The sequence below is a fragment of the Acromyrmex echinatior genome, chromosome 9, assembly GCF_024713525.1.
Source record: "Acromyrmex echinatior isolate Ae372 chromosome 9, ASM2471352v2, whole genome shotgun sequence".
Classification (NCBI taxonomy): Eukaryota; Metazoa; Arthropoda; class Insecta; order Hymenoptera; family Formicidae; genus Acromyrmex; species Acromyrmex echinatior.
The window spans coordinates 752,516-896,694 of NC_141860.1; the positions used below are offsets into that span (position 1 = coordinate 752,516).

The 144,179-nt window shown below is 32.8% G+C and overlaps 3 protein-coding genes and 2 long non-coding RNA genes across 5 annotated transcripts; 2 read left to right on the plus strand and 3 right to left on the minus strand.

Annotated features, from left to right (window-relative positions):
- Nucleotides 1-14,029: 14,029 nt before the first annotated feature.
- On the minus strand, nucleotides 14,030-21,094 carry LOC147908462 (uncharacterized). The gene is made up of 4 exons (XR_015546170.1): nucleotides 17,275-21,094; nucleotides 16,920-17,056; nucleotides 16,615-16,821; nucleotides 14,030-16,263 (listed from the first exon to the last, which is right to left on the minus strand). It is a non-coding gene; the product is annotated as an uncharacterized LOC147908462 (long non-coding RNA).
- A 10,734-nt stretch (nucleotides 21,095-31,828) lies between these two features.
- Nucleotides 31,829-90,162, plus strand: tho2 (THO complex subunit 2-like protein). Its single transcript, XM_087409828.1, is given in 30 exon segments — nucleotides 31,829-32,063; nucleotides 32,198-32,241; nucleotides 33,900-33,991; nucleotides 34,105-34,218; nucleotides 34,632-34,747; nucleotides 34,824-34,954; nucleotides 35,117-35,496; nucleotides 35,757-35,935; nucleotides 43,432-44,024; nucleotides 44,107-44,341; nucleotides 45,063-45,180; nucleotides 45,260-45,422; nucleotides 45,520-45,701; nucleotides 45,898-46,182; nucleotides 46,299-46,411; nucleotides 46,675-46,870; nucleotides 47,040-47,168; nucleotides 47,304-47,432; nucleotides 47,555-47,569; nucleotides 47,571-47,722; nucleotides 47,724-47,811; nucleotides 52,568-52,719; nucleotides 54,020-54,149; nucleotides 54,461-54,566; nucleotides 59,050-59,090; nucleotides 59,160-59,270; nucleotides 65,625-65,685; nucleotides 65,789-65,850; nucleotides 89,249-89,313; nucleotides 90,027-90,162. Coding segments are annotated over 30 exon segments (4,278 nt in total). The 5' UTR covers nucleotides 31,829-31,998; the 3' UTR covers nucleotides 90,058-90,162.
- A 183-nt stretch (nucleotides 90,163-90,345) lies between these two features.
- Nucleotides 90,346-97,805, minus strand: LOC105143183 (uncharacterized). The gene is made up of 4 exons (XM_011051272.2): nucleotides 97,438-97,805; nucleotides 94,702-95,362; nucleotides 91,037-91,167; nucleotides 90,346-90,850 (listed from the first exon to the last, which is right to left on the minus strand). Exons 1-4 carry the CDS (start codon nucleotides 97,470-97,472, stop codon nucleotides 90,370-90,372), a joined length of 1,308 nt encoding a protein of 435 aa, XP_011049574.1. The 5' UTR covers nucleotides 97,473-97,805; the 3' UTR covers nucleotides 90,346-90,369.
- Nucleotides 97,806-113,532: 15,727 nt separating this feature from the next.
- Ppt1 (Palmitoyl-protein thioesterase 1) lies at nucleotides 113,533-121,628 on the plus strand. The gene is made up of 7 exons (XM_011051271.2): nucleotides 113,533-113,844; nucleotides 114,618-114,727; nucleotides 120,144-120,271; nucleotides 120,347-120,502; nucleotides 120,585-120,702; nucleotides 120,958-121,116; nucleotides 121,198-121,628. The coding sequence occupies exons 1-7, from the start codon at nucleotides 113,694-113,696 to the stop codon at nucleotides 121,321-121,323; spliced, it is 948 nt and encodes a 315-aa protein (XP_011049573.1). The 5' UTR covers nucleotides 113,533-113,693; the 3' UTR covers nucleotides 121,324-121,628.
- LOC147908463 (uncharacterized) lies at nucleotides 115,718-120,137 on the minus strand. The gene is made up of 2 exons (XR_015546235.1): nucleotides 117,265-120,137; nucleotides 115,718-115,899 (listed from the first exon to the last, which is right to left on the minus strand). It is a non-coding gene; the product is annotated as an uncharacterized LOC147908463 (long non-coding RNA).
- Nucleotides 121,629-144,179: the final 22,551 nt, after the last annotated feature.

Genomic DNA, 144,179 nt, shown 5'->3' on the forward strand with positions numbered 1-144,179 from the left:
GTATCAACGGCCAATCGAATCCTGAAGGCTCAAAATTCCATCCCTATCACATTCACATGCTTCAAAAATTAGAAGAGACTGATTATCCTCGACGTTTAGCTTTCTGCAACTGGGTGCAAGGCCAGGTGGAAGCAGATCCAACATTCGTTGCAAAGGTACTGTTCAGCGATGAAACCACCTTCACCAATACAGGTGACGTTAATAGGCATAATATGCATTATTATGCAGATATTAATCCACACTGGAAAAGACATAAGGAGTTCCAACGTCAATGGTCGCTTAATATCTGGGCTGGCATTGTGGATGATTACATTGTGGGACCATATTTCTTTGAGGAAAATTTAAATGGTAATAACTATTTAGATTTTGTTCGAACTGAGTTACCAAATCTTTTAAGAAATGTACCTCATAATATTCAGGAAATAATGTGGTTCCAGCAAGATGGGGCCCCGGCACATCGATCTCGACAAGTAAAAAATTACTTAAATGAGCGATTCCCAAACAGATGGATTGGTCTGGGAAGTACTACGCAAATTTGGCCACCACGATCACCGGACTTAACTCCTTTGGATTTCTTTCTTTGGGGATATCTCAAAGAGAAAGTCTATAAAACGGAACCCACAACAATGGAAGATATGAAGGACAGAATTCGAAGGGCATGCTAAGATATTCCTCCAACTTTTCTTCAAAATGTAAGAAATTCCTTCCAAAGAAGAATTAACAAATGCATGGAAGTGAATGGAGAGGCATTTGAACATTTAAAATAGATCCCTGAACTTAATACATCTTGCCATGGTTGTTTGGGCATTTACTAACTTATTCAATTTCACTATTAGATCTTACCTTTATTGGTTGGGTTGTATATACACTTTATTTTGCCTTTGATGGCTGGATATTGTATAAATTATCCAGATTCTCCATTACATCTTGCCTTTATTGACTGGATTATTCATTACATTTTGCCTTTGTTGGCTGGATGCTCCATTACATCTTCCCTTTGTTGACTGGATGCTTAATTACATCTGGCCTTTGTTGGCTGAATGCTTCATTACATCTTGCTTTTGTTAGAATTCAGTTATTTACATGGTCCAACAACTGCTGACTAATATTGGCCTTTTTCAGGGCTAATGACGTGTGAAATCCATTCGACGACCTCTACGCTGTACACATCGGTTAACACTAATGTCGGAGGTAAATCTTTAACCCTTAACCTGTAACCCAAGGTCTACAAGACCCTGCCGCAAGTGCAAGAACAAGTGATTTTTCCATAGGTTTTTCCACTTTTTTCAAATAAGAAATGTATAAAAAAATTATTTTTCCCAAAATATTTAATTGGGATTTGTAGTTGAGGGTTTTAAGAAGCTTCATGAATTTCTGCAAATTTTTCAAAGCATTTTTACCGTTTAAAAAAGGCACAGGATCTAAAAGACCATGGTTTACAGATTTAAGGTGCCGAAACAAAGAGTTACGGAGTAAGGGTTAATTTTCATAAAATGGTCCTTTATAACTAGTTTTCTTCATTGGGAGTTTGCTTTTATGATCACACAAAATTCAGACCCGTAAAATTTCCTCCTCTTTCTAATTCCTTGAAATGACCTTGAAGGTCATGATCATGGTCATTAAGTAATCTCACAACTTTGGTGTCGAACATTTTTGCAAGAGCACATAGTTTTCAAGATGTTTGGATTTCATCTTGACATGATCTTGACATTGAGGTCACGGTCAAGGTCATATTCGGACGTAAAATTTCTTCCTCTTTCCAATTGCGGTGTGAAAAAAGGGGCGTTCCATTTGAAAATTTTGACTTAACCTTGACGGCCATGGTAACGGTCATGGTCAAGGTCACTGTTGGATGTCCCCCTCGAAACCCTACAACTTTTGTCTAAAACTTTTTCTTCTAGGATGTATAGTTTTCGAAATATTTGGGGTGGGCAATTAAAATGGGACACCCTGTATAAAAGTTTTATTATTTTATATACAATATTTATTTATTATCATTTTTTAATTTGTCACAATTTTTGAGCATTTTTTAGCATGAATTCAAAATTTAGAAAATAATACGTTTAAAAAGCTGGAGGGAATGGCTAAAACATGGCGGACCAATCATAAGTGATACCCGTATCGCGTCACTCTGATTGTAGGTTCTCTACGACAGCCATCGTATGACATCTGACATTCACTGTTAGGCCTGAGATTTATTTTCTGTTTCTGCACTGGTTGCACTAGTTCAAAATGTGTATATTAATGCTCCTGCACACTGGACGTGGAAAAGCTTGCCGCGCGATAAAATGATTGTAGTTGATTGGTTCTTACATTCTAATTCGGATTAAAGGTTGCCGCATACAAAATTCCGTAACATTGACCGTAAACTTAAGCCGATAACCCAATCAGAATATTGCTTTAGATCTCCATACTCTACCAGAAATAAAAATAGCAGTAAACTTATCTAGGCGAGTTTAAACCGGTTGAAATTCATCTTATTGCGAGATTATGGATAAGTTTACTGTTATTTCCATTTCCGTTAGATTATGTAATCAAAAGTAATATTCTGATTGGTTCATCGATTTAAGCTTATATCTTACGTATAGTGTTATGGAATTTTGTTTGCGGCAGTCCTAAACCCTCGGTGGAAACTGAGCCAATGATGACAGATTGGGCTCGTTTAGACCCGTTTTACAATCAGTCATATGTCGATGTCAGCTGTCGCTAGTCGTTTGTCGTATGTTATATGTTGCACATGAATATGACTTGCTATTCTACAATTGAGTCGTTGATCGAAGTCGGAACAAATGTAAAGAATGAATATTGAAACGTTGAATATATATTCAAATTTATTATTAATTTGGACGCAAATTATGAAAATAAGGTTACTTTTAAAGAAACGTAAAAAGAAAAGTACAAGAAGATGGTGGATAAAACCTCATATTACCACACATATGAGACAGAATTTTGGTGCTCATCACGCATTATTTATATACTTTCAAATGAATGAGCATGAAGAATTTTTTAAACTTACAAGTCAGTAAACAATTTGATTATTTACATGATTTACTAAAATCAAAATTACGGAAAAAAAGTCATAGAAAAATCTTTGCCAACAGAGATACGTCTTGCAGCCACATTGAGATTAATTTAGTCATTATCCTCTATTGCAAATATTATTAATGCAATTTCCTTATATTTTATTTGTTTTCAAAGATTTAAATTTATTTTCAGCTTTCTTGCTCATGAAGATAATATTGACAGATTGCTTGCTCGATGTCATTTGCTGATGTCATTTTAATGATATCGAGCGGGCAATTTATCAATATTACTAAACACAGCGTTACAAATGCTCATTTAATGAAATTTACTGGTACTTGGACTTGTAACAAATTTTACACAACCACATATGGACAACACATGTAATTGTAGAATAATGTGACTCCACTTGCTTGACGACTACTATGTATTGATTTACAATAATTAGTTTTATAATATTGAAAAGGATCAAAACGATGATCGAAACGTATATTATTCAAGTTATTAAACTTGAATAAATTTATATACACGAATTCATCCAGTGTTTCATCAGCTCTTATAGGCATTTCTTAAGTTTGATACAAAAGGATTAAATTACAAAATATTTTTACGTTAAATAATAATAATTTAACAAGTAATCTGAAAAATTATCTGACATTTATATCATAACAGTTTTTCAAATTTGTGGATATTTTTTGCCACATATTTCTTTTTTTGCTAACATTTAAAATCCACATCACGTTTATCATATAAACAATGATTTTCGCGAACAAAATCAATAATTATTTCATCTACATTCAGTGATTTTATAATATAATATAAATATATCGATATATCCTTATAAAAATATCTGTTTATCCATACACAAATGTGTCTGAAGGTTATGTTTCATCTAGTCGTAGGCGGAATTGACCATCTTCTATTCCGACAATGACAGTCGATTTGCGACAACTTCACTCGACAACCGACAATTCAGTGCGCATGCGTACGACACCCGATTCCGACATACGATTGATTGTAGAACGGGTCTTATGGCATTTTACGGCATGTGGAGAGGGTACGGCGGTTAGCCGTCATGACACACACAAAGGCATGAGTCCATATCCATATGCGGTTACAATTCAGCCAGCTTCAGGCAGTAGAAAAAAGCATTTCTCGCTGAACGCTTATTTTAAGCGACCGAAAATGCTTCTTCGGTCACTCGACGTGTGTCGATAAAGAACAATCCAAATAATATGTAACTTTTAATAAATTATAACCATAATATATTCCTCTCATTAATCCTAAATAATATAAATAACATTAAAACGCGATATTGTTTACAATTTTCTATGGATTTTATATACCGTGTTTATAAACCTGATTCGCAAGAAATTGGCTTGTTTTTCGATCGATATAATTTTTGAAATTATTCGTGTGTTTATGTTGAAATAAATAACTGTAGGAAAAATACGCATTCGCTTTTCAAGAGATCGATAAAAAATTATTTTAAAATTGCACAACATGCAATAATAAAAGATCAATATTTTTTTTTAATGTAAATGAAATGTTTTTAAAAAAAAATTCGAAAAGTAGTTTTCATAATGATATTGCATTTACGAGTATCAAATGCACTTGGTGTTGATCAATACTTTGTTTTAAATACTTTTTTAACTATTATCCAAATGTTATGTAAAAATTCTGATAATGAACAAAATTTCGAAAGTAAGACAATTAATATAATTATAAAGATATTGTCAATATAATATACACATATAAAAGCCATTGCTTATTGTGCAATTTTAAAATAATTTTTTAAAATTGCATCTCCTCCACATGACATAAAATGCCGTAAATGAGCCCAATCTGGCATCACTGGCCTAGTTTCCATCGAGGGTTTAATTCGGATCAGAACAACCAATCAACTACAGTCAAGTATTTTCCAGTTACAGTCGAACGACAGGAGAATGCTCGACTATAATTGGTTGGTTGGAAACTAGGCCACTGGCACTGAAAAGCTTGGCGGGCTAACCTGGTAACGATCATGTAATTTTTTCCCTAGAGGGAAATGTGAAAAATGAAAATTCTTTGTATATATGTGTATATGTACGAACATTTTACATAAAGATTTTCACTTTTCACGTTTCCGTTCTAGCGGAAAAGTTACATGATCGCTATCCTGGCTATCAAAAATTTCGAAACGAAACACGTCTGTCTCGATTCACGATCGTGAGATTCTCATAGAACACAAGACTCTTTTCGCCGATCTGTAAACCGTTACATTTCAGTTCCTTGTTCTCTTTTTTCTTACCCTTTCTCTCAGAGATACACTTTATACGCAGGCGCGAAACGAAAAAGAATGCACATAGGCTAAGTAAAGCTCTATATATTGGGTCATCTAAAAAGTATCCGCGGTTTTTTGTCACTAGATGTGTGTTGATGGTTATATATCTAGTGACAAAGTACCGCGGATACTTTTTAGATGACCCAATATTAATAAAGTAGCGCATTTCTTTGATCTGGGTATCAATCATGAAACTTTATCCCTAGGATGGAAAGTGAAAAGTGAAAATTTTCTCCATTAATTTCAATGGTAAAAATTTTCACTTTTTACCCCAAATTTTCACTTTTTACCCCGAATCGAAATGCCGACAATTTTCCTATTGGCTACTTCGATTGCCATCTTGGACCTAGTTGTCTGTAATCCATAGTAAAATCTATAGTATACGTGACGTAAACTATAGACTTTCAATCCAGACAGTAAATTTTGAAACATTAGGTCTGTTCGCGTTGCATGAAATTCCTAAATATTTTTGCACTTAAAATGAGATAAATATATATTTGGCTTTGGAAAAGAGAGAAAGCAAAGATGCCGAGTGCAAAGTGCGAGCAACGTGAACAGACCTACAATCATTAGTAGTTAGTAAGTCCAATATGGCGGATTTTTGCATTACTTTATTAACTGTCTAGTTTACATCGTGCACTTGATATGGTACTAACTATTAACTTTCTATTGAATAATCTTAATTTCGGCGATATGTGTAAACATATATACGATATGTGTATTTAATTTAGGCCTATAGCCGAATTGCACATTTTGACTAATTTTGTCTATCTCCACTCCTTTTGTTTCATATCATTTAGACCATACGCAGAGACATAAAACGTTCGTGGAGTTCTGAAGAATCACTCGTCCGTGGCGGACGCGTCTCGAGTGCTATAAGTTACAGGAGTTTGGCGTGTGTTTGACTTTGACCGGTGCAGACGTGTCTGCATTTAGTGTCGCGTCGTGTATTGCATCATCCGCTCTTTTCAGAGCGACCTGTGTCTTTCTGAGTCATTATTTGACTCGCATTCTTACTTTATCTCCTTTCTATTTGCACCTAACTCTCCTTGCCTATACTTTTAGCGGTATTTTGAAAAACTATGAGTGTGTCTCCCACGAGGTGGGACGGGGGATCCCGACTCGGTCCCCCTCCCCTGCGTTTCTGCGAACGGCGTCACCCTCACTAGCGTTTCGGTTGAACATTTTGATGCCTTCGCCAAGGAAATACTTGCCAGAGCAACGAACGACTCACGTGAGTAGATGGACGTTACAATGGATCGCGCGGCCAAAAGAGCCAATGAGGACTCAGTACTCGAGCATGAACACGAGTACGCCAAACGTCGCAATGGACCGGGCCTAAGCCCGGACAAAGCTGCTTCTGTCTATTTCTGTCTCTCTATCTGACAATGCGGCTCGTACTCATCAGATTTCTCATAACCTCTCTGATAACAGGTATGGTCCGACTGATCGCGTGCCTTTTATTGTCCATGTGCAAGTGAGCAATGATTGCATAACCGAGATCGCGTTCGAAGTTTTAATGAAGAGACAAGTTGCTAAGATAATGCACTCAGATATAGTATCTATGAAAAAGGTCTCACGTGGCAAAATTTCGGTTGAAATGCGCACTTACGAAACAGCTAACAACCTTGTGACTAATCCTGACCTCATCAAGGCAGAGTACTCTATTTTTATCCCTACTTTTAAGATAATGCGCTCAGGTATAATAAGGGGCGTTCCGACCTGTGTAACGGATCAGGAACTCAAATTAAATCTTAAGTCTTCTTGTCCCGTAACCGAAATTAAAAGACTTAACAGGCGCGTTGTTAAGGAAGGCGATGTTGAATACATTCCTTCCACCTCGGTTAACATTAAATTTGCTGGGCAGATCCTCCCCAGGCAAGTATTTCTTTTCTACGATTCTCACGAGGTTTTACCTATTGTCCCTAGAGTCAAAACGTGCTTTTCTTGCTTCAGGGTTAGCTACATCCAAAAGTTTTGTAAGAGTCGACCGAGATGCAGGCTGTGTGGTAAGGATGCTCACAAAGAGGACGAGACATGTGAGAGGCAAAATCTCCCCCCTAAGTGTAGTCAATTGCTCTGAAGATCATATCACTACATCGACAAATTGATCTCTCTTTATCAAACAGAAAAAAGTACAGTCACCGAAAATATCTCTCTTGTGGATATCTGTCCTCCCTCTTGTAGTCCTCGAGATGCCGCCTCACAGTGTAACCTTCTTGAAGAGAATACCCCCACGCAGTGCGAAAACGCTAAATTCTTGGACAATCCTCTTATTATGAAGGATTTATCCCTAGCTATTGATTCAGCCAAAACTAGATCAGCTCCAGGGGTTGACCAGATTGACTATAACATCATTAAGAACTTAACACCGGATAGTCTTTCTGTGCTATTACAAATTTATAACAATCTTTTCTGTCAAGGAATTTTCCCTGCGGAATGGAATAAGTCAATAGTTGTTCTTATCCCTAAATCAAATGGTAAAGGTGTCAGACTGATTTTTCTTCTCTCATACCTCTTAAAGATTATGGAAAAAATTATCTATCTGAGGTTGAGGTAGTTTACTGAATCCAATGCCGCTTAAACAGGCTTCCGCCCCCAGTGTGCCTGTTCTGACAATCTTGTTGCTCTGACGAATTATATTCAGGGCGCCTTTATTAATAACGCCCTTATTATATGTGCGTTTTTGAACATTGAGGAAGCGTTCGACAACGTGATTCCTTCTATATTAATTGAAGATTTACAATGTTTTGGGATTCCGCCCAAAACCGTTAAATTCATAAGTAACCTTCTTTCTAACAGACAAGTCACGTTCATTTGTGGCGTGCTTAAAGGTCCATACATCGCTTTGAAAGGTACCCCTCAAGGGTCCTTAGACCTTTGCTCTTCAATCTCTACTGTGCAGATATTAATAAATGTCTACATGAAGACACCCTTCTCTTACAATATGGACGACGTCATTATCTTTTCATCAAACCAAAACACTGAAGATGTTAGATCGTCAATCCAATCTTCACTAAACAATATACACGATTACTTGAGAAACAGGGACTTGGAAGTTTCCTCCTCAAAAACCCAATGGATACTCTTTACAAGGAAGAGACAATCACATCCGGACATTAAACTACATATTCGGAATGTAGAAATTTCTAGAGTACAATCTGCCATCTTTCTGAGCTTCACTCTCGATCCTAAGTTGAGCGGCAAGGAGCATCTAAAGACCTTGGTCAATAAGGGACGCAATCTTACAAAAATACTAGCAGTTCTCGCAGGCACTAAATGAGGATCTTATCCAAACCTACTTCTTACCTTTTATAGAGCTATATTTCGTTCTGCTATCGAATATGGATGTCAAGTGTTCAAGCTCAAGGGCAATAAGACTGAATTTTTAACTGGAAAGTCAACAGAAATCTGCGTCTTGCTCTCGGATACCGATTATCTACATCTATCAGCGTCATTATGGCCGAAGCAAAGGAAACCCCTCTTAACATCAGATTTGGCTATATGACCTCGAAGTTCATCTATAAGGCTTTCTCCAAGAAGAACTCCCCAGTGCTGCACAGCTTTGAAAGCTTGGAACAGGCTGCATACTCTCTCTCAAGAAGACAGCGGGCCCTAGCTACTGTACCTGCATTCAAGTACTATGTAATGCAGAAATACTCATTTAAAATCATCTGCAGATCCAACATGCCTTATGCTTATAAACACAGTTATGAAAGCTATACTTATGTCCATCAATTTGACAATTCCCTCACCAATGTTCCTAAGAAAGCAAATAACCAAATTCACCAAGCCCGATTCCTGGAAACTATAACCACATACGCTAATCGCGGTCCCATTATTTACACCGATGGCTCTAAGTCCGTTAGTGAGGATCGCGTGGGCTCCGCAATCTATTCACCAGATCTTAAATTCAATCTCAAGTTCAAGTTTCCCCCGGAGACTTCAATTTTCTCAGCCGAGTCTTGGGCTATCCTTCAGGCGATTAATCTTATCGAAGATCGATGTTGTGATGAGGTTTCCATCTGCTCTGACTCTTTAAGTGCTTTTCAGGCTCTATCATCTTACAACTCTAGAAATGCGAACCATATTATATTAGATATTAAGGATCGTCTGTCCTTTTTAACGTAACATGGTTTCAAAATTTTATCTGGACTCCTCATAAAGGTATAATCGAATAACGAGACTGCAGACCATCTTGCCAACGAGGTTGTCCTTAGTGGACACCGGCCTAAATTTAAAATATCATTTCAAGACTTTTTTATGGTCTCCAAGCAATCCTTCAACACTAAATTTCAAGCGTACTTAGATCATTGCGCAACATTTAAAGGGCAGCTATATGATGATTTTCACAGAAGTAACTCAGCTAAGCTTTGATTCTATGGTATAAGAACCTAAAAAGTGAAGAGATCGTCACCATCTCCAAAATTAGATCTAACCATTACAATCTAGCATACAGCCTGCATCGTAAAAATATTGCCAATTCACCTACATGTCCTTGTAGTGACCCAAAACAGGACATTAATCATATTCTCTTTTATTGCAGACTTTGTATTCATAAATCGACTCACTTCGTGATTACCTGAAAAAACACTTCCCGCTTCATCCCATTAATATCCACTGTATGATTAATAATCCCCTCCCTCTACCTTGTGTCGTCTAATTATGCATATCTCAAATCTTTAAATCTCAGTATCTGATTTCCATGAACATACCTTTGTTTTAAGGAAGGGGTGGAGAACTTTGTTTCTCTCCTCTTCTCCCAGGCGGTGCCCCCGCCTGGTTACTTGTTTCAGCTAGGTTCACCCTGGTCGGAATTGCTGCTCCGCGGCAAGGGCCAATTAATATTGAACAAGAAGAAGAAGATAAAACGTTCGTACTCAGGGATGATATTAGTAAATCATACAGAGTACTATAGCGTTGTAGGACTTTGAAACATATTGCGTCACATTCACTGTTTACAAATTATTATTATTATTATTATTATTATTATTATTATTATTATTATGTTGGAAACTCAAAAGTAACACTTCAAAATAGAACACGTATAGTAATAAAATTTGCACTGAAAAAAATATTTAAAAAATCATTTTTAACATGATAAATTAAGTTTCTAACATAATAATAATAATTATTATTATAATTACAATAATAAAAATTTGTAAACAGTGAATGTATTTCAAAGTCCTAGCCTTATAAGTATAAGTTTCGACTAATGCATTCAATACTACAATGGCTGTGTTCAGCAGAGAAAACAGTTGTTTTGCAACTGTTGTAAAATTCTTATATGATTTTGCCCTTAGCTCCTTGGACCTAAATGTATAAACTACATTTCTCACATTCACTGTTTACAAATTTATTATTGTAATTATAATTATTATTATTATGATGTTAGAAACTCAATTTATTAAAAATGATTTTTTAAATATTTTTTTGCAAAACTGCTTTCTTTGCTGAACGCAGCCTACCGCTCAGTGAGCGGTCATAGTACTGAATGCAATATCATTCCTGAGTTCAAGCGTTTAATGTTTTCTCTAAATGTTATGAAACAAAAAGAATGGGGATGACGATTGGTAAAATCGATCAAAATGTGTAACTCAGCTACAGGCCTGATTTAATTAATCATTTTGATGCATATTGTATCAATTTAGTATATCATTCTTTGAATACATCGCTGAAATTAAAATAATTTAATAGAAAGTTACTAGTTAGTACGTATATCAAGTACACGATGTAAACTAGGCAAATATAAAATTTTATGGCGTGATCTTATGGTGCGGAATTGGCGCAATGCGGAGTTGGCGGAACGCTCGTGATTGGTCATGGCTTCATTCCACCGTTTTCTGTTGCGCAAATTTATTTCTTTTGCGGATTCCGCCGATGCTTGCGTGTGTGAGTGTACATATATTTATAAAAAACTAACCTTGTTAAGGTTTAAATGAGAAAACTGTCTTCTACAAAAGCGCATGGTTAATTAACATGCTGAGGCGTGTTCAAATTCCCATCTTGGTGTTCTCTGGATGTTATGTCATTGTTTAACATTCGGTAAATAACAAGAATAGAATGATATCTGGGTCACAATATAAGTACATACAGTATGGACACTGAGCATCGGCACCTTTGATATAGTGGGTCCTAAAAATCATTTTGTAGCTTTATAAATACTCAAATTTATATTATTTATATTATAATGAATTAAAATGGATTCAGATTTTCAAAAATACGGATTCATTAATATTAAAATAAATCCTTTTTAATCGTGAATGCATTTTCATTCATTTATAGGAATCGCATAGAGCATATCTCTATGCCTTTCAATCTAAAAATAATATTAGCATTTTCTATGCATTGTGAATACTACTCAATTCAGAATTGTGAATAGGAAGTACAGTTTTTTAATTTAGTTAAATTCAAAAATAATATTAGCAATTTCTGTGCAACGTGAATACTGCTCAATTCAATATTCTGAATATGAAATGCAGTTTTTCAATCTAATTGAATAAATAGTTTTTATTTAAAAATGAACCATAAATGCTACTTAAATTATTCAAAATTATAAGTAGAAAATTTTTCGTTTTAATAAAAAAAATTATAACATAAAAATAATTGAGCTATGTTCTGTTTTTTTCTCTTTGATTAGAAGTAAAATGAATGATGTGAACACTCGCAACCAAGTCGAATACAGCCCGAATATCAGGCTAATCACGACGCGCGACATTGGTCAAGCGAGATTAGATTACTCGACACTTACCCAATGTTGTCTCATAGTAATGTAAATTGTTTATACTTTATTATATCTGTTAAATGATGATATTTTTATTATATCTATATAATTTCGTTACTAGTGTAATTGGTTGTAATTGAAGTAGAGAATGAATAACATTTACCAATTGAAAAAATGGTATAGCGGGTAACGTAGAAGATTCATTATCTAGAGATCCCAGGTTCGAATCCCACTAAAGTGCGTTTTAATACCAATTTAAAGTAGTTAATTTAAGATATAATTATTATAAATATCTTAGGAATAAAATTTGTAACTCTTAAATATGAATGTTTTTTTTTTAATATTAAACTAGTGTCAGTTTGGATTCAATCCATTTCAATCCATTTTCATGGATTTAAAGTATGCATTAAAAAATTTTTATCCATTTTAATCCATTCTCGTTTGCTGGATAGCGAGTATATTTTTAAATCAGAATTATATAATAATATAATGTTAACGAACTCATTATACGCTCATATAAAGATAATATTCACATTAATAATAATAATAATAATATTGTTACGCCCGTGCGGCCGATTTATGAAGTCGCGCTCGCGGACGCGCACACGTACTCCCGAACCACTGAAATGAACAATACGAATGTTAAGAAGAAGAATAAGAAGTGTATCTGACGATCTTGTTGTCAGACAGAAGAATGTCTAATTGTCTCGGCAACGCGTGCTCTTCGCGTCGGGCATAACAATATTAAACAGTAATAAGTAGATTAAAAATAATTGATTAAATACTATATGAAAATTGTAATTGAATATTTATGTATGAAAAAATAATATATTGTATGAAAATTGTAATTAAATGTGAAATTGTAATTTAATAATATACATATACATATGCATACTTTATTACGAGAATACTTTATTGTATACAATTAAAATTATTTGGTAGTAACTCTACGGTTTGTAAATATAGATATTTTTTTGTTATGCTTTTTTTGTGATTTTCGGCCGAAATTTGTTTGTTAATTATTCGCACTTTGATGTAAGTTTGTACGAATTAAACATAATGATACTTCTCGTGGTATTGTCATATTTATTATTTTTTCTTCTACTTTATCTGCAATTATTTAAAAAATCCTTGGACCCTTCTGAATGAAGTTCCTATGATAATTTTGAAATTTTTGTTCATTATTTTTGCTACTTCCAATAATTCAGAAGAAGGATTTATTAATCTTCCTTTTGAAATGCAGTTACTCCAGTCGTTTTGTGGATTAACTATCATTTCAGTCGAAGTGCCTAAATGATTGTACCTGTTTGCAAATCTGGATGCGTAATCAGCAATATATTGTATTTAAGTCTCTCTTTTTGAATAATGTCAATAGCATTTCCTAATTCTTCAACTTGATTTAGTAATGCCAATTCTTGTAATGTAGGGAAATAAGTAAATAAATTAATATCTGTAACAAATAAAGTGTTGCATGCATAAATATAAAATCATAAGAACTTCTCTCGATGGTAATTTATTCATTTATTTTTACAGTTAATGAATCTAAAATATAAAGTGCAAATACAAAATAGATTGCATTACACTACTTAATATGTTATTATAAATAAAAATATATCTTGAAAACTAACGTGGTTATAATTTTAAAACATATAAAAAAAAGAGCATAAGAAACCACCGCACAAATTATAGTTTGTGATATTTAATTATTATTACATTAATTAAAACATTAAACGTTTCGACCACAATCTGGCCATCTTCAGTAATTCAATAATATTCTTAAAACGCAGAGTTACATATAGTTGACATTAAATTCAACAGTCGGGTGTTGTAATTAGATAAACATGTTCTCTTCTATGTGAAGATGCTTCATACAAAAATGTTACGACGCTAATTCCCATATCGCGAAAAGTGTAGAACAAGAGTTACCAGATTCTAATTTAAATAAAATTGTACATCATTAATATCTTCTAGTCGGAATATAAAGAAATAGAATCGTTACCTGTTTTACAGTAAAAAAACTAAACGATGAATCTCAAGTAACTCTTTTGCACAATTAGAATTTGATAGAATTCTATTTTTGTCCCATCCTAAATTTCATGAAAAAAACATCTCTGAATTAATTCACACGCTTTTAAGTAATGGTTACCCTTTAAAGTTCATATTTTAACAATAAAAAATAGAATAAAAACATTGGAAAATAGAACTAATTTAGATCAAAATGGCGAAGAAATTAATAATGAATGTGATTCTAATGTTACTTCAAAAAAATTTTTCACGATACTTGGGCAAAGTATCTAAAAAATTCAAAAAACTTTCACATGTTCATGGTTTTAATATAGCTTATAAACCTATGAATAAAATGAATATATTTATTAAGACAGGAAAGGATTCTTTGCCTAAGGATGACCAATGTGGAGTAGTTTATAAAATCAATTGTTTAAACACATACACACTGTGAATCGTCCTATGTTGGCCAAACTAAAATTAAAAACTCGGATAAAAGAACATAAGGCTGACATAAAAAAAACTTTCCGAAATTTCAGTGGTTTCACGTCACCGTTTGAATGAGATGTATGAATTAGATTGGGATATAAGAATTTTAGATACAGAACAATCGTTAATGAAAAGAAGAATTTCGGAAATGATACATATAAAAAGACAAAGGTATCAATAAGGTATCAAAACAACAAGAGGTATCAATAAGCAAAGTGACACGGAAGATTTGCCTGATGTTTATCTTCCTCTTTTTAAGAAGGATTTCTCTTTCTTTTATAATAATTCTAGAACTTTCTAAACTGTTGACTCAGATATATAAATAGTGGTAAAATACATGATATGACAAATAACAACACATAATGTCACGACAAAATTCTAATTGTGCAAAAGAGTTATTTGAGATTCATCGTTTAGTTTTTTTGCTGTAAAACAAGTAACGATTCTATTTCTTTATATTCCGACTAGAAGATATTAATGATGTTGCAGCCGCGGTTTCGGGATCGTAAGGTTCTCAATAATATTAGACACTTCTTATTTTTACACGAACACGCTACTTTATTATAAAACAGTGAGAGCATACGACTCGGATTAAACGTAGTAATAATGGCAGTAAAAAGAGGCGAACGGCTATAATGGCGGGAAATATATAATGGCGGGCACTCTCTCTGCTCGCGATCCGATCTCATCTTCTTCCGTTCACACGCGGCTACTTCCGGCATCTTTCTCAAAGTCACTCCTCGACCGGTAACACGCGTCTCGCCCTCTATGTCAACGGTACTGTGGGCGTGTTTCCAACAAATGATATACAATTTTATTTAAATTAAAATCTGGAAATTCTTGTTCTACACTTTTCGTGATATGACAATTGGCGTTGTAACATTATTGTATGAAGCATCTTCACATAGAAAAGAACATGTTTATTTAATTACAACACCCGACTGTTGAATTTAATGTCAACTAGATGTAACTGCGTTTTAAAAATATTATTGAATTACTGAAGATGGCCAGATTGTGGTCGAAACGTTTAATGTTTTAATTAATGTAATAATAATTAAATATCACAAACTATAACTTGTGCTGTGTTTTTTATGCTCTTCTTTTTATATGTTTTTTATTATAAATAATTTATAACGGTAATGATTAATAATTATAGTTGTTACAAAATAAATTTAATTAGTTTATAAATATAAACGTTCTCATGAATATCTACTGTAATTACACTATCGCTAAAATTAAATATATAATTTACAATATTTTCAATAAAATAATAGTATATTTGAGAGAGACCCGAAATTATGAATTAATTACAATTATATATTTTACTAAATTAATGTACAATCATATTATTAAAATGTATGAAATTAATTAATTATATTTAAATTTTCTCGTGAATCAATAAATCTCCGAAGAGTTGACAGTGTCGGAAGAGGAATCGTTTTCCTCAAATATTTATAAGCTTTCGGACTTACACTCCTTAAGAATATTGCATATCTTCCGAATACCAATATCTTCCGAAGACTAATGAATCATTTTTTGCGTAGAATTCAAGATCATCTTGATTTGTCTTGGCGTGAAGAAAAGGCTTAACATATCTTGGAACTTTTTCTTCATCTTTTTTTTTAAACGTTTATCCTTCCGAGTCAATTGTTGTTGAAGAACTTTATTTTTCAAAAGTAACTGCATTTTCCTGTATCAGCTGCTGTATTTTAGCATTGTCATAAGAAATTTGCATTGAATTTTTACGATAGAAAAACATATTAGAAAATTAATTATTACAATTAGGTTTAATATTCACAATATTAAAAAATTAATGTTTAAAATAATAATAATATTTGTCCAGAAATTTAAAGTATTTATGTATATATAATAATATATTTGCGTGAAAAGTATAAATTTGAATTTCAACATTATTGATTATATAATATAAAAATTATTGATTATTATAAAATATATAATTTTTGAAATGTTTTGAAACTTTAATCAAAATGTAGCTAAATAATATAAAACTAAAAAAAAAGAAAAAATATATAACATAAGAAAAAAAACATACCAAAATTATCATCGTTTCTAGAGCACGATATGATGAGAACTCACTGAACTCAATGCAATTGGACTCGAAGAGCATAATATAGTATCATTTTACTTATAGAGTACGATGATGCAACAAAACTCTTTGACCTCAACGCAACTGGACTCATAATGCTTAATGTAGCACAATCTGCAGTAACTTGTATATAATATGTCGCAACATCTGTTCCTGTAAGCATATTCAATATGTTATTATGTAGAACACACAGTACTCTTTAAAAGTGAATCAATGACTAGTACTACATATATAGTATATTATATAAATACCCAAATCATTTTCCACAATTGCCTGAGTCTCCTCTACAAATTCCATTGGAATTGCATCTGGTTTTAGTTTCCTTTTTTTCAGAGGACTATAAGCATTTTATTAAACGAAAGATCAAAGTGTTTGGAACAAACACGAGCTATATAAATAAATTATGTGTATTATAAGACATGTTATAAGAGATATCAATTTGAAATAATTTTAATTTATATTGTAAAGATATTAAAGATTGATGACCTAATAGAAGGTCTATATGTTTATTATGTTTTGTTATTATTAGATGTATCGGTAAGTTCCGTCCGTTTTTATGCAAAAAATATGATTATATTTAAGAAACAACACAAGATGAAAACGTACATCAATCAAAATATTATCCATCGTTAGCGATGACTTTTTCCCATCTTTCGGGCAGTAAGCGAAAGAATGACTCATCTTTGGAGGCTATCCACTCAGAAATCCATTTTTCGACATCTTCATAAGAATTGAAGTGTTCCTCTGCAAATGCGTGTGCCATCGATCGAAACAAGTGATAGTCGGAAGGAGCACAGTCTGGTGAATAAGCCGCATGGGGTAGCACTTCCCAGCGAAGTGCTTCTAACATTTCCTTAACGAGTTTTGTGACGCGAGGTCGAGCGTTGTCATGAAGCAAGATCGCTTTATGCTGTCTCGTTTCATATTCTGGTCGTTTTTCTTGCAATGCTCGGCTCAAACGGATAATTTGTTCTCGGTAGAGATCCCCTATGACTGTTTGATCAGATTTCAACAGCTCATGGTACACTACATCCTGTTGATCCCACTAAATACAGAGCATTGCCTTCTTTCCGTGAATATTCCGCTTTGGCGTCGATGTTGATGGTTGGCCTGGATCGCAAATGGTTTTTCGGCGTTTGGGATTATCGAAGTAGATCCACTTTTCATCATCAGTCACAATTCGGTGCAAAAATCCCTTTCTTTGTTGTCTAGCAAGTAGAATTTCGCAGGTGGTTTTTCGTCTTTTAATGTCTCTTGGCTTCAGTTCATACGGGACCCATTTTCCTTCCTTGTAGATCTTTCCTAAGGCTTTCAAACGATCGGAAAGAACAAATTGAGCACAATTTAATGTTTCTGCAAATTTTGCGTTTGACATGGGTCTTCATCCACTAATGCCTGTAATTCTTCGTCTTTAAATGCTTTTGGCCGTCCAGAACGCTCTTTGTCCTCCACATCAAAATCACCACTTTTAAAGCGTCGAAACCATTCTCTGCATGTTTTATGGAGAAAGGAACACTATCACCATAAACTTTTATAAGCATTTGATGAGCTTCAGCTGCAGTTTTCTTCCAGCAAAAGATTAACACTTCGCACAAATGACGCTTATTTGACTTAAATGTCGACATTTTCGATGCAGTAAAAAGCAATGTTATTGATGCAAACGTATACTTTTATATACTGAATTTTATTGACAGATAGTAAAACTAAAAAATTAAGCTTGGTTTAGACATTAGAGTTACCGACAGTTCTAGCTATAGCTACTCGTCGCTAGATGGAACTTTTTGATACACCTAATGAAAGACATTGTTTTTAACAGATATTTTCACATTAAGATGTTTTCTATGTACAGGTTTTCATGCTTCTTAGGAAATAATTAATTTATTCATAAAGTAATTTTATTTCATATTTTATTAATCTGTAGGTATTAATACTAATACATACCGATTTTTGGGTCTACGTTTTCTTTACATAACACTTTCCATTTTTCTATCATTTCATCTTTTTTTGGACATGAAAAATATCTTATACCGATTTGATATTTCGCGAATTGTTTTTGCACTTTTTTTATTGCACATGACAATATTTTAACATACTACATAAACGCTCTGAAACACTACAAAGACTGCTCCGAAACACTATATAATCTTTGTATCATGGTACTTTCAATTATCGCGTTGTTAATGCACCAATAATTTTAAAGATGGCGAAATCTTCTCCTGCGCAGAACGTGACGAAAATGAAGAGAAATGCGTCCGAGAATGAGCACATTTTGTTTCTTACATGGTTTGATTCATACTGACAACGCGATTCTAGTACAAGCTCTTGTATTGGGCGGACGTTCATCCTGCCGAGACTGCGTTTGAGTGCTGCGTATCACGTGTTGCATCATATCATGCCTTGCGTATTCCTTTGTGATTTTATAGTCAATTATGCTTTTCTTGCCACTTTATTCTTATATTCACATATTTTGGTGGCTTTCGCTTTTGTGCATCGGGATTTGTATGCGTACGGACGAAAACCTTTGGCCTCCCGATCCCGGGGGGCACGGGGAATTCCCTGTGTCGTGCTTCAGTACCGTTTTCTGATCTGGCAGCGTTCTTTGAAAACGCTCTGACGGATATCCTAATATAACGCACTTTATCTCTAGTAGTATCAGTGAAAGATCTGCAGGCACTAATGAGCTTACTGATGCTGTGAGCAATGTTGTTCCCGTCCTTGACTCTAATATGGTTTTTCGCAAGAACAAAAATAACAAGAACAAGTTTTCTCCTTACTCTCGACCCCGCTCGCCCCCTCATGTTAATTCGAACATAAATAACAGCCCGGTCGCTTCGAATATTCGTAAAGGCGTAACTATCTCCCGATCACGTTCCCTGGAATCCCTTTGCACTAAAGATATACACCCCAGGCGTTTGTATAAAACCCCCCATGCCCCATGCCCTTTTGCTGCTCCATCTATTAATCACTTTGCTATATTAGCAGATAATTCTTCCCAACTGTCAGGTCTTCCCCCTCATTTGGAAACAATGGAGATTGAAATCACATCTAATAAAATCAATGTCTCTGGTAATAACGGTCTTTCGAAGAAATCTCTTAAAAGACGGGCTGACAAGGAAGTTCCTGATGCCTCCACTAACAAAATCCAGGCCTTCTCCCTTGCCTCTGATAGCATGTCGAGCAGCCTTTTGGTTAAGAAGAACCCACATAATGACGTTCCCCCCTGTGTTGTCCATTTTTGTCGCGCTTCGGAGATCTCGGGAAAAAGAATCATTAAACATCAATTGCGTCTTACATAAGGCTTCTAATCATGAGATCCTAGAGATCAAAAATCATGGACGGCGCACCGTTGCGGTGTCCTTTAGTAAAATAGAAGTTGCTAACGCCATTATCAACCAACTTATCCTGAAAGAAATAATCTTGCTGCATACATTCCCGCATTTCGGGCCTAATCAAGAATGTCCCAACGGACATTTCCGACAAAGAGATTTTAGAAAACTTTGAATCCCCATATAAAATTGTCTCTGCTAAGCGACTTATTCGAAGAATTAAAGAAAGGCTCAGAATGAAATCAGGCTCATGCCTTCGCGCACCATCCTGATTAAATTCGCAAGTCAAAATTTATCTCATTCGGTTTCATTTCTGCATATTCGCTTTCCAGTCCTCTCCTATATTCCGCGAGTTTGTCTTTGCTTTGCCTTAGATTTGGACACATTAATGCGGATTGTAAGAGCGTCCCACGCTGCGGAAACATCTCGTTGCGGAAACACAAGGCATGAATCTCCTAGGGACTGTCCCTGTGCTAATTTACCACCGATTTGCTGTAATTGTCAACATTTTCCCTCCTCTCCGTCTTGTCCCCAATATATTAAGTAAAAACAAATCTATGCTATGGTCGCAATCGAGAATATTTCTTATTCGGACGCTCGCATCAAGTTGAGTTATGCCGAGCTCTCGGACTCTACACACCTTCCCCCAAACTCATTATCCAGTGTTTTTCCTTCCCTCCCTCATCGTTTTTCCCTCTGAGCTCACACACTTGATCCCAGAGGGAATCCATTTGTATCCGTCCTTTTTTGACAACAACTCCTATACGGTGCTTAATCGTGTATCAGATGGAGATCCTTCTCCCCTTCTTCCTCGTAATTCCTATGCGGCAGCCGCTCGGTCCATCACTAGGGCTTCCACGGCTAATTCCTTCAATAATAATTCCAAAGCGGGCAGCAATCCACCTCGCCAGCGGTCCGTCATAGACCGTTTCGATCCCCTCCCATTCTTGGGAAATTCAAAACATACCTTTCCTATTTGCTCCTAATGGTAGACTTATTCCCCTCTCGGCTGATGGGGCTCTCCATGATCCTTTCACACCTCCTGATTCCCCCTCCCAGATCCTTCTTATTTTTCCCTACTGTTCTCCTTACTCCTTATCCTTACAATCCATCTCTCCCTCACCCCCCCCCCGTCGCCGACCCCCATTAAATTCATTTCCCCCCTCTATTTCTTCCTTCCAACTCCGCCCAATTGATTCATAGTCGGATGAGATCATTTTTATTAGCGCGTTAACCTCTCTCATTAATCACCTTTCGGGCATAATTCCCCCAATTAAGAGACACACAAATTCAAGCAGGCATATACACTCTCCGTGAAGCTCTTCGGTATCTTCTTATCAACTCTAATCATAATGACGAACACAGCCTCAATTAACAATACTGTCTCTAGAGGACTTCATATCGTCTACTGGAATTGTCGCGGTGTTCTAAACAATAAAGGTGATATCGAGAAGCGGAAGCATATGAAATCATTATTCTTTGTGTCTCTCTCCTACCTGTGAATTTCGTATACGGGGCTTTGACTGTGTACGTGCCGACAGTACTTCTCGCGATTCGCGGTATGGCCATATTAATTAAATATCTTATTATATATTCTATTCTCGATTTCTCAAGTAAATTCGATCCTTCTATCAAAGCTGTTGGCATACAGCTACAATTAAACTCTAGCACTCTTAACATTGTGGGCACGTATCGTCCGAATTCCTTAACTTCAAGCAAGTCTCGACTTAAAATCTTATTGCTCTCACGGTAAACCAAGATTTAACTCTCTTAATGAATGACTTAACGCATATCGCCTTTGTGAGGTGCCCCTCGACCAAACAGGACGGGTTGCATCATTAGCGAGGCGGTCGATCGACATAATTGCGTTATACTTAATCCTACCCTACCTATTTTTTATTCTCATTCTACCAGAGCTCTTTTCTTCATTGACTTTGCGATCGCCTCGGCCTTCCTTGCGTCATTATGTATTGTATTCAAGGATACGCGTGGCGTCATTGTCCGATTCTCGTACATCGATTGTCATGTCAAATACGCATTTTATTTCTCTAATAAACTTAGGTTTACCAAAGATCAATGAAACCAGGCATGTATTAAGATCTCAAAAGCTTCTTCTCACATTGTTAAATCTATTATGAGTCAACGATCCCATTTCTCAATACAATTTTACTCGGATGTACTTGATATTTTCTCGCAGCACTCTTCATTCCCCTCACACTTTCACGCCTTAGACACTAACAAGATTCGTAACATATCCTCTAAGCATTCTCGATCTCCCACCCCTTGGTGGACTTTCGAGTGCACTCGGGCAGTTCGTCGTTCGGGGTGTTGCAAGGAGTATCGTTCGGTCCCGATCTTGGAAAATTATTATCTTTACAAAAACGAAGTGCGAGAATGTCGTAAGATCCTTAGAAGAGCTAAACCACAGGTCTGGCGCAAGTTCTGTCAATCATTAGATGGCAGGACCTCGACAGCGGATGTCTGGCATATGCTCAAACGGTTCCGCAACCGTAAGTTATGTAGAATTAAAAACCACAATAGATTTTATGATAACCCGGCCACCCTCGAAGTCATTGACAAAATCTGTCTATTGCTTGCCCCGCTTTCCAACCTATCGACTGATACTTTGAGACCTTATTCATGGCTGGATTCCCCTTTCGAACTTCGAGTTGTCCTCGCTTTTGTTAGATCCTCCTCCAGTCCTGGATTGGATCGTATAGATTACAAAACCTGAAAGCGCTTCCGTCTGAGCTCCTTCAATGTCTCTTGTATATTATTAATAACCTCTGGTACTCCCTTTTCCCCCCCCCCTCAATGGTCACACTCGCTAATCCACTTTATTAATAAGCTTCATGGAGAGGGCGTGCATCTCATCTTCTTCACCTTCTGCTTTCTTAAAATCCTTGAAAAATTAATCCTTAACCACCTTTACTGGATAATAGAATCTTCCCATCACCCTATTCTTTCTCAGTTCGGCTTCAGAAAGTTTCAATCGTATCAAGATAACCTCACTATCTTAACAACTGCAATTCATGAAAGTCTTTCTTTGGGTTCGCCAACTGTTGCAGTTTTTGTCGATTGCATTTGATAATGTTTTGCCCCACATCCTAGTGAACGATTTACTGGAACTTCAATTTTCCCCTAAAACTGTTAAATTTATCGAGAATCTCATTTCTTGTAAACAAGTACAATTTGTCATCCACAGGGCTCTCACGACGCCGAGAACCTCTCGCAAGGGCACTCCCCAAAAGTCAGTCCTCAGTCCCACACTTTTTAATATCTATCTTCGTAAACTGGAAGATAAGATCCACTCTCAAACCAAGATTCTTTAATTCGCTGATGATGTTGTAATCTATTCCATATCTTTGGACACTTTCTGCTCTCCAATCCAGTTCAGATGTGATTCAGAGAGCTCGCTGAATCGTATCACCGAACACTTACAAGACCGAGGGCTTGACATTTCTCTGTCTAAAACGTAAATGATATTCTCCAAACGCCATGCTTCTCCTCTCCCCTCCCGAATATCATATATTGGGAGTATAAATTAGTTCGGTCCGTTTTCCAAAAGATGGCTCCGGCTGTTGTGAATGGTTCATAGTGATAGCTGATTTTGGCGTTTTCAGAGAGGTTAGACATCTGCTAATAATATTCAGTTTATACCGCTTTGAATTTCATACAAAAACCTTGATTTTTATTGTGTTTGAAATGTCGAATTTTGTGTTAACCAAGCAGCATTTGCCGGACGTTCTAATTTTCTGCTTTAATTGGAAGAAAAGTGCAGCTAAAGCTTGTCGAATGCTTGTCGAAGTTTATGGTGACACTGCTCCAACTGATAAATCATGTAGGGAATGGTTTCGACATTTCAAGGATGGAGATTTCAGCGTTGAAGACAAGCCTCGCTCTGAACAGTCAAAAAAATTCGAAGACAAAGAATTAGAGGCATTACTCGAAGAAGATCAGAGTCAAACACAAGAGGAGCTTGCAGAATCATTGGGAGTAACTCAACAAGCCGTTTCTGCACGATTGAGAGCCATGGGAATAATTCAAAAACAAGGAAATTGGGTGCCTTATGAACTGAAACCGAGAGACGTTAAAAGGCGATTTTTCACTTGCGAACAGCTGATTCAAAGACAACAAAGAAAAGGTTTTTTGCATCGAATTGTGACTGGAGATGAGAAGTGGATATTCTACGACAACCCCAAGAAGAAAAAATACTACTAAGCCCGGTCAATCGTTGCCATCGACCTCAACATCAACACCAAAGTCGAACATTCATGGTTCGAAGATCATGCTCTGTATCTGGTGAGACCAAAAGGGTTGTTTACTATGAGCTGTTGAAACCTGGCGATTCCATTACGGGCGATCGATATCGGCTACAATTGATTCGTTTGAGCCGTGCATTGCGAGAAAAACGGCCGGAATACGAGCAAAGACATGATAAAGTTTTTTATTTTTCTTCATGACGACGCTCGGCCTCATGTCGCAAAAGTCATAAAAAAATATTTGGAAACGCTCAAATAGGATGTTTTACCGCACCCGCCGTATTCTCCGGACATTGCTCCTTCTGATTACTGGTTGTTCCGAAGGATGCAGCACGATTTGGCAAGTCATCGGTTCACTTCTCCAAAATTGGATCGCCTCCAAAAACGAGTCATTTTTTCGAAATGGAATTCGAAAATTGCCTGAGAGATGGGAAAAAGTAGTAGCCAGTGATGGACAATACTTTAATTAATCTGTTCATTCATCTTGTTTTGAAATAAATGCATTTTTGAACACAAAAAAACGGACCGAACTAATTTGTACTCCCAATAGTATCGGGCACCCACACGCTTTCTCCCGTCCCAACTCATCGCTTCCTCGGTATTACTTTGGACTCCGGCCTCACTGGCCGTAGAGAATACGGCTATCAAAACCAAAAAAATATTATAAATTTTGTCTGCAATTAGGAATGCATAGTGGAGGGTTCATCCCCAGCTTCTCCTTGGGGTCTATCATTCTTAGAAATCTCATTGAATATGATAGCCTTGTATTTGGCCTTGTCGCGCTTTTCGGAAATTAGAAATTATTCAAAATCATGCGATTCGTATTTGTCTAGGTCGGATTTCCACCCCAATTAACACCCTTTTAGCAAAAGCTAAAGAACCCCCTCTCCAACTTCTCCCTTTCTAATTCCTTGCTGCTAAATTCTTTATCAAAATTCTCTGTCACTGATCATCCTACAACCGAATCCTTATTTAGACTGGCTAAATGAGGATACTTCTAACGATGCCGGCTTCTTCTCCTATCTATCAATGCACTTCCCTGCTTCTCTTCTCTAGCCAGAGAGGTGGCTAATTCTTGCACGCGTATTGATCAATCTTACCTTCTTCCTGCATACCGTCATACCTTTTCCTCCACTCGTCACACACTTACACTTGTCCAGACCTCTCCTGCCTCCTTACTGATTCTCAAAAAAAAAAATAAATCCCGATCTGCGTGTCGTCCATGTGTTTGACGAACAACTCACTCGGATTACTGAGAGTTCTACTGTATTCTACACCGATGGTTGCAAAATTGATAATAACCATTACGTCGGTTCAACAATTTATTCACCGCAACTCCAAGCTTCTCTCCTGCACAGACTCCTTGCTGATAAATCGATTTTCTCCGCGGAGGCCTAGGCAATTTATAATGCTATTCTATCTGCTATTGGTCTCAACCTAAAATCTGTATACATTGTCACAAATTCTCAGTGTTCTCAACTCTGTAGCTTTAATAATAATAGTAACTATTTTATTTCTCGTATCAAATCGATTCTTGTCGACCGCATTCAATACAGATATTAAGTTTGTTTGGGTCTCTTCTTACACGGGCGTCATAGGTAATGAAAAGACGGACGCATATGCGAGACAAGTCATCTCGAGCGGTTCGGGGTGCTACTTCAAAGTCCCCTACTCCGACTACTTTTTCTCGCTGAAGGAATAACAATAAAGTCGATCGAGTACTCATTGAATCTTCAGATACTAAGGGAACTCATTACTTTCAGCGTATCTATAAAAAAACTAAGAATGGTATTACCGACTCCCGCTTCGCAGAAAGAGCATAGTCACGACATAAGAGAGCATAGTTACGCGTCTTAGAGTTAATCACTATAATTTAAAACATAGTTTTTTAAGGAAAAACTTTATTGACGATCCTACGTGCGATTGTGGACACCCTATGCAAGATGCGGATCACGTCTTACTCTGGTGCCCGGTTTACACTGGCCACGCTAAATATGTGCGCTCTGCTTTATTGAAAATTATCAATCCCAATCTGAACGATCTCGTTGTCCAAGGCTTGAATCTTTCGCCTAGACTCTGTCGCCTCTTATATAGTTTCAGCAAAGTATCCAACTTACAATTCTAACTTTCATCTATGGCCCGTGCTTTCGCGCAGCTAACACGCAAGTGATACCCTTGTTATTCCTTCCCCTTCTATCTTCAGCGGTTTCGTGCCGCTTTTCCAAACAACTGCGCTCTCTCAGTGCCATCGCTATCCGAGTTTCTTTAGAGGCACTTTATCTGCCTCCTTTGCTCACGAGCCAGTTTACGCTCTTATCTGTTTTTTATGCTCCACATTACATACTGTTCATATCTCTGTCTTTTGCTCTGGCCGTATTGACCTTCACATCAAAAGACAGGAACCATGAACAAAGAAGAACAAGAAGAAGAATACTGACGCTCATGAGCATCGTTTGTATTCGTTTTTTAACATTTGACAATCAACAAGGATGAAATGATTTTTAAGCGTTGTGAGCGTGAATCGGACCGCGGCCTCAGTTTTTCTAAGGACTCTAATTTATTCATTCGCGTCGCATTCTTCAACATGCTCCTACTTCTTCCAACCGTGGCTCATTCAAACGCGCTCGTTAAACCTTAAGTTTGTTCGTTGCATAAAGAGCACTTAGATCACAGATAAGGTGGTGATTGGAGCAATTGCATTCATGTGCTCCAATGTTCAGTGACACGAACGGATTTAGGGCAAGTGAGTATGTCACCTAATCTAATCCACTCGAACGGGTCGGACATGTGCCTCGTTTCGTTTCGAGTATTTTGTGTTACCTCGATTATTTGAAAAGCGTTTTTATACAAAATAAATGCGTTTTTAATAAATATTGGGTCATTTAAAAGTTATATTATGTTTTTATATTATGTTATATTATATTTTATTGTATTAATATTATTTTATTTTATTTTTTTAATTTTTCTAATTTTATTTATTTTATTATATTTATTTTATTTTTTATTTTATTTTATTATTAGGTGTTGGAATTAATTCGTAGCATTTTTTAATGAAAGAATGTTATTTATTTCACATGAGCATTAAAAAATACATTAATGAAAGTACTTCCCATCACTTGTAAAACGCTACGAATTAATTCCAACACCTAATATTTTATTTTATTTTATTTTATTAATTTATTATATTGTTATAAATATATATTATATTTTTATATTTATATCAAAATGCATTTATTAAATGCGTTTTTATACAAAATGAATCTGAAATATTGGGTCATCTAAAAAGTATCCGCGGTTTTTAGATGACCCAATATTTATGCTAGATACATCTTTGATACATCATGTGAACATAGCACACAAAACTTGCGTGATGGAAAAGTGCTGAATAGCGCTGATTGGTTGCTTTAGTAACGCATTCTGTATTCCGCAGTCCTATTCCGGACCGTGTGATTTTACCCTAATCGTTGAAAACGTATCGAAAAAAGCATTGGGTTATCTAAAAAGTATCCGCGGTTTTTTGTCACTAGATGTGTGTTGATGGTCATATATCTAGTGACAAAGTACCGCCAAAGTAATATAATTTAAAACCTATTAACTTCATGTTAATAATTTGCTTATAAAAATGAAATATATTTTTCCAAATTATCACTATTACAGTATTTAATGTTTTACAATTAATATTCACAATCTCAATTTTTTGAACTACTTTAACGTATTTACTATCATTTTTCCGTTTCGTGTGAACATAACACGCAAAACTGGCGTGATGGAAAAGTGCTCCAGCAAATGAGAATGGATTAAAATGGATTGAAATTTTTTTCTATCCGAATGCGTATTTTAAATAGCGAATATTTTTTTTGGATTTATAATAATTGGATTCATTTGGATTCAATCAGATGCAATTGGAATAAAAATTGCATTTCCTATTCAAAATTTTGAATTGAACATATTCACAATTGTCTTTGTGTACACAGAAAGAGCTAATATTATTTTTAGATTGAAAGACATAGAGATATGCTCCATGCAATTCCTATAAATAAATTAAATATGCATTCAGAATTGAAAAGCATTCATTTTAACATTCGTGAATCAATATTTCTGAAAATCTGAATCCATTTTAATTCATTTCAATCCATTCTTGTTTGCTGGGGCGGAGAAGGACACACTGAAATCGCACATAATGTATTGTTTTTTAAATTTTGGTATCTATATTTATGCACTCAGATTTTGTCATTTTGCTTCATTCGATATTATGCAATTTCATCATATCAATCAGCATCAAATTATTTTAATACTCTCAAAATACGACGGTTTATTAAACTGGAAACACAATGAAAAGTACAGGCAATAGGAACAGGGAATAAAAGATTTCAACCTATCAGAAAGCGTTCATTCTATTGGGTCATCTAAAAAGTATCCGCGGTTTTTTGTCACTAGATGTGTGTTAATGGTCATATATCTAGTGACAAAGTACCGCGGATACTTTTTAGATGATCCAATATTATTCATGGTTTCTGATAAGTTGAAATCTCTTGCTTTTTATTGTGTTTCCAGCTTTACAAGAATAATGACGCACTCGCTATTCCGTAACATCAAATGCGGAATAGCGCTGAGTGGTTGTTTCAATGACCTAGTTTCCATCGAGAGTTTAATTCGGATTAGAATGTAAGAATCAACCAACTACAATCAAGCATTCCCCTGTCGTTCGACTGTAACAGGGAAATACTTGACTATAGTTGATTGGTTCTTACCTGTTTCTAATCTGGATTAAATCCTTGAAAAACTAAGCCAATGACGCATTCTCTATTCTGCAGTCCTATTCCGCACTGTGTGATTTCATTCAAAAGCCTGATGCTAGAAATCGATCGAGATCTCGGATAAAAAAAATTAATAAATCACATTTGAACAATTGATCACATGACTATTGTAATTGGCTAATTTTTTCTTCATCCGAGATCTTGGATCAATTTCTAGCATCGTGGACACAAGAAGTTTGTTTGCGTCGCATGCTCCAAATTAATCCAGAGAGCACTTGAATCACAGGTAAGATGGTGGTTAGAATAGTTGCATTCACGTGTTCCAATGTTCAGTGACACGAACAGATTTAGGACAAGTGAGCATATCACCTAACCTAATCCGTGACACTACTCAAACGGATCGGACATGTGCCTCGTTTCATTTCGGGTATTTTGTGTTACCTCGATTATTTGAAAAGCACTTTTATACAAAATAAATGTGTTTTTAATAAATATAAAAGTTATATTATATTTTTATATTATATTATATTTTATTTTATTGTATTAATATTATTATTATTTTTTTAATTTTTTTACTTTTATTAATTTATTTTATTTTATTTTATTATTTTATTTTATTAATATTATATTATATTGTTATATTATATTTTTATTTTTATCAAAAACGCATTTATTAAATGCGTTTTTATACAAAATAAATCTGAAATGCTTTTTTCGATACAGTATGTTTTCAACCATTACGCAAGCGTACGTAACATGGCCCAATCGTATCACCTTCTGAGATGAAGCAAATGGAGCGTGAGTGCATACTCCATGAATCAATTAAGAACATGCTCCATTTGCCTCACTTCAGAAGGTGGTACAATTGGGACATGTTACGCAGGCATGCGTAAGGGTGAAATCACACGGTGCGGAAAAGGGCTGCGGAATAGAGAATGCGTTTCATTGAAACAACCAATTAGCACTATTCAAAATAACGCAGAACACTGATTGGTTGTTTCTATGACGCATTTTCTATTCTGCAATCGTTTTCTGCACCGTGTGATTTCACCCTTACGGCATGCCTGCGTAACATGCCCTAATTGTACCACCTTCTGAAGTGAGGCAAATGGAGCGTATTCTTAATTGATTCATGGAGTATGCTCACGCTCCATTTGCTTCACCTCAGAAGGTGATACGATTTCATTCTAAGGTGCGGAATAGAGAATGTGTTATTGAAACAACTTAGCGTTATTCCGCATTTGATGTTGTAGAATAGCGAGTGCGTCATTGTTCTTAATAAACGTCGTATTTTGAGAGGTTAAAATAAATTGATATTGATTGATATGATGGAATTGCGTAACATCGAGACAAATGAAGCAAAATGACAAAATCTAAGTATATAAATATAGATATCAAGATCAAAAAAACAATGATGCATTACGTGTGATTTCAATGTGCCCTTTTCCGCACTTTTCCATCAGGCTAGTTTTGTGTGTTATGTTCACACGATGCGGAAAAATGATAGTAAATGCGTTAAAACAGTTCAAAGAATTGTCATGAAATTGTAAATATTAATTGCTACAATTAATTACTAAACATTTAATACTACAGTGATAATTGTTTTTACAATTTGAAAAAATATATTTCATTTTAATAAGCAAATTATTAACATGAAGTTAGTTTTTAAATTATATTTATGCTGGATACATCTTTGACGCATCATGTGAACATAGCATATAATTCGTTATCTGATATTATGAAAGTTAGATGTTCATTACTTTTGCAAATTTGTTTAAAATAATTTATATAATAAAAAAACCAATATATTGTACCATTAAATGGACTACCATCTACCTACGTTTTTTTTTCTCTTTTTATTAATGGACTTTTAACACATTTACTGATATTACTGATAAGAATTTTTTTATGACTACTTTAATTTTTGATAAAAATGAGCAGCGTACTACAGAATGATGAATACAGGATTAAAAATTAAAAATTATAATAGTATTGTATAATTATAATATCATGTACATATTTTTGATTTAGAACGATGTTGAAATATATAATATTACAACAAATAATATTACAACTATTGAAAATGATTTGATTGGAATCGAAATGTTTGTTATCAATTGTAATTGTTTATATGAATTTTTAATGCTAATTTAAATTAAAGTTCTTTGCTATATTATTGGCTCTTTGCCTTTCTTTTGTACCACATTGTTTTATACGTACAAAACCTTATTACTAATTATTAATAGCACATGCCTAATTATTAATAGCAAAAACTTGCGTGATGGTGAAGTACTGAATAGCGCTGATTGGTTATTTCAATGATGCATTCTATATTCCGTAATCCTATTCCGGACCGTGTGATTTCATTCTTAGGATATATCCACACACACACACACACACACACACACACACACACACACACACACACACACACACACTTGTATAGCTGCGTAAACGTATGCGTAAAGAAAATTATCCAATCGCATTTCTCTTAAGTTCAATGTCCACGAGTTCTCGGATCGAGAAATGTGTAGCCAATCAACTTGGCGATTTTCATAAATACTGTAAACTGATTGGCTATACATTTTTCGATCCGAAAACTCGGACCGAGTTCTAATGTCTACTGCACACTGGATGCGATAAGCGATGAGTGACGAGCGATATCCAACAAGAGCTTTGCTTTGTGTCGTCACGTGAGAAAAAGCACAGCTTTTATTAGATATCGCTTGTCGTTCATCGCTCATTATGTTCAGTGTGTAGTAGGCATAACATTATGGACATTGGGCTTAAAGATTCGAGTCATATTTCGTGGACTTTGGGAACGCACTCATTATTAGCTTCGGCATAGCCTGGCATAGCCATAGTGGCGAATGAAAGGGAAAAAATACTTACTCTCTCCGTATTAACCTGCGATGTCGAGTTGATTTTTAATTCCCGGTGCACGCTCGAAGCTCCATTTTTTTAAAACGGACCAGAGCGCTGAATATGGCCAGCAAAGTATGGCATACAGAATTGTGGAAGTCATGGGATAAGCATGGGAAAAATGATTTGTAAGTGGTGTTGTTTGCGCGTCGCCTAGTCGACGCGATCGACACGATGCATTGCTGGTCGCGAAAACACTTATCTTCTCCCCGTTAACTCGCTCTACTGAAGACTTAATTTGTCAATTCACGACTGTTTGCAGCCTCAAGCTAATCAAGCACAAATTTAAGGAAGGCAACACACCAGGTAATAAGGCAACGAGTATATGCTCTGAACGCGTTCAGAGCCAGCATGCCAATCCGCTTTATGTATCCAACCAGTGATACATGACATGATGTGACACAATGGATCATTATATCCTTGTTTGCCAATGTTAAACAAAGATGACATGATCACTGTGATTGTTCCTGCATGCACAAGCACAACCTTCCTTATATATTCCTTAGCATATGTACATGTTCTACATATTGCTTAGTATAACGCAATTTTATGTATTTCGATTTCATGATACAATTATCAATTTTTTATTCATTTACTTATTTATAAATTATATGTACTCTTGAATAGTATTTCGAATAGGGCTGAAAATACCTGTAATTTTTTCTTTCTGTTTGAATCTTGTTTTTCTGTTTAATTTTTTAATTTACTTAATATACTTTGCATTTTTTTATTGTATAGATCATTTATATAATGAGACCAGATGTTTTGCTTTTAGTGCAACAGTTCCGTTTTCAAGGTGATCGTTTCACTGTTCTGCTAATATCTAAAAATATAAAAAAATAATTTGCACTATTTTTTAAAAACGAACTATTATTATTAATTTAATGCTTTTGAGACTTCTACTGGTACTTTCTACTTATACAAGAGCTATATAAAAGTATTTGGCAGGTTATGTCTATGTCCATTAGAATACCAGTGTTTTATGAACATTGTAATTTACTTCATCAATATGATACTATATTTATCTTTATATTATTATATATCTAAATATTATATTTATCTTTATATATCTTTATATATCTAAATATTATATTTATCTTTATGTCCATTTACATTCACCTCTATCCCTTAACATAAAGTTTCTTGCTTTGCTAAAAATATCTGGTCACATTAATTACACAGATATAAAATAAAATTTAATGTTGATCCTGATAATAGACCATAGTATTCTTACGTACATTGACATTCTGAAACTACAAATCCAATGTCTAAATTGCTTTATCAAGTCACAATTTTTTCAATGGAAAATAGCATGATTTTCTTCATTACTTTCAGAACAATTTACAGTCTGACTTTTAATATGCAAGCTAAAGTAAAAGAAAGTAAATTCAACGATAATATGCAAGTTTATAAAGTTGATATACAGCTGGTTAAAACAGGTGGAAATTATTTTTTATCGATAACAAAAATTATGACGTGATTGAATTTGATCTCAGAGCATCAAAATACATAATCATGATCTAATACTTGGATCAAAAGAAAATTGTTGTATATGTGATATATAAAGCAGTTATGATGACTTGCATATTGAAATAACGTCACAATGATGAATTTTCTTGTTTTTTTGCACTGAGATTTTGTAAAGGAAATAGGAATCAAAAGCATATATGTTATTTTAAGTTTTCATTTTGTATTTATATTTGGTATTCTATTCTTCTACATATATATGTAACGTTTTATATTTAAGTTACGAGTATTTTTCAGTTCGCGATCCAATTGACACAGTGTAACATTGTGAATCACATCATTCTTGTTATCTTGCAGTGTTAAACAAGAATGAATTAATTCATCATGTTACATCGTGTCAACCATATCTCTTGCTTGAAAATTTTCTATATTATTTGATTGTATAATTGTGACATTGTACATTTTGATAAAGGATTTTTATTATTTTTTTTTTATAGAATGGAGACGCGGATTATACGAATTAATATCAAATGGAATCCATGGAAACGTAAAAAAGGACATTGTAGTTCAGACATTAGGTGAACTTACGGTATGACAAGATTCTTTTTATTATCCTAAACTTTGTACAAAATTGTATCGAAATTAAGTGATATTGTAATATACTAACATATAATTACATACTAATATATAATTTATTTGTAGAGTTTTGATGGTTCTATACCATCTGCAATAGTGGACATATTTACTTTAATTGATGCAGAAGCTCATAATGAAGAAAGGAGTAACTTTTATTATATTGTGAAAGAGTCTGAGAAGGTATAAGATATACATTTATTTATATATATACATATATATATATATATATATATATATATATAAATATTATATTCTACACATTTTTATGAACCGATGATATCCCGCTAGAATTGCCAAAGGTGTTAATTTTTTATCCTTTTTTTTGGTTAATGGAATGATTTTTGTATTATTTGTGTCGTTAGAATTATTTATATTTATATATTTTTATATTTAATATTTTCTACTATATATATATATATATAATATATACAAAAAAAAGAAAAAAAGGTTGACATGATTAGCAGAACTAAAATGGCATTATCGATGATTCTAATATTATAATATCCGGAATTACTATAATACTTTTCATTTATTTTAATTAATTGAGCTCAAGTTTCAGTCTGTTACCTTAACTTCTTATTTATTTCCTACAGTTTTTGACCGATAGAATATTGAAAGAACGTTTAGAGATTGAAACTTTACAAGATGTAGGCACATTGAAAAACAAAAATTTTCAAACCAAGTTTATAAAAGTAAAAACCAAGTTGTAGTAAGTATTTTCTCATCAATTTATATAAAGCTTATTTATAGAGTAAACAAGTTTCTTACAGCTTACCTTTTTGCAGTTATAAACAAAGGAAATTTAATTTATTTCGTGAAGAGAGTGAGGGCTATTCCAAGCTCATTGTAGAATTAAATCAAGAGCGTCCAGACAGTGAGGTGGCGTCGACATTGGAAATTGTTAAATCTCTTATTGGTATGAATAACTGGTTAATGTTTTTATTGCAAGTACAAATATCGCTTTTTTCAGAGGTCTATATTTTGCAAGAATTATATAGTTTTAATAAAAATAAAAATTTATGAGTAACTAAATTAAAGGAAAAAGTAATAAAAGTACAAGATGATATTGTCCTTACAGGTTATTTCAATCTTGATCCTAATAGAGTACTCGATATCTTATTAGAAACCTTTGAAAACCGACCACAAGATGATGCTCTATTTATTCCCTTAATACGTTCATACATGAGCGATCAGCAGGTACTTTGTGAAGTGTTAGGATTCAAATACTGCTCCACCATAAACGCTACGCCGTTCTCGCTGCAGAAGGTTACCGCGTTAATGCTGCAGCATGGTGTGATTAAACTGGATGATATATTACCTTGGCTAGTGCCAGACGATAAAATTATTATATCAGATCACGAGCAGGTAATGAAGCAGGCCAAGGAATACGTGCGGAAATTGAGCGTGATCTCAACAAAAGACAAAGAGGACATTGTAGAAGAGAAGGAAAACGCACAAGTAATGAACAAAAAGAAATTTTACAAATTTTTGTCACACATTTGAGTTTAGCAGAAAAATTGGTGAAACGTGACTAGTGAAAGAATACATCTATATTCAAAATTTATAATAATTTGCAAATAAATTTTTAAATTAGACTTATAAAACTGTGTATTTTTGAAAAAAAAAATGCCAATTTAAAATCGTATATAAGATTTAATTTTTTTTAGCAGTTATGTTTAATTAATTGTTCACATTTTGATCTCTCTTTCATTTTAAAGGACAAATATGCAAGCAATCAAAAATTTGGATTATGTGAAGCGCTTTTGGAAGTTGGAGCTTGGGAAGTGGCACAAAGTTTATTCAATCGCTTGCCGGATTATTGTTTTACAGATCAACGTCCCATAGCACTAGCATTGTGTAAAATGATTCAGGCTCTTGTTGAATCCGTATACAGAAAGTAAGTTATTAATGTATCCATTAGAAATGTGCAAATCAAAGTTTTTTTATGTCGAATCGATTAGAATCGAATTTCTTTGTTTGAATTCAAATCAAACCAGATTAAAAAAATTTTTCCCGATTCGAATTAATTGTATTGAATCATTGAAACATAATTTTTGACATATTATTAACATATTTATTAAGTTAAATTTTATATAATAATTAAACAGAATACAAATAATAAAACAGAATCTGTACCGAAAAAAAGGGAAACCTAGAATTCTCATGGAATTTCTTTTTTTATTCTTGTACAATAAAATTTTTATGAGATTATACAAGAAAATTTTTGGAAATTTAGTTTTAAATGTAAATTCTTTGACAAAATCATTTCCTTTGCTAATGCAATGAAAATGAAATATCAACAATCCATTAATGATACACATGATACACATCCGCGCGCACGCGCGTGTGTGTTAGACTGACAAGAAAAAAAATTTTTTTTAACCAGCCTCAGCACAAAAGCTTCCACTTCATGTCAAAAGAACACTTCTAAATTTTTATATAAAAATATTGAAATATAGAGGAGAACGATTTTTAAATCAAAGTTTCAATTTTCCTTGAGGCTCCTGAATAATCACCACAGTCATATTGAATGATATCAGAAGCGAGAAATGACATGTTAATTTTTATTACATGTTATTTATAAATAAAGACAATTTAAATTTATTTTTGCTTATTTTCACTTACACTTACCTTTATCACTTTTTACGATTATTTACTGACTGTCAGGGAGGATAAGCAGTTTTCATTTTTACAAATGTTTTAAAGCGATTTCATCGTTTTGTTTTATCTAAATTGTTTTTATTTATAAATGACATGTAATAAAAATTAACGTATCATTTCTAGCTTCTGACGTCACGATTCAATATGGCTGTGGTGACTACTCAGGAGCCTTAATACATGTTTGATTTGATGCAAAAATGGTTTAATCTGGATTTTAAATGAGATACTGTTTTTTTGGTCGTTGAACACGATGCAACAATTCATTTAGCTCTATGATATACCTTAAGAAATAGAGTTCGATTAATGTGAAAAAATGATCAAATTTCGAGGTCGATTTTAGCAAGGTTCCAACCGTTCAAATGGATTGTTACTCCCTTCAAATTGTAGGTCTTGTTCATCTAGAACAAGATCTAGTTGGAATTTTCCTGGGACCTCTTACCTTAAAGGGCCTTTTAAAAGTTATATTTAACTGGATTATAAAACGTTTTTAAGGATAAAAAAATTTTTTTAGAAGTTCTAAAATATATCGCTTTGTGGTTTTGACATCCTCAAATTAAATGCCTCAATTTGACGATATAAAACTCTTCATTAGAAAATGAGTACATAAATAAAAAAAAAAAGATTTAATTAATTGAAATAAATACTACATATTATGTAAATTAAATTTTAATATTTTTTGAAAAAGATTTGAGGATGTTTTTTTGGCATGAATTGAAAGCTTTTGAGCTGTGTGTGTGAGAGGCCGATTAAAAAAAAATTTTTTTTTCCATGTCAGTCTAATCTCTCTCTCTCTCTCTCTCTCTCTCTCTATATATATATATATATATATATATAGAGAGAGAGAGAGAGAGAGAGAGAGATTATATATATATATATATATATATATTAGACTGACATGGAAAAACAAATTTTATATATATATATATATATATATATATATATATATCGTCTATATACATAAATATGATATAGAATGATACATATTCACGTATGCACATACAATGTACATACTTTTTTGTGTAACTGAATTTTTATAAAGAAAAGCAGGATAACAATAAAAGAACGCTAGCAAAAATTATTTTGAATCGCATTTTGTGTTGTTTACAAATTTTTGAATGTAATGTGTGGCACGCGCGTGATGTCGCAAGTCAAAAAATTCCAGCACATTAGATTTCTAAGATAACTAAGATTTAATGTTCAAACATTAGCTCCTCTTCTAACGATATTTGACATTTTATTGTAAAGAAGGTTAACGTTATTTTGAAATTCCGATTAGAAATCATAAATGTATTGTTCATCCTCTACCTATATAAAATTTATTAAATCTAATATCTTATTTTTTTAGTTGTGTTATGATGGATGTAAATACAGAGTTTTTTCTAAAATAACAAATTTTCTGTCTATAACAAAAAAAAGTCAAATATCACAAGAAAATCATTTTTTTGCACATTAAATCTAAATTATCTTGGAAACCTGATATGCTGAATTTTTCTGCTTACGGCATCAGTTTTGGCATTCAAAAATATATAAGAAACGCTAATAATTATTAAATGATGGCAATTGAGAATATCAATACGCAGTAATTCGTGCGTTGTACTTGGGCTGTGTTCATATATTACTGCCAATTGTCAATACAGTATAGTATACATAACGGGAACTATAGATTTTCAGTACTGGCAGTCAACTGGCAGTAATAATAATAACGAACATGGCCTTAAATATAACGTATTTCAAATCTTGAATAAAGATCGAACGTTTCGGCTCCATTCGTGCCATCTTCAGCGAAGTTGAAGCAATATATTGATACACACATAATCTTGATAATATTACAACTGGTCGAATTACTAATTACATTGCGAATTGCGACATTATCATGATTATCAGTACATTGCTTCAATTTCGCTAAAGTAATGACTCGAATGGAGCCGAAACGTTTGATCTTTATTCAAGATTTGAAATACATGTCTAAGAACAATGCACGAATTATCGTGTATTATTTAATAACTATTGATATTGTTATCTCGAGAGCCCAGTTTTATATTTTTGTTTTCATATACAGAAACATTTTGTATAGTTCAAAGTAATTAAAAGAAAAAAAACTGTTTTGCAAAATATATAACAGAAGTCAATATAAAACTTATTTTGTAATGAATCTTTTTTAACTATCGCGCGCGCGCGCGTGTGTGTGTGCGTGTGTGTGTGTGTGTGCGCGCGCGCGCATGCTCTAGAGAATGGAAGTACTAGTTACTATCGTTATTTAATTAGTTACTTAAGCCGACAGCACATGATGCTTGTTTTTCTGAATTGCTAGCTGCAATTAGAATCTTACCACTGTATTGATTACGATGCTGATAGTGTCAACATCGTAACTATGGTTGCAAAATTCTAATCCTAGCAATTTAGCAGGAAAACGAAAATTGTGTATCGCCAGCGTTAGTTACCTTATTGTAATAATGATTTAATAATGGCGTTAACTAACAGTAATCTTAGATTATAGTCCAGTCATTTCAATCAGTCTTTTAATCAACTTTATTAATAATAAAGATTTATTGACAAAAAGAATTGTAAAGAAAAAGAAAATCACCAGAAAGAATGTGCAAACATACCCCAACAAATAGTATCTCCACTTATACATAAATATTTGTTCGCTGCATGCGTGAGATGGAGATCAGCATGAAAATACTGCAGTATTGTTTGTGCCATGCGAGAAATATTTGCGTAATTGTATTGGATAATTAGTGGGATATGTTCGTACTCCGCCAGTGTACTTAAGAGTTAATATACGCATGAATTTCAAGTGCGTATAAGTTAAAGGATCCTGCACTAATCCTATGAAATTAAGTAAGGTGAAATCAAATGGTTTTCTCATATATTATAACTTACGACCTGCTAAACAAAACATATAAGTTTTAGCGCAAAAAAATGAACAGTTTTCGATTCACCTACAGTCGCTGACATCTCACTTATATTATAAAATATTCAATAACTTCTAAACGACTGATCTAAAATGGATAAAATTATAGTGATTTGAAAAGTTTTCAATAAGGGTTATAAGAAAATGAAAGAAAAAAATGAAGGGGTCTTACTTAAAAAATTTCAGTTGATTACTTTGCCCTACCTTAGCGACGCCACTCAAAGTCAAATTGATAAAGCTAGCGGCTAGGCCTTTTTAAACTCTACGACTTTTATCTAAAATATTTTATAAAACTTAATTTAATAATTAAATAAAACTTATAGTTTTCCAGATATTTTGCCATCTCGGAACATTTTATGTTCCTTATGATTATATATGGTGCATATGATATATCCCACAATTACATACTATCATATTTAATGTTCAATGTATGTATACATATAAAACGATACTTTGTTACAGAATATGTAGTGCAATTTCTAGGATCTGAAAATAATTTAATAAATAATTTTTTTTGAGAAACAATTTTTTATTAAGTAATATAATTGCATATTGCATATGCATGTATGAACACACACACGCACGCACACACACGCACGCACGCACGCACGCACGCACGCACGCACGCACACACGCACGCACGCACGCACGCACACACACGCACACGGGACCACACCTTTACCACATCCATGTCGTTGGTCCTGGATTACTCTAAGAGTAGGAAATGACACTACATGTTCTGTAACAAAGTATTTATATATGTGCACATAGCTTGAACATTATGTATGATAGTATGTAATTATATGTGGCATTATATACATATCATATATATAATCATCTAAAAAACATTAAATGTTTCGAGACGGCAAAATATCTGAAAAACTAAGTTTTATAAAAAAAATGTTTTAAATGAAAGTTGTAGAATTTAAAAAGGCCTAGTTGTTAGCTTCATCAGTTTGACTTTGGGTGACATCGTCAAGGTAGGGCAAAGTCAACCCGAATTTTTTAAGTGAGACCCCCCCCCCCCCACTTTTTCTTATAATCCTTGCTGAGACCTTTTCAAAACACTATAATTTTATCCATTTTAGATCAGCCGTTTAGAAGTTCTTGAGTATTTTATGGTAAGATGTTAGCGACTGTAGGTGAATCGAACACGAAAAGTAATTATTAATTTTTTACTACTTAATTTTTTTGCGCTAAAACTTTTATATTTTGCTTAGCAGGTCATAACATATGAGAAAACTATTTGATTTCACCGGGACTCAATTTCATATAGGATTAATGCGGAATCCTTTATTAAGATTAGAAATAGGATTGCTCATATGAATACATTAACTAAAGTTTTATTAATGTTTTTTGTTTCCGCACTAGAATTCTCTTTCTTGCTTTCGTCAAAATTAAACATACCGATCTCACTTTAAGTTCCAAAAGTTCAGTTACAAAAAACAAACCCCATGTAAGAGAAGCGCTAATTTCGGTTAAAGTTAGATGTTAGAATAGTACACCTATATGTATTTAAATAAATTTATCTCAAATATATGAGTCATGACTGTGGATTGATATTTTCGGACTTGGAACACAATCAAATTAAATAGTATAATAATAATATTTCCCCAAATTAAATTAGATCTTTTATTTGATGCTACTATAGAATCTTAAGAGGGCGCCCGATTTGATGCTACCTATAACATCTTAAGGAGCCCAAAAAATAGATGATTTTTCATGATTTTTAAAAAAGAAATAGTTTATAGTTTTAAAATCTTTTACACGTTTTAATACTATTATTCAAGAATGTAATTAATTTTTTTTGTATATATAAAAAAGTATTATTAATGACAAAAAAATTAACATTGAAATTTACGCCTCGCTGTCAACGTCATCATTTTGTGTATATTCTGACGACTTTAAAGCCTGTTCTACAATGTGCTTTTTGTTTTTAGTTTCTTGCTTTTTGCTATTTTTTACATCTTGTCTTTTTGCTTCTTATTCGGTTTTTTGTTTTATATCGCCTAAGATAAGAGTTAACGAACTTCGAAAGAAACAAGAAATACATAGCAAGAAATTGTTGATAAAACGATTGCAAAAGAGTTAAAAGCAAAAGGTAAAAAACAAGAAACAAGAAACAAAGAGTACATTGTAGAATAAGCTTAATTCTTGTCTAAAACAAAAAATCAAGAAATATTTTTAATTTTCATATATTTATCCTATATAATTTTATCCTAAATGAACCTTTTAAAAAAATAAAAAAAAAATAAAAAAAAAAAAAGATTTCGAGTATTTTTGCACTGCAATTGAGGTGCTTTGGCGGCAGTCTCTAGATGGTCGAGTTAAAACTTTGTTCGCGTTCTAAATCTGTTTACCCGATATCGCGTTAACAGATTATTTGATTGATAAATCGGTGTTAATAGGAATCAAATGCTTCTCAATATCTCGATAACCGTCGCGCACCTATATATGTATCTGCACGCCGTGTTTCCATTGCAAGCGCTGAATTTACTGAAGGACTTCGAATTTCAATTAAAAATTTTAAGAACATATTCTCTCGAAGAGTTGTACTATCAATTTATGAAAAAAATTGATTTTTTTTACTTGTAAACCAGGCGCCCCCTTAAGTTAAATTTATTTCAAAGTTATTCATAAAATTCTCTAAATCTTACTTGGAATCTCTTGGAAAATCTGGGAATTTTCAAGGAATGCTTTTGGAAAAATTGATTAATCAGCCTATAAAACAAGACTTCTGTATATTTTATTCATTAACGGAAAATATAATTTTATAATATTATCAACGTTTAAGATTGTCAACATATATGTGATTTGTATTCGAACTTCTTAGAGATTCGAAAATTTTAAATAATTTGTATTCGAACTGTAGGGATTCAAATCCGATTTGAATAATTCGCACATCTAGTATTTACGTCCCTGGCCAAAAGTTCGGAAAGTTCAGATTTGCGGTATTTTCGCATTTTTTCATGAAAAGTTAAATACGTTGGTGAAAAAAATTGTAGAGAAGTTTTCGATCATGTATTTTAAAGCGCAAAGGTAGGACATTAAATTTGCGTTGGAATTTTTTTCTACATTTTATTTTTACATTACATAAAATTGAAAATTGATTTTTTGCAATATTTTTATCTTACTGAAGCGATGAATTGAAAAACATCATCGGATAAAATTTAATATAAAAATATTTTAAAATAGATTTTTCAAGTTTTAAAATGTGTTTGAAAAAAATGATACGATGATTTTTTTCGCAGATATCGAATTTTTTATTGTGCATAAAAATCTTTGTTTAAAATAAATTGACGATTGAAGAAAGTTTTCAAAAAAATTTGTGCAAATTAGAAAGGTTATCGTACTAATTTTTCTAAAAAGCATTTTAAAGATTAGAAATCTACTTCAAAGTAATTTTATATGAAATTTTGTTTGCGATAATATTTTATCAAATTGCAGCACTTCAAGATAAGACAAAAATATTGCAAAAAATATAAATTTTTAATTTCGGAACAAAATGTTGTAGAAAAAAAATTCGAACACAAATTTAATATCCTATCTTTGTGCTTTAAAATACATGGTCAAAAACTTCTCTATCATTCTTTTTCACTGAGATATTTAACTTTTCGTGAAATGCGAAAAAATTACAAGGGTTTCCAAACTTTTGATACGTGAATGTATGTATTGCTTATGTTAAGAAAGTAAGTTATAGAATTACATATTATTGAACAAAAACCATGTGTCGCAAATAATAATAATAATCAAGATATTAATTAATTGTTATACGCTAATCATAATGATTGCAAGTTTTTAACATTATTTCGTTGCAGACACTGTATTGTTTCTCCAAAATTGCCGGGTCGTAAAGTGCCTGCATTGAAGAGCTCTCTCTCTCCGCCATCATTATGCAATCTAGAGGACATTCATGATTACTTGTTGCCAATGCTGATTGTACTTGGACCAAATCTGCACCAGGATCCTATTCTAATGTATAAAGTGATGAGATTGTGTCACTCCGCTATAAAACACTGTTCACTTGACGCGAGCAAGCAACCATTGAATAAGAACTGCAGTCTCTATTATGATGTTCTGACGATACTTGACGTCGCGCTGCTACCTTCTCTTTCCTTTATGGATTGCAACTGTTGTGTTGCTGAGGAATTGTGGAATATTCTCAAATATTATCCATATCAGAATCGCTATTGTCTGTACGCGCGCTGGAAGAATGATACACCTTTACAACATGCTGCATTGCTGCGGAAACGTGCAGATGCTCAAAAAAAGATCAAGTCGATCATGAAGCGCGTGAGCAAAGAAACGATCAAGCCAGTAGGCCGGTCAATAGGAAAACTTACGCATTCTTCACCGGGTGTACTATTTGATTATGTCCTCATACAAATCCAGTTATATGACAATCTCATAGGTACATATCGAATATATACTTTCTATCGTTTTAATCATTTTTGCAAAGAAAGATCGTAACGTGCTTATCGTATTGGATGCAGGACCTGTGGTGGATTCTTTAAAATACTTGACAAATATTTCATACGATGTTTTGGGATATTGTCTTGTAGAAGCGTTAGCGGGTGCTGACAGAGATAGATTTAAACATGATGGCACCAGTATATCCTTATGGTTACAATCTCTAGCTTCTTTTTGCGGAGCAATATTTAAAAAGTATAACATCGAATTAACAGGGTTGTTACAATATGTAGCAAATCAACTTAAAGCTCAAAAGAGGTACGTTCTCACATAGATAAATTGCATTAAATTCAACTATTATCAATCATATATTAATCAATAACAAATAAGGAGCTTCTACCAGGTCATTCCAATAAACGAGTTCTGAAAGGTGTAAACAATAAACTTTATTATTCTTTTATTATAATTTTATGCTTTCGACTATAGGGCTACTAAGGACTATGTCCTCATCAGCCGTGTTTATAAATGAAATAAAAAATCTCGAAATAATATAATAATTATATAGACATATTAATTACATTTAGAAATTAATTTCTCGCCGTTAACCAAAGAATTGGTTTGGATTTACTTTTATATATCTTTACTTTTATATATCGATTTTATAATTTGACTCAGTATAATAGATTGAGTTTGTAACACATATTGTGATTGTGGATAAGATCTGATTAATACATTGTTTTATACAGTTACTGAAATTAATTTCTAAGTGTTAATATGTCTATATAAATTATTGTTTCGGGATTTTTTATTTCATTTATAAATTATAAACATTATAAACAGGACTTATATTATAGTATAGTCAAAACGTTCCGCGAAATTATAATAAAAGAATAAAGTTTACTGTTTATACTTTTCAGAGCTCGTTTATTGAAATAACCTAGTAGAAGTTCCCTATTTATTGTTGAAATTTATACGAGCAAATTATCTAATTTTCCATTGTAATTAATCAGTTTGCTTTAATATACTGCTCTGGTTCTAGCCTAGATTTATTAATATTAAAAGAAATAGTACAAAAAATGGCTGGTATCGAGGCCGCCGAAGAAATGACGTCTGATCAACTCGATGCTATGGCAGGCGGAGATCTGTTAAAAAATGAGGTAAACTGTAGCATCGCATAAATTTGCAGTGTCGTAATTTTGACGTACACAAATTAACATAAAAACTTCTTCTCTTAAGGCCGGTTACTTTAGTCAAGTCCGCAACACAAAGAAATCTTCACAGCGTTTGAAGGAAACTCTCGCCGAGCAAGACCTCGCAGTTACTCTGTGCCTGTTAATGGCGCAACAGAAACATTGCGTTGTTTACAGAGAGACGGATAAATCTCATTTAAAACTCGTTGGTAAATAGAATTATATGAAAAGCAAGACAAAAATTTAAAGATAAAAATTATCTTTTTTCTGATAGATATCATTTGCTATTTTTTTTTTGTATAATAGGCAAGTTGTACGACCAATGCCAGGATACGCTCGTGCAATTTGGGACTTTCTTGGGTTCGACTATGACAGTAGACGAGTATGTGGAGCGACTACCGTCGATCCATTCTATGCTTCAGGACAATCACATACATGCAGACGTCGCATTTTTTTTGGCACGGCCAATGTTTGCGCATGCCATAAATGTAAGCAAGTTATTTATATTTGTATTTGAATTTTCTTGATAATAACATTGATTAAATATATATCAGCCATTAATTTAGAATGAAAAGTTAAAAGATATTTAAATTTGCGTACAATTGTGTACAATTTGTTATCAAATAAAAATATAGATTTTTTAAATACAGATTTTTGTATTTTCTTAAATTAATTTTCTTAAAGATAAAATATGACGCTCTCCGTAAAGCTGATCCGAATTATAAGAAAATGTCCACGGCTATGAAGCAATTAAAATACGCGGAAGCTGCGCAAACCGTTATGGCACCTGTTGCTCAGTCTGTCAGACCGTTGCACCCTTTAAAAGTTTGGGAGGATATATCGCCGCAATTCTTAGTTACGTTTTGGTCTCTGTCGATGTATGATTTATACGTACCGGTGGAGAGCTATCAAAGAGAAGTCGGCAAGTTGAAGCAACTTGCAGTTCAAACTGTTGATTCCAAAGATATGGTACGCGAATATTATATTTTATTATTATTGATTACAGTACTCTATGATTGAAAAATAATTTATTTCACACTTGAAAATGTTATTCTTCCTTGATTTAAAGTAATGCTAATTTTTAGAATATAAGTAAAGGAAAGAAGGAACAAGAAAGATATACCACTCTTATTGAAAAGCTACAGGACGAAAAAAGGAAACAAGAAGAACATGTCGAAAAAGTTTTTGCGTACCTGAGGTAAAATACTTCGTTATTTCTTATAATATACTATATACTATAATATACTATAAGATAGTTATAAGACAGTGCTGGAATTTATTTGCCGATCGACATTTAGACTGCGCGCGAATGGTGAGGACCAAGCTGAAAATCGACTGGAAGTTGTAAGTAAATTTTAGCACTGTCTTATAACATATAAGTATAACAAATATTATTGTTGTAATTGTATAATGTAGCAATTCAATTTATATATTGATCGTACGTTTATAACTGACTTATAGACAAGAAAAGGATACATGGTTTTTGTCACGAAGCGCTAAATCGGCGAAAAACGAAACGATAACACAGTTTCTACAGTTGTGCCTATTCCCGCGATGTACATTTACAACTGTAGATGCCATGTACTGTGCGAAATTTGTACATACCATCCACTCCCTGAAGACTGCAAATTTTTCAACTCTGCTTTGTTATGATCGTGTAAGGAAGTCCTTTCTAGTATTCTTGTTATTGTAGATAATTAAAGTGGCATATTAATTTATTATTTTTATTTGTCCAATTTTTTGTTCAAGTTTTATTTGTTGTGTAAAATAAATGTATAACTTGTTACACTTTATTATATTTTTATGATAAAATTGGTTTCTTTCAGCTTTTCTGTGATATTACATATTCAGTTACTTCATGCACAGAGAATGAAGCAAATCGATATGGCAGATTTTTATGCGCCATGCTGGAAACTGTGATGAGATGGCATTCTGAAAAAGCCATATTTGATAAAGTAAGTCACACTTTTGCACATTTTGAAATTTTTAGAGAAGAACGACTTTAGAAAAGATATTCACGCTTTTATTTTGTTATTTTGATACTCTTATCTAATCTGAATATGTATTAGTAAATATCTTCTGCTGTGTAGGAATGCAGTAATTATCCTGGTTTCGTGACCAAGTTTCGTGTAAGCAATCAATTTTCTGAAGCGAATGATATGGTTGGATTTGAAAATTATAGACATGTGTGTCACAAGTGGCACTATAAGATCACAAAGGTATTTACATGATCTCATGAACAATGTTCTGTATATTATATACGTATATTTGAATATATATAGATGTGCTACTTCACAATAGCAAGAATGAATCTTGTGATTGAATTAATTTTCTTTGATAGGCTATTGTAGTGTGTTCTAGATTCGAAGGATTATGTACAAATAAGGAATTCTTTAATAATATTGATCAAGATATTGCCTCATTTTCCTGTTTTGGCGAAACTCTCTCAGATCCTCGAACGTAAAGTGGAGAAAATAAGAGAGGAAGAACGTGGTCAACATCAAGATTTGAGTCTTAGCTACATCATATAGTGGGCAGCTAAAAGCTAAAACTCCCAATATGATACGTGAATCAGACTTCCACCATGAAGGTGATAAGGTAATAAAAAAAATTATCTTTATACAGGTGGGTGATTTGTTGAAGTTTGTAAAGCAGAAAAATTATACTTTAAAAGTATTTGAGAAAATTATCAATTAGAAAAAGTTATAACATTATATATATATATATATATATATATATATATATATTAGGTGTTGGAATTAATTCGTAGCGTTTTACAAGTGATGGGAAGTACTTTCATTAATGTATTTTTTAATGCTCATGTGAAATAAATAACATTCTTTCATTAAAAAACGCTACGAATTAATTCCAACACCTAATATATATATACAGGGTGGCATGAATATACGGCCCCACTCGTCCCGAGCAGGTAGAGTGGACTAAACTGAGTAGAAAAGTCCTGTACCATTTTGTAACGCTCGCAATAATTAACGAAATATTAACGTTTAAAGATAGCCGAATATGCACATCCTCCCGACCTATTATTGCCGAAAGTACGGCCCACCGAGCGCGCGGGCCGCGAGAAGCGGGGCTTATATTGCGAGTATCTAAGCTCAAACGGCGCAGCGCGCCTGCTAAGTCATTCCCGCTCCTCGCGGCCCGCGCGCTGTGCGTTCGGTGGGCCGTACCTTTGACAATAGTAAGTCGAGCGGACGCTCGAACCCGGATCTCTTGCATTCCGTGCGAGCGTCCTGAGACTACCGAGACGCACGGAATGCAAGAGATCCGGATTCGACTCCCGGCCGAGGCAATATTTTTCGCAATAAGTTTATTACAGTTTTTTAAGATTAATTTGGGGAATTTGGGGGGATTATTAATATTTCAGATCAATTGCGTTAATGTCGACAACCATATCGGCACGTAATTATCATTTTTAAAATTAATTCATTTGTTTGAAAATATATATATTAGTTCAACATCTTAATACTTAGACCGTAGTGGCGCTTCGGATTCAAACTATAACTTTTATTTGAAACATTTTTTTGTATCGCTCTTTGGATGTGAACCCTAAAACATTTGTTTGTTGAAACATTTCTTCTGAAAGTGCTCTCCTGAACATTTTAAATCGTTTCAGTCATCAATCGATCAACATCTTGGGTAATGTTAATGCTGGCGATAATGTAACCTTCAAGCCTTATAACTCGAAAAATACTTCATGAAAAAATATTTTATTATAGTATTTTGGAAAGCTCTCGAGATGTGTTACAAGAATATGCAATGAAAAAGGTGGAATCCCATATGAAATTTCGAAGTTAATTTTCAAATAACCTTGAAATATGCTTTTAAGGTCATTAACTTCTTCCTCTCTCAAAATCATACAACTTTCTTCTCTCTCTTTCTTTTTATTTTTTAATTTTTTTTTATTTTTTTTTATTTTTTTGGAAAAATGCTTCCTTTTTGAGTTATTAACGTGAAAGATTAAAATGATCTACTCTGTATATTAGACTGACAAGAAAAAAATATTTTATATATAATTAATATACAATTATATGTAATATATATATATATATATATATATATATATATATATATATATATATGTATACACACACACACACACACACACACACACACACACACACACGCTCGCGCGCGCACGCGCACACACACACACACACACACACAGGGTGTCCCATGTAACTGTGATCACGATTTTTCCGGCATTTCCGATGATGTGAAAAATTATTATTTTGAATAAAAATTAGTCAGTTTTCGACCGATTACAAATTGCAATATTAAAAATTTGCACAAACATTTTTTTTTAGGAAAACAATCAAGGTCACTCTAATTTTTTAAATGGTACTACGTATTTTTTATTTCATAATATTGTAACTGATGTTAAGATGAAGAGTTTAATGACCTTGAGATAACCTCAAAGAACGTGAAATCAATGAATGGAAATATTTTCGTGAAAAATTATTTTGTATTAAACTTTATATGTTTTTCATTATATTGTTCAGAAAAAATGTACCTGTAGGCAAATTGAAGAACCAACGTTTCTGAATTGTAGTTTTAAAAAAATTAGGATGACCTTGACTTTTTTTCTAAAAAAAAATATTTCGCAAATTTTTATTGCAAGTTGTAATTAATTGAAAACTAACTAACTTGCTCAAAATAATTTTTGTCACATTATCGGAATTGCCGGAAAAATTGTGATCACAATTACGTGGACACTCTGTATATGTATATACAAGATGTCCCATTTTTAATGACGATTTCAAATTCTCTTGAATAATGCATTTTAGAGAAAAATATTTCAAATAAAAGTTTTGTAACTCCAAGGAGGACATAAGATAGCATTATGGTTTGATCTTGAGTTGCGTTGTCAAAGTCACTTTGGCAAGGTCGATCACTTTGAATTTTTTAAATGCAACATCCCATTTGTTATTACATTTCTTGTAGCTTACTTCGACAAAATTTTCTCAAAATAGTAATGAAATGTATTAAAATATTTTTTCATTAAGTACTTTGCTAGTTATAAGGTTTGAAAGTTACAGTACTATCGGCATTAGCATTATTCGAGATGTCCGACCGATGGTTAAAACTTCTTGAATGTTGTTCAGGATCATGACTGGCATAACATTTGTCAACGCCATTGGAGATTGTTTCTCTTATTTTCATTTTTGCACTAAAAATTCATTTCTACATAAAAATGAATATAAGAGATACAACCTATATAATAATAGCTTTGATCTTGACAAATTATATTCAGGATGACAATTCTAAACAACATTCAAGAGGTTTTAGCCTATAACTTTTATCTGAAACATTTTTCTCAAAAATGCTTTTCGAGATATTCGACCGTTTCCAAACTTTTGATACATCCTATGTGCGTGCGTGCGTGCGTGCGTGCGTGCGTGCGTGCGTGCAAGGTATTTAAAAAAGATCGCGATCCCGGATACACACATATATACAGGGTGTTCAAAAAGTCTCGGACCGAGTGAATAACTTGAAAAAAAAAAATTTTTTGAAAGAACGCCGAAACACGTGAAACGATTTTTCAAAAAATCTATCTTTTGAGAGGGGTTACGACTCCCCGCCCCCAATAGGGCACGTGGGGTACGAGGGGGGTCGAAAATATTAAATAGCAACATAAGTCAAGTGGGGGCTCATTTGAAAGGTCTTTTCGAGGCGAATCCAAAACACTACACATAGAGAGCGCTGCGTTCACTTTTGGGGGGAAATTTCAATTTTGAAGATTTTTGACTCAGGAACATTAAAAAATTTAGTGTTTCGATAATCACCGAAACACGTGAAACGATTTTTCAAAAAATCTATCTTTTGAGAGGGGTTACGACTCCCCGCCCCCAATAGGGCACGTGGGGTACGAGGGGGGTCGAAAATCTTAAATAGCAACATAGGTCAAGTGGGGGCTCATTTTAAAGGTCTTTTCGAGACGAATCCAAAACACTACGCAGGACTTTTTGCACATGAAACACACCGTATTTGTTGTCACACATGTACATCACTGGTCGCGTTTTTGAATGCCGATAAAGACTTGAAGTCAAAAGTTCAAATCATTGAGTCATTATTATTTTACACTTTATGTAACTTTCTTCCCTGATAAAGCTATTTTGTCGTAGTTCATCTCTGTAATTTTGAAATCAAGCGTCTTTATCGCTGTTTTTATGGTTATTTTCTTTTTCCTTCAACGTCGTGGATTTTTCCATTTAAGATAACATGGCTCCTCAGAGAAACACGCACATCTTAAAAATCAAATAACTCCGCCGAAAATGATCGCAGCGCCCTCTATGCGCAGTGTTTTGGATTCATCTCGAAAAGACCTTTCAAATGAGCCCCCACTTGACCTATGTTGCTATTTAAGATTTTCGACCCCCTTCGTACCCCACGTGCCCCATTGGGGGCGGGAGGTCGCAACCCCTCTCAAAAGATAGATTTTTTGAAAAATCGTTTCACGTGTTTTGGCGTTCTTTCAAAAAAATTTTTTTTTTCAAGTTATTCACCCGATCCGGGACTTTTTGAACACCCTGTATATATAAGGTATTCAAAAAAGGTCGCGATCCCGGATTCACTCGGAAAGACGTTTTTGAAAGAAATATTTCAGACAAAAAATTGTAAGTTACAAAAAGATCTATTTCCAGATCTTATCAGTTTGACTTTGGGTGGCATCGCCAAGATTTATTAATTCAAGATCGAATTGATTTTTTAAAATGGAACACTCTATTTTTGGTGCCAGAATCTAATAGCTGGTGTCAAGAGCTTTTTAAAATACTGTAATAAAGTTATTTTTCATTAAATATTTTTTGAGTTATAAGGCTTGAAAGTTAGGGAACACAATAGAACAAATATTAGGAACAAATATTAGGATTAAATATTAAGATTTCAACCAGATACTGATCAGATATCACTTACACTGGAATATACGGTTTCTGATAGGTTTCTGATACGAAATCTTAATATTCATTCCTATTCCATTCGTATGTCCTCCATTATTATGCACAGGGCCTTACAATACCGCTGGTATTATGTAGGATGTCTAATCGATGGCTAAAACCTCTTGATCATGTCCTGGATAACATTTATTGAGATCAAGGCCAATATTGGACATTATTCCTCTTATTTTCAATTTTTACACTAAAAATTCAATTTTATGTAAAGCAGGGAGAGAGAGAGAGAGAGAGAGAGAGAGAGAGAGAGAGAGAGTGAGAGAGAGTGAGAGAGAGAGAGAGAGAGAGAGAGGAGTGTGAAAGAAAGAAAGAAAGAGGGGAGATTATGTTTTAAAAAGTATTTGAGAAAGTTATAAGTTTTTTTATATTTATTTTTTTTCGTATAGGCTGCTAAAACACAAGACACAACGAATAATGAAACAAGTGAAAAAGTCAGCAATGGAGTAACGGTGAAAGAAAATAATAATGGAGATACTCGGTCAGAAAAGGAAAACAAGGAACAACGAGAAAAACGAAGTTCCTCCAGTCAAACGCATCAGTGAGCAATACAGTTTAAAACATTTATATACATTTACATCGTATTATTGGAGTTACTTGTTAGAACTTATACCTTTTTATATTTTATTAGGTGTACAACTTTGCTTCCGCCGTTTTTTTTCCGAAATTCGAGGTTTTATTGTAAAAAAACTGGTTATACATTTATGATTCAAAGTATTGTCCGCTATTCAAAGTATTATCGCTGGTCACTACTTTCTCCCATCTTTCGGGCAGCGTACGAATTCCGTGTCGAAAAAACTGGTCATCTTTTGAGACGATCCACGAATCGATCCAATTTTTTACTTCTTCATAAGACTTTCGGTTTGGCCGTCGACGTGGAAGTATGGCCGGGAACTCCCCATGATTTTCTGCGCTTGGGGTTATCGTAATGAACCCATTTTTTTCCCCCAATCACAATGCGATGCAGAAATCCCTTCCGTCTTTGCCTTTCAAACAGCTATTCACAACCAAACAAACACCGTTCAACATCTCTCGGGTTCAACTCGTACGGTACCCAATTTCCTTGTTTCTGAATCATTCTCATGACTTTGAGGCGTTTTGAAATGGTTTGTTGAGTCACTCCCAATGATCGTGCCAATTCTTCTTGATTTTGACGAGTCTTGATCAAGTAATGCCTCTAATTCTGCATCTTCGAAAACCTTCTCTCTTCCACCGCCGATGTTCGACGTCAAAATCACCGTTCTTGAAGCGTTGAAACCACTCATGACACGTTCTTTCACTAATAGCGGCCTCACCATAAGTATTGAGAGCATTCGATGAGCCTCAGCCGCAGATTTCTTCATATTGAAGCAGAAAATTAAAACCTCCCGCAAATGACAAGAATTTGGCTCGTAAACTGACATTTTCAATCGAGAATAACTTTATGATGCAGATACAAATCGACTAATGTTTCTATGAGGTTATGTTGATAGATGCCCAAGTTTATTGTATGACGTCTATGATCTATTTATTTCGATCACTTACCGCTAAAGCCATCTATAGGAAAACGGCGGAAGCAAAGTTGTACACCTAATATTTTTTTTAAATAGAAAATGATATGGTAATTTAATAAAAGATATAAGGACATAATGTGTGCCTTTCAGCAAGCGACACAAATGACATGGTGTGACACAATGAATCATATTCCTTGTTGTTTGCCAATTAGTTAAACAAAGATGACATGATCACTACGTCGCACTGTGTCGCTTGTTGGAAGGCACACAAGATTAATATAAGAGAATTAATTTTTAAATTTCTGTATTAAAAATCTCTTATTAATTCGATATTAATTTTTTGAATAGTGAAAACTCTGAAAAGTTTAGAAAGAAAGAAGACAGTAAGGATGTTTCAGAAGTAAAAGAAAAATATGTAAAAAAAGAAGAAATAAAAGATGATGAGGGATTAGATAAAAAGGATCGCAAATATTATAAGGTAACAATTATGTTAAGATTTTATTTTTTACGTAGAGTCTATCAAAACGAAAAAAATATTAGATGGGAATTTAATAAATGCTATTGAAAAAAATTTCAATAAGCGTACTATCGTAAAAGTTTTCTTATAAAATTCGTTAAAAGATTTGTGTATCATGCTGTTGTAATCGAAATATTAAAATTTGTGTATTATTATTGTCTCATAATTTGATTCAATATTCGAAATAGAAAAAGATTTGATTATAATGGTATATGAATATTATATACTGATATGTTATAATTATACAAGAAAATGCAAATTTTATATTTTAGGAAGAGCACTATTATAGCAGTAGTGTAGACAATTTAGACCGGGATCTTTCAAGTGTGTCAAATAGCAGTGCTAGTTCAGGTCCCATACAAGAAGGTCCTGAAAGAGGTTTGTACTATAATATAATGCAATTATACTGGAACCTCCTAATAGCGAATCTCAAAGCGAGGAATGAGTGAGTGAGGAATAGTAGTAACCACTAAAATCTTGAATCATTGTTTTGAAGTGAAGGGTAACCTCACTGTAGTATAGTCCCCCGAATTGCACACTATTATAAAATTTCAGGCCAAAATCCATAGTTTGTTCTTCATCTCAAGATCATCTCAAGTAATATCTTAAGATAGCTCTTTGATTGGTTCATGACATCTAGCACTAGTTTAAGACCATCTTGAATCTTGAGCAACGTCTATGGATTCCGCTCTCAGTGTAAACTTCAAACATATATGTTACATTAATTATACACACACACACACACACACACACACACACACAAAACACGGTGTCCCAGAATAATTGCCAAATATTTAATGGCAGATATAGAATGGACTAAACTAAGTCGAAAAATTCTTTACCATTTCGCAACTTTCCCAATAGTTAACAAGATATTGTCTTTTATTTATCAAAGAGGTTACTCATGGGGACATCTTCCTCCTGAAGGCATACAATTTAAAGCGGCTAGGCGCTGAAATATATATATTATTACGGTGGGTAGGAACTTCCCTCTCCTCCCCCCATATGGGCACTAAAGTTACAAGGCTGAATGACACTTCCCCCAGCCTGCGCAATATATCACAATATTTTATCCTTCAAGTTCGCGTGCTAGGGAGATACGTTATCGCAGACATCATGCTCTTCCATATCACAGTATTGTCAGAAATATAAAAGTCCCGGAGGAGCGCGAGCGGCAATACAAAATATATCAATAAAATAAAAGTGTAAATCGCGTACATTCATACTCGCATAAAATACAATTCGCGGCAAGCACACTGTCAGGGTCCCATAAACAGAAAAGTATAAAATAGAATATAAAAAAGGCAAATATAGGAATATAAAAAAAAGTAAAAAAAAATACAAGAATACATAGAAAAAAAAGAAAGAGAAGAAAGATAAAGAAAGATAAAAGGATGAGCAAAGCTAAAATCAATAATAGTTATATAGGTAAAACTGGACAAATAAATAATTATAACCAGCAAGGAGGGATCTAACAGTTAATATACTACTAAAAATTATAAAATAATGAGATATATTACATAGGCGAATAGCATCATGCGTCATTAATTTTTGAAGACAGCTGAATACGCGCACCCGCTCGGCTCTACTACTGCCAAGTGTGCGTCTACCGAGTACCGATCGCTTGGCGTGCGGGCTGCGAGGAGCAGGGATGGCTTGATAAGCGCCATCCGAGATATGACGTTTAGAGGTTCGCGGCGGTGTGTGCGGCGCGGAGCGCTTGTCAGACGGTCTCCACTCCACATGCCAAGATATCAATGGCGAATATTCAGCGCTTTAGAAATTAATATCTCGATTAAAATCAGGCGAGAACTTTTCGAGAACTCAGTTTAATTCTCTCTGAAGCGCGTGCGCGTGTACATATAGAAAAATGTTATATAAATATTATTTATTTTAAGTAAATAATATTTTAAAATTATATTATCAAGAAAATATTCTTTATATAATCATTACTCAAAAAAAGAATAAAAATTGCATTTTCTCAGTAATATTAGAATAATATTTTGTTGCATGTACATCGCATTTAATTAAATACGCAAATAATAATTGATGCACCCCCAGAGAAAGGTTTCTTCGATTCGAAGAAATGTTTCTCTGCTATACGATTAAAAAAAAAAATTTCTTTGATTTGTATATGTATGAACGTCACTTCTTTAATTTAAACATCGCTTTTTGAAATCAAATAAATTTTATTTGATTGAAATTATTCTAATTTTTCATATTGATAAATAAATAAATCAATAAATCAATAAATAAATAGATAGAGAGAGAGAAAGATAAATAAATAAATAAATAAATAAATAAATGAACGGACGAATAAATAAAAAAATAAGTAAAAATAAATTACAAGAAATTTGTCTAATTTCTTTTTTTTTTTTCCCCGGTAAAACTGCAAAAAAGGAGAGCAATTGCTGATGACTTTGACATATGTGTCAAGATCATGACCCTGAGTAACCTCCAATTGGTTTTAGCTGTCGCTCGTTATTCGTTAAAAAATTATTAACAAAAAAAGTTTGAAAAAATGTTTTATTTTTACTATATATAATATTAAAAACATCCTATACCCTTCTTTGCTTACGTAATTACTTTTCACACAAAGCAATTCCCACTCCGCCTCCTTCCTCCTTGGGAGCGCACGACTTCCACGTGAAACGACTCTCCCCCTTCCCTCCGCTTGAGGGTACACGACTTCCACGTGAAACGACTCTCACTCCACCTCCTCTTTGCTTAGAGGCGCATTACTTCCACATGAAGCAACTTTCGAAGTTTTGTTGGAGATCACTCAGGATCAGGAAAGTCGCTTCGCCCCGAAACAGGGGGAGGGGGGAGGTAGAGTGGACGTGGAAGCAACTTAAAACGATATTTTTTCAAATTTCTTTTGTTAATCATTTTTTAACGAATAACGAGCGACTGCTGAACCTTGTTACTCAGGGTCATGATCTTGACAACATATGTCAAGATTCAAGTCGTCGGCGGTTGCTCCCTTTTTCTGTAGTTTTACCGCTTTTTATTATTTATTCTTTATTTGTTTAATTCAATTACTTGATCCATTTGTTCAATTTAATTATTTTATTTTTATAACTATCCTGAGAACAACGATGAGAAAAAAACTAATTAGAGGATGCTTATCATGGATATTAAAAGAGGATTACTAGCAAAAAATATAATATTATCAATAAATTATTTGTAAATAATTTGTTGATACTTATTTATTGATTTATTTGATTTACAGTCGAACCACTGTAAAGTTAATCTTCGTTATTGTTTTAATCTCTGTAAAAGTTATGTCTCAAATTTTTATACACATAGTAATTTTCCCTCTGCGAAACTTCGTCTACCATATACATGCGCATGGCATGTGAAAATAATTAATTCTAACCAATAAGGCCCGATTACACGAATGTAAACATAGTAAATGTTCAACACAGTTGGTGCTTTCCATTTGAATCACACAGATGCACAGCTTGTGTTGATATTAAGGTTATGTCGTAAAGATTACTGCATTGTGGTAGTGCTATCTCTCGAGAAGAGGAACTTTGCGCAAGCACCATTGAAAAAGTGAGTAGAGGCGGACTTTACTTTTAAGGAGATCGATCCCGACAAGTTACTTTTACGGAGGTTCGACTGTATTCATTATTTATAAATAATTTGTTGATATCTGTCTATTTATTGATTGATTTATTTATTTATTAATATGAACAATTAGAATAAAATTTCATTCGAGAGAATACATGGTAAGCGCAAGGAGTTCCATGGCGTGCTACACTCCTGCATACTCCGGCTGTGCGCTGATTGATCAATTTTAATTGTTAATAACTCGATAAATAATGGTCTGAATCAAAAATGGGGAAGGAACTTTTAATTCAAAATTTTATTCTCTTTTACTTCCCGAATTATTAATTAATAAGAGTTATGGAACATCCTGTATATATACAGGAATGCTCATGGCACCAAATATCGGCACCCTGAGCAGGTGGAGCAGACTAAACTGAATCGAAAAGTCTTCTACCATTTTGCAGTTTGCACAATAGTTAACGAGATATTAATGTTTAAAGATAACCGAATATACGTGTCCGCCCGTAGTACATCAGTATTGCAAAACTTTATTTAAAACTTTATTTATGTTTCTAAAATACAAACAACTTAGCGTGCGCGAAAAATGAGCATGCGATGGATTATACTTAGAATTCGTTTTCAAATAGTTGGAATCAAGCAACACAAAAATAGGCATTCGATGTTCATTCTGGTTGTTCTTTTTATTATTGTATTATACAATGACATTTATACTTAAACTTTACAATTTTCACTATAATATAGGTGCATAGGTTATTCCATATTAGAAGTATCTTGGGTATCTCATTAGAGATTTCCACGCCTTACAATTTTACGATCGTCAAATCTAATTTCTGTAATTAAGCAGTTCAACATATTTCGTATTTTTCTATTAGTAGATTTTACTCTATCACTGCATGAAGAATTTATTGCTAAAAATATTTATTTATTAAATAAGAAACAAGGTTTAAAGGTTCATCTCGATGAAATTTGAAGACGTTCAAATTCTAAAATCTTTTTTTACAATGATTACGGGATCTAATAATGAATTGCCCACTATAGTTTTCGATCCAAGAATAATAAATTCATGGTGGAGCCAATAGATAACGTTTATTAAAATTTAGCAAAAACGCCACTTTCTTATATTAGGGAGTCTATCTCATAAAAGGGGGTTTTTCTCTATGTTTATATAAATATACATATATTAAATGTTTTTGTAGAATTGATAACAAATTATATATAATAATGTTATAAATATTTTTAAAAAATTTTTTGTGGTCCTCCCATATTTGTATAAATTTTTTTTCAGTTTCAGATGTAAAAAGAAGAAAAATAGAGAGCACTCAAAAGGTACCTATATTTTATATTTTTATCTGTTTCAATTTTTTCTCTTTGCATAAATATTTTTGTATTCAGCAGGAAGGAAGACGCGCGGATGCTGTGCTTGATAAGAAAGAACGTTCCAGTAAAGGAAAAGCACGTGATGAACAGAAAGAGCTGCGTAGAGAAAAGAAACAGGGTCGGAAAAGGGTAAATATTCTGATGTTTCTATTATTTAATTATCGCGTACGATCATCACATATACATACATAGCCAACCCATACAGTACTGAAAGTTTTCAGAAATATCTTAGAAATATTTCAACTGAAAAGTGAAATATTTAATAAAAAATGCGAAATATGTGTACAGCATTTCTGAAACAACTCTGAAATAGCAAAATGTCCGCGATTCTTACATGAAACCTTGAAAGGTTAATGAAATGTCATAGAAAGAATCTGCAATCTTTTTGAAATATTATCAAAGAGGTTTTAGTCATTACTAATACTACAAAAATATTTAAATACGATAAAGAAAGCCAAGATCGATCAAATTTTGTATATTACAAATAATACATTATATATTCTTTTATTGAATTAATTTATTCTAGATATAATTGCGAGCCAATAACATTCGGTTTCAACATAATAATTATTCTGAAACGCTAATAATCCCTCCTAAATTAAATTAGAAAAAAAGAAAGAAATTTATTGCGAAAAATATTCCTCAGCCAGGATTCGAACCTGGGACCTCTTCCAACTTTCCGGGAAGAGTGTCTTAGCCAACTCAATCACTTCAGAAATATTCTTCGCAATAACTGATATGTATAGAGAGAACGCGTTGATATTTAAATATATACTTGATTGATACTTAAATAATATTTAAATTTATTATGTCGACATAATAAATTTGAATATTGTTTGAGTATCAATTAAACATATATTTGTCATTTTATTTTAATTGTTAACCGTTGTAATAATTAGAATGTTGTAATGAATTTGTTTCGCACAATCTGCGGATTTTTTTATTTTAATTATTTTTTGATGTCACATCTTTTATGGCTATATGGATTTTCATCTGTTATTCGTTGCTATTGGACCTGTCAATCTTTGTCAATAGAATAAGAAGATTGAGTCGCCACTCTTCTGTCTCGCCATGAAGAAGTGAGAGATTTATAACAAATGTTTAGACATATTGATGATGGCTCGAAGACAAGTCGAAATTATGCGTAATTAATTATATATTTTTTCGATAATAAACGATTTTTATTTTCGCATTAATAACCGCGCATATAACTCTCATTAGTTCTTTATTTATTTGTATATTTTGATATATTTAAGTATCATTTCTGAAATACTTAAAATTTATTGAGAATTTTGTGATCTGTTCATAGATTACAAAACTTATTGAAATAAATTTAAGGAGGTACGAAAAATCAAGATGCTTCGATCTATCTAAAAATTACACAGAATATTATTTACGAAACTAATACTATGTTACAATTTCAAACCGAGCTAATGTGACCGTCTAATTTTTAAGAAAGAAAGAGCTAAAGTTAGAATTTTATGCAAATGGTGTCTTATAGCAAATGAATTGAATGCATTACATATATTACATAATTACTTACTTTTAAAATACTTTAATCTACATAAAAAAACATATAAATAGTTAGAACAAACCTTGTTTTACATCCTTGTAAGAATTTTAACTGTAGTATTCATCGTGTAATTTATTTGTATACAAACAAAAAACTGACAAGTAGAAAGCATGCTTATTTGAGCATCTAAAGAAATATACGTAGAAAACTTGGCAATGCTGTTAACTTCCGACGTTAAGTTAGAGTACGGCTAGTTTCATCTTATGACACATGCGTGATTGAATACATGTTTCTTGTTTATAACTTTTTGTTTTTAATTTAAGAAAGCTATAGCAACTATTACTGCAAAAAATGCAGTAAAATATGATATTTGAAAATATATACTAAAATATATGAAAAAAACGATACTAATATATAAATGTACATGTATTAATATACAAATAACGTCATCTACTAAATTTATTCAATATATAACTAGGAACGTAATCCTCTTCGTAAATAAATAAAATGATTTATAAAAAGATTATTTTTTTAAATTTAGTATAACTATTTAGTATAAAATATTTAGTATAAATATTTTTAATATAAAATATTTATTTTATTTAATACAACACTAATCTTACATTAAGTATTAAAATTTTTATTTAACATTATAATAAAAAAATATGCAATGTTTTTTTTTTAAAAGATATTGATAATATAAATATGTATTGATAATGTTAATTTAATATACTTATAATGTTTAAAATATTGAAACGTAACTCTTATCACATAATTCGAATCACATAATTCGTGATATTAAAATTAAACCATTCTTTTAGTATAAAATAATCATCAATTAGTTATGAATTAATTATGAATTTGTTATGAATTAGTTATGAATTTGCCTTTATAACGAAGCATTTTCATACAAAATAACTGTAAAACACGTATATGAAAATAATATTTCTCAATTAACTGTCAATTATTAACTGTCAATTACTAGTACGCAAGAAGTTTAATAAAAATGCCAACCTCATTTTCAAAATGAAACGTTGCCAAGTTATCAATAATCATTGAATATAAAACATTAAATTATCTGCATTTTTTAATAATAGAATATTAATATTATGATTTATAATTTAAAATTAGCAATCGATGTTATCTTTTAATTTTAATAAATCATAAATTAGTCTTTCTTATAAGTCTTTCTTAAGTAGTCTTTCTTATCACGTGTAAACGAGATACAGATTACTAAAGCCATCTATTGGAAAAATAATGGATTTCTTTTTACTACACCTAATATTTCGAAATCATTCTATCAACAAGTTACAAATTAACATAAAAAACTTCTGACTCCCAAGACATAGAAGGAATTCGTCTCGACATTGAATCAAAACCAATTAAAATTTATTATCACTAAAGAGTATCAAGTTAAAAACCGCATATTGATCGTAACTCGAATGAAACATGACTAATACATTTAAACAATAAGTAAGATATGTCAATAAGTAAGACATGTCAGGTCAACAAGGAAAATAAAAAGGAAAAAGAACAATGTCAATAAACAATGTATATAAACAATAATTTGTATAAACCGATAAAATGTAACTATTTAATGTCTTTCAATAATTGTATATAAGTTTGATGTACACTCTCTGTATTTGAACGTAAATTGAGACTATTTTGTTGCATGAGTATATGAAGGTACTCAGATATTAAACATTTATTAAGAAAACGCTCTTCATCTAATATCGCGACATTCTCCCAATTGAAGTTATGTACAAATTCAATCCGATGTTCTGTGATCATTGATGATGTTCTGTGATTGGTTGTTACTATTACAGTTAATACGATGCTCAATTAATCTAGTTTTAAATTTGCTTCCTGTCTGTCTAACATAAGAGGTACCGCAGGATTTACATGAGATTTTATACACAACATTTTTTTTCTTTTCTCTTGGAAGGATGTCTTTATATGTCCCTTCATCAAACTATTTAATTTATTTAAGCTAGTAAAAACTAATTTAATGTTAAAGATTTTACTAATTCTTTTGAATTCGCCTGAAATTTTTGAAATATAAGATAGTACAAACCAAGAAGTGTACAATTCTTCTTGATTTCTTCATTTGATTCTTTCTGTTGTATCATATCTTTATGAATGAGAATTTTGAAACGTGTGTTATTAAAAATTAAATCAATCGGATGATTATTTTTTAATAATGTATTGATAATATGTTCAAAATTTTTTTGGTGATATTTAGGGTCCGATAATAAAAATGCTCTATCTGTCATTCCTGTTATTATGCCTCTTTTTTGCGAGAGTGGACGCGACGATAAAAAATTAAGGTATTTTTCTGATATATGTGGGCTTATAATACCAGTCAAATTCAATCAGATTATTGTTATTAATAATAGTAATATCCAAAAAAATTTGTTTTGTTGTCGCCAAATTCTAAGGTAAATTTTAATCTATCATGTAACGAATTGAAGATTTCAAGTATAAAGTCAATTAGATTTTTTTGGAACTGCCATAACAATATCATTTATATAACGAGAATAAAACAAAGGTTGAAAATCCAAAGTCTCTAATGCTTTCAAATCCCTCATTATTTAATCGGCTACTATTGGAGAGAGAGGTGGCCCTATAGGGGTATCAAAATTTTGTTCATAAAACTGTCCATCAAAACTAAAATAAATTGAATTAAGTACCAACCAGATTCCTAACATAAATTCATCTTTCGAGATATCTTATATCCCTCACAAAATTTTACCTCTTATCAATACTCTCAATAGCCAAATCAATGGGGATATTGGTAAACAAGGACACAGTATCTAATGAAATTTTATATATATATATATATATATATATATATATATATATAAAAGACATGTTTAATTTCAAAACGTGTCTTAAGTCTTTTTATCAATTGAAAACTATTATATTGTAAATCGATTTAGGTACATTCTTTGAGATAATATGATGTATGAAAGCTGCTAATACAGAGGACTATCTATAGATGATATTATTAATCTGAATTGGTAAATTCAATTTATGTATTTTCAGTAAAACATACGTTCTCGGGAGAACCTTCGCTATAAGATAATTTTTTGTACATTAAATCATTAATAAAATTTTTCTTTTTCCATCTTAATAACAGATCTCGGATATTATTAATTAATTTATTAATCGGATCTTTCTTTCATTTTATGTAAGTTTCTTTATCCCCAAGCAATACTTTAGATTTGTAATTATTATTATGTAATGCAACTGTGATATTTCCCTTATCAGCCTTTGTTAAGATGATATTAGAATTTTGCTTTAGAAAATCTTTAGTGGCCTTCAACAATTGTGCAATCTTAGTATTAATTTCATTTTTGACGACAGAAAAAGATGGCAATTTCTTAAGAATCGGTAATGTCTTTAATCATAGCTACCTGTTCACTGTTATACTTCTTTGAATTACTTTCTATGCCTTTAATGCACTTAAACAAAATTTATTATTACTAAAGGGCAAGGAAAAATTATCCCCCAATTGTAACAAGCATTATGCTTCTTTAGGAAAAGAAATTGAAGATAAGTTAACAAACTATCCTTCTTTAATGTACGATATAACAGAAAGAATCAAGTGAAGAAATCAAGAGGGATTGTACTTCTTGGTTTGCACTATATGATATTCCAAAAATTTCAGACGAATTCAAAAGAATTAGTAAAACCTTTAACATTAAATTAGCTTTTATTTCCTTAAATAAATTAATAGTTTGATTAAGAGACACATAAAGACATCCTTCCAAGAGAAAAGAAAAAAAAATGTTGTGTATAAAATCTCATATAAATTCGATGCTTCTTAGTTAGACAGACGGGAAAGAAACTTAAAACTAGATTGGCTGAGCATCTAATCATATTAACTATAATAGTAACAACCAATCGGTGATCACAAAACATCGGATTGAACTTGACTTCGATTGGGAGAATGTCGTGATATTAGATGAAGAGCGTTTTCTTAATAAATGTTTAATATCTGAGTGCCTTCATATACTCATGCAACAAAATAGTCTTAATTTACGTTCAGATACAGAGAGTGTACATCAAACTTATATACAATTATTGAAAGACATTAAATAGTTACATTTTGTCGGTTTGTATAAATTATTGTTTATGTATTGACATCGTTCTTTTTTCTTTTTATTTTCCTTGTTGACCTGACTTACTTATTGTTTAAATGTATTAGTCATGTTTCATTCGAGCTGCGATCAACATGTGATTTTTAACTTGATTCTCTTTAGTGATAATAAATTTTAATTGGTTTTGATTCAATGTCGAGACGAATTCCTTCTATGTCTTGGAATGAGTTACCAGTTTTATGTTAATTTGTAACTTGTTGGATAGAATGATTTCGAAATATTTATAAGATAATTTAATGTTTCGATTACCAACATCAAATGTCAATCTGATGATGATTTTTTTTTGGACATGAAGGGATTGATATTTTGAAATTGTATTGCTGAGAATTCCAAAGTGAACTGAAACGTACTATTTTTTGGAATAAAGATTCTATTTTCTGGAATAAAAATTTAAGATTACGTATTAACTACTACTGATTAACTACGACTGATTCTCAGGAGCCCTGATTTCTTTTGGATTTTCTGTTGTTGAATTTGGGAGAGTTCGTAAGAAGATTACATTATTACTATCAAAATAACATTTAAGTGAATCATGATTGATCAAAAAATGACTTTTAGTAAACATTTTGAAGCCATTTTAACATTATGATGATTTTTTTTGTTTAAATATGTTTTTTTGATTTATTGCATATAATAGATTTTAGAAACATTTCTATTAAACATTTCATATGGCATATTACAGAATTGTTGCATATGAGATATGGAAGATTGAAACGTTTCTGAAAACTTTCTGCTATAATCGGTGCTGTATGGGAATTAAAAAATGTATTAAATTACTTACTAAACAATCAATTGATCAATTGATAGGATCGGGCAGAGGAATCCATAGCAACTACTGAACAGAAACGGAGAAAAGATGATGAAAGAGGTTTGTGAATATATTTCGTTGTTATTATAATAAAATATGGATTCTTCAAGGAGTATTTGTAATTATGTGTATTGAAATATATATTACTTTACATTTGTTATAGCCAAAAGTACGCATCAAAACGGTGACATTCCTGAACATAGAGAAAAGCATCATTACAGTAAGGTCAGTAATATTTAGTAATATTTTTTTTAATAATAATGTTACATTAATAGGCTTCTGAGTACTCACCTCAGCCATATTGAATCATGACGTCATAAGTGAGAAATGACAAATTAATTTTTCTTGCATGCTGTTTGTAAATAAAGACAATTTATAAATAAATGCGTATTGAATAAAAACTATAATAGTAAACACACTTTACGTGCCTTTTTCGATTATTTACTGACTGTCAGGAAAGACGATAATGATAGTCTCGGTCCATTTTTACAAGCATTTTATAGATTTCATTCCGTTTTATCCATTTTGTCTTTATTTATAAATGGTATGCAAGAAAAATCAACGTGTCGCTTATGATACATTTCTCGCTTACGACATCACAATTCAATATGGCTGGGGTGAACTATTCAGGAGCTTTAAAGAGTTTCACAGACTTCTATTATATTTTACATTAGGTTACTAACTCTGCTCTTTTAACTGCTACCAGAAATTTGCCAAAGATATAGGCATGCTTAAAACGAGTTCTATGTGAAGTCAAATCAACAAAGAGATGTATGACATCTTGAATCAACTATAGAGAGGTTCACATACAACATTTTGAATCAATTATGGAGAGGTTGGTCATCATTGATTCGAAATGCTGTTAGCATCCCTTTTCTGTGCGATCACGTGATAGTCCTATTCTGCGCATCTAATTTACTCAGGCAGCACTTTTACGCAAAAAAATGTGAGGAGTTAGCAGTCTAGTTAAATTTAGCGTAATATATAGAAGTCTGGTTATATCTGAGTGAACGTCTGAAAATATGGATGATTTTGGGAATTTTTTGCAGTTAAATAAAATAAGTGGAAATTCGATTTGAGGGTTTTTAATTTGCATATCTTAAGTTACATAAAAACAATTTTTGTTTTATTTTTTAGCATCAAGATAGCGGCATTGAAACTCTGCAAGTAAGACTGTTTTTTTTTTTCGTGAACCTCCGTAGTTTGCAACAGAAGTGCTGTACACTTTCACTAAGAACAAAAAGTAAAATTTTTTTTATAATTTACATTAAATTTGCTGGAGAAATATACATGTATATGTTAAAATATTGATTTTATATAAATGGTGAATATTTGAAAATAAATTTTCATTTTCATCAAAAAAATTCAATAAAAAAGTATAACAAAAAAGTTTTTAACCGATCGTAAAAATCGTGTGTACTTCTCTAAAGAATTTAGTTTAACAGACACTGTAAAAAGGCATAAATCATATGAAAAAGTGCTTTCGGTCGAATTGTGCTGAATTTTTGATATCTTGTAGTTCTCGTCATTCTGAACAAATGTTTCAATGGGTATAACTTGATCCTATAACTAGTTTTATAGATATAGGCAGTCAAAGTCTTCTGTCGAAAATGCGATGTGCACTACATACGCATCATTATCGATTCCTTAGAGCTTTGTTCCTAATATATATATATGAGGTAAATAGTTACAATGATAGTAATTATAATAAATATAATAATTATTATAATATATATAATAATAATTATAATAAATATAATTACAATTATAATTACAATTACGATCATAATTATAATTATATATTTGTCTAAAGTCACACTATATCAATCTGAAGATTTATAATATGATTCCGGAAGGTAAAATATTGAAGTTATATTTTCCTGCTCTCAGCATCACTGTTGATCTTGGATAACGCAGAGAGCAGAAAAACACATGGTAATCTTGATAGTATATTCACAGTAATACATTGAAAGCAAAAATTGGCTGAATATGACATAGCATTTTTAATTGATTGCAGCAGCCAATTAAAAATGCTATGTCATATTTTATCATCTAATTTGCTGCAGCAGCTAATCATTTCTTTCAGTGTACTACCTAGCACTTTATCTTTTTATTATTTTTAAACATTCAACTTATCTTAATTAATTGACTGAATTCTTATGAGAGGTTGACAAAAACTGAATAAACTGAAAAGCATTTAGTTATCGACTTCGATCACGCGCACGTACACACGCACACACACACGCAAGCATACACGGATGCACACGTGCATGCACATATGCGATCAGATAACCTGCTATGTGTACATCGATGATTCTGAATAATGCTGAGAATAATGCAGGAAAATATATATATATATTCAATATTTTACCTTCCCAACTTATACTATGAGCCTTCAAATTGATACAGTGTGATTTTAGAAAAATATATAATTATAATTATGATCGTAAATGTATAAGTATAATTGTAATTATATTTATATTATAATTATCATATAATATTTTATAATAATTATTATATTTATTGTAATTACTATAACTATTTAACTCATATATATTAGAAACAAAACTAAGGAATCGATAATGATGCGTATGTAGTGCACATCGCATTTTCGGCAGAAGACATTTTGACCGTTAATATTTCTAAAACTAGCCATAGGATCAAGTTGTGCCTAGTGAGACATTTGTTCAGAATGACAACTATAACATATAAAAAATTCAGCTCAATTCGATCGAAAGCACTTTTCAATATGATGATTTATGTGAGGTCCTTTCAAATGCATTGGATACAATTTGTTAAAAGTTATGCTGTAAGCCGTGGGAAAAGAAGCAGCCTCACTTGTAGAGCTTCAGCGCCGCCAATCTTGACATTAAAAAATAAATAAAAAATTTTGCATAGCTTAAAGATGCTTTTTCATGTTAAAACTCGGCGTTCATTTTTAGCGTCAAAACAGATTACGTGATGAAAATTGAATATCAAACGTCAAAATGTCAATTTTGACATCACATTACCTACTTTGACGCGTCGAGCGTTAGCGTCAGCATAGAAAAATATCTTTAGGGGATTTTCTTAAAAATTGGAAGATTCGTCTTAAAAATTGGTCTCCAATAATTTTTCACTCAAATAGTATCAACTTTATCAACTTTACAAAAAAACAGCAAGAGACAAAAATTACTTATTTTCTTCTCATAAAGTTCTGAGAATTTTTTCAGAATTTTTTAATACCCTATTTTTTCATGTTAATAAAAATAGTTACCAATAAGAAAATGCAATACTAAAAAGTTGATCAAAAATTCTGAAAAAATTCTTAGAGCTCTATGAGAAGAAAATAAATCATTTTTGTCTCTTGAATTTCTCTGTAAAGTTGATATTATTTGAGTAAAAAAAAAAATTGTTGACGATCAATATTCGACGATCAATTTTTAGTAATTAATATCTTGTTAATCATTGCGAAAATTGCAAACTGATAAAATACTTTTTGACTCAGTTCAGTTTGCTCTATTCACAAAAAGCATTTGGCAGAAGTATCGTCGGATATCCTGTAGATCCGAACTAAGGTTTACTACTCTATTGTATTTGCGAATTCCATATTATTTCATCGTGTAAATTACTAATTTGTGGACTATTATTGGGTCGGAGGAAAAGTTCTACGATATTTTGTTAACTTAAAATTATATACAGAATATATTCGTTGCAATTACCTCACGTGAAAGCTTAAAATTTTTCCTAAGAGTTTTTAATAAATGTTCCTACGACTTTTTGTTACCAAGTTACATGTGGATTAAATAAAATAGCATTCTGATTTTGATTGCTCATAACTTCATTAAAAATCATCGTACCATAATTAATAAAACAAATTAAAGCTGAAACTTTGATCTATCGAATGGTATCATGATAATTTTTTAAATGTAAAATATATACAAATATATACAAATTTGAGTTAAAAATATGATATTATTGTCTTTATAATGGCGCAATGGTTAAAAAAAAGTAATGTCACATTTTTAGTTCAAAAGATCAACATTTAACATGTACAAATACTTGTATTTATACATGTTAAATCTGGATCTTTTAAGGCTTTTAGCGCAAAGGACTCATAGGATCAAGTTGTGCCCATTGAGACATTTGTTCAGAATGAAGAGAATTACAACATATCCAAAAATTAGCCAAATCCGCAGAAAGACATTTTCGCATAAGATTAGTGCGGGGTCTTTTATGTATATTGTATTTTATTATGTACATTGTATTTTTTTTAATTGGCAATTATATTACTCCATAGAACAAGCTTTAAGAATCTGTTTTTTTTTTATTACTATACGATAATGTTTTTATTACTATATGATAATTTTTAATGAGTTTATGAGCAATTAATATGATAGTCAATAGATAATCAATAGATAGAATAGTCAGAATACTCTTTTTACTTAACGCGAGTAACTCAGGAACAAAAACTCGTAGGAACATTTTTAAAACACTATTTTGTAAGGAAAACTCCAAATTTTTATGATAGTCGAAAATTTTCACAAATTTTTTTGGCGATTTTTAGCGATTCTTTGGTACATGTACTAAGGTTATTACATGGTGTAATAAAGAAAAGAATTGTGCATTATGTAATAAAGAAAAGAAGTGTGCAAGAAGACGATTACCCAATGAGGATGGTGGAACAAGTGATTGGCCATATTAATAAATCAACCAATCAGAGTTTTTTCTATGATACTCAAAATGGTGATATAATTTAAATAAGAAAATGACAGTTAATAACTTCATTTTATTGAGAACTGTTATTGTGATTTTATTATTAATAATTATTAATAATAATTTAATAATAATTTTTATAAATCCCCTCTAGTTAATAATAATAATTATTAAATTATTCATACATATGAAAAAGAGTAAAGATAAATAAATAAATAAATACTTTATTAGAATTTATTAGAAAAGAACATAAATGATATTAAAAAAATTGTAAATATTAATAACATTTAATTTATATATCACTTTTTGAGATTAATCTCCTTATAATAAGCTTTCATATACTTTACAGCAATGTCACTGTCCTTTGAAAACGAAAAAAACTTTTTTTTACTTTCGCATTTTTACTGTGATTTTTTTATACTCCTTAACACTGCATACCATTATTTTTTATAAAAATATATTACTTGTGATACGTCATTCTCTCTTTGTTTTCTGTATTATCATTTTTCAATATGGAAGGCAACTTGTTCCAACGCCATATATACGCAAATTTGATGTACCTCACGAGCACACCTCTTCTTTATTACACCACGAGTTATTATTGGTGGATGTTAGTAGAAGTGGAGTTTATTCTGATAACCGCCGATTAAAAGTTTACAATACATTTTTTTAATGGGTTTCGAAATACAGTCTGGTCACCGAGCGATTATACTTACGGCCCTTACTTATGGATCCGTAAATAAAAACCAATCACTCGATAAATAGGCTACATTTCGAAAACCATAAAAAAAATCTTTCGATTACTATGACCTGAATCACATAAAAAATCGCCTGTAGTATAATTGAGCATTCTCCGAAATTCGAAGAGTGGGGGTAAAGCTCAGGTAGGAAAGGACGCACATATTATGGTCCAGGTGCATTCTCTCTCGTTTTGCACATATATAAGAGAGAATGCATCTAGATCTCAATGTGTATTTTTTTCTACCTTTTACTCCATTCCTTGAATGCGTCTAGGCTATGTTCAGATTCTCATTCAGAGTATTATCTAGATATCATTCCATCCTTATTATTTATTGGACGTTAAACACGAAGGATGACATAACACCCGAAGAGCATGGGTGGGAATCTGAACATAGTTTAGAGATACTATGAGTGCGTTCGGGGAGATGATATTCCCCTTTAGCGCTACGAACTGTTCGCGGAGCTGCAGATAGCGTTAACACGATCATCACTAATGATAGTGTGTTACATCACAACTGCGCACTAACAACGCTATTCCTTCCGAGGTAGTATATTGATATCGTTAGCGTTTACAGATCCGTGAACGACCCTAGTGTAGCGTTGTTAGCGTTTAACAGTCGTCAAGGTTAGATTAATGTTTGAGGAGATTCTGTTCTCGAGTGGCACCAAATTTTTTTCTCTTTAGAATTCGTAGAGTAAACGTACATACATAACATGTAAATTTCAAATTTTATCGTACTGAATGCAATCTCAATTTCAATCTCTGTAATTGATGGCTTGCCACTAGACTGGAGTGAACATAATTCTTGCTTGTGTATCATCTTTAATTTTTCAAATTTTCTACAGAGTTCAACTAGTGTATTTGATTTCATTATGTGCAAGTCAGAGGTATCTTATTACTGGCGATTTTTAATTCCCATGTATGGAAAAAGTTACTATTGCGACAGGGTATTCCGCTGCAGACTTAAGGCCCTTATTAAATGTAGATACGCTTCTTCTCAAATTGACAACGGATGCTCAAGAATTTTTCCTTTTATTTGATTAATTTATTCAGTATAACTATTAATTTTTTGATTTAGTTTACATTGTTCACTCCGGCCTAATGGCAAACCATCATAGAGATTGCAATTGAGATTGCATTCTGTTATTCACTACGAGAAAATTAAAAATTTATATTACAGATACTTCACAAAACTCTAAAAATTTAAATTATAGAGAAAAGTTTGGTCGGTGATTAAAGACAAAATCTCTTACATTAACTTAACCACGACAAATATTAAATCTCTCTGGTTAAATGTTACCAATGCTACGCTAGGATCGTTCATGGAGCTTGCTAACACTATCGCGCTATTGACTCCATGAACAGCGGTACACACATGCTAGCGTTTGCGTCCATAGCGCGAATAGTGTCTCCCCGAACCTATATTTATGATCTCGCAAAAGGGGTTTGGTCAGAATGAGTATACTATGGGCGCGTTCGAAGAGACGTCATTCGCGCTATTTAGTCAAGCTGTTCGCGAAGCTAGATAGCGCTAACAAGCACGATCATAATGTCACTAATGCATTTTACATTATAATGGTGCGCTATCAATGACTACATTACACAGCATTCTTAATCGGGTTTAATAACATCGGTAGTTGTGAAACAGCAATCATAGTCGTTCCATTCTTTCGAGGAACAGCTGCAGTTGGTCAATTTCATAACTTCAGATGTTATTAAACTCGTTAGACGTTATTAAGCGTACCGTGTCAATGTTATTCTTTCTGAGATAGTATATTGATAGTGTTAGCATTTGCAAACAAATTTTTCTTCTCACTTTTATCAAATATCAAATATATCTATTCTATTTTATATATATATTAGGTGTTGGAATTAATTCGTAGCGTTTTACAAGTGATGGGAAGTACTTTCATTAATGTATTTTTTAATGCTCATGTGAAATAAATAACATTCTTTCATTAAAAAACGCTACGAATTAATTCCAACACCTAATATATATATATATATATATATATATATATATATATATTAGGTGTTGGAATTAATTCGTAGCGTTTTACAAGTGATGGGAAGTACTTTCATTAATGTATTTTTTAATGCTCATGTGAAATAAATAACATTCTTTCATTAAAAAACGCTACGAATTAATTCCAACACCTAATATATATATATATATATATATATATATAAAATAGAATATATAAAATAGATATATTTGATATTTGATAAAAGCAAGAAGGAAAATTTTAAAGCAATCTAGCAGCAATAAGAAACAAACCTATATTTCAATCGAAGATTATTATAAAGGAGATATATTTCGATATTTGCAGGTGACATTTATTAGGTTATAATATAATAATATAATATTATAATATTATAATATTATAATATTATAAAATTAACAAAAAGAAGAGCATACAATTACAGCACAAGTTATTCCTTGTGACATTAATATGTAATCTATAAACGATTTAAATGTTTCGGCCACAATCTGGTTATCTTCAGTAAATTTATGAATCTCAGTAGAAACGCAGAATTCACATAAATTTCACATTCAATTTCAACGGTCCTAAATAATTATAATCAACGCTTTCTTTCCTCTTGTACGAGGACATCATAAACGTAGTTGCAATTAACATATTACACATTATATAAAACAAGAATTGCCAGATTCTAATTTAAAATAAATATAATATCGTTAATATCTTCTCATTAATTTAATAAAGATTTGTAATTCGTTATCTGTTTTACAGACAAATTGATGAGTCTTTGCATTGTTTTAAGCAATTTCTTCATGCAGATGAAAACTCGTCGTGACATTGTATATTATTATTTGTCCATACATAAATGTGTATCCGCTATTTATATGTGCGTCAAAAGTTTTAGATTATTCTAGAATTATTCTTAAGTATGAGAGAGGTCTTCCTTTAGAAAGGTAAATAAACATCAGGCAATCCTTCAGTGTCACTTTGCTTATTTATACTACTTATTTGGCTTTTTATATATATCATCTCAAAAATTCTTCTTTTAAATAACGATTGTTCTGTGTCTAAAATTCTAACATTGTCCTAATCCAATTCATGCTTCTCATTAACTTGATGGCATGAGACTAGTACTGACATATCGACAGTGGATTTTCTTATGTCAACCTTATATTCTTTTATTCGTATTTTTAATTTTCTCTTTGTTTGGCCGATATAAGAAGATTCACAATCCAAATAATTAATCTTATAAACCACACCACAATGGTTCTCTTTACATAGGCGATCCTGTTTTTATAAATTTATTAAGTTTATTAATAGATTTGTACGCAAATTAAAGCCATGACTGTGTGATAATTTATTAAATTTTTCAGAAACTTTACTTACATATGGTATTACAAAAAACTTCTTTATTAAATTAGATTTAGAATCGTTTTCCTTATTATTGCAATTACTATTATTGTCTAAATTAATTCTATTTTCTAAAGTTTTTATTCTATTTTTTATTGTTGAAAAAATGAATTCCAGAGGATAACCATTAATTAACAAAGTGTGAACAAAATTTCAATATTTTTTTCATGGAATTTAGGATGGGATAAAAGCAGTATTCTGTCTAACTATTCGATGATTACACCCATCTTGTGCACTATTGGATGATTAGAATAATAATTAAGATATCTCTCTGAATTAGTTGATTTTTTATATATGTCAAAAATAATTTTTCCTTCTTGTTCCATCAGTTTTACGTCTAAAAAATTAATACCATTTTCGTTACCATAGTCTACTGTGAACTTTATCCTATCATGATATGAATTAAACAATTCCAGAATATTCTTCACCTTATTCTTATGCACAGACAATACGATGTCATCAATATAACGGAAATAAAAGGGCGCGACGATATTATTAGTTGTGAGAATTTCCTGTTCTAAATCTTGTAAAACGACGATATTCACTAATATAGGGGAAAGTAGAAAACCCATACCAAAAATCTGTTTAAATATTTTTTTGTCAAATTTAAAAAATGTGGAATTTATTATGATAGTAATAGTTTTTAAAAATTCATGGATAAGTATCGACGTCTTATTTTCAATGAGATTCCATCTTCGTTCAATACTTTTTATTACTAAGTCGGTAGGAATGTTCGTGTATATCGATAATGCTGAAATTATTATCGATTGTCCTTCCATTAACTTTACGATATCAAAACTATTTGTTATAAAACTAAAATTCTTTTTGTTACTATTATCTATAATGTCTTTTAAAAAAGTCACTAATGAGTAAAAAGCGCTATTTATGCAACTAACTATTATTCTAAACTTCCTTGTGAATTTTTGGCAGTTCATAGGAACTCGGGAGTTCTCCCGATTAACAAGAAAATATTAACGATATTATATTTATTTTAAATTAGAATCTGACAATTCTTGTTCTACATAATGTACAATATGTTAATTGGCTTAGCAACTACGGTTTATGATGTATTCGTACAAGAAGAAAGAAAGCGTTGAAATTGTAATTATATTTAGAATGAAATTGAATGTAAAATTTATGTAAATTCTGTGTTTCTACTGAGATTTATAAATTTACTGAAGATGGCTAGATTGTCGCCGAAATGTCTAAATCATTTATAAACTTGATTACATATTAATGTCACAAAAAACAACTTACAGCTCTTCTTTTTGTTAATTTTATGATGAAAAAAACGTTTCTTATAATTATATTATAATATTATAATTGTTATAAATAAACTATAATTATAAATAAAATATAATTATATGTAGGCTGCTGGAAAAGTTTCTGTTTTAAACAATATAAAAAAAAACATGTGAAATTCGCTAAATGGCTTTGTTTTTCGAAGTATTCGCCTTTAAGATCGATATATTTTTGCATACGCTCGAACCAATTTTCGAAGCATTTTTTCCACTCTGAGGCTGTAATCTCAGAAATCAGTGTACGAAATGTTTCAACAGCTGCTTCAGGCGACTCAAATCGCTCATCACGCATCTTCTTTTTAATGTTTGGGAACAAAAAGAAGTCATTAGGTGATAAATCAGGTGAATACGGACAATGAGTCATCAATTCGACATTTTTACTGGATAAAAAATCAACAGTTTGACGTGCTGTGTGACAGCTGATGTTGTCATGATGAAGGATGATGCGACGATTTCGGTTTGTTCTACGCAATTCATTTATGACTTCTGGCAAACAAATTGTTGTATACCAATCAGTATTTACAGTCCTTCGATCCTCTAAAGCCACGGTTGTCACATGTCCGGTCATATAACTGAAGAAACAAGCAATCGTTTGCTTGGCACTGCGTGAACGAACAACTTTTATTGGTTTCGGTTCATTTTGAAATACTCAAACAATGGATTGTTATTTACTTTCGGGCTCATACGAATAGATTCATGTTTCGTCCCCAGTAACGATATTGTACACCAAATTTGACCGATCTCGATTGAATTTCTTGAGCATTTCTTTGCTCCATTTAATACGAGCCTGTTTTTGAGCTTCGGTCAAATTGTGTGGGATCCAACGACTGCAAAGTTTCCGTACGCTCAAGTGATCATGCAAAATCATATGTATTGCTTTCATGTCAATGCTTAAAGATGCCTGAATCTCGTGATATATATGTCATATGCCGGTCTCGTTCAATCATTTCACACACAGCATCAACATTGGTGGCAATAACAGACGTGGATGGATCTTCACGGAATTCGTCACAAAGAAAGATACGTCCACGCTGGAATTCGGCAAACCAATTATAAACAGTCCTATTGGATGGTGCTTCATCTCCAAAAGCCAAATAAGTCGATCGATGCATTGTTTCGGAGTTAGATTACATTTGTAATCGTAAAAAATCATTGCCCGAAAATTTTCACGCGAAATTTCTATTTTCTCACAAAATAACTTCTTTTAAAATACTAATATGCAAACAAAACTTGATTAGTTGGCTTGGGTACAAACTTTCAACTGAATTATAGGTTAAAAACGTCTAATTTTACGGATATGATAGTAGCAGAACATTGGCGCCACTGGAGGTATTAGATTGCAGAAACTTTTCCAACAGCCTACGTATTTATATTGTTATTTGTATTATTTATATTATTTTTCTTTTTGTACTTTAATTGTTAATCTACTTAATTCATTCTGACGGAGTGTGTTTACAATTCCATTATGGAGATTGATGGAACTGATCAATTGGAGCAGGCTAAACATGGCAGTGTTAAATACATGTTAGAAGTGGTAGTGGGACTGAATGTCGCTTCTCTCATATGTAGGATTTTACTATTGCGGTATAGCATGGTAGGATATTCCGCTGCAGATACCTAAGGTCTTAATTGATCGTAGATATGCTTTTTCTTGCGCAATTGAGATTCTGTTATTCGCTATGAGAAAATTAAAAATTTATGTTATGTATACTCTACAAAATTCTAAAAATTTAAATTGTTAGAAAGAAAAGTTGTCGATGATTGAGAACAGAATCTCCTACATTAATTTAACCTCGACGAATATTAAATATCTCTGATTAAATGCTATCAACGCTACAGTCGTTCATGGAGCTAATGTTATCGCACTATTGGTTTCACGAACAGCATTGGTAGCGTTTGCGTCCACAGTGTGAATAGCGTTTCCCCGAACGCACTCCATATTAATCCTTCCACCATGGCAGTACCCGCGAAGACTGCGTGACGCTAACGCGATAAGGGTCAATCAAGCACGAATTGACGATTTCCTGATAGCCAATCCTCTTAGGAAATCCGCATGTTACTATTGCTACGGAATTTTCCTGTTGCGACAGGCTCGCATGAGAAACTTCTTGAACGTTCTTTTAGAACGACAATTGAATACATGCTAATAATGAAAATATGCCTGCAATTTGGTATAAAACTAAAATTCTTTTTGTTATTATTATCTATAATGTCTTTTAAAAAAGTCACTAATGGATAAAAAGCGCTACTTATGCAGCTAACTATTATTCTAAACGGCCTTCCTTGTGAATTTTTGGCAGTCCATAGGAATTCGGGAGTTCTCCCGATTATCGAGGAGATATTAACGATATTATATTTATTTTAAATTAGAATCTGATAATTCTTGTTCTACATAATGTGCAATATGTTAATTGGCTTAACAACTAATACTACTAACTATGGTTATAACATGCAATTGGTCAATTTTTTCTTCATCCAAGGGCTTGGACCGATTTTTAGCATTGTGGGACGCAAGGCTCAAGAAATAGTAAAAAAGACCTCGATTTTGAATTTTTTTTCAGCAGACTTCATTTTATATATTAGGTGTTGGAATTAATTCGTAGCGTTTTTTAATGAAAGAATGTTATTTATTTCACATGAGCATTAAAAAATACATTAATGAAAGTACTTCCCATCACTTGTAAAACGCTACGAATTAATTCCAACACCTAATACGTATTAATTAGACACGTATTAATGCGACTTTAATCTTGGAAAAGAATTTTCGAATCAATAAAAGGGGAAAAAAAGTAATTATTATACCAAAATTATATTTTATGTAATGTTTAGTCAATAATACACTGACTTTGGGATCTCCTTAAGCACCGACGAGATATTATTAAAGACGGTCAGCGCTTATGGAAGTTCGCGTGCCTGTTAAAATTTAAGTGATTAAGAGTAAAAAAACTAATAATATAGTAATTAAAAGAATAGCAAAGAGCCAATAACATAAAGAACTTTAATTTAAATTAAATTATAAAATTTATATAACAATTACAATTGACAAAAACAAACGTTTCGATTCCGATTGAATCATTTTCAATGTTGTAATATTGGGTCATCTAAAAAGTATCCGCGGTTTTTTGTCACTAGATGTGTTGACCATCAACACCATCTAGTGACAAAAAACCGCGGATACTTTTTAGATGATCCAATATTTAAACATCGTTATAAACCAAAAATGTACATGGTATTACAAAACTCATTAATAATTTTTAATTCTGTATTCTTCATTTCGTGTAGTACGAGTCATTTTTATCGAAAATCAAAATAGTCATAAAACAATATTCTGGAAAAAAAGTAACCGTGAACAAAGAAATTAATATTTAATATATACAAATTAGTAATATAATATAATAATGTACCTTGTCAGTAATATCAGTAAATGTTGAGAGTCCATTAATAAAAAGAGAGAAAAAAATGCAGGTAGATAGTAGTTCATATCATGGTACAATATATTGGTTTTTTATTTGTAGCAAATTTGCAAAAGTAACGAACATCTAACTTCCACGATGTCAGATAGCGCAATGTTGAGAAGGAAAACATTTATCGAGGAAAAATGGCAAAACAGGGGGGAAAAGGAAAGATATTAGGAGGGAGAAAGAGAAGGTATAATGTTAGAATATAATTCAGGCAAAGACTCTGTGTCGTTTTGCCTGTTTATTCTATGTTTCTGTTTTTTAATATGGACCATTTCAGATATTAACCTTTTATTGTATAAAGCTCTATATCTAATATGTTCACTTTATCTCATTTAAAGTTATGATTCTCCTCCATACGGTGATTGGAAATCACTGATGGAGATTTTGAACTTGTATTAATATCTGAAACATGTTCATGCAGTTTAGTTTTTAACTGTCTTTTTATCTGGCTAACGTAACTAACATCACAATCCTGATAAGATATTCTGTAAACTATATTTTGATTATGAAAGTGTTCCAACTCATCCTTTTCTCTCTTTATGAAATTTTTTAATGTGTTAGGAATGGTAAAAGTCAATTTACAATTAAACATATTAACTATTATATTAATTATTATTAGATAGGTGTGAATCTTTTAGATATTGTATTGACACATGGAATAGTAAAAAATCTTTCTGTGTCATCCTTGTTATTATTCAAACTATTATTAGGTGTTGGAATTAATTCGTAGCGTTTTTTTAATGAAAGAATGTTATTTATTTCACATGAGCATTAAAAAATACATTAATGAAAGTACTTCCCATCACTTTCTACTACTTTTGACCATCTTTCGGGCAGTGAATGAATACCGCGTCGGAAGAACTGTTCATCTTTAGATGAAATCCAGGAATCGAACCATTTTGTACAATTTTCGTAAGATGTGAACTTCTGCTCGCACAAGCTATGAGCTAATGATCGAAACAAGTGGTAGTCGCTAGGTGCAATATCAGGAGAATACGGCGGGTGCGGTAGCACTTCCCATTTAAGTGTTTCCAGGTATGTTTTTATCGGTTTTGCAACGTGTGGGCGAGCATTGTCGTGCAGCAAGATGACTTTATCGTGTCTTTCGAAGTATTCCGACCGTTTTTGCTTCAATGCACGGCTCAAGCGCATCAGTTGCCGTCGGTAGAGATCTCCAGTAACGGTTTCATGCGGTTTTAGCAGTTCGTAGTATATGACACCCTTCTCATCCCACCAAATACAGAGCAGGAGCTTTGAGCCATGGATATTGGGCTTTGCCACTGATGTTGATGGTTCGCCGGGCTTAACCCATGACTTTCTGCGCTTTGGATTGTCATAATGGATCCACTTTTCGTCACCGGTAACAATCCGATGCAAAAAACCTTTTCTTTTCTGCCGTTGAAGCAGCAGTTAGCACGTGAGAAAACGTCTCTCAATATCCCTTGGTTTCAATTCATATGGGACCCAATGTCCTTCCTTCTGGATCATGTCCAAACTTTTAAGACGTTTTCCTATTGTTGAGAAGTCAACTTCCAATGACGTAGATAATTCTTTAAGTGTTTGACATGAGTTTTCATTGAGCAGTGCCTGCAAATCGTTATCTTCAAATTTTTTCGGCTGACCAGGTCGCTCCTTGTCATCCAAGTCGAAATCACCAGCTTTAAAACGTGCAAACCACTTCCTACACGTTTGCTCAGCCAGAGCATGTTCACTATACACATCCACTAAAATACGATGAGCTTCAGCTGCACTTTTGTTCATATTAAAGTAATGAAGCAAAACTCCCCGCAAAAACACTTTATCTGGCACAAATTTTGACATATTCAATGAATTATACAGTATTGTTATTTATGATTTCAAGAAAGGTTATGTACGGCAAATGACGTCCTATGATAGATGTTTACAATGTATACAGAACTATAGGTAACAACGAAATAGTGTACTGCTTGTGCCATCTCTTGTAAAACGCTACGAATTAATTCCAACACCTAATAATATTGTTAATATGATATTTAATTCTATTATGAATAGTTGAGAAAATAAAATCTAGAGGATATCCATTCTGTAAAAAAATATTAATAGCATCAATCAAATTGTTTTGTTCGAACTTCGGATGACAAACGAAAAATCTTATCCACAACTCCATAAATTACACCTTTTTTATGACAAAGCGATGATGTGAATAAAAATTAAAGAATTTATCGGAAAAGGTTGCTTTACGATATACATTGAAAATAAGAATCCGTTCTTCAATAATCAACCTAGTATCCAAAAAATTTATTTTTCTGTCCAAGCCAACCTCCATAGTGAACTGCAATCTAGTGTGTAAAAATACCCAAAATATCACTAGATATCTTAAATAGATAGACAGAGCAGCTAAAATAATATCATCAACGTATCGATAATAAAATAACAATCGAACGGGCAACATTTCGATAGCAATTTTTTCAAAGTATTTTCCTGCATAACTATGTTTACAACGACAGATGACAAGGATGATCCTATAGGGGTCCCAAATATTTGTTTGTACATTTTTTTATTAAAGATAAAAACAATTCAAAACCATTCAAAAGGCAATTAAAAATTCATCTAAAGGAATTTTTGTTTTCTTAGATATAGAATCCCATCTTCTAACAACACTATCAGATGCCAAATCTATAAGTATATTAGTAAATAGGGACCACATCCAAGAAAACTAACATAGAATCTGATTCTAGTTACATCTTTAAATTTATTAATGAGATCAAAACTATTCTTTATAAAATTAGGAGCTTCTGGTATGGAGTTGTTAATGATGTTATGCAGAAATAATGATAAATTATATAGTGGGTTATTTATAGATGAAATAATAATTCTAAGAGGATAGTTTATGAATTATATTCGTTAAACCGTATGTGCTCTAGGAATGATCCCGTCAGTCGTACGCAACCTCCGATATACCAAGTCATCTATAAACCCTTTTCCTTTCCACCTACTAAGCATGTTACGCAAATCGCTCATAAGTTTTTTTGTAGGATCTTTAGTTATCATCTCATATTATTATCTGATTCCATCTTGGATATGTAATCTAGTTTATTTTGAGCAACGGTGATATTTCCTTTATCTGCTTTAGAAATATTGTTCTGACGACCAATAATATTGTTTTCAACATTTTTAATGAACTCAATTAATGTCCTATCAATATTGTATTTAATAGGAAGGCCAAAGCCTTCTCCCAACTGTAACAGATACTGGACTTCTATAGGAATGTCATTGCTCAAATTAAGGAACCATTTTTCATTTTTAAAGAATCTAGAGGAGCCGCTTCCCCAAACAGTTCAGCCGAAATATGTATTTTTTCTATAAACTGTAAAGATTTATCATTAAGAACTTTCTTAAATATAATCTTATTTTGTAAATCCTTGTTAGAAGCACAAACATAAGAAATTGGCTTAATATTTAATCTTTTATTTTTTAAGTCATCTTTTTTCCTCAACCATAGGATCTTCTTATCTATTCTCCTTGTATGTTGAAAAAAATTAATTCTCCACCATATGGAGGAGAATCACAACTTTAAATGGGATAAAGTGGACATGTTAGATATAGAGCCTTCATACAATAAAAGGTTAATATCTGAAATGGTCTATATTAAAAAACAGAAACATGGAATAAACAGACAAAACGACACAGAGTCTTTGCCTGAATTGTATTCTAATATTATACATTCTCTTTCTCCCTCCTAATATCTTCTTTCCTTTTCCCCCCTGTTTTGCCGTTTTTCCGTCCTCGATAAATGTTTTCCTTCTCAACATTGCGTTATCTGACATCGTGGAAGGTAGATGTTCGTTACTTTTGTAAATTTGCTTCAAATAAAAAACCAATATATTGTACCACGATATGGACTACCATTTACCTGCGTTTTTTCTCTCTTTTTATTAATGGACTCTCAACACATTTACTAATATTACTGACATACATTATTATATTACTAATTTGTATATATTAAATATTATTTTTTTTTGTTTATGGTCATTTTATATTATATTATGATATATTTATTATATTATATTATATTATATTATATTATATTATATTATATTATATTATATTATATTATATTATATTTAATATTATATTATGTTTTATGACTACTTTAATATTCGATAAAAATGACTCGCAGCGTACTATACGAAATGAAGAATAGGAGATTAACATTATAATGAATTTTGTAATACCATGTATATTTTTTATTTGTAACGATGTTTAAATATTACGACAACATTGAAAAATGACTCGATCGGAATCGAAACATTTGTTTTTGTCAATTGTAATTGTTATATGAATTTTATGATTTAATTTAAATTAAAATTCTTTGCTACATTACTGGCTCTTTGCTCTTCTTTTGACTACATTGTTTTATATTTATAGCCTTATTATTAATAATAATATAGTACTAATTTCATGATTTATTAATTTCGTAAACGTATATATACACGTAAACTTAAAACTTAATAATACTAGATTTTTATTTAGAACTAGTTTTAATGTTATCATCCGATTTGATTATCAATAGGGATAGTAACTGCAGAGAAAAAAATTTTAATTTTTCAGCAATGTATAAGATATAGCATTAAAAATATGCATATTTATACAGCATTTACATAATAAAAAAATCACAAATATTTAATAATGTATTATCGAAATATTTATGTTAATATAATCGAAGAGAAACCTGAGAGTGGACGTCCGCTTTAGGTGGAGATTAGGCTAGAGATTCTATAATCAATTTGGCGAAAGAGGGCACAACTCCTGATTGGTTCGCTACTTGGTTCACTTGATATTCTTCAGACAGCTTCATATATTGTCGGAAAACGAGTGCGAAGAAAAGAAAGAGATATAATTAGAGATGTAAAAAAAATGATATTTTTGACTTGGGAGAAAAGTATTAAGTAAAAAACTAGTTTTTTTACTGTAAATTACTATTTTGACTAAATTACATAAATTTCATGAAAAAACATATAGTTATTTCAATATAATTATTTGAATAACAGATATTTTATATTTAAAAGTCAAATAAATGATGTTATTAATACAAATAATACTTCATAAGCATAATAGATACTGTTTTGTTGCATACTAGATGGGGTGAAAGGTAACATCCTTGACCGCCAGAATGCGCCACTACTGCAAAAAAGTTTATGGTGCCTTGTAGTCCGTTCATATTTAGGCAGACATGCCAAGTGGCAGTGCGATACTGCCCTTAGTTTTGTTTTGAGAGCTGATTGTTGTTGACGTGTTTGCGAAAACGATTTTCGTTCTCTCATAAAACATTATTTTTTGAGAGGCAAAACGGCGAAGGAAACAAAAGAAAAGTTGGATAAATATTATGTGGCTAGTACTCCGTCAGATTACACCGTCAAATATTGGTTTCGAGAGTTTCGTGGTGGCCGCAACTCCACTACCGATGAAGTCCGCAGCGGCAGGCCCTCCGATGCGGTTACCGAGGAAAATGTCAAAAAAATATATGAAATGGTGTTGGCTGACCGGAAAGTGAAGGTGCGCGAGCTAGCAGATGCTACAAAGATTAGTACTGAGCGAACACGCCATATTTTGGGCGAGATTCTGCATAAGAAAAAAATTTTTTTCATTCCCAGGGAGGTTACTTTTCACCCCACCCAGTAATTGTACTCTATATTTTAATTATTTTGAGATATCTCAATACAATGTTGATTCAAGAGTAATTAGAGATTCGATGAACGTTGTCTCATAAATTTAAATTTAGAATATGTATAATTACAATCACAGTGCAAAAAAAGTGTCAATTAGTCTAGTAAAGTATTATTTGTATTAATAATAATATGGAACTTACTTAATTTAGTAAATGTACAGTATAACAGATCACCTTCCGATGATCTTGATCTTAACATGTGTTGTTAAGGTCATGACCCTTTCGGAAGATTTTAGTCCGCGGTCGTTCTTTGCGTTAAAAAGTTATTAACAAAAAAATTTGAAAAATAATGCATTGTTTCTGCTATACATGCAATATTAAATACCATTCTACATAGCTTTTGACTTTCAACACGAAGCGATTTTCACTCTTCTCTCCTTCTGCTTTAAGGGCACACGACTCTCACCCCTCCTCCCTCCTACTTCAAGGGCGCACAACTCTTACTTCCGACTCTCACCTCCCCTCCTCCCCCTGTTTCAGAGATACACATTCAATACTTGAATGATCAGAAAAAAGACAAGAAGCAGAAAAGTTACGAAAAAGAAGAGAAAATCCGAAAGAAAGAAGAAGCATGTTTAGAACTTTTAGATGAGGTGAATGATCGGCTCAAAAAGGCATTGAAAGATAATAAAAGTGAAGATAATCGCGCAAGGAATTTTGGAAGATTTGAATGTATTAAGGAAAAAAATACACGAGAAAGAAGTCACAAGCCAATTACAGAACAAAATTGAGAAAAAAAAATCCAGGCTTATTACTTCCTTCCTTAAATCCAAACCGTTGAAAGTACCACGATTGGAATGAATATTTTATTTTATATTTTATAATTTTACTAATATGAAAGTGGTAAAAATTTACAAAAATGAATTTATCTAATATTTTATTATTTATTGCATCTATTTGCATAATTTTGTTGTGTATTTTCAGCATTTAAGTATGTTTTATTGTTCCTCTGTTTTATGTAATTTAAGATTTTTTTAAGAATATTTTTCATTCGGTTATAACCACAAATTTTATGTAGTGATAGTTCTGGTAAACATTTATATTTTATTATATTTGTAATTTGAAAATGCTAGTCACAAGCATAATTTTAAGCATTCATAAGAATGTTATGTGATAAACGAACACAGTACCTATACATATTGCAATTTATCATAAAAGGAATATATAGAATATTTCTTTTTTTATAATCTTTCATAAAAATTCTATAATACAGTTTTAATTAATGTTTTTATTTAATATCTGAAACTAGTTTAGAAATCTTTCTGTTCATCTCGCTATTTTTCACTATTTACCAGAGTTGAGAAATGTTATTTTTTCCGTTACTCTGTCGTTACTTTCTATAATAAACATAACATTATAATTTTTTATAACTAAGTTTGTGTTAAGATTGGAAAAGTCGACTTTTCCAACTTTAGCACAACCTTAGCGTTTAGTAATAAAAAATTGCAACGTCATTATCAAATTGTTTATTATAAACAGTAATAATAAAGAAACGGAAAAAGTAACGTTTTCCAAGTCTGTTGTTTACTTTTTATCACTATTTACTCACTATTTAATCACTTTTTTGCGAAAAAACTCACTTTTCTCAATTATTTTGACGTGCTAGGTCGATGGAAAGCTTAGTGGCTTGAGGGATGTCCATTATCAGGCTTCTCTCTGATATAATTATAAATTTTTATTAATTATCGGTAAAGTCATCGTTTTTTCAATTATTCCCAAGTTTTCGGGGGCCTCATTGAGTCACGATAATTTTCCCAGAGCCGATGGCCTTTAATAGTATCTCATCTGTGTCTTAAGACACATTAACTTTAAATCGAATTTCCACTTATTTTACTCTGCGGTTTTTTTTGACGGTGGCGACACAGAATTAGATGGCTGACGAAACCGATAGCCACATACACATAAGCACGAGCCCATATACACCCGTCGATTAAGGCCCAGTTCCACAATTCATGGTTAACTCTTAACCGAGGTTCAACTAGTTTCTCTTTTTCCAATTTTAGAATTGGAAAGAAATAATGAATAAGTTGAACCTCGGTTAAGAGTTAACCGTGAATTGTCAAACTGGACCTGAGAGAAAAAATGCAAAGAGAGAAATTGTAAATTTAAATATATTAACTATTTAATTTGCATTTTTTTCTCCAATATCTGTTTCAGTCGGAATCCTGCAAAGTTATTAGATTGGTCAAGCTAACCGGAGCTTGGTAAAAGTCGCCCTAAAAGATTGCAACACTTTTTTTTAATAGATTTCGGAATGGAGTTTGCTCACTGAACGATTGGTTCTTAGTTATGGATCCATAAGTAAGGACCAATCGCTCGGTGAGTAGACTGCATTCCAAAAACCATGGAAAAAGAACTGTTGCAACTTTTTAGGCTATAGTCCACTTGGCGCTACAAATGCTTCGAAGCATTTGTAGCGCCAAGTGGACTGCCCTCTTATAGTGAATTCGAATGAACGCATTCAGTGCGCACTGGTGCAATTAAAGCCGTCATACACAAAATAACGTAAAGATATGTTTATATATAAACATAGAAATCGATTAAATCCTGAAATACTCAATACATTTGATTGTATTAGCTAACATATGTATTTTATAATTCGAAATATTTGCATTTTATTTTTATACTCAAATTAAATCAGTGTATAACGGCTTTAATATGCACCAGTGCGCACTAGTTATTCCAATCGAATTCGCTATTGGAGTATATCCACATAACTTGCATAGCCGCATAGACGTATGCATAAAGAAAATTATCCTATCGCATTTTTCTTATAAAGACGCTCGTAAAATGTGATTGGATAATTTTCGCTATGCATATGTTTATACAGTTATGCAAGTTGTGTGGATATATCCTTAAGATCGCAGACTTTTGCATAACGCTAGTGCGTAAGCGAATCAACTAATTTCCTCCCATTTCATGGAAAAGAAGAATTCGATTAATTGATTCCCTTATGCACTATGCATTATGCGTCAGGGCGGCGTCCCATAGAGCGGAAATTGAACAACGGAACTCGCGTGTGTACGTGCGTGCGTGCGTGCTATATGAAAATGTTGGATCAGAAAATGTTACAGTCTGTCCGATAAGAACGTGGTCGACTTATATATGAAAGAAAAATTTATTTATTACTATTAAGTAATAATGATTATATTTTATTATCGTTAAAATGCAATTACATTAATAATGGGTCCAGTCACCGATCTATAATGGACTGGCATCTCCGAAGAATACTTTCCACTAAATTGATAGTATATTCGTGCGGTAAAGACATCCAAATGCATCAAATTTCGGCGGACAACTGTTTTAAAGTGAATGTCCGTCTCCCACGAAGTTTTCTTTCGATAAACGCCCATACATTTTCAATCGTATTCGCATCGGGTGATTGCGATGTCCAGCACCGTGATATCATTTTGCGCTTTCCAGTTCTTGCAGAGCTTGCTTCGTTATCTTCTTGAATCCAATCTTCATTTTTATGGATAAACCAACATTGGGCAGAGTATCTTATATTTCTAACATTTTTTCTGTATTCAAGCGTAAATACAATAAAAGATAGCTAAATCCTTGCTCTGAGAATCAGCCCCAAGCGTACATCTTTATATGCGTCGTGCCACATTCTGGTAAATCATCTATCATTTTTGCTTCAATATAACATTGTACTTACTTTTAAAAGAATTATTTTGATTTGGCAACATGTACTTGGCGGCAGTGAATTAAGACATTTTCAGTCGTTTTGAATGTGTACATAAAAATAGCTTCATAGTGCGATGCGTAACACTCATTTTGAAATATGCTTTTTCTATCAGGAATCAAACAATAACTGACATACTATGGCTAATAATGCATCATGCACAAAAGGTAACACTTATCAGCACAAAAAAGTTAAGAGCATCTTTTACCGGCTATGAGTAATCGCGACCACGCTCTTATCGGACAGTAGTACATTTGAAAGTTATTTAAACACGTACAAAAATGGATAAAACATATTTGCAGCTCTACATCCTATGAAACACGCATATTTATAATTTTTTTATTTCAGTGAATTTGTTACACATTGTGTATCAGAAGATTTCTGACATAGAAATTGTAATGCTACTTCTGTAGTGCTGGCTTCTTTTATTAAATAAAAAATCAAGTTATTATTTTCTTAACAATTTTCTATTACTTCATAGTTGATAATGATGTCTACTTCGAGTACATTAAAGGGACAAAATGGGCGGCAATAGCAAAAAAAAGACAAGAAAGTGTAGATGACAATTGTCCCCCTTCCATTATCAGTCGCAAGATATCATGGCATTCAGGAGACTTATTCAAGAATATATTTTCAGGAAAAATCTCCATACTCAAAGGATCGTCCTCATGAACGCGAAGGACGTGAAAGTCGTGATAAACAATATCCTTTTTTATGCAAATTTAATTAAGTACAAATATTATTTTTATTATTTTCAAAACTATGTTTTTTTTTACAACTAGTTGATTTTATATAATAATAGGTGCGGTCGAGTTATCGCTACGAATACTTCGAAGCATTTTTTGGTCAATTAAATGCTTTGAAGCATTCGTAGCGACAACTCAACAGCATCCAATGTATATAACATCTCGTAACTAGAACATTTGTGATACTTGATGTGACATGACAGTATATTAAACATTGTAGCTAATTAAGTGTTAACATAGTTTATGTATTATGTAGAATGAATCGTACATAGAATGAATCGTACAATTATTGAGTAAAATAAATAAGTTTTTTATGTGACATTTTCTTATTTTAATTAACAAATTTTGCTAGTATGTGTATTAACATGGTTCAGCGAATATAAAAATTATGTTTATTAATTGTATTTTTGTGATTATAAATGAACATGTATGAAAATAACATTTAACACTTAATTACATTACTCAAATATAACTATTATATTTTATTCCGTTTATGAAATTTGTAACATTTTGTTTTGAATTTTTTAACACAAAATATATTGTTTTTTTTATAACTATAATTTTCATTATCTTTTTTTGAAAGAAAATCCTTAACTGCTCAATAACTGTATGATTTATCTTATGCACAAAAAATACAAGTGCTTGATATGATCCTTAATTCAAGTGCACCAGAAGGAGTTCAGATCCGAAACGAAGATGATGTACAACAACGGAAAGGAGCTCGACTTAACATTTTCTATGCTATGATTTGATGTTGCATGTAATAAACGTAGAATTCAAAATAAAGCAAAAGGATAATCAATAATTTGTATATAATGTGTTTTAACATCCAGTTTCATAAAATAAATTATCTAAATGTTCGATATTTTTTGATACATGTTTCAATTCAGTCTTTTCTTCTGAGAGTGAAGAAACTACAATCTTCGCATATGTGCATCTAGTGTAATTTTCAAAATTGATTATTGTGCAATATATAATAAATAGTAAATAATATTTTGAAATGTTTTATTTGCTACGAAGAGGTATTAACGAAAGTACAAAAATACTGATCGGCTTTGGAACTCTCTTCTTCCAAGCGCTTTAGCCGCGTCTTGGCATCCTGAAGAATATCTTCGGTAGAACTACTCTCACTGACAATTGCGTTTGTGCTGACAATTCGAGTCACAGGAACTGGCACTTTAAATGGTTGTAATAAATGAACTTCCTCCAATTGGTGTGATAACTGGACGCTGCGCTGCGTGATCTGTTCTATCCTTGATCGTTGCATTTCCACGAGATTCGTTAGTTCCAGCTTCTCCCTTTGTAGAGTTCTGCATTCATCCATTATGGTACGGCTCTCCCTATCAGTTTGTACATAAATGTCTCTGAGATTGTTTTGAGCATATTGATTCGACGTGCTTTGTGACATTTCCTTCTGCATTTTAACGAGCTCTCGTTGTAGTTTCTTCAAGCCACTTTCGAACTTCCTGTAACTATCTCGTTCTCTTTGCAATCTACAAAAATTATTTTAATTTATTTTAAATAAAAATATTTAAGATAAATAGATGAGTAGAATAAAAAATCAGAATAAAAAAATTATGGAAATTAGGAATTGTTACTATTGTTTAATTGCCTATCAAGTATTTCTAGAATTATAATAGAATTTAGAAATTATCTTTTTTCTCGCTTTCATTAAGTACCTGTTAGCTTCTTGTGTTAAGAAATTTTGTTTCATAGATAGTTCTATTTCCTTTTGCAGAACACATTGTGCATTGCTGTTTTTTTCTTCCTTCAATTGCTTTTCTTTCAGGGTCAAAGATTGCATTAAATTCTATATACAGAAAGAAACACAAATAAATAAATAAATAAATAAATAAATAAATAAATAAATATATATATATATATATGTATATTATATTTATATATATATATATATATAAAGAACGCTTTTCAGCAAGATATAAATAATACAATATAACACAGTGAATCATTATTATATCACATACTTAATGTTTTTCAACATTAAACAAAGATAAAATATTTCACTGCATTATACTACCATCTGTCTCTTGCTGGAAAGTACCTAAAGTAATATAAGATTAGCGCTGAGACACTATCTCTCCAGATATTTAGATTTAGATTATTTCTTTAGGACTTGACTTTTTTTCTAAGTGAAAAACTTATATACTGGTCTTTAATAATAAAAAAAGAATCCTTTATCCATTACAAAATTGATTATCAAGAAATAATATATACAAATAATTATTTATTATAAAGTAAAACTGCAGAAAAGGGGAATAACCGCCAATGACCTTGTTTTGACATATGTTGTCAAAATGTCAAGGTCATGATGACCCTGAGTAACCTCCCAATAAGTTTTAGTTGTTGCTCGTTATTCATTAAACAGTTATTAACAGTCGAAGTTAATAATTATTTCCCTGCTTGACAGCGTTCAGAAATTATGTTTAGATAACTGTAGTGTGCATTTTTGCTATAATATACATAATGTAATCTGTAGTTTAGTTGTCTGGGCGTAATTCCTGAATGCAGCCCTTTATATGAAGAATCAAATAATTTTAGACAGGGAGAGAGGTATGAGATGAATGAATTCAAGGAATATATAATACAACTTCCCACGCAAAGCAATTTTCACTCCACCTCTACCCCTGCTTAGGAACGCATGACTTTCCACGCGAAGCGACTCTCACTCCGCCTCTCTCTCCAGCTTCGGGACGCGCGATTTCCATGCGAAACAGTTTTCATCTCCCCTCCTTGCTATGCGTCCCTAAGCAGAGGGGGAAGTAAGAGTCGTTTCGCAAGGAAAGCCATTATGTAAGCAAGGAAAGATACAGAATAGTTTCCAATCAAGAGATACGATAGTAGTCTCGCGCCAAGTATTCGCGCGTACTGGGCGCAGGAGATACTACAGTGTATCTTTACTCAAGCCGTCGAGTTGAAACACTATGTTCACATCCAAAAAAAAAAAACGTCTAGACGGACGAAATTTTTAATAGGCTCAATCGATAGCACGGGGTCCCCTATTGTATAATGAAAATTAACGAAGTCGTTATTTTTTTTCTCCGATGAATATTAAGACAGTTATTTTAATTTTTTTGTAAAAATGGAGTAAAATAAAATTAAGAATCGTCATCGAGATGTCCGCGGGGACCATGATTTGATTATAATCAGACAATTAATGCTCGAATATGCTCATATACACTTCCAAGTACCCTCTACACCACATACACTAAACCTACCCAATTCATCCGAACCCCTTCCATCCCCCTCCCATTACAGAGACCTCAATACGCACCAACATTTACCCGATATATCCTGCTACATCCTTATCCATGCACACTCTCGCCCTACCCCCATCCTATCTCTATCCCCACTTCCTTTTGAATATCTTAATATTCCTCGAAATATTTTTCATACCTTGCTACATTTTTATCTACCTCCACTGTTATCTCATTTTGAATATCTTGATACACTCCAAAACGTCTCAAACATTTTTCAATTCTCTAGTCAATCCTTACGCACTCCAGGTAGCACATATTCATTTAAAAAACGTTTTATAAAATGTTTCTCTGAAACATTTCATAACTGGTTCTTAAAAACGTTTCTGATTAAAATGTCTATTCGAAAAACATTGAGGAAAACGTTTTTTTCTAACAAAAAAAAAATGTTTAAGAAATGATTGAAATACCGTTTAAGAAACGATCAAAATACGATTCTTTTCGATATAATTTATTTTCTCACAGAATTATTTAAATTTTAAATAATGCATTCATATGTATACATAGGAAAGTTCCCTATTATGAAATAGACTCCTAATATGAGATATAGCGGCGTTTCCGCTAAACTAATGCTATCTATTGGTTCCATCATAAATTTATTGTTCTTGAAAATTATAATATTTAGTGGAAAATTCATTATTAGATCATGCCTGTAGTTGCAAAAAAAGATTTTAGAATTTGGATGTCTTCAAATTTCATTGAGATGAGCTTTTAAACCTTGATTATTATTTAATAAGTAAATATTTTTTAATAAATTTTTCATGTGATGAGAGTAGAGTAACATCATACTAATAAAAAAATACGTGATGTGTTGAATTGCTTGATTACAGAAATTAGATTTCATAATCGCAAAACCGTAAGGCGTGGAAATCGTAATATGAGATATCCAGAATATTTCTAATATGAAGAGTATTCTATTATTATATTTCTAACCTTTGCTTCTATGTCATAGTATGAAAATTGTTGCTAAAGTATAAATGTTATTGTACAATAATAAAAAGCACAATCGGAATAAATATTGAGTATTTCTGCGATGCTTGATTCCAACTACCTGAAAACGAATCAGCTAGATGCAATGCATCGCACACTCATTTTGTACGCGTACTGGCTATGTTTATTTGTATTTTAGAAACATTAAATAAAGTTTTTTTTAATTGCAATACTGATGTACTTTATGTTTTATTATCGATTTCTCGAAACATCTCATATTAGGAGCACAATTTTTTTTACTTTGCGATTTGCTCACTTTTTACATTTCTTTAAAAAAAATTTGAATTGAATTTTACATAACATTATATTAAAGCTTACTAAATTCCCTTAAAAAAAATGACCTATTATTTTTTTAAATTCTGCCTATAGATTTCTAGCATTTACCTAAAATGAACTCGTAATATCTCATAATAATGGCCTTTCCTCTACGTATTTTTTTAAAATAAAATTGAATAAATCATTAAAACAATAATTTTCTTAAATAATTTATTCAATTTTCTTTAAAAAAAAATATATGAATATATAAATATATTATATTTTATTCCATGAAAAAGCAAATTTTTTCACAAGTAAAGAAAATACTAATGTCATTGCTTCAGTCCAATATATTTACAAGTACGTGAAAAATATATTTTTTACCCTCTGTGAATCAGATGAGAAATCAACATGAATCATATGTAAGCATCATATGTAAGTATGTCTCATATCCTTATCATAAATATTTATGCTATAATTTAATATTAGTGACAACGCACTCTGACAGTTGCACGAAATCGATAATTTGCGCGCCGTATTTTTTAAGAATTTTTATTTTGAAACCTTTACTTTCGTTATAATTTTTGCTTTCAGCATAATAATTCATATTATGTATTATAATGATAATAAGAATTTCAGTGTTTAATTATTTAAGAAAAAAATTATTAGTAAGGAATTTTTTTTTAATCATGATTAGATAGATTTTATATATCAAGATCAAGGACATCAGCAATTGCTCTCCTTTTCTGCAGTTTTATTCTTATCATCTTTATCATTTATAAAATATCTTATATGAAATATATAAAAATGGTTAAAGGCATTACCTGAGCTTCTTTCACTTTTGCATTTAATGAATTAAGTTGATGCTTTATAACTGTGGCTTGTTGCTTTAATTTACTCTCCTTTGTCTTTAACTCGTCATCATACAGTTGTTTCTGTTGCATAATTCTTTTCCTTATTGCCTCTATTTTTGTTGCTTGTACAAGATTTACTTCCAAAGCTAAATTAGCTTGTGTCTTCCTGTCGTACATAGTCCTTCTTGTTGATGACTGAGTTTCAACAAGCGAGGCTATCGAGCTCAGAATAGATAGCAACAATGGTGTTTCACTATTCATGTAATTTGATATAATGTATTGGCCCTCGGGCCTGTTGGGATCAATGCCTAAAGTTTCCAGAGTGTGTGCTATGTAATCACTTTGCAACTTATATCCGCTACCATCGCCTCTATCACTCTCATCAGAGGAGCAGTGTGGCACACTGTTGCAAAAGTTTACTAAAAGTGGGACTTCACTAGCAAATATCGACAGGGTGAAGGAGTAATTGTGACTAAACAGATACTCTGCTATTAACATATCATAAACATACTGTTTTGCTGATCTTGCCTCTATATTCTTACATAGTCTCAGATCCTTACATTTCAAAGCATTCACCAAGTTCTGTCGTAGATGTGTCCTGATATTAGATACAATCCCACATTTCTCAAACCTATAAAAATACAGTAGATGCCTTATTAGAAGTAACAATGAACGAAAATATAGAAATTATATTACGAATTAGAGCTACAAACTAAATAATTATCTAAAAGATGCTCAATTTCAATGAAATTATGCTCATTCGACACGTTATTGCATGAAACAAAAGAATCTGGCAGTAAAATGTGCTCAGTCCCGCAAAGCGAAATATTAATCTTAAAATTAATTATTGTAGATTAGAAAATATGTTACATCAATGAGACATAGAGGATTACACAAATTCTGTTTTATAAACACAAATCCTCTGCTTTAAAAACAAATTCTTTGTTTCAAAAACATAAAAATTCTGTTTTAAAAATAAATTCTCTACTGTAAAAACAAAAATTATATAGAAAATAATTTATTTTTAAAGCAGAAAATTTGTATTATTAAAACAGAGAATTTGTGTAACCTTCTATGCCATCGATGTGACATATTTCCTAACCTAACAATAGTTAAACTTTAACGATGAACCCTTTGTACACACCTTAGTTTTGGATACCCTTACTACATATGTTAGGTCATTTGTGTTCTAAATTAATTTTCATTACTTTTACATAAAAATTATTAAACAATTTTTACGTATATTTTGTCATTTTTAGAAAGTATTTGTAAAGTTGTATATTTATAATAAATTGTATATAAATTGTTATAACTAAATATAATTAACAAAATGAGAAAAATGTACTTTTTCATATAAAAATGTAAAACTCTGAAACAAAAATGTTTAAAGAAAAAATATGTTTTAATATCTTAAAGTTGACATTTTAAATTACAAAAGAAAAAATAGTTCAAGTGTCGGCTGTCCAAAAAATTTAGTTATTTAATAACCTGAAATGATTTTTTTAATATGAATGGCTATAAATTGAAGATATATTGCATCTTTTAAATAGTGCATTTTACTGTTGCTATTGTGTTAAAAAAACTTATAATTTATTAGAAAAATGTTCTTCATAACATTACAGACATTTAATATGAGGGTACAAAAAAACTATCTTGTTTAGTAATATGTTGTTCTAGGGTTAAATTCTTTTTTTAATAATTTGCAAAATATTTTCATAATTCAAACGAGATTAGTTGAAAATAAAGAAAAAAATAAAAAATTTTTTTAGTTACAAAAATGTACATGAAAATGTCATTTGTGACCCCAGCAAACGAGAATGGATTGAAATGGATTGAAATTTTTTCTATCCGAATGCGTATTTTAAATAGCGAATACTTTTTTTTGGATTCAATTGGATACAATTGGATTGAAAAACTGCATTTCTTATTCAAAATTTTGAATAGAACAGTATTCACAATGTATTTTGTGCACAAAAAAAGCTAATATTATTTTTAGATTGAAAGGCATAGGAATATGCTCCATGCAATTCCTATAAATGAATAAAAATGCATTCAGGATTGAAAAGCATTCATTTTAACATTCGTGAATCAATATTTCTGAAAATCTGAATCCATTTCTCGTTTGCTGGGACTAAAGCTAATTCTACAATGTGCTCTTTGTTTCCTGTTTCTAGTTGTTTGTCTCTTATCTTTTTGGTCAATAAGGTTAATTCTATAATATGCTTTTTGTTTCCTGTTTCTTGCTATTTGTCTCTTGTCTTATTGACCAAAAAGGCAAGAAACAAACATTATTTTAATCAATTCTAGTTAAAGGATACACACGAATTGAAGCCGGTAATGCATAAAACTTGTTCTCTAGATGCCTAACTTTTTCTAAGGAATAGAAAAGAGACCAGTATTTGATCAGATGCTCTTAGTATCAAAGAAAAGAAATGTGCAGGTCACAAATGACCAAAGGTATCTAATAAGAATCAATATTTCACTTTGCGGGACTAAGCACATTTTATTGTCAGATTCTTTTGTTTCAAAAACGTATTGAATAAGTATAATTTCATTGAAATTGAAGGAGAGAGCGTCTTCTAAATAATTATCTTTGAAAAGTGGAAGTAGATAATCTTGTGCGTGCGTGCGTGCGTGTATGTGTGATGAAAATTTTTCATTTCATCGCGAAAATCGAATATTATGTAAACTTTTATATACACTTACCATGTATATATGGTAGGATAGTAATCACTATCCATATCGAATAAAAAAGTATGTTATGCCTGGTCACGCCGTTATAATAATCAAATAACAATGAGCACTTGCTTCTTTTTTTTTGTTGATCTATTTCTTCCGTGTATGTTGAGATCATAGACACATGGTGAATTCTTCTTCTTTTTCGGATAATAATGGCACTCGCCGCAGAAATGACGGCGATTCCGGCCGCGAACTTTTCTTCTTATTTATTGAACTGCCTCCATAAATAATGAGGAAACAATATGGCTAGATCACGTCAAAATAATGATGCAATATCCATGGTCTACAATGTCGTCACGCTGCACGACCGCGCCATAATGAAGCAGTGATGCCAGACATATCCCGCACTCGCGCATGCGTGTTGTTTATAGTTTAGCATGCAGTGCTGCAGCCATTAGATTATGTTAAAGGTCCACACAATAAAAAGAACAGAGAACAGAGAATAAGAATTTCAACCTATCAGAAATCATGTATTGTGGAATACAGTTTCTGATAAGTTGAAATTTTCATTCTCTGTTCCTTTTATTGTGCGGAGCCTCTTAAAATAACGATATGGTGCCGTGTGGACCGCGAAGTCTGCGCACCAAACCAAACAACAGGAGGTGCGAGGAATCCCAAGAGGAAAATAGAAATGAGGTAAAATATTTTAGGTCAGAAAATGAATCGCAAGGAGCCAGGAAAAAGACCCAGAAAAGATATGTATTCGAAAATTTAGAAAATCTTGATTAGACGAAAATATCTTTAAAGAATGATTGACAGAGAATGACAATAAAGCTTGGTGTAAAATTTGTAATATTTCGCTTAAATGTTGTCGATATAATTTATCAAGGCATACCGAATCAGCTTCTCATATAGATAACGTAAATAGTGTTAATGTAGAAATTGATATCTTACAATAAGAGGTCTAATTTCTATATACAATATTTATAATTCTATTTCTCTTTGGGGCAACTAAGGACGCCAGTTTCACGAACGGATTAGATACTTTACTGGCGCTTTAGATTGTGCGCATGCGCAAATGCGGGGCATGTCTGACAGCTGGATGCAAGTAAATATGAGGTAGTGTTCGTTTCTACCGCAGATGTCGTTTGTTTATTCTACTTGCGAAGAGGTAGAACTGTAGCGCAATTTGTCATTCATTTACGCAGGGATATATTGTATATACAGCCCGTAGCAGGAATGCCTGAGATTTGAGGGATCCACGTTTCATAGTTATTTTTAGTTATTTTTCATTTTCATGACTGTTAAAATCTGATACGATCGGATGTTACGTCAGCGATCATAAATGTATTATGAATTACGCAGTATTTGTGAGTTGTTTTTTGACAGCCGGCCGATGTAAACTCAATTTTAATCAGTGAAATCTCTCTATCAGATAACCTAGTAATTATATAGGTGATAGGTTGAAGCAATTCAAGCAATTATACTTTTTCAAAACTACAACTTATCTGATATATTAAAGGCTTCGATTCGCTTCCTTTCAATTAAGCTTTGGAATATTTCAGAGATTTCTCTGAAAAAACTTTTGCCGTCTTTCTCCGAATGGAGGAATATTGAAATCTCTTCAATCTAATCACTAGGTTATCTGATAGAGAGAGATTTCACTGATTAAAACTGAAGTTACATCGACTGACTGCCAAATACAATTCACAAATACTATGATATTGGGTCATTTAAAAAGTATCCGCGGTTTTTTGTTCAATTTTTGAATGAAATTTTTCTTTATTGAAAATCAATTTTAATCAAGTATATATTGGCCATTATTATCTATAATCTTTTGCCATTTTTCGGGTAATTTCATAATTCCATCCGTGTAGAACTTTTGTGGTTTATCGGCGAAAAACTTTTTCAAATGATTTTCGGCAGCTCTTTTGTCGGCCGATGTTTTTCCATCAAGAGAGTTCTGCAGAGATCGAAACAAATGGTAGTCAGACGGTGCAAGGTCCGGGCTATACGGTGGATGCATCAAAACTTCCCAACCAAGTTCCCTCAATTTTTGGCGCGTCATCAAAGATGTGTGTGGTTTGGCGTTGTCATGATGGAAGACAATACCTTTTCTGTTAATCAATTCTGGTCGTTTTTCCTTAATCGCTTCCTGTAATCTATCCAGTTGTGAACAGTAGAGCTCTGAATTAATCGTTAGGCCATGTGGTAACACCTCATGATGGACGACTCCCTTCCAATTCCACCATACACACAGCATCATCTTATTTGCCATCAATCCAGGCTTTGAAGTCGTTTGTGATGGTTCGCCGCGCTTACTCCATGATCTTTTACGAACGATATTCTTGTATTTCACCAATTTTTCATCGCCCGTGATGATTTGCTTCAGAAATGGGTCGATTTCGTTGTGCGTTTCAGTAGTGTTTCGCTGATGGAAATTCGATCAATCAAATTTCTTTGCGTTAATTCATGTGGCACCTAAACATCGAGTTTCTTTGCGTCTGAGCCAGTCTTTTTCAAATGATTCCAAACTGTCACATGGTTGATTCTTAGTGCATTGGCTATCTCCTGACAGCTCACATGCCGGTTTTGCTCGACCAGTTGCAAAATTTCATCGACTTTTTCAGTGACTGGCCGACCAGAGCGAGGTCGATCTTTGACATCAAAATTTCCAGAACGAAATCGAACAAACCACTCCTGCGTCCTGTGTTCACTTACAGCATCCGCGCCGTAAACTTCACAAATTTGTCTGCATGTTTGTGCTGCGTTTTTGCCTTTTTTGTAGTAAAAAAGCATCACATAGCGTATTTCTTCAGATATTTCACTCATTTTCAAACCAATATAACTTTTGACACAATTGATGAATAACCAAACTTTGTTTACAAAAAATGTAACCTAAAATGTCATCTTTCAGACGCGCATTCGTTTGACACAATCGGATTAGTGTTGCCCGATATATGACCATCAATACCATCTAGTGACAAAAAACCGCGGATACTTTTTAAATGACCCAATATATTTATGATCGCTGACGTAACATCCGGTCGTATCAGATTTTAACAGTCATGAATGTAAAAATAATTAAGAACGAAATGTGGAATCGAACCCCAGGCATTCCTTCTATGGGCTGCATGTGGAGACACGATAGTGTCGCGGCGCTTACCGAGCAAACGAGAATAGATTAAAATGGATTAAAATTTTTTTAATGCGTACCTTAAATCCATGAAAATGGATTGAATGGATCGGATCCGAACTGACATTAGTTTAATATCGAAAAAAAAAATACATTTATATTTAAGGGTTACAAATTTTATTCCTAAGACATTTATAATAATTATACCTGCAATTAACTACGATCAAATTGGTATTAAAAAACGCACCTTAGTGGGATTCGAACCTGGGACCTCTGGTGTGTGTGTGTGTGTGTGCGTGAATCTTTTACGTTACCCACTACACCACTTCTTCAATTGATAAATGTGTTATTCATTCTTTACTTCAATTACAATCAGTTAAACTATTAACGAAATTACATAGATATAATAAAAATATCATTATTTGACAGATATAATAAAATATAAACAATTTACATTACTATGAGACAACATTGTGTAAGTGTCGGATAAACTAATCTCGCTTGGCCGATGTCACGTGCCGTTAGCCTAATATTCGTTGTGTTCGATTTAGTTTGCGAGTGTTCACATCAATCATTCATTATACTTCTCATCAAAGAGAAACAAAAGAACATAGCTCAATTATTTTTACGTTACAACTTTTCTGAACTTATTGTTGGATTAAAACGAAAAATGTCCTACTTATAATTTTGAATTAATTTAAGTAGCATTTATGGTCCATTTTTAAATAAAAACTTTTATTCAATTAGATTGAAAAACTGCATTTCACATTCAGAATATTGAATTGAGCAGTATTCACGTTGCACAGAAATTACTGATATTTTTGAATTTAATTGAAAAAAAATTGTACTTTCTATTCACAATTCTGAATTGAGTAGTATTCACGATGCACAGAAAATGCTAATATTATTTTAAGATTGAAAGGCATAGAGATATGCTCTAAGCAATTTTTATAAATGAATAAAAATGCATTCAGAATTGAAAAGACATAGACATTTGCTTTATGAAATTCCTATAACGAATAAAAATGCATTCATGATTGAAAAGAATTCATTTTAATATTCATGAATCCGTATTTCTGAAAATCTGAATCCATTTTAATCCATTTCAATCCATTCTCATTTGCTGGGAAGCATGGCGTGAGTCTGTACTACGATAGTGTCTCGGTCGATTTTTTCAAAACAGGATTGGTAAAGTATCGATATAATAATAAAACACGCTGGTAATTGTTAAAAACTAGGAAATATAATTTAAATAGCAATTTATTCGATCTCGACCTTCATTTGTTTATAACTTGATATTTAACAAAAGGAAATTAAATAGAAATGAAATTATTTGCTGGTATTTGTTAACTAAGCTAGGAAATAATAATGACAAAGCAATTTATTCGATAATGATCTTCATTTGTTTATAACTTAATATTTAACAAAAGGAGATTGGATGAAAACAAAATTATACGCCGGTAATTGTTAGCTATTTTATAAACAAATAGAAATAAATCACTTTTTCATTATCATGTCTTAACTTAACAATTACCAGCATGTAATTTCCATCCGATCCCCTTTTGTTAAATATTGGCTGCGTTCAATAGAGAAAGCAGCTTTACAACTGTTGTAAAATTCTCTAATATAATTGATTTATATAATACATTTAGATCCAATGAGGAACTAAGGATAAGACTAATTATATTAAAGAAATTTACAATGGTTGCAAAGCTGTTTTTTCTGCTAAACGCAGCCCATAAGTTATAAACAAATGGAAATCGAGATCGAATAAATCGCTTTGTCATTATCATTTTCTAATTTAGTTAACAATATGGTATTTACTGCGTTGGTGATATCATTTTACTTATTCCATATTGATTACTGGCACTGTGATTGTTCATTTAATTCTTTATTCAATATTTAATTTAAGACATAAATTATGAAGGTTAGAAAGAGAAACTAATTGTAAGATGCATTATAAAGTATGTCAGACAAGAAAAGATTGAGGACCGGTTCCATAAACGCTAATCAAGCTTAATCGTAATTAACTGTCAACCGCAATTGGTCGATTCTATTAAACAGCAAAGGCAATTGGTCAATCAATGACCAATGCTAATTAAATTAACTGACGTTGATGAAATTGGTCCTGAGTATGTCAACTTCTCGAAATATATTTTCCGTTTCAGTTGGCAGCCTTTATCTCTCTGGCATACCAACGCGATGTTAGTCGCGTGCGACACGCGATATCTAATGACAGTATACCTTTAGAATGAGAATATCGGTAAAACTGTACACTTATTGAATATCGCACGCGACGAATATCGCGCTGGTGTGTCGGAAGCATTATGCAACATTCATAAAGATGCCTTTTCATGCTGACGCTCGATGTTCATTTTCAGCGTCAAAATCAAATGATGTCTGATATTCTTCAATTTCTATCCTTAAGCTCGATGTTTACAATGCTAGAGGCCAGTTTCACTATCACCAGTTAGCTTAATCAGCTGTTGACTGACCGTTTGCTGTTTAGTAGAATCGACCAATTGTGATTGACAGTTAATCACGATTAAGCTTAATTGGCGTTACTAAAACGGCCCTAGAAATCGGTCCGAGGTCTTGGAAAGAGAAGAAATTAATAAATCATTTGATCACATGACTATTGTGATTGATCAATTCTTTCTTCATCACGGACCGATTTTTCATATCGTGGACACAAAGCTATAGACAGAGACGGCAGAGATTTAAAGAAAGGTACTGTCCAACTGAGCACACCATAGCCGATATTCATAGATCATATATTTAATCTTTAGTATAGTCTTAAGATATCATAAACCAATTAGAAGACGTATTAGTGACTTAAGACATTACTTAAAGCAGGTTCTACATTACGACAATTTGTTACGACAGCCAATTTGAAGCTTGAATTTTGAAATCAACATTTCATATTAGTTATCGTAACAAACTTGCGATCAGCTTGCAACTAATATAGAACCGGCTTAAGATGATTAAAATAAGAATCGACTATGAATACCGGCCCATGAGAGAGTGGCAAATTGCATCATGTGAATGACACCGTCCAATCGGAGATCACATGATTAGTTTTTTCCAATCTCTTCCACTTCCATGCCTATGGAGCTTTGATGACCGCGCCCAATCACATGATGCAGTTTGCTCTCTCCCTTTGAAATTCTCTAGTCGCTATTCTCTTTACTTTCCTTTCCGATCTCTCGTGTTTCTCGTGAGCAGGAATTAAATTTTTGGATTTTGGAAAATGTGAGGCTTCAAAGGCGCAATAAGTATATTATATTATATCTGGAGATGATAATGGCTCGGCGTGTTATTTTTCACATAAGCGGCATTTTGGTCCTTCGGCTGGAGTCCTTTGCCGCCATTATTACCAGGCGAGGTATCAATCTGTCACTGTTAAATTAGTTAATTGATCAGTTAAGCTGCAGAGCCAAAAGAAGAAAAAATTTTGATACACTTGCACCGATCCTGCAAGTTAACCAAGAGTAAATATATATTAGGTCATCTAAAAAGTCCGCGGTTTTTTGTCACTAGATGTGTGTTGATGGTCATATATCTAGTGACAAAGTACCGCGGATATTTTTTAGATGACCCAATATTTATCACAAGGATATTCTTATATTCAATCCAATTAAATAGTAGTTTTAATTTTTTTTCAAGGATATTCTTATTGAAGGTCTTTTTATTCCAATCCAAGTAATAGTAATTTTAATTCTCTATCAAAAATTATTACTCTTCGAAAAAAATTAATGTATCAAATGAAAAATTAAAATCTAGATAATCTTAACCAATCTTAACCAATCAAATTAAATTTAATCAAATTAAAAAGTAAAACACAAATGATACTATCTCTTGTTATTTATTTATCTCTAATGATATGTATAAAAGATTTGTATAAAAGATTTGATATCAATAATTGGCGCCAAGTTAAATTCCATGTAATTCGGATACCAAATTAAATAAATAATATTAACTTTAATGATATGTATCATTCCTCTAAAGGATTGATATCAAGAACTAGCGCCAAGTTAAATCTCATTTCTTTATATCATGCCAAATTAAATAAATAATGAATATTAATCTAATGTATCATTTGTATAAAAAATTTAATATTAATAATTGTGGCGCCAAGTTAAATTCTATTATTAAAATAAAAAATAAAAGTTACTATCTAATTTTTATACAATGAAACATACGTATACCTTATTGAAAGATCTTTCTATTTCGATCCAAATGGTTTAAATTCCTCTTAAAGAATGAAATTATTATACCACAATTCATTCAGAGACATTTTCTCTTCCAACTAAAGTAGTGGTTATTTAATTCTCCTTCAAAATAATATATAAAGCATTATCACAAAATTACGTTACCTTGCTTAATTTAAATGTTATCACAAAAAATTAAAGAGTTAATAATATAAAATTTAAATTAAAAAAATTTAACTAGAAAAATTTTTCATGTAAAAATTTCCAACGCTGCTCCAATTTATTAATCCATTCCAAATAATAGAATTGATTCAACTGTGCAAAATAGACATTTATCTCTCTAACTTTGCACAAACTTTTCAAACCTCGTAGTATAGATAGACCGAGCATTGCTATATGCCAGACGAAGATATCGATGGCTGGCGCGTGCAAGGAGAAAACAATTGGATTTTTTGTTCTCTTTCTAACACGTGAGAGGAATGTTAGAGAGAATAAAAAATCCAATTCTCTCCTTCTCGCACATGCCATGTCTTACGCATGCTCGGAGTACGTTTCATTACATGCATGATGCACATATGTATCATTTTATCTTTGTTGTTCACCAAATATTGAAGAAGGATAAATGATGTATTACATGAAATCGTTTGTAATTACTTATCATATGAAATCATATGAAATCATATAATCAGTGGGACAACATTTCAGCTAGTGGTTACTCCCTCGACTCAGCATGTATCAACAAGTAAGAGGATCACATTTTAGATAACATAAGTTCTAATATAAATAAATAGAATGGCTCAATTGAAATAAATTAAATATAGATAATAAAGGCTACGAGCTAATTAAAATTAATAACGTTTAATATTTAAAATATATATAGATATATAGATATATAACTATAATATATCTATATATCTATATATATTTTAAATATTAAACGTTATTAATTTTAATTAGCTCGTAGCCTTTATTATCTATATTTAATTTATTTCAATTAGTAAAAGATTAGTAAAAAGTATAAACGTTTCGGCGCCAATTGGATCATTCTCAATGTTATAATAGAATAATAATATTATAATAAAAGTCGGATTCTCAATACAAAAGCAGTGTTCTGTATGTTATAAAATAGATTTAAAAAAATGTAAATACGTATTAAATGTTTGTGTCTTTCTTTGTTACGAATATGTAGTCCATTGAGATATTAAAAGTAAGACATTGAAATCACTCAATATAATCGAGAAGCTCGTAATAGTCGCATTTTTCTATAATGAAAATCAATCTATTGGGTCATAAAAATATCCGCGGTACTTTGTCACTAGATATATGACCATCAACACACATCTAGTGACAAAAAACTGCGGATACTTTTGATGACCCAATATTTAAAAGAAAGTTTTCAAAGAAATCAGTTGTTAAGTTACGAAGAATACAATTAATAAATAATTACAAAGTACAAAAGTAACCACTGAGAATAACTAAAAGTAAATAAACAGAAGAAAAAATTATTGAAAACGTATACATAGAAAAATCATTAATTATGTTAACATTAATATCAATTGCAGATTAAAAATGAACAATCAATAAATCAGTGCGTATTCAAATACAAAATTATAAATATCTTCTTTAGTTGAACTTTGTAAGTCGAAAATTAAAAGAGTAATGCAATGGATACAGAAATTTTATAAACCATTATGCTGTATTAGAATAGAGAAACATGTAGCATCGATAGTATTTAACAACATTATGAGACAAATAGACGCGGAGACAATAATATGTGGAAAGAGGAAAGCGAGAAGGGGAAAAGGAATGTATGATGTTAGAATACGTTTCCGGCAGAGATTCCGTATTATTTTGCTTGTTAATCCTATGTTTCTGTTTTTTTTTTATTTTTGGACGATTTCCGATATTAATTTCTTGTTGTAAGAGGATTCAATGTCCAAAATTTAAACGTTATCATCCCACTTAAAATTGTGACTATAATATAATCAATGCGATGGTTGGAAATCGCCGATGGTGATTTAGACCTTCTATTATCGGCATGTTCCTGTAATCTTGTCTTTAATTGTCTTTTTGTTTGACTTACGTAACTAGCATCGCAATTATCACAAGAAATCTTATAGATTACGTTTTGATTGCATAATCTAATCCTTTCCTTTTTAAATAAAATTTTTAAGCGAATTCGGAATAGAATAGGCTAATTTATAGTTAAACATAGTTTAACAATTGGAGAGAATTTTTCCAACTATATTGTAAGATATGGATTTCATGTAAGAAATTGTGAAAAACTTCTCTTTAACTTTTTTGTTAACAGTTCTGTTAGTATTATCTATTATATATAAAATTTAATTTCTTTTTGTATAGAGGAAAAGATGAATTGTAATGGATTGTAATCCATTATTTAAAAAAATATTGATAACATTAATTAGATTGGTTTGCTGGAAACGAGAATGACATAAGCGTATTATTTATCCACAAACCCATAGAGTTCGCCTCGCGACAAAGCGGATGCTGTGAGTTAAAATTGAGAAATCTGCAGAAAAAGTTGTCTTGCGATATCCGTCAAAAAAGCTTTGTTTCTCAATCAATAACACAATGTCCAAAAAATTACTGTTAATGCCAACCTTCATAGTAAATTGCAATCTAATGTGTAGAGTTAAAAATTTTCAAAATATCATTAATGCTCTCTGATGAAGCCGCTAAAATGATGTCATCCACATATCAAAAACAACAATCGTACAGGTAACTTTTCAATTGTAATTTTCTTCAAGTCCCGCATAACCATATTAGCAACGATCGGGGACAAAGGTGACTCCCGTAGGAGTCCCAAAGATTTGTTTGTAAAATTTTTTTATTAAACATAAAAAAAGTGGAATTTAACATCAAACGTATAGCAATTAAAAATTCTTCCAAAAGGATTTTAGTTTTCTTGGATATGTATTCCCATCTCTCTTAATGATACTATCAGATACCAATTCTATAGGAACATTAGTGAATAACGAAATGACAAAAAAAATCAAAGAAATCAATAAGTAATTAGGCGTATTCTTTAATTTTTCGATAAGATGGAAGCTATTATGCAAATACAGTGAAAGATAATATAATGGCTATTAACAGATGACACGATAATTCTTAAGAGATTATCCTGTTTATGTATCTTTGTTAATCCATACGCTCTGAGAATGCTACTAGTCGTGAATAACCTCCGATATATGGAATCGTCAATAAAGTTTTTATCTTTCGACAAGCAAAAAACGCAAGTCACAAATTAATTTCTTGATAGGATCTTTATCGATTTTTTCATATGTATCGTTATCCGAGAGAATCTCCTCCATTCTTGATATGTAATTGTCTTTATCAAAGCAACCGTGACATTCCCTTTGTTAGCAATAGTGATCAATATTTCCGGATGTTTTTTTAAAAATGCTTTAGTTATATTTAATCAATTACAAATTAATTTATCATTAGGTTTATTAATAGGAAATTCTTTATAAAATTTTTCAAGAATAGAATTGAATTATTTCTAACAAAATCTTATCAGGACGATCATATATGTATATTATTTTCACTATGTTTTATGAATTCAACTATTGTTCAATCAATGTTATTTTTATTGGCAGGGAGTCCAAATCCTCTCATCTAATCCCTCTAATTGCAGTAAATATTATACCTCGATAGGAATGTCAACGTCACTAAGATTAACGAATCATTTTTCATGTATCAAGAGAAGTAGCCTCTCCAAAATTCTCAAGAAAAATATCTATTATTTCTGTATTGTGATTTATTAGGGGTACAAATAAGTTCGTGCGGTTTTTTCTCGAAATTTGGGGCTTTATTGTGAAAAACCGGTTACAATGTAATCAGAGTCACTTCCAATGATAATGCAAGCTCTTCTTGCGTTTGACATGGATCTTCATCGAGTAATGCCTCTAATTCTGCGTCTTCAAACTTTCTTGGACATCCGGCACGCTCTTGGTCTTCCAAGTCAAAGTCACCACTCTTAACCGTGCAAACCACTTCTGACACGTTCGCTCAGATAGAGCATGGTCACCATAAACTTCCACTAAAATACGATGACTTTCGACAGCACTTTTCTTCATATTGAAGTAATGCAGTAAAACTCCCCAAAACTCCGCAAAAACACTTTATTTGGTACAAAGTTCGACATATTTGACGAAGTAAAAATATTGTTGTTTACAATTCGAACAAATGACACATACTGAACTTAATACCTACTAATGACAGCTATCCAACGCATACTTAGAAATACGGAACGGTGGAATGAAACAGTAGTTACGCCATCCCTTTCAAAACCGCACGAACTTATTTGTACCCCTAATAACTCCCCATTGTCAGAATTAATCTTAGATATGCTAAACACGTTATTTTGACAATCATTGATAGCAGTCGAAACAAACATAAGAAATCGGTTGAGACTTCTTTAATCTTAAATCTTTTAATCTTAACCAATTAATTTTCTTGTCAATTTTACATGTTTGTTCGAAAAAAAATTGTTTAAATTGTCCAGATATTAAAAAATTCAAATTCCATAAAAATTGGTAAGACATCTAACTTTGAATAAAATGTAGTATATCCTTTCTATTAATCCAGAATAATATAAATTATGTCGAAACGCGATAATTTATGACATATTATAAACGTTTGTGATTTTCCATGCGCTTTGTATTTTCCGTTTATGTAATATGTTCATTTAACTAAGCTCTTCACGCTTAAATGAAAAGACGGGAGCGAGAAGGACGGGCTCACGCTGTCTTACAATTAGTCGCCTTCAGTGCGCCGAGAGTGAAGGAGATAGCGAGAACATCCTAGCATATTTATATTATTTATTGATTATATGAACTAAATATCGATTTATCATCTCCAGTCTTGAAAAATGGATCATGTATCCTAAAAAAAGTAGACATTGCTATGTAGTGTGAACTATATGACATATACAACTCTAAATGATATATATATAGGTATATATATATATATATATATATATATATATATATATATATGTGTATTTTTTTACTCTAATAAATTTTTTATACCAAATATTAAATTACTGGAAGTAATTCTATGTTACGTCATATGTCGTCATATCCCAGTCAGAAATAGTTCCTCGAAAAGACGTCGTTTTGACGTCGTTACGAAAAGTTGTCGATTCGAAACTTGCATCGAAATTTCAACATTTTCGAGTGATAAAAAATAACGTATGTAGAGAGTGCAATGAAAGTTTGATACATTTTCAATATTTTTAGTATAAATATGTGATACATAATCTTATATTGTATTTTGAATATTTTCATTCAAAGATCGACACTTTTTTTTACTTCATTTTCAATTACAATATCGCTTTAATCATAAAAGCTTTCTCAAAATTTTTCAGAATTTATAAATAATTTTATAACATTTTAGAAAATTGTGGAATTTTTTTATACGAATCGGAACATTTTTTACAACTGTCAATAAAGTCTACAGCTTTTTTTCTAGTAATTCTTTGTATCTTATTTTATTGTTCTACTCTTGCTGAATAACATTATTTTTATTTGTACTTCGTTTACTAGTTTATTTAATATAATCTTATTATAATATGTCACTTTTGTATTGAGCAATTTTAGGGAATAATGTCTTTTATCATAAATGCTGACAACCTATTAGCTGTCTCTTATAAATGAGCACGAAATCAAGAAAAAATATCATCGACTTTATCTAATTATAGCTAGATTAATTCTAGCTCGAATCGATATTGAAACGATTTCGATTTTTAAATTAATGAAATTTAAATGTTTATCATACAAGTTTCCAATATCATTTGGAAGTATAAAAATACTACTAGTGTCACTGCTATTGCATACGCAATATTACTACTGCATTATTACGCAGTATTGCTACTGATATGCAATAGTGTCAATGCTGGGCTAATAGTGTTACTACTGTAGTGACGATATATGACGACTATAACATAGAACTACTTCCAGTAATCATATTTGATATAAAAAATTTATTATTAGGTGTTGGAATTAATTCGTAGCGTTTTTAATGAAAGAATGTTATTTATTTCACATGAGCATTAAAAAATACATTAATGAAAGTACTTCCCATCTCTTGTAAAACGCTACGAATTAATTCCAACACCTAATAGAATAAAAAATACATATGTATTAGGTGGACCGGAAAGTAATGTCGTTTTTTTAAAATTATTTTGGCACGACTTTGAAGTACACAATGAGCTGATAAATGACAAACGAATATCGACATAGGCAGAAATGACATTACTTTCTGGTCCACCTAATAAATATATATACAGGGTATCACATTGGAGGTGGAGGATCAAAGGGAACAAAAAATTCTTGTACTATTTTGAGATATTCGCTGTAGTTTTCGAATTAGAAAAGAAAATGTCTAAGCCAATATGCGGTTAAGCCGCGCCGCACGAATTCGTAGGACGGCCCACACTCGAATTGCATACTGGCTTAGACGTTTTCCTTTCTTAATTCGAAAACTATAGCGAGTATCTCAAAATGATATAAGAATTTTTTGTTCCCTTTGATTCATTTTTCACCTCTAATGTGGCCCATCTTAAGAGATACTCTGTATATATATATATATATATTAGGTGTTGGAATTAATTCGTAGCGTTTTACAAGTGATGGGAAGTACTTTCATTAATGTATTTTTTAATGCTCATGTGAAATAAATAACATTCTTTCATTAAAAAACGCTACGAATTAATTCCAACACCTAATATATATATATATATATATATATATATATAAAGGGTGTTTTTTTAAGCCCGATAGAACTTAAAATTGTAAAAACTAACACAAAAATTAAATTATAATCAAAAAATTTTTTTTAGTCGAAAGATCAATGCATGGTATTAACATTTGAAAATGATTTCGGGCATATGGCCACCACGGTTGTTTAATTTAATTTTTTGTTTTATTTTTTACAATTTCAAGTTCTATCGGGCTTAAAAAAGCACCCTTTATATATATATTGCGTCATCTAAAAAGTATCCGCGGTTTTTTGTCACTAGATGGTGTTGATGGTCAATACTAGTGACAAAAAATCGCGGATATTTTTTAGATGACTTAATATATATATATATATATATATATATATATATATATATATATATATCATTAGAGCAATTAGTATTATTTCAGCTAATAAAAATAATATTTTAGTATTATTAAAAACAAATTATTATCATAGGTGTCATCATTTGTACATTACTACTATATTTAACATTAATTATATTTTTTTATGTGTTTCCGCCTTTTTCACAATATCTTTGAACAGATATATACAATTATACATCCATTAGCATTATAAATATTTATGGTTCTTCGAAGGAGCAGTTCTCGTACAGAAATGAAGGATGGTAAGTAAAGTTCGGATTCAGATGGGTGACCGCGAATGGATGCATAAAAATTAGTTTTCGAATTCATAAAATATCATTTTTATCATTTTTTTTATTATAATTTCGTGTATATTATAATATCCTCTGAAATATGATACTAATCAATAATACTTATTTTCACAATAAAATTTCAATGAAACTTAAATGAAATTTTCTCCACCTCTATTACGCTATTAATGACACTACTTGTCGAATTTACTTATTGCATTAGTGACACTAGTAGTATATTTTTATGATGACTAGATCAAGATTTTATTTCCAACTCGAAAATTAATCGAAATTGAAGCCAAAAATCCGTCGAAATCAATAGAAATTAGGACTTTTATTTTTGACATCGAAATGATGTTTTTTCGAGAAATTATTTCTGACTGAGATACTACTACAGTAGTAACACTACTGGCTCAGCATTGACACTATTGCGTATCAGTAATCTTACTGTAGTAGCAGTGATTATACTAGTAGTATTTTTATACTTCCAAATGATAATGGAATTTGTATGATAGACCAACATTTAAATTTCATTAATTTAAAAATCGAGACCGTTTCGATTTGAGCTAGAATTAATCTAGCTAGACTTTGATAGAATCGATGATATTTTTCCTTGATTTCGTGCTCATTTATAATAAGAGACAGCTAATAGGTTGTCAGCATTTATGATAAGAGACATTATTCCCAGAAATTTCTCAATACAAAAATGACGTGATTAAGATTATATTAAATAAATTACGAAGTATAAATAAAAGTAATGTTATTCAGCAAGAATAGAACAATAAAATAAGATACAAAGAATTACTAGAAAAAAAGCTGTAGACTTTATCGACAGTTGTAAAAAATGTTCCGATTCGTATAAAAAAATTCCACAATTTTCTAAAAAGTTATAAAATTATTTATAAATTCTGAAAAATTTTGAGAAAGCTTTTATGATTAGAACGATATTGCAATTGTTGAAATGAAATCGACAAAAATGTCAATTCGACTTTTGAACGAAAATATTTAAAATATAAGATTACACATATTTATCCCAAATATTTATCACATATTTATATCAAAAATAAAAATGTATCAAACTCTCATTGCATTCTCTACATATGTAATTTTTTATCACTCGAAAAATGTTGAAATTTCGATGGAAATTTCGAATCGACAACTTTTCCAAACGACGTCGAAACGACGTCTTTTCGAGGAACTATTTCTGACTGGGATAAAGTCTGCTTCTCATGTTGCGACTCTGATTAAAAGGTCTCTATTCCCATCAGCCGAATTGTTATAAAATTCCATAAAGAAATCTAAATTATCGAGCGTCACAGTCTGAACTTTCTAATGCGGCCTTGTGGCGCATCGATCGCCGTTAAATATGACAAAAAAAATGTTTTCACATGTGCGCACTGAATGGCGCTCTCCACTGCGCTCAGCTGTGTCCATGTCCGACAATTAACGGTGTTGCAAAAAGTATTGCGATGTGTCGGTTGTGTTAGTTGCTTAAATATAAGCGTGGTTGACGGTTAACATGGTTCGCGTCGCGAGAGAGCCAACGATAAATCATATTTGTATTTTTATCGCCGTGATACTTTTTTGCGCGAATGCCGATTGTTTACGCGAGGAGGGCATAAAATCCACCGACGGTTCGCCGGTGCCAGTGGTACTCTGGCATGGAATGGGTATGTCTCTTTGATTGCCTAAATAATATTTCATTTATTTCTAAACGCCTTTCTTGCATATTTTCCCTCCGAGATATTACGTGATATAATTTTCACTATGTTAACTGTATGGGTAATCGTGTTGCAATATTCTTCACAACTAATATCTTTATGTAGTCATCGAATTAAATTAAATTTAATTTACTTTAAGGAATATTTTTGTAATTGATTTAAAAACTTGTTAAGAACTGTACATTGTATTCATCAGTGTTTATGCATGTAAGTGTGATGTCCTTAATATAATATTTAAACATAAAGATTTATAGAGATAGAAGTTTATAATTATAAGCAGATAAATATCTTAGCCTAGTTAGCTCGAAAACTATATGTTATAATAAAGAAAGATCTTATATTTTGCTTTTACGAAGATACTCTTTCCTTTAATTTAATATTTATTTAGCTCAAAACTTCCAAATTTATAATTTCTGTATTTACCTTTTTAGGAAATACGTACTATATGCATTAATAATACTTGTCTACAAACATGAGATTAAAATTTTTTTTCTTTTAACTATTAGGTGTTGGAATTAATTCGTAGCGTTTTACAAGTGATGGGAAGTACTTTCATTAATGTATTTTTTAATGCTCATGTGAAATAAATAACATTCTTTCATTAAAAACGCTACGAATTAATTCCAACACCTAATAGTAGCATGATACATTTATTTTCTAATTTTCAATTATTCATTCTTTTACTTCCTTTTGTTATAAAAATAAAAGCATATCTTTTGCAGGTGATAGTTGTTGTTTCTCTTTTAGTCTTGGAAAAATACAACAGATTCTTCAAGATGAAATTCCTGGAGTTTATGTCCATTCCATACGTATTGGAAACAATGAGATAGAGGTTGAACAATTATTAACAATTTTAAAAGCATTTGAAAAAATATTCTATATAAATATAATATTTATTTTATATCTTTATTCTGTCCTACTCTTCCTTTAAATATTTACTTATTTATACTTAATTTGTTTGTCTTAATTCTTTTTTTGGCATATAAGCTTTTTTACACGAAATTCCATGCTGCTCAGTGTTGTGCAAGGTATTCTATTTTCAGTGCTTAGGTACAGATACAGGAACTAGAAAAATAAAATATCTAGATAAAGGTACAGATATCTTATATGTATCTTAAAAAAAAGTATATAATTAAAATATAAAAAGTATATAATTATTTAAAAAAAGTATATATTATAATTATTTATTAAGTGTGAAGAATTTCTGAAATGATATACATAAAAAGCCAAATAAGTAGTATCAATAAGCAAAGTGACATTGAAGATTTGTCCGATGTTTATCTGCCTTTTCTAAAGAAAGATCTCTTTCACACTTAATAAATAATTCTAGAACAACTAAACTTTTGACACATATATATAAATAATGGTAACATATATGATAACAAATAATAATACACAATGTCATGACGAATTTCCATCTATGTAAAGGAAGTGTTTAAGATTTATCATTTTTTCTGTAAAACAGAAAATGATTCAATTCTCATACAATTCGACTAGAAGATATTAATGATAGGTTAATTTTTTTTTTAAATTAGAATCTGGAAATTCTTGTTCTACATAATTCACAATATGACAATTGGCGCTGCAACATTGTTGCACCTTCACAAAATGAAAGAACACGTTTATATATAGTTATATTACACGACGGCTGAATTTAATATCAATTATATGTAATTTTGCGTTTTAAGAATATTTGTGAATTTACTGAAGATGGCCAGATTGTGGCCGAAACGTCTAATGTTTTATTAATGTAATAATAATTAAATATTAAAAAAAAGTACCTAATATTAAAAAGAAATGCCTATAAATAGCCAATACAGTATCTGAGGATGTAAATAAATTTATTAGAATGATAACATAAAAAAATCGTAAACATTTCGACTTAAATTTTTTAGGTCATTATTAGTTATAATTTACATAACGGTTTTTAATGGTTGCGACCTCAACAGTTGAGTAAGCTGTTATTGATGTAGTCTTTTAGATCATCCAATCAGCATTTTACATCTGGAAAAATACATGAGCGCTCATTCAACTGTTCAGCAGAGAAAACTAATCAGTTAACGCTTAGTGATTCTTTAATATGATTGGTTCTTGCCAGAGCTCGGTAAAATAACTGATACGATTTATTTAAAATAAAAAATATAAAATAGGTTCCAAAAACTTATTAAAAATATTATATTAAATAAGAAAAAGATCACAAGAAATTATTTAAAATATAGAATAACTTTTATTTAAAATAGAAAAATAACTTGTTTTTTATTTTAAATAAGTTTTCGAAGGCAATTTTTTATTTTAAATAAGAAATTGATTTTGAAAATTTAATTAAAATATAAAATAAGAAATATGTACTTTAAATAAATGTTTCAAATAATAAATACAAAATATTTTAATGATTTTTAACAACTCAAGGCTTAATAAAAGCCTTGACTTATGGATTATATTGCGTTGCATTCACGAGCTTATTTTCTATTTTTTTTTTATGATTTTATTTTTTTGAATATGTGAATATACATTTATAAGTATAACGTTTCAGTTTTTTTTTAACTATAAGCTGTAATTAATATTTAATAATATTAACCCTTCGCGAATCACAGGTGGAAAATTGAAACGGATCATATGTGGGCATATTTTGTACCCCATGCTATACTTCATCATAAATATACTATAATTTATATAATTACTCATCGTCACTTTTACTGACGGATCGGTAATTGATATAATTTATTTAAAATAAAAAATATAAAATAGGTTCCAGAAACTTATTTAAAATATTAAATAAGAAATAGGGGTCAGAAGAAGTTATTTAAAATAATATTAAATAACTTTTTAATTTTTTGTTTATTTAAAATATATATTTTAAATAAATTTATTTGAAATAAGACCAAGCCCTGATTCTTGCCTTTAGTTCTTTACTGGATCTAAGAATAGGAACCAATTATGTTGAAGAATCACTAAGCGTTAACTGATTAGTTTTCTCTGCTGAACGCAGCCAATGTCAAATCAAATAAAGTCGAAATAGAAATCGCAATCAAAATAACAAAATATGTGTAATACTTCGACCTGATGTAATAAATTGGCTAAAAAATATCAATGCTAATTCGAGATTGATCTTTTAAATAGGATGATTTCGAAATGTAATACAAATTTGTGGCAATTACAAAGTTGTCTTAGTGCAGGAAAGTATCATCTAAAACTAAAATGTATCTAAGTATAGATACTAGTTTATAAGAAATAATGCCCACTGCAGGTATAGATATAGACCAGAAAAAAAGTAGCCGCAAACTTCCATTACTATATTAGACTGCTAACTCCTCACTTTTTCTTACGTAAAAGTGTTACGCGTACATGATGTAAGAATACAAGGTGTACCATTATGCATAATGTCGATAGCAATACTGGAAACAACCAATCAAATTTTGGCCTCTGTGCACTTTCCTGCCTAGGCGCTGGCATATTAGAATAGTCAATTAAATTTTAGCCTCAATTCACTTTTTTATTGCGCATTCTCGGGAATGATATACTTTGTCTTCTTATATCATGTGCGCGTAGTTGATGTGCAAAATAAGACTGTATAAACAGAAAAGAGATACCAACAGATTAGATGATCCAACGTTTTTGCGTAATGTAAGAATTGACTATGAATATCAATTTGCTTCGCTTAGAAAGAGAAACACACTTTATGTTTCTTTTTCTTATAAAAAGAGAAACATAAAGTGTGTTAAACAAGGAAAGATTCAGTATCAATTTCACGACACAAAGCAGATCGATATTCATAGTCGATTCTTACATTTAAAACTGTCTTAAGTACAGTCTTAAGATATCATAAGTCTGACTATAAAGACTGTATTAGCATCTTAAGACATTATTTAATACAGTTTTAAAATAAAAACAGACTATGAATACCGCCTCATGCTTTGCGTTTCATAGTTGGTACCTTTGTTCTCTCACGCGACATTCAGAGAAAGAGACGGATCGAGATTTAGAGAGAGACGCTTGCAAACTGACCACACTATGGATTAGTTCCAAAGTATATAGAAAGCATGCGTAATATGCAAATGTACTTATTCTACGCATGTAGTATGCATATACATGTTTTGACAAGTTAAAGGGACAAGTTAACAGTCTAATGTTAATAAAAGTCTGTGACGTTTCTCTAGGTATATAAATTTATACCTAGTTATAGTAGACTACGTTTATACAGCTCGATTTACATCGAAGTTATAACAATAATAAATAATAATAATTTGCTCGTTATTGAAGTACAATACGAAATCTAATAAATCGGCCAAAGACGAACGAATAAATTAAGATGTTATATTGATTAAAGATTAATGTATAATACATTAAGATTAAGTAAAATTAGTTTAACTTTTACTTAGTTTTTATCATATACAATTTTTGCGAAATATTATTGACTGCATCACTGGATGTAATTATAACTTCTATGACTCCTCCATTTATATTGTTTTTAATTAAATTGGCAATGTTTTAAATGGTAATTTTATGCGACTGTAATGAAGACTATATGAAGTTGAAACTAGTTTCGCTTAATTCTAATATTCATTAAATATTAATCTTCGATCAATATAACATTTTAATTTACTCGCTCGTTTTTGATTGATTTGCATTAGATTTTGTATTGTATAATATCAATGTTATAACAGGTCAATCACAATCATTCCATTCTTCAGAAGAATAGCTATGATTGGCCAGTTTTATTACATGTTATGTTGTAACTTCAACATAAATCGAGCCGTATAAACATATTAAATATCTACGTACTTATACTTAGATACTACACAACACTGATGCTGCTATCTGGTAATCATATATTAGACAGGTCGACAAAATTTAGGGAGAGGGGATCTTGTGCTTTGAATTTTGAAAGATGTTTCTGTAGGATTTTGATGCGCTAAAAGCGACTACTGGAAAAACTATGTTGTCAGTTTTTTCCATTATCCTCCATTTTTTAAATAATCGCAAAAATAGTTTTTTCCGGCTAAACAAAAAATGATATCGAAATCTGTTTTGTGACATTTAACTTAGAAATATTCCAACAATACTAAATATTTTTTCGATGCTTATAAAAATGTTTTATGCAAACCGCAAACAAAAAAACTTTAGAAAAATCATAAAAAACCGAAAAAATTGACAAATTTTGAAATATAAAATCAAATATTATAATTCGAAAGAAAAAAATTGTAAAAAATATCTGACAATTTATATTTATAGCTATATGTTTCTAGTTTAAATCTTTTTTGAAAAATTAATTTCCAATCACTTGTTCAGAAGTTATTGAATTTAAAGTGTCAAAGCAGCCCGCGCGTCACCTATAATGCGCGATATTCTCTCGAATCTGACACATATCTGACAATAATTTTAGCATTATTCATCCTGTATCACGTGGAAATATTATCTTATTATTGTATAATAAGGATAACGCTAAAATCACCGTTTCGTGTACATTTACTATTCATCGCCATTGGATTTGCTACTTTCAATTGTGATTACAGTAATCAGAGACTTACAAACCAGATATTGATTTTTATGTACGGATTTTTAAAAATCCTTGTCCTTTATATTGAATCCGCCATTTTGAATTGCACATTTTTTATTTCAGATTTGAAATCAGCGAAAAAGGACTATACATGGGCTGCTTTGACACTTTAAATTCAATAACTTCTGAACAAGTGATTGGAAATTAGTTTTTCAAAAAAGATTTAAACATACAGCTATAAATATAAATTGTCAGATATTTTTTACAATTTTTTTCTTTCGAATTATTTGATTTTATATTTCAAAATTTGTCAATTTTTTTTGATTTTTTACGATTTTTCTAAAGTTTTTTTGTTTGCGGTTTGCATAAAACATTTTTATAAGCATCGAAAAAATATTTTTAATATTGTTGGAACATTGCTGAGTCAAATGCCATAAAAGACCTCGATATCATTTTTTGTTTAGCCAGACAAAATTAATAAAAAACTATTTCCGGAAAAAATGGTTTCTGCATATTTAACAAATGGAGGATGATGGAAAAATGGACAATGTAGTCGTTTTCAGCACATCAAAATCCTACAGAAACATCTTTAAAAGTTCAAAACACAAGACCCCCCCTAAATTTTGTCAGCCTATGTTATTTGCGTTGCAATTTTACGCTATTATTTCATTTTGTAGTATTTTACGCTATTATTTCATTTTGTATAATAGTATTTTAGTGCAGAATTAAGACGTAACATCTTTTCTTATAGGATGTTGAGAATGGCTATTTTGGAAATATTAATGAGCAAATAAAGCATGTGTGTGAGCAAATATCGCAAAATACAAAACTTCAAAATGGATATAATGCCATTGGTTTCTCTCAAGGGGCTCAATTTCTGTAAATTTTTTTATTAATTATTTAATTATTTTATCCATATCAATTTTTTGTATGCAATGTCGTTCTCTATTTTAGAAGAGCAGTAGCTCAAAGATGTCCTAATCCACCAATGCTGAATTTGGTATCTTTAGGCGGTCAGCATCAAGGTGTTTTCGGCTTACCAAAGTGCTCAGACTCATCTCGATTGTGCAATTACATGCGTCGTATGCTTCATCTCGGTGCATACTTGTGGTACTTACTCTCGTGATCTTTGAATTAAGCAGTATTAATGGAAACTCTCTTTGTTTTTGCATTATTTTAAATTTTTTCTTAGGTACGTACAAAATTCGCTGATACAAGCTTCTTATTGGCATGATCCTTTGCAAGAAGATGAATATAAAAAAAAAAATCTTTTCCTTGCCGAAATCAATAATGAAAATATTAATAACATAGTAAGTGTTATCATATACATTAGAATTTTTAATTGTAATATAAAAATGTATTTACTAGTTTCAATCAATATACGATTTATATATTATAATATATTACGATACGTTTTATATTATGAATAAAAAATACTGACTGTAACTTTATACTCAGATATTGCATGTGATATAGAATGATATTAAATTTTGAAGCAGAAAAATAAAAATTATATTATTAAAGAATTAATATTTTTATTATTTATATCTATTGTATTGTAACAGGAATATAAAAACAATCTTCAAAAACTTCAAGCTTTAGTTCTCGTTAAATTTGAGAATGATACAATGGTCGAACCAATAGAGACAGAATGGTTTGGATTTTACAAACCTGGTCAAGCGGAAGAAATACAGAAGTTGCAGCAAAGTGAGCTGTATCAACAGGTATGCACTCGCGCGATTGATTTCAAAACATAGTTATTCATATATAGTCATGCATATATTATCGATTCATAATTTTTATAGGATTGGCTCGGATTACGTGCAATGGAAAACGCTGGTAAAATCTATTTTATTTCGCTACCTGGTGATCATTTGCAATTTACGGCTAACTGGTTCATTGAAAATATAATTAAAAAATATTTAATATAATTGTAAAAAAATCTATGCAAATTTAAGAATTCAATTAATTAGACGATACAGATGTATAACATACACGTATATAGTATAAAAAAATAATATTATACAGGGTTGGCCATATTCGACGGAAATCTCCTTGAACCCTATTAAATGATTTTTAAAATGAACAGCAAAAAATGTGTTTTTTCCCATGATTGAAAAAAAAACATCTTTCTGTCGAATATGGCCAACCCTGTACAACAATTTATACAGTGTCTTATAAGAATGATAGAATGCGACTACACAACGAATTGGAAATACAGACCTTAAACGATCAAGCTGTATCTTTATTTTTATTGAAATAATTCTGTGAATTTATACATATTCATTCTTTCGAACTATGCGCTGAATTTATTTTCATTGAAATGCAATTCTCACAAAATTAGTAGTAATGTTACAAATCAAATTGATAAGCAATTTAAGACTCCTGAATATCATCTCAGTCATATTGAATTGTGACGTTAGAAGTGCGTTGATTTTTCTTGCATGCCATTTGTAAATAAAGACAAATTGAATAAAACAGAATAATAAAATTTAAAACACTTCTAAAACTAAGCACTTCTAAAATTATTATATAATATCTCCTTTAGATAGTCTTATGATGGAGTATAATAATCATAAATAGAGCCCGGATTAAAGCCCGGAAAAGATTCTGCATTAACGGCTAGCTAGTTCTCTCACTACATCTCATCCTCTACTGCTGTGGCGCCGTTGCTTGCCACTGCTTCGGGCGAATGGCAATGGGGAGATTCTTAAGGAACACGCTATAGTCAACTTGAATCGGTATGTCGATCGGCGAATAATCCGGGCTCTAATCATAAAAGACACATAAAGTAAGTTTACTAATGTTTACTCAATACACATGCACAGCATGTTTCACGAATGTTTTTCTACTATTTACTGATTGTCAGAGTTCAAACAGATACAAATAGTTTCGGCTTTTTACAAAAGTATTACAGCAATCTTGTTTCGTTTTATCCAAATTGCACTTATTTACAAATAACATGTAAGGAAAATCAACGTGTCATTTCTTGCTTGTAACATCACGATTCAATATGACTGAAATGAGTATTCAAGAATCTTAATTGTATTGATGCTCATCGGTATTTTACAAAGGGAACACCAGATAACGGTGTTGGGGATTTTGATGCGTTTTTTACAGACTGTTCTTGAGCGAAATAAAATACGTGTTTCGTTATTTTATCCATTGACCCATAATTTCGAAGAAATCAATTTTTTAAATAATTATTGTAATAATTTGAATACTGTGTAACTGTAAGAAAATCTTAATATCTTTATAAATTTTATTTTATTTCACCGAATGTTAAGGATAAAATTACACCTAGGTGGATGATTCTGAATGCAACAAGTAGACCGCGCGCCAGTCGAAATGTTGCTCACTTCAATAAGCATTTGACTCGCGCGCGTAGTGATTCTTCGAACTGAAGAATATTTCAATAAAATTACCAATATGGAAAACGATAGAAATGTTCATGATGAAATCGTATATGTCAATAGAGTGGAAAATGCGATTATTGATGCCGAGCAAGACAAAACAATATTTTTCGCTCTCAAAATAAGATATTATATAAGTGATAGGTGAAAATTTGTAGTTAAATTTTTTATACAAACTACAACTGGCTGAAAAAGTGAAAAGTTCCAAGTTTTCTGAAAGAGTAGAAATTATTGGAAAGAAAATTGCAGAATTTGATTCATGATTTTCATTTCGAAGAAGATGAAGAATTATTTTTGGTGGAAGAATGCATCACACAAGAAGATATTAACACGCTTCTAATATTTCATCACCAATTTATTAGACTGATAATTGACTTAATGAATTATTACTCAAAATAATTGCCTATTTGATATTAATTTATTTGAAATGTATTATATAAATTATTAATTAATTTTATAATATATTTGCTAATTACGTATTCTAAAAATTACAATAATTGATATTTATAATTGATATTTGTACAGTATAATAAATTGGCAATGAAATATTATAGAATTATTTGTTTTAATATCTTCTTGTGTGATGCATTCTTCCGCCAAAAGTAATTCTTCATCTTTTTCAAAATGAAAATCACGAATTATTTCTGTCACAAATTCCGCAATTTTTTTTCCAATAATCTCTGCTCTTTTAGAAAATTTGAAACTTTCCATTTTTTCAGCCAGTTGTAATTTGTATAAAATTTGACCACAAATTTTCAGCCCATTAATTATATCTTGTTTTGAGAGCGAAAGATGTTGTTTTGTCTTGCTCAGCATTAATAATCACATTTTTCACTCTATTAGCCATATACGATTTTATCATGAACATTTCTACCGTTTTCCATGCTGATAAATTTTATTCAAATATTCTTCAGTTCGGAGAATCGCTACGCGCACGAGTGAGTCAAATGTTTACTGAAGTGAGCATCATTTCGACTGACGCGCGGTCTTGCTGGTTTCAGAATCATCATCCGAGATTCAGAATCATCCATCCAGGTGTAATATCCACTCTTTTACAAGCTCAAGTTGGACACCAGACAAAGAGCGTGCTCCTCTTTCATTAATTGTCACTTAATTCGTCAGACTCATGCGATTGCAACTCGCGACGGCGACAAGAGAGGTTCGCTATCGGCGGGGCATATCGGAGGAGAGAGATAATATGCTGCAATAATGACACAAAATTTAATGCAATTGAGTAACAAATATATTTCGAGGCGTTCTTTCATATAGGTATTTGTAATCGCTCGCGGTTAATCTGTCGGTCTCTGCGACGACCAAAACTAGAGTCTACTTTGTCCGGGTTGACCATAGAGACAAGATTTAAGCTCGCACAGAAAGAAGATTCCGCAAGAAAAATTAGCGAGATAGATCACCTCGGCTCTGCATGCAACCATTTTCTATACGCGGACCTTATCGTTACTCTACATCGCAATCGGTGGACACGTTGACTCGAAATTACATCAAAGAATTGACTCGACGATATGCCATAAAACGATACGCAATAGAATTAACTCGATAATACCATACAATTGACTCGATTGGCAAAGACGAGCGTCGCTCGACAATCTTTATCTCTCCGAAGGGGTAGGGGCGAGTGGCATGTGGCTCGCAAATGCTCGAATTACGCGGCTGCCATGATACCAACTTTCCGAAATCTCGAACTTTAATGCGCGACCCTTCCGGCACTCAGAATCTCGCAATCGGTGGCTTTACAAGCAGGATATGTTAGTCTCACCGACGCTGTTCCTCGATCCTTCCGATATCCGTAGATCACTTTCGCTCGTTATCACGCTCTAAGGGGATCGTACGTCCTCTCCCTTGATTCGACCATAGTACGAGTGTCGGCCGGGATTTTTCCGCGAATCTACGCAAGCCGTTCGGCCTTCCCCCTTTATTCCTTGTGGAGCTTTGTCATGCGTCGATTGGTCTTTATCAGCTACGCGGCGCTGCGAATCCTACTGCTCCTCGCGGGTCCTTCGCGGGTCGCGAATCCTCATGCTCCAAGGCGCGAAATATGATAATAATATAGGCTCTTTTGCTCTCGACGGCTCTCTTCTATTCGGGCCGGCTCGGATTCAGGGCACCTCTATCAGTTCTGCACGGGTAAACCTTTGTCTTTAAGGGACATCATCCTCCCATAAGGGACCACCCAGTATACGTGGAGTTTTTTCTTTTTCTCTCTCTCTTATAGTTCCTATAATTGAGGCCCGATATTGCCAAGTTTTGATGGCCGCGTGACAGGAAATATACAGAATTATACGATCTGCGCATCCGTGTTCCTTGGTGAGGCAGCTCTCAGCAACCCCCGTGTTTCCGTCCGGCTTCTGCCCGGTGGTCTTCCTTCGTCCGTTAGTGGGTGAGACAACGAATTATCAAAATAATATTCTAACCACTGAGCACGGTTCATTGACGACAAGTCCAAATACGAGACGATTAGCAAAAAAATTAAAATTTGCAGTGAAGGAACAAAGCGAAATCAGACAATTGAATCTGCACACGGTTGTATGTGCGCCCGTACATGTGTTCGCTCTCCGAGCCGGAAGGATGCAAGACCCCCGCGGAAATACCGCCAATAGTGACTGATAAAATTGGCACGTCACAGTTCAATCGATAGCTTGTATTCAAATTAGGTACATAATGAGTATTTTTATTTTTTTCTATGTACCCTACGAACGTAGATATTGCAACAAGCTCCAAATTTTGTTTAAAAATTTTAAGAAATTCGTCATTGTCATTACTGTTAATCGACGTCATCGTCATTTGCCTCGCCCGTGGATTATGTTTAATTTTTAACGAACAACGGCCGACTGCTAATTTTCCGATGATCATTCAGAATCATGATCTTGACAATATATGTGAAGTACAATATATGTAAGTAAGACACAATAAAAGTGTCTTTGTTTAACCTATAGGTTAAACAAGAACGGCCCATTAGGGTCACGGACAGTGATGGGTAAGATTAACATTTATCTAAATATAGTTACATACACGAAAATTTATTTAAAAATACAGATATAGATACATATATTAAGATGTATATAGGTACAGATATCAGATATTTTGAAAATATCTTCAGATATTTAATACATTTCAGATCTCTTAAATTAATTTTATTGTAATAATGATAATGTATAAAAAAAAGTATTAGTTATATTAAATGAATCATTCATTTATTCATTTCTGTTATATTTATATAGATAATTGAATAATTTATATAGATAATAAAAAACTTATAATTATAAAACGATTTAGGATAAGAATTATAAGACGATATTATTCATCATAGTTTTACAAATTAAAAATGCTTCAAGCATTGTGTTTCCAACTTAACTATACATGCGTTAGAAATTTTACAATCTAAGATCACTGGCTGCGTTGAGTAGAAAAAGCATAACTGTATAACTGTAAAATTCTTTAATATGACTGATTTGCATTTAGATCCTAGTGAAATTAAAGGAAAGACTAATCATGTTATAGAATTTTGTAAAAGCAAAGCTGCTTTTTTTTCTGCAGAATGGAATCAATCAACAATCACGCATAAAATGGTGATCGAAATCGTTACTCGTTAGAGAGGATCGTGTACTGATGTCACAAGATATGATGAGGTGTAATAAAGGAGAACTTGGCGTGAGATATTTGAGAACTTTATTATACAATGTTAACTTCGTACACCTACTGTTATCCGTGAGGAGCGATAGTTCAGTAACAATTGCTAAAGCGAGAGACTCGAAGGACGAGGGAGGAGGGGTGACAATTTTTGCCTGGTTTCATAGGCGCCTTCTGGAAAGATCCAGACTTTTCTAGCACCGGATATGTCGTCATTACGATCTTTCGAATGTCGGCGTCGTTAGATTAGCGAGGTTGTGATCACTGCTGCTACAGTTTGAATTGCATAGGAACACCGTCGGCAGGTGCTCCATGATTCACTGCATCCTCCCGCTACGTCATGCGGAATTGGCGCTCGCGTTTGCTGCGCTTGGAGCGCTCCTAATTTGCGAGAGGACTCGCACTCTTGAGCGCACGGCTCTTTAAACAAATGGAATTATGACTATGCTGAGGTAATGTATCTGAAAAATGCATCTGAAAATCAGTTCAAATATTATGTTTTTTTATCTAGATACAGATAAATACTCAAATTTGAATGTATCTCATAGATTAGATAAACAAAATGTATCTCTATACATGTATAGAGATACTACCTAACACTGGACTAAATGCACAGTGTAATCATAACCATTGTTTTTATAGATTTCTGTTTTCTCTTGGAAGCTTGCAAGCTATGTGCAGATAACACAGGTCAACATTTGATCTAAAAGGATACTCTGGAAGCGGACTGGTCCCAGTAGGTTTTTTGGGTCGCTGATTACGATGAGCGGGTTGGTTAAGCTTCATCACATCAGGTTCAAGGTCATTTCAAGGTCAAGTGGAAAGAAAACCTTCCTCCCAAAAAATCCCAAAAAATTCATGGGTATGTTTTTGAGGTCCCCGAATCCGAATCCGTAGTTCGTTTGAACCCACGACCCCTCCTAGACATCATTCAAGGTCATTCGTAGGAAATTTGTAGGTCAAGTAGAGAAATAATCGTCTGAAAAATATGAAAAAATGCATGAGTATGTTTTTGAGGTCCCCGAATCCGAATCCATAAATTGTTTAAACCCGTGACCTATCCTAGAGGTCATACAAGGTCATTCTAAGGTAATTTGAATGTAAAGCACAAACAAAATGTATTCATACATATCTTTTTTGAGTTTAGCTTTCGATTCCAGAATTTAGGTTTGGTTGCAACCAGGGCACCTCCCCGTGGTGACGGTGTGCAACGGAGTTGTCTCACTATCCGGCGAAGTCCCTGGGTTACGGCGATTATGCCGTCATGGCAACTAAACGTAGAAAATTTACGAGACAGGGTTTCGGATACCCAGAATCGGCGGCTGGTCAGGGTGGGGAAGCGGGCCCACAGGCGTCGTCATCAAGCGACCGTAGCTCTACAGTGATGGAAAACTTGGCCTCTGTAGAGTCGAATGCTACAAGACATTTGTCATGTACTATTGACGTGAACAATTTTTGTATTGTTTGTGGGGAGTTTATTCCACAAAAGAAAAAATTTGTATTTTCAGATGCTTTGAAAATAAAATATAAACAACTTTATAGTATTGATACAAGTTCATTGGACAACTCATATACTCCCAAAACTATATGTTCGAGATTCCGTAGTGTTCTTAAATTAACAAGCAGGTATTTTCTAAACCAATGATATGGAGATCCCCAACAAATCATGCTACCGACTGTTTCTTCTGTTTAACAAACGTGAAAGGTTACAACCGAAAGAATAAAAATTTAATTTCATATCCACAAATCAGATCTGTGAATTTTCCAGTTCCTATTCACACGAATACTAATAATAGCAAGGAAATAAATGAAGAGGAACTGGAAGATTTAAATGATGAAGATTTGTTAGATGGATCATTGGAATGTGATGAGAGTCAAAATTTTAGCACAGAAGAGTCAGATTTTGAGGAAAATACGGCAGATGCTGAGAAATGGGACCAAGATGAAGTGAGTGATCTTTGCAGAGACTTAGGAAATATATATTTTCGGAAAGTTCGTTCTCTCGAACGATACAAAGAAATTTTTGTTCCTGTAGAAAGACTTTTTTTTTCTTTTAGTCTGGATGCTAAAAGTTCTGAGCTCTCTTTCGAGAGTCCTAAGTCTCTGCAAAGATCACTCACTTCATCTTGGTTCCATTTCTCAGCATCTGCCGTATTTTCCTCAAAATCTGACTCTTCTGTGCTAAAATTTTGACTCTCATCACATTCCAATGATCCATCTAACAAATCTTCATCATTTAAATCTTCCAGTTCCTCTTCATTTATTTCCTTGCTATTATTAGTATTCGTGTGAATAGGAACTGGAAAATTCACAGATCTGACTTGTGGATATGAAATTAAATTTTTATTCTTTCGGTTGTAACCTTTCACGTTTGTTAAACAGAAGAAACAGTCGGTAGCATGATTTGTTGGGGATCTCCATATCATTGGTTTAGAAAATACCTGCTTGTTAATTTAAGAACACTACGGAATCTCGAACATATAGTTTTGGGAGTATATAAGTTGTCCAATGAACTTGTATCAATATTATAAAGTTGTTTATATTTTATTTTCAAAGCATCTGAAAATACAAATTTTTTCTTTTGTGGAATAAACTCCCCACAAACAATACAAAAATTGTTCACGTTAATAGTACATGACAAATGTCTTGTAACATTCGACTCTACAGAGGCCAAGTTTTCCATCACTGTAGAGCTATGGTCGCTTGATGACGACGCCTGCGGGCCCGCTTCCCCACCCTGACCAGCTGCCGATTCTGGGTATCCGAAACCCTGTCTCGTAAATTTTCTACGTTTAGTTGCCATGACGGCATAATCGCCGTAACCAAGGGACTTCGCCGGATAGTGAGACAACTCCGTTGCACACCGTCACCACGGGGAAGTGCCCTGGTTGCAACCAAACCTAAATTCTGGAATCGAAAGCTAAACTCAAAAAAGATATGTATGAATACATTTTGTTTGTGCTTTATATTCAAATTACCTTAGAATGACCTTGTATGACCTCTAGGATAGGTCGCGGGTTTAAACAATTTATGGATTCGGATTCGGGGACCTCAAAAACATACTCATGCATTTTTTTCATATTTTTCAGACGGTTATTTCTCTACTTGACCTACAAATTTCCTACGAATGACCTTGAATCACGTCTAGGAGGGGTCATGGGTTCAAACGAACTACGGATTCGGATTCGGGGACCTCAAAAGCATACCCATGAATTTTTTGGGATTTTTTCGAAGGTTTTCTTTCCACTTGACCTTGAAATGACCTTGAACTTGATGTGATGAAGCTTAACCAACCCGCTCATCGTAATCAGCGACCCAAAAAACCTACTGGGACCAGTCCGCTTCCAGAGTATCCTTTTAGATCAAATGTTGACCTGTGTAATTCATGGTTTCAATTAACACCATTTAAAAAGCAACGTATACAAGAATCGAACGTTACGTCGGATTCCAGTTATGCGTCGCCTAAACCACACAAATTATCGTACGAACGTTCACAGTACCCCTTAGTCGAAGATGTTTATGAAACGCCCAATGAGCCGCTTGAAACGTTAAGTTAAACAATCATTGTAAACGCAACAACTCGTGAAGAGTTGCATAATCAATTGGGACCACTTGGACAAAAATACATAAACATGCTTCTCGGTGGTGACAGAGAAAAGATAATCGATCATGTTTATGGCGTACGCTTCAATGAGAACGATGTTCGGTGAAACAATTCGATATAGACACGAATGACTTTGTGATCGTAGATGGAGTAAAGGTATGCCTGGATTGTATGAATTAATTTTCAAAAGAATTCCCGATGACACTATTTACACAGAGAATGATAGCATATAAAAATATACTATTAGTTAGAATGCTCATAGGCGCAGTCATAAAGCGGATAATCCAATATTGGATAATACAGATATAAGAATATAATAGCACCCTTGGTGTCAGGTAAAATACAAGTTGGAACGGGTGTATCATGCACCTGGAAACTAAACAACAAGTTAGATTGTTGGAAAAGATGTAAAACCACACACCACGATCCTAAATGACAATAAAATTGATTATGTTCATTGGAACGATCCTAACGAGCTAGTGGATTGCTTGAGGCCTCGCGTCAGGCAGGTCATAACGCCCACGATAACGAAATATTGTCTGTTATTGAGGAGCTTCGTGAAGCTGGCTTGATTATAAAATTAATTGAAACGAGGATACGCATTTTTAGTCGACATCGAAATACCAATCAACAATGTTTACGTCACATCTTTGTAATATTTTACGCATTATATTGGATATGGGAATAAGTTTCCGCCCTTTTTAAATGAAAAAGATGTGTTTATTTAAACAAATCTATATAAGTGAGTTTATTCAAAGTATGCTCCTTCGGAAGCGACAACTTTCTCCCACCTTTCCGGTAATAAACGGATTCCTCGAATGAAAAAATCTGATTCTTTTGAAGCGATCCATTCATCAAGCCATTTTTTGGTACCTTCATAAGAATTGAATCGTTCTCCAGAAAGGGCCGACTGCATGGATCGGAACAAATAGAAATCTGAAGGGGCAATGTCCGATGAATACGGCGGGGCAGAATTTCCCACTTTACTCTTTCCAAGTATTTCTTGACCGGTTTTGCAACGTGTGGCCTAGCGTTATCATGTAACAGAATCAGCTTGTTGTGACTATTGTCCCATTCCGGTCATTTTTCTTTCAAAGCTTGGTTTAAACGTATCAGTTGTAGCCGATAACGATCGTTAGTGATGGTTTCGGACGGTTTGAGCAGCTCATAATATATAATACCTCTTTGATCCCATCAGATGCACAACATAATCTTTGAAGCATGGATATTTCGTTTTGGCGTTGATGGACCTGGTTCACCTGGCATCACCCATGCCTTCAAGCGTTTAGGGTTATCGTAGTAGATCCATTTTTCATCGCCAGTTACGATACGATGTAGAAAACCCTTCCTTTGTTGTCATTGACGAAGCATCTCGCAGATGACCAAACGTCTTTCCATGTCTCTCTCTTTCAATTTGTTTGGCACTCAATTTCCTTCTTTTGCACCATTCCCATTGCGTGTAGACGTTTTCCAACAGTGGATCTATCAACATTTAACTCTTTTGCCAACCTATCGAGCGATAAACACGAATCTTCTTCGAGTAATGCTTGCAATTCTGCATCTTCAAATTTTTTCGGTGCACCTTCGCGTTCTTTGTCACGCACGTCAAAATCACTACTGTTGAATCGCCGAAACCATTCTTTACAATTAGTTTTCAATGGAGCATGCTCACCGTAAATATATGAGTAAACGATGCATTTCCGCAGCACTTTTCTTTAATTAAAATAAAATAATGGAGTAAAACTTCCCGCAAATGTTGCTTTTTTGGAATAAATTCCGACATCTTCAACGCAAAAAAAGTTACTCTTTGTTATGCTTCGAACGAATGCCATCTATTGGGCTCAAAAGTTTGGACACACACCTTTAAAAAACATGTCTTGCCGTTCTATCAAACACACGAGCAATGCTACTAACGACATCTTTCTGCAATGGGCGGAAACTTATTCCCATACCCAATACAACAATAATCATAACATAATGTAACATGTCTGAGAAGAAAAATCTCGAAAAGTGGCAACTGGTGGAAGAACTGTACGCTCCAGCGAGAAGAAATTTTCCACGTAGACATATCATAGTTTACGGATATGATGATTTGTGGCAGGCTGTGGTCGAGATGCGCCCTTACACACGATTCAACAAAGATATCACATTCTCATCATTATCGACATTGAATAAGTACGCATGGGCCATATCGCTCAAAAGAAGAGTGGAAATGAGATGGCTATAGCAATCGTAAAGATAATTCGAGACGATGGAAGATGTCCGAAAAATTTGCAAACCGATATGGTCTTGTAACAATGTAAACGTACAAATACTCTTAAAAAACACAACATAAATCATTATTCAACGTATTCCATAATGAAGACGTGAAAAACAGTATGTGGAAACAATTTACGCACAATGATAATTATAAATGGATCGACTTGCTACCGCGTCTAGTGTCGGAGTACAACGCGCGAAAGCATCGAACTATCGGTATGCGACTCATCGATGTGACACCCATGATCGCCGACAAACTCTTTAACATAATGTATAGTAGTGTAAAGGCTGTCACACTCGTACGATTTAAAATGGGTGATTCGGTACGTGAGCAAATTCAAGACAATCTTTGAAAAAGATTACACCACAAATTGGACCACGGAGGTGTTTAAAATCGTCAAAGTACAGAGAACTAATCCCGTATCTTCTGGAAGATTACCGTGAAAAACCGGTCGCTGGAGGATTCTACGAGTATGAGTTGCATCGCATTGCTAATCCTGACGTATCTAATTGAAAAGATGTTGCGTAAAAAAGGAGACAAAGTTTATGTGAAATGACTAGGATTTGATAATTCACACAACTCTTGGATACACAAGGATAATGTGTTATAAAAAAAAAGTAAAATTTATTATAAAATTTATTACAAATTATTTAATTATTTTTTTCCCATGTAAATATATTAAATATAAATATATTATATACATTATACATATTATACGTACACACATACATACATATATATACATACGTATATATGTACATACATATGTATATAGTTACATACTATACATACTATACATAATATACATATTAATCATAATGTACAAAATATACTTACTAAATATATATATATATATATATATATATATACATATTATAATATGTATAATATATATATAATATATATATATATTATATATATATACATACTATATACAAATTTATTTACTTCGGTAATGTCTCCATGGCAGCGTGTCGGTGGAATCTGGCACGATATATCTTTTATCATCGAGCGGACTTAGAGCGATTTTTGTTTCCGAAATCGTGTACACCTCGTGCAATTTTGATCTAATACACGACTGCCTGCGCGACATTTCGATTGCATCGTTCAAGCATTGAGTGTAATCCTCGAACATTATGGATCTTGTCACAACTTTGCTCTTGACACCCTTTGCCTTTTTCATGTCCTTCTTTCCTTGTACACGTAAAGCGTACACTTTCGCTCTAAGCAAAATGAATTCAGTCATGATGGCACCGTTGTTCTCGTCTTTCATGAGACCAGGAACTTTTTTATTTGCAAGCGCAATATCATATCGGAATATCGTATGGATTATCGATAGAGTAATCATGTCAAATCTATTTATACGAGGACAAGTCAATAAGTTCTTCGAAAATCTGTCAGAGGGCACTCGCAGTGTCACATTACTTTTTGACAATTAGCATCTTTCAGCTAATTACTGTCAAATTTTGAGCGGAATTCATTGCGTGGTTTCATTTCTGTAGACGATTAAAGTGAACAACCTTTGTATTTTTTACAAAATGGAAAAAAACGAGCTTCGTGCAGTGATCAGACATCTACATATGGAAGGTTTACGCCGAAAAAAATCAAAGCCGAGTTGGATAATGTTCATAGCACATCTGCACTAGCGTTTGCGACTATATACAATTGGGTGAATGAATTTAAACGTGGTCGTACATCCACATGTGATGCACTTCGTTCGGGATGTCCAATTGAGGCTGTTACGCCAGAAATCATCGATAAAGTCCACGATATTGTTTTGACTGATCGACGAGTGAAAGCGCGAGCTTGTTGAGGCCACAGGCATATCACATGGCATAATGATTCCAATTTTGCACGAACAATTGGATATGAAAAAACTATCGGCAAGATGCCGCGTTTGCTCACTGTGGACCATAAGCGCGACCGTGTGACGATTTCAAAACAATGTTTGGAGATGTTTCAACGTAATCCAGATGAATTTCTGCGTCGATTCATTACTGTGGACGGAACATGGATCCATTACTTCACACTCGAAACGAAGGAACAGTCAAAATAATGGACTTCACCGAGTAAATCAGTTCCGAAGAAGACCGTGAAGTCGGCCAGAAAAGTGATGGCCACAGTTTTTTGGGATGCACGCGGTATAATTCATATCGATTACTTTCTGTCGAAGCAAACGATCAATGGCGATTACTACGCAGCCTTATTGGACCGTTTCAACAACATTTTAAAGAAAAAAACGTCCCCATTTGGCGAAGAACAAGTGCTCTTCCATCAAGACAATACACGGGTTCACAGGCATTGATGACCAAATTCAACGAATTCCACTACGAATTGCTTCCCCATCCAGTATATTCTCCAGATTTAGTTCCCTGCGACTATTTCCTGTTTCCAAACCTGAAGAAATGGTTCGGAGGAAAAAGATTCATCACTAGAGAGTAGCTCATTGCCGAAACAGAGGCTTATTTTGAAGGGTTGGAAACAAATCATATTATTCGGACCGCTTGAAAAAGTTGGAGAATCGTTGGATCAAGTGTATCGAGCTGAAAGGAGACTATGTTGACAAATAAAAATGAATCGATAAAAAAACATGTGTCTTACTATGTTTTTCTAAAAACTTGCCCTTGTATCGTGTTTCATAATGTTATTTACATCGTCACATTCCACATGATATATGAGACTCGTATTGATCAATATCGGTATACATAATTTTATAATACATTTATCGCGAAACAGCAGTGTCATATATTCATGGTGAAATTCGTAAACATGTTTTAGATATATCGAGAATGCACATACCCACGTATATCAGTTTGTCGAATTTCACTTCGAGTTTGCGCATTTCTATTGGAACCAGATTCTTCGAAAAGATGCTACGACTATGAAAATTCGGTTTCGCGATCATTGTCTCTGCACCGTATCTCCGATCCCAACCCGTTAAAAGTCGCACGACATGGTTGCGCACATTCTCTATGGTCTTGCCGAAAACCGCGTTGTTCATTAGTTTGTATAAATTTTTTTCGAACTCATTGTTCGCGCGAGTTTTAAAATTTGTGTTAAGTTCGATGTACTCACGAAGCCATGGAGATTGCGTGAATTGTAATATACGATGGATCTTTGTGATGCGGAGATCGTGATGTGAGTACATTAGTGTAGATTACGATAATGAATCACGTAGTGCTTTTTATCATGTAACGTAGCGAGGAGCTTGTCTTCTTGCTTGCCAGTTTCTCGCGCGTGGACAAAACGGAGATAGATTGGAGTGTGCATCATGGAGATGTTGCGGATACTCCAAGTCCACCTCGAGAATATAACCCGTCGGCGAATCTAACGCGATATCCATGACATTAAAATTCTCTCGACGTCGTCGATCGAAAGTCGGCGTATGGCAATGGTTGGGCATTGCCCAATCATACAAGTTATTAACGTCGAAATACATAAGATACATCGATGGTTTCGATGGGTCGTACGACTGCATGTATTTGTTGTTGGCCTGCGCGTACCTGTTGGAACACTAACTTAGACCCCAACGTATACCGCGCTCGACAAACATAATCATGTCAATGTCTGTGAGCAGTTCAAATTTTACACTGATATGTTTTAACATGGCATCCCACGTAAAGCTCGGTAAAGTGTAATAGTACGCGGGGTCGAGCCCGTAACTCGCGACGCAACTATCGCGGAAATTCTCAAATATATCGGCCAACAACAAGACATCTGTTTTTAGATACAGATCGCTATATTCGCCGAGTGTTGAAGAACCGTTGCCACACGTTGACAGCATGCGTGTCAATCGCTCTCAGATACCGTGTCACCCATTAAAGAACTATAAAAAGAATCACGCGATGGTAATTCGGTTTCCTTCAATTTTTCGACGCAGTCAATGTACTCATACGGAAATATACCTTTTCGCGTAAGCAGATCGAAATCCTCCGCGCTGGGATTAAGAAATTCTGACCATGTATTGTAATTTTTAATTTATCTTTATCGAGATATGACGCCAATTTTTCTAAATTTGATGCAAGAAATTTACAAGAATCTATAAAACGTAATTTTACACAAGTTTTTTTCTACTTATTTTTAGTACTGTCAACATGTTTTGTAAAAGAAATATATTGTTCTTTAGTTATAGGAAATATGTCTACACGTTTTTCATACGCGGCTATTTCTTTGATGATAAAATGCGAGTTGTATTCTGATAAATTATGGAAAACTACGGGTATGCAATGTGAATCTTTGTAATTCAAGTTACAATTCGAATGCGCGGGGCCTCTAAATCGCCCGGTCAAATGATCGCGTACCCGTGTGTCGTCAGGCGCGAACGGTTTTTCGCACACATGGCAGTGCATGGTACTGTCAAATTTTTGCCAATCGTTTCGCGTGAAATCTGCCATGGGAACATTAGTAGATAAAATAGTATTTACTTTATGCGCTATATTTCGAAGTTCCTCGACGAACCACGTAATACAATCGTTACCACGATGAAAACGATATTTCGACAGCAAATCGTCATACGAACAATGTGCGTAGTATCTGATACTAAATATCTTGTGTTGCTGATACGTGTGCGTAAACTTATTCGGGTCTCTCTTCATCTTTTCCAATGCGCACTCCAAGTCAGCGTAGATCACGAACGGGACGCGCTTCTTCCTGCAGTGATTGCTGAAGCTCAATCACTTGTTGTCCTCACTGAGCAGCCTGATTGCGCAGTCATTTAATTTTCCACAATCCTCAGTGAATCTCCAGCTTTGCGCTAGATCCAAAATAGTACAGGAAAAATACATAAAAATTATTATTATTATTTATACAAAAAAATGTTGCTGAAAATATTTATAATTTTTTTTATTATTAAATGTATATACATACCTATCACAAAAGTATTTCTTACTCTTTTTTTTTGCTAAGTTGCGAGCTCACGAGGCGGGACAGATCTTTAATCAAAGCAAAATGCCCCGCGTTATCATCTTGCAAATCCTGCATGTACAACAAATTAACATGCTTGTCCCTTTTTCGGTTGGTACCGGAAGAATTTCTTTTTGCTTCTCGATGCCGTACACGTTGATTGAGATGTCGTTGAGATTTTCAAATTTTATTATTTGGTTCAGCGTCATCGGAAACTGAATGCCTTGAAGATTCAACATAGTTGTATAATGCGGATATGAGGATTCCCGATTTGTGTGACTTTTAGCCGGATGTAGAGCGGCTACTACTGACCACGCGAAGCACGCGTTGCCTATGGATTGATTACCACTTTTTTTATCTTAATCTCTCGCGGTAACTCGATATTCCGCGTGCAACGGATGCTTGTTACGTTTATGGTTAAATACGCGACAGCGTCCACCTGCGCTCCTGAAATTCCTCTAGCGATGTCAGGATAGGCTCGATGATGCGCGACGTGTACCACTCTTCTAAATTAAAAGAATCTTCTAATAAATAAAGAGGAATGGAAGAGTTCATAGTTTCTTGTATTGACACTTTTATTCGCGTATTTATCACCCGCTATGAATTCGCCATTAAAAATAGTGTTTATCTTAATATTATCATGTCTCTGCACTACACTCTGCACATGTTCCACTATTTCTCTCGCATCTGCAGGAAACTGGCGAGGCTCGATGTGTCTAGAGTTTATCACTGCACCGGTCAGTATACGGCTTTTAAACGATTTCACGCCATCGAAGTCCCGCGCTGTATCCGGCACCCACTTGCACAAAACGTCCACGCACCGAATCCTTTAAACTTTTGACTCGCGCGATATGAGCAATCAACGATTGTTTGATCCCAATCGATAATCGTAGACGTTTAACACTCTGTTCCTCCAGCGATTCGATGAAATTATCGCAACGCTGTTCCTACGCGATGTACTCTTCTCGCGTATTGAATTGAGCGGCTCGTGCTACCAAATCACGCTCTGTTTGATCCATATTGTTACTCTGAACTGTCGTTTGATTGCTGACAAAATGTGTCCTCAAAAAAGAAAAAAATCTTTTCGTTTTTATACCTTATGGAGATGAATCATTTCTTTAGTATGCTGCACGTTTTAATGTGTTTGAACATGTTTCCGAAGAAGCGATTTTATCGCGGTCATAGAGATAAGTCAAAATATTTTTGAAAAGAAAACATGGGAACAGACTTTATTGTTATTGTTGGCGCCGATCCTATAGATAAAAAAGATTTATAGTCAAAGTGTATTCTTATGACATGTGTCACTGCATAGTTTGACGTAGGATTGAAAATGAAAAAATCCCCTCCATTTTTGGAATATGTTAAAAAAGTGGAAGGGAACATTATTTAAAAGAAAAGTCTAGCTAACATTATCGCATCAGTCTTAAAGGAAATCGAATAGTAAAAAGCTTGAAAATATACAACGAAAAGATGAACTATTATACTATGTTCCAATTCAAACATGGAAGGTGAAACATGCGAGGGACAAGTTTGTGTTCAATTAACTTATAAACTTTTATTTACACGCTTTTGGTATATGTTATACATTTTTTCTACTTACCTGTATTCTTCTTTCTTTAATAGCACATCTTCTTATACATCTTCGATATTTTGTCATACCTTATATTTTGAGAAGGAGATTCGCATTGACACTTACAGCTTATAAATATCTGGACATTGGAATTAGCGTGGGACTTATGTCCTATGTAAAAATTGTGATTGGTGATAATCGAGGCAATCGCATAATCTTATCTCATACGACATGGAAGGCATTCATTGAGAGATGTGTAAATGTTGAGAGATTAGTGCAGTCAACTGTTTCCTCCTCTCTAACGATTCAAGATTTAATTGTGGAATTTGTTAAAATTGGTAATGAATAATGTAAAAATATCATTGCATGGTATGTGCTTGCACATGAAGCTAAAAACCATTCTTTTCATGTTTGAACTCAAACATTCTGTCGAACATGTATACTTTGAACTGTGTCAGTATACTCATGGTATTAGTGAGAATTTAAATACTTTGTGAATTTTTTACGCCACAATTGTATTACTAATCAACGCGATGCTGCAAAATTACTTTGCACAAAATTTATGATAAAAATTCTATTATAGAATGTGAACTAATAGTTTATTCGTTAGATAATATTGTATACGCTGCGTTACGTGAAAAATAAATGTATGTAAACATATTATTTAGTCTTCAAAATGATTCATTTCTACCATTCTTCTCTATTATCTTCTTTCTCAACTTCAAGTTAGTAGATAAGAAAGCGCGCTTGACCATTTATATTACATTAATAAAAATATTATTATAATTTGTTACTAAGTTACATCGTATTAAAATCATAAATATCTATTTAATAAAATCGCATGCGAAAAAAGAAAAGAGAAGGTAGGAGAAAATACAAGGAGTAAGAGAGAGCGCGAATAATAGGGCCGCAATGAGCGAGACAGAGAACTATATTCAACGGATGAGAGAGAAAGAGAGAGAGAGAGAGAGAACATCGGTTAGAAAGAGAATGCAATGAGTGAAAGAGAGAGAGAGAGAAAGTGAGGAACAATCTCCCCCCTCTAACGGACTCCGGTGACGCTCTTCCCCCTCTCAGCGCCTGTGTGCTCTTTCCTCCTCCCCTGACCCCTCATACACACATACATACAGCATGTACGAGAGCAAATCAATAAGTACCCGTGTTAGTAATGAAGACGTAAGCTTTTCACAAAAAGTTTTTTTTATTTTTCAACGTAATCCCCTTTTAGGAGGATACTTTTCTCAACGCTTCTGCTTTTTAACCCCTAAGAAAAATACGATTTATCGAACTCTGCAAAATAGGCCTCTGTTTCGATGACCTCCTCATTCGACGTGAATTTCTTTCCACCGAGCCATTTTTTCAAGTTTAGAAATAAGAAGAAGTCACAGGGGGCTAAATCCGGAGAATACGATGGATGCGAGCAATTCGTAGAGCAATTCGATCAATTTGGCTGTAGCGACTACGAAGTGAGCGGTGTATTGTCCTTATCGCGGCACCCATCGGACCGACAGCTTTTTCATTTCCAATTTTCATTATCATGCAAAATATTGAATGCCGTTCCGTACGACACGCCTATGGTCTTTGCTACTTCATGCACTTTCGTTCGGCGATCGGCGAGAATCATGTCGTGGACTTTTTCAACGATTTCCTCAATAACCACGTCTGCTGAGCGGTCTGGGCATTCCTCATCAAAAACAGACGAACAACCACGTTTGAATTCGTTGAACCAATATCTGACGGTTGTCATAGATGGTGAAGAGTTCCCATGTATAGCATCCAACTTCTTTTTTATTTCTTCACACTTTTTTCATCCAAAAATAAGAAACGAATCACGAATCGATATTGCTCTTTTTCCATTGTATCGGAAAACATTAAACACGCTCACTACGAATTGCTGTCAAATCAAGACTATTGCATGAATCACTCTGAAATTTTGTATGGTGTCGTTTGAAAGATAGTAGTACACAATAATAATGCCAACTTGCATCAGCAACGTCGCCTGTTTTGAAACACAGATACTTGATTGATTTGCCCTCGTACGTATATGCACTAACACATAGTAGTCCAGAACTCGCCTAGCTATTCTACTTATATATGTATATATATTAGGATAAAAGTATATATATGTAAATATATAAATAAATAAATAAATATGGATTAGCTCTGTTTTCAAAATTATTTCTTCTCTCTATCATTCCTTTCTATCTCTGCGGCATCGTGTTAAATGCGCGTCATTACGTGCGACACTATCGCGCGCGACCGTACCATCGCGAATAATTATATAAAATAAAATAAGATAAAATAAATATATATAAATAAAATATTTTGCGTACGAGAAGAGGATAGCAACGCATAAAAAGATAGTAAGTTTGCATGGTAAGTATAGCATTCGGTGGTGACGGAACCGGCGATGGATCGCGCCCGGAGGCGGCGGTGAGAACCGGCGGACCGCGGTGAACTTCAATGGCGATGGATGGTGGATTGACGGCGGTGGCAGATTGACCACGCCCGACGGCTATTGACCATGTCTTCACTGCGACGCGGACGCAAGTTTTCGCACATCTCCGCTACATAATTTCCCGCTACGTAATTTCCGGCTACGTAATTTCCCGGACCCGGGACATCCTCATTTCCCTGCACCGTCATCTCCGCGACGTCACATACTGTGACGTCATTTTCTTCCTCCTCCTCTCTGACTCGGGCGTCGGTGGTTACATGCCTTGTGCGTTCGATTCGTGACTTACCGAGTTCCAGTTTTGCCGACACCCCACATAAAGTCGGCTTGTTCCGATAAGACAAGAAGTTATCTGATTACTTGATTGTCTCAGGATTATGAACAAGCCGATATATTGGCCTTCGCAGAGAGGAAGTTGATCAAGTTGAAAGCTCGGCTCCCATCCTCGGGGCTAAGCCCGGGATCGGATTATTGATTCCTGAAGCATCCCGGCAGTTCCCGAAGCGCTGGCCGACCAATGTCGCGTCGCGTGTAGGCGGAGCAAACTAGGAGTAGCATAGGCTACGAGTATGACCTAATCATAGGATTGAAAATCCATACAGGGGAACTAGAAGGCTACGAGGGGATTCAACTGATGATCGAAATTGATACCGCGGGGACTGAGCAGCTGCCCATGCCCGGTCATCGAATAGGATCATCGCGGTGATTGATAACTATATGTTGGCTAGGGACCGTGGCTCTGACGGATGAGCTGCGTTACAAGCTTGAGAACCAGCCTGCACAGCTGATAGAGCACTATGCCACAGTGCGCTTGTGGGATATAGGTTCCAACCGCATGGCCGTGACGCGCTGATTGGATTGTTTCAATCCCAAGCTTATGGAGGTCGTGCGAGTTCAGCTTTCTGCAGGTATTGCACGTAAATCTAAAAGGATCTTTTTCTTCCTCCCCTGTAACGTCATTCCCCTTCCTCTCCCCTGTGACATCATCCACCTCCCCCTGTGACGTCACCCCCTCCTCTCCCCGCCGCGGGTACCCCCCTCTCGCCTCCCTCCCCCCTCAGAAAGTCCGAGTTAGAAGCGGCCTTGTTTACCTATTAATAATCGATTTCCTCGATCGGTGCTAATAAGTTCGCCAGGTATGGATATTTCGGTTGTTGCAGCAATTTCGGGTACACATACACGTTCTCGAATCGTATGCCGTGCGGACTTTCCAACAGCTTATCAGCTTATCAATACGTTTGTCTTGCCGCATTTGACGGTCCACATTCGACAGCACATAAAGAGACCGGTGATATGTCGCCATGCTTGCGCGTCTTTTTATCGGTTTACACTTTGCCGTTGATAATCGTCATTTTGATTGTCCACGATTGGCGCACGAACTGCATATTTTCTCTTTCCACAAAATACTGTAAATCATATCGCGAACGGGCCTATTTCCAGAGCCGCGTAGAGCGAAATCGATCAGTAATCAAATGTTTCTCGTCGTGTCGGATGATATGCACAGTTTAACCTCAAAAGAACTGGAATACATACCGAAAATTGTACTGCTACGAAAGTTTGAAAATTTCATAGATCTGTGGGACAGATTATCAGAATATACGAGCAGATTCGGAGGTACAACGATCAGGTATCGTCGGTGCTTGAAGCGTTACAATTTACCGAGTCATTAAACGCGACGGTCCGGCGCATTTAATAAAGAATTGCAACAAATGTCATCAAGAGGCTTATTAAATCGTGCGATAAACGCGCTTCCTTTCGAACTACATATTTCCAGATATCAGTTTTGCGGTCCGGGAACGTGATTGGAGAAGTGATCAAGGAATTAATTCATTGGATGCTGCGTATCGCGAGCACGCAGAAGGCGCGGAAACCGCATTACCGCGAGTGATTCTCAGAAAGAGAGCCGCAGCGATTTGGACAGTTATGAAGGCCGAAATGAAGATTGGTATAAGTTTAAAACCGAAAAAGAAGAAGAAAAGCAAGCGGATACTTGCGCGAAAACGCGGCGGTGTCTTGTCTATTCTACCGCTGCTCGGCATTTTTGGGTCATTGGTCGATGGCGCGGCGGAAGTCGCCGAGACAATAATGTCTGTTCTACGATAGAGTCGCAAGTCGTAAGCCGTAAAAAATTGGCCAATCACAGTTAAGTGTGAGACGAATAATCGACTAGGATTGGTTAATTTCTTATAGCTTACCGTTTGTGACTTTATAGAAAAGGCCTAAATGATAATAAAACGGCGCAGTGTCAGTTGGAAGAACTACAACGTTAAAATCGCATCATGGAAGGCCGCGGCGTTCATCTCACTCTCTACAACCGCGGACAATGTATCGCGCTTAGAAAAAAAAAAAAACATCAATGAAACGTTAAAAATGCCGAGGAGAGTAACTACCAATGTGTAACTGCAACAACTTGCAAACTGTATGCGCATTCCGTATTTTAAAGGCATCTTTATGCGTACTATATTAGTCGAACAAGTACGTCAAAACGAGACCGATATCATAAATCTGGACCAAGCCGAGGGACCCGGTATGCATTGGGTAGCGTATTCGAAAAGGGAATCGCGTCTTATACTTTGACAGTTTCGGCAATCTTCGACCGCCGCACATTGGGAAAAAAGGCCTACTTTTTGTACAAAAATCAACAATACAATTCTTAACTGATTTTGATGTTTTTTTTTTAATTATTCGTTATAAAAATTTCCTATATCGTAGAACTGCTAACTTTTTGATATAAAGCTGAAATTCAGAATGGCCGTTAAATATAATCTGTTTTGAAAACGCATTCATGATAGCTACAGGTAGGGTTAATAGAAAACATGTTCTAAACATGTTTGAAACATACTTAAATAATTTTTCTAACATTCTAAATGTTTTTTTATAATACCGTTTAAAGTACATTTGAAGAATTAAAAACATATTTAAGAAGAAACATAACATG

Coding starts and splice junctions, on each gene's coding strand:
- LOC105143183 (XM_011051272.2), bottom strand. CDS start 97,472: ATGGATAGTGATTACTATCCTACCATATATACATG. Junction 95,363..97,437: donor TATCCTACCATATATACATG/GTAAGTGTATAT, acceptor GTATTTTTATAG/GTTTGAGAAATGTGGGATTG. Junction 91,168..94,701: donor CAAAAGTGAAAGAAGCTCAG/GTAATGCCTTTA, acceptor TTCTGTATATAG/AATTTAATGCAATCTTTGAC.
- Ppt1 (XM_011051271.2), top strand. CDS start 113,694: ATGGTTCGCGTCGCGAGAGAGCCAACGATAAATCATATTTGTATTTTT. Junction 114,728..120,143: donor TTGGAAACAATGAGATAGAG/GTTGAACAATTA, acceptor CTTTTCTTATAG/GATGTTGAGAATGGCTATTT. Junction 120,503..120,584: donor CATCTCGGTGCATACTTGTG/GTACTTACTCTC, acceptor ATTTTTTCTTAG/GTACGTACAAAATTCGCTGA.